The sequence below is a fragment of the Hylobates moloch genome, unplaced genomic scaffold, assembly GCF_009828535.3.
Source record: "Hylobates moloch isolate HMO894 unplaced genomic scaffold, HMol_V3 SCAFFOLD_15, whole genome shotgun sequence".
Lineage (NCBI taxonomy): Eukaryota > Metazoa > Chordata > Mammalia > Primates > Hylobatidae > Hylobates > Hylobates moloch.
Window position 1 is genome coordinate 82,480,491 of NW_026652290.1, and position 136,384 is coordinate 82,616,874.

Here is a 136,384-nt window from a genome sequence, read left to right on the forward strand (position 1 = left end):
GTGGAGGAGGTCGGCTGTACAGGGATGGGCATAACCTGGGGCTTGCACTAAGGGTTAGGGTTGTGTCACTGTGATAATGTTCTAGCCACATGCTACAATATATTGAAGATCTTGGATGTGTTCTACAGAGATTTTGGGATCCACTGTATTCCCTTTTAGAGAACCTTTTTTCCTTGCACCCAGGTGATCCGGGATACCTGTGTTGGGGTCAAACATGGGACATGAGGGACTACTATATACGCCCTTTTTTTTGAGATGGAGTCTCGCTCTGTTGCCCAGGCTGAAGTGCAGTGGTACAATCTCGGCTCACTGCAAGCTCTGCCTCCCGGGTTCACGCAGTTCTCCTGCCTCAGCCTCCCGAGTAGCTGGAACTACAGGCGCCTTTTTTTTTTTTTTTTTTTTTTTTTTTTTGAGACGGACCCCTTTTCCCAGGCTGGATCATCGCGACCCGCCACTGCAACCCTCCGGTACAGCGCCCGGCCAATTTTTTTGTATTTTTAGTAGAGACGGGGTTTCACTGTGTTAGCCAGGATGGTCTGCATCTCCTGACCTCGTGATCCGCCTGCCTCAGCCTCCCAAAGTGCTGGGATTACAGGCATGAGCCACTGCGCCCAGCCTCCACTATATACTCCTAATCACTCAATTGTCTCTGAGGCAGGATTGCCTTGGAAATGGTCTCTAACCCCTCCATTTTCTTTTTTTTCATTTTCCTTTTTTTTTTTGAGATGGAGTTTTGATCTTGTTGCCCAGGCTGGAGTGCAATGGCGAGATCTTGGCTCACTGCAACCTCCGCCTCCCAGGTTCAAGCAATTCTCCTGCCTCAATCTCCCAAGTAGCTAGAATTACAGGCATGTGCCACCAGGCCCGGCTAATTTTTTGTATTTTTAGTAGAGACAGGGTTTCTTCATGTTGGCCAGGCTGGTCTCGAACTCCCAACCTCAGGTGATCCACCCACCTCAGTCTCCCAAAGTGCTGGCATTACAGGTGTGAGCAACCGCGCCCAGCCTAACCCCTTGATTTTCATACGGCCCAGGGGAGACTGTTGTGGGGTAAATGCTCTATGGCTTTTTTTTTTTTTTTTTGAGAGACAGAGAGTCTCACTGTTGCCCAGGCTGGAGGGCACTGGCATGAACATAGCTCACTGCAGCCTCGAACTCCCAGACTCAAGCAATCTTCTGCCTCAACTTCCTGAGTAGCTATGACAACAGATCTGTCTCACCACATCTGGGTAATTTTTTAATATTTTTGTAGAGACGGAGTCTCACTATAATGCCCAGGCTGGTCTCAAACTCCTGGGCTCATGGGATCCTCCTGGCTTGATCTCCCACAGTGCTAGGATTACAAGCATGAGCCACTGTGCCCAGCCAGTGGCTCCATTTTTATCTCCATGCTCATGCTGGAAGCTGTAGGACCACCCCCAGGATCCTTTCAGAGTGACAGGTCAACACTTACCCAAAGGTCATATATGTGTTGCTTACTCCAACATTCATTCTCCTCTTCCTTCTTAACGACATAACCCTGATTTTATTTAAGGCAGCTATTTAACTAGCTAAAAGGCACTTCCCACCCTCTGTAGAAGCTAGGTATACCATCTGACCAAGTTCTAGCCAATGAAATGCAAGTAGAAGTATTACACGGTATTTCTGGGTCGTCTCCTTAAAAGGAAGGAAGGGAGTTGGGTGCAGTGGCTCAGGCCTGTGATTCCAATACTTTGGGAGGCCAAGAGTTCAAGATCGGCCTGTGCAACATGGTGAGATCCCATCTCCACACACACAAAAATTTTTAATAAAAAAAATTTTGCTTTTTCTTTTGACAAAGTCTTGCTCTGTTGCCCAGACTGGAGTGCAATGGCACCATCTTGGCTCACTGCAACCTCCACCTCCCGGGTTCAAGTGATCCTCCTGCCTCAGCCTCCCGAGTAGCTGGGATTACAGGCATGTGCCACCATGCCTGGCTAATTTTTGTATTTTTAGTAGAGACGGGGTTTTACCATGTTGGCCAGGCTGGTCTCGAACTTCTGACCTCAGGTGATTCACCCGCCTCTGCCTCCCAAAGTGCTGGGATTACAGGCGTGAGCCACCGCGCCCGGCCTGTACTGGGTCTTATTCCTTGCCCTTTCTCCTTTCTACTGCTTAAAATATGGGATTCTAATAGATAACAAGCCAATGACAGCTCCATTGTCATCCAGGATCTACATTCCTTCAATCTTGTTTGTCTGCTGTCATTCACTCATTGTCGCAGGTCCAAGAATGCTGTTAGAAATCCATGCAACAGGCCAGGTGCAGTGGCTCACGCCAGTAAAACCAGCACTTTGGGAGGCCAAGGCTAGCAGATCACTTGAGCTCAGGATTCAAGACCAGCCTAGGCAACACAGTGAGACTCCATTTCTTTTTTTTTTTTTTTTTTTTTTGAGATGGAGTCTCGCTCTGTCGCCCAGGCTGAAGTGCAGTGGTGCAATCTCGGCTCACTGCAAGCTTTGCCTCCCGGGTTCACGCCATTCTCCTGCCTCAGCCTCTCCGAGTAGCTGGGACTACAGGCGCCCGCCACCACGCCCGGCTAATTTTTTTTTTTTTTTTTTTGTATTTTTAGTAGAGACGAGGTTTCACCGTAGTCTCGATCTCCTGACCTCGTGATCCGCCTGCCTCGGCCTCCCAAAGTGCTGGGATTACAAGCGTGAGCCACCGCACCCGTCCAACCCCATTTCTAAAAAAAGGAATCCGCGCAACGCTAATAGTTAGGTTCAGTGGCATATAATAGATGAAGTCCAAAATAACAGTAGAATAAACAAGACAGAAGTTTATTTCCCTCGAAACTTTTCTTTTCCTTAGGAGAGAAATAAAGTTCTGACTTGTTTGTGCTAGGGTTATTTTGGGGTTTGTCCATTTTATACGATTTTTCTTTTTCTTTTTTTTTTTTAGACAGAGTTTCACTCGTTGCCCAGGCTGGAGTGCAGTGGCTCGAACTTGGCTCACTGCAACCTCTGCTTCCTGGGTTCAAGCGATTCTCCTGCCTCAGCCTCCCGAGTAGCTGGAACTACAGGTGCCCACCACCACTCCTGGCTAATTTTTTGTATCTTTAGTAGAGATGGGGTTTCACCATGTTGGCCAGGCTGGTCTTGAACTCCTGACCTCAGGTGATCCACCCACCTCGGCCTCCCAAAGTGCTGGGATTATAGGCTTGAGCCACAGCACCCAGCCTCATTTTATACAATTAAAGCTAATCTTCCATCAAACAACCTAGGGTGGGCACTGAAGTGTACTGGAGAAATCAGTGATGGGGCCAGTTCCAGGCAGGCTGTAGTGAAGCTTCCTGCTCCATGCAAATCTGCTCCCTACCTTCAGAATCCTACTGAACATGTTAGGATCTTCCACCAGGAAAAGTGGTTAGAGAGACTCCATTTCAGCTGCTTCTGAGTGGGTGTTTTTAACCTCTGCCTCATCCAAAGGGAAGGTTTCAGGTTTTCTAAGAAAAAATCCCTCCTTGGTTTTCCAGCCTCAGGAGATCTCTCTAGGGCCCAGAGTCTAAACCACCATGCCCAATAATGTGAACGAGATGCAACTTAAACTTTTCTGGTAGCCACAACAAAAAAAGTAAAAAGAAATAGAGAAAATTGGCTGCTCTGTCTATGGAATAGCCATTCTTTTGTTTCTTTATTTTCCCTTTCTTTTTTTTTTTTTGAGATGGAGTCACGCTCTGTCACCCAGGTTGGCGTGCAGTGGCACAATCTCAGCTCACTGCAACCTCCGCCTCTTGGGTTCAAGCGATTCTCCTGCCTCAGCCTCCCGAGTAGCTGGGACTACAGGCGCCCGCCACCACGCCCGGCTAATTTTTGTATTTTTAGTAGAGACAAGGTTTCACTGTGTTAGCCAGGATGGTCTCGATCTCCTGACCTCGTGATCCGCCCACCTCGGCCTCCCAAAGTGCTGGGATTACAGGCGTGAGCCACTGCGCCAGGCCTTTTCTTTATTTTCCTAAAAAAAAAAAAAGAAAAAGAAAATGAAAGAAAGAAAGGAAAAGAAACAGAATCTTCCTTTCGGCCGGAACCGCCATCTTCCAGTAATTCGCCAAAATGACGAGCACCCAAAATGTGTTCTCTAGGCCTTTTAGAAAACATGGAGTTGACCAGGCGCTGTTGCTCACACCTGTAATCCCAGCACTTTGGGAGGCCAAGGCGGGCGGATCTCCTGAGGTCAGGAGTTCGAGACTAGCCTGACCAACATGGTAAAACCCCATCTCTACTAAAAATACAAAAATAAGCCGGGCATGGTGGCGGGCGCGGTGGTAGGCACCTGTAATCCCAGCAACTCAGGAGGCTGAGGGAGGAGAATCACTTGAACCCAGGAGGTGGAAGTTGCAGTGAGCCATTGCACTCCAGTCTGGGTAACAAGTGAGAGACTGCATCTCAAAAAAAAAAAAAACAAAAACAAAAAACAAAAAACAATGCCCCACAAGTGTTACCATGGCAAAAGTGGAAGTACGATGCCACCCAGCATGCTGTTGGCATTGTTGTAAACAAACAAGGGCAAGGTTCTTGCTAAGAGAATTAATGTGCATATTGAGCACATTAAGCACTCTCTGAGCTGAGACAGCTTCCTGAAGCGTGTGAAGGAAAATGATCAGAAAAAAAGAAGCCAAAGAGAAAAGTGCCTGGGTTCAACTGAAGCGCCAGCCAGCTCCACCCAGAGAAGCACACTGTGAGAGAACCAATGGGAAGGAGCCTGAGCTGCTGGAACCCATTCCCTATGAGTTCAGGCATAATAGGTGTTTAAAAAAAAAAAAACCTCTGGACTGTAAAAATGTTTCTCTTCATTGAGTAGAAGTGTGGTGTCCTCTCCCCCAAAGAAATATTTAAAGCAAATTTTAATTGTGTCCTAATTTATTGTGTAATGTCTTTACTATTCAAATTTAGTTTATGTCTTGCTGAAAGACGTGAGGTGGCTTATTGTGCAATAAATTACTGAATTGGTTAGAAAACAGCCAGATATACTTTTTTTCTTTTTTTGTTTTTTGAGATGGAGTCTCACTGTGTTGCCCAGGCTGGAGTGCAGTGGCACAGTCTCGGCTCACTGCAACCTCTGCCTTCCAGGTAGAAGGGCTTCTCCTGCCTCAGCCTCCCAGGTAGTTGGGATTACCGTCACCCGCCACCACACCTGGCTAATTTTTGTGTTTTTAGTAGAGATCGGGTTCACCATGTTGATCAGGCTGATCTTGAACTCCTGACCTCAAGTGATCCACCCATCTCAACCTCTCAAAGTGCTGCAATTACAGGTATGAGCCACTGCACACGGCCTAGGCCAGATATTATTTATGAAATATTTGTACTTGTTTGAAGATAGTCCTTCTAAATCATCATGGAAGAAATAAAATAATTTTACAAAAATAAGTGGAACGTTATCTATTGGATTATGGCTAAGCTCAGGGAAAGTTTAATACTCATAATTGTAGCATTAAAAAGCTGGATTTTGGTCGGGCATGGTGGCTCACATCTGTAATCCCAGCACTTTGGGAGGCCAAGGTGGGCAGATCACGAGGTAAGGAGATCGAGACCATCCTAGCTAACACGGTGAAACCCCATCTCTACTAAAAATACAAAAAATTAGCTGGGTGTGGTGGTGGGCACCTGTAGTCCCAGCTACTCGGGAGGCTGAGGCGGGAGAATGGCATGAACCCAGGTGACGGAGCTTGCAGTGAGCTGAGATTGTGCCACTGCACTCCAGCCTGGGTGACAGAGCGAGACTCCGTCTCAAAAAAAAAAAAAAAAAAAAGCTGGATTTTGGCTGGGCCCAGTGGCTCACTCCTGCAATCCGAGCACTTTGGGAGGCCGAGGCAGACAGATCACAAGGTCAGAGTTTCAGACCAGCTTGGCCAATATGGTGAAACCTCGTCTTTACTAAAAATACAAAAATTAGCTGGGCATGGTGGCACATGCATGTAGTCCCAGCTACTTGGGAGGCTGAGGCAGGACAATTGCTTGAACCCGGGAGGAAGAGGTTGCGGTGAGCCAAGATTGGGCCACTGCACTCTAGCCTGGGCGACAGAGCAAGACTCCTTCTCAAAAAAAAAAAAGAAAAAGTTTGCTTTTGAATCCTACTAAAAAAATAGATTGTTTAAAGCATCCATTCTTTGTGTGTTACATAGTTACGTACTAGTTTGGAATTGCTTTGACCATGCGTGAAAAAGGGCTCAGAAAATAATAGTGGTTATAGCATTTGTCTTAGGCCATTGTCTGGCAATAACAATATACCACAGACCCAGGTAAACAGTAGAAGCTTATGTGGGGTTCTGGAGGCTGTGAGGTCCCAAGGTAAAGGTGCTGGCAGGTTTGCTGTCTTATGAGAGTCTGGCCTACTTACCAACAGGCTCCACCTCTTAATACTGCTACATGGGGCTGGGTATGGTGACTCACACAGGTAATCCCAACACTTTGGAGGCCCAGGTGGGCAGATCACCTGAGGTCAGGAGTTCAGGACCAGGCTGGCCAACATGGCGAGACGCTATCTCTACTAAAAATACAAAAATTAGCCAGGTGTAGCCGGGCGCGGTGGCTCACGCTTGTAATCCCAGCACTTTGGGAGGCCGAGGCGGGCGGATCACGAGGTCAGGAGATCGAGACCACGGTGAAACCCCGTCTCTACTAACAATACAAAAAAAAAAAAAACTAGCCGGGCGTGGTGGCGGGCGCCTGTAGTCCCAGCTACTCGGAGAGGCTGAGGCAGGAGAATGGCGCGAACCCGGGAGGCGGAGCTTGCAGTGAGCCGAGATCGCGCCACTGCACTCCAGCCTGGGCGACAGAGCGAGACTCCGTCTCAAAAAAAAAAAAAAAAAAAAAAAATTAGCCAGGTGTGGTGTCACGCACCTGCGGTCCCAGATATTCGGGGGGCTGAGGCAGGAGAATTTCTTGAACCTGGGAGGTGGAGGTTGTAGTGAGCTGAGATTGCGCCATTGCACTCTAGCCTGGGTGATGAAGTGAGACTGTCTCAAAAAAACAAACAAAAAATACTACCACAATGGGGATTAAGTTTCTTTTTTCTTTTTTTCAGACAGAGTTTCACTCTTGTCGCCCAGGCTGGAGTGCAACGGTGAGAACTTGGCTCACTGCAACCTCCGCCTCCCAGGTTCAAGTGATTCTCCTGCCTCAGCCTCCCGAGTAGCTGGGATTATAGGCATGCGCCACCATGCCCGGCTAATTTTTTGTATTTTTAGTAGAGACGGGGTTTCTCCAGGTTGGTCAGACTGGTCTCGAACTCCTGACCTCAGGTGATCTGCCCACCTCGGCCTCCCAAATTGTTGGATTACAGGCATAAGCCACCGCCCCCAGCCCTATTTTTTTTTTTTTTGAGACGGAGTCTCGCTCTGTCACCCAGGCTGGAGTGCAGTGGCGCGATCTCGGCTCACTGCAAGCTCCGCCTCCCGAATTCACACCGTTTTCCTGCCTCAGCCGTCCCAGTAGCTGGGACTACAGGCGCCCGCCACCACGCCCGGCTAATTTTTTGTATTTTTAGTAGAGACGGGGTTTCACCGTAGTCTCGATCTCCTGGCCTCGTGATCCGCCCGCCTCGGCCTCCCAAAGTGCTGGGATTACAAGCGTGAGCCACCGCGCCCGGCCGCCATATTGTTTTTTTAAATGGCTCCACTGCTTAAAACAAACAAATAAAAAAATCCAGTAAGTTACGTTTAGCCTAAAGCTGCCTCCTACATATTTTAAGTTCTGCCTAAAGGTTTCTTTTTCACATGGTAAACTGTAACTTAACGGGATGTGTAAACAGGCTATAAACTACTCCAGGACCAATCTCCAAGTTTTGCCAATTCATCAGCACCTAATATATATTTAATTAAAAAATTATTAAACTTTATTTCACACTTTTGAGGAGTACTGGTCAGGTATTCTGTAGATAATGTAGATAAATGTCTGTATTTGCTTTTTAAAGTTATCATCTCCCTCCACCCCTAGAATATAAGGGCCAAAGCTACAGATTTTGTTGATTTTTTTTTCTTTCTTTTTTTTTTTTTTTTTTCTGAGGCGGGGTCTTGCTCTTTCGTCCAGCCCGGAGTGCAGTGGCGCAATCTTGGCTCACTGCAAGCTCCGCCTCCTGGGTTCACGCCACTCTCCTGCCTCAGCCCCCGAGTAGCTGGGACTACAGGCGCCTACCAGCGCGCCCAGCTAATTTTTTTGTATTTTTAGTAGAGACGGGGTTTCACCATGTTAACCAGGATGGTCTCGATCTCCTGACCTCGTGATCCACCAGCCTCGGCCTCCCAAAGTGCTGGGATTACAGGCATGAGCCACTGCGCCCGACCTTGTTGATTTTTTTCATTGCTACTGTGAACAAAAGTTCTCTGAAAAGGAATCTAGAGGAAAAAAAGAGTATTGCAGCGGACAGTTTGCAAACCTCAGAGATGCAGCCTTCACTATAAAAGATGGTGTGGTCCAAAGAACAAAGTGAGGAGTTGGGTTTTTTTTTTTTTTTTTTTTTTTTTGAGACGGAGTCTCGCTCTGTCCCCCAGGCTGGGTCATGCAAGTCCCGTCCAGCTTTCTCATTCCTCAGCCTCCCTCGTAGTGGAATACAGGCACACCCACCATGCCGGCTAATTTTTTACCATGGTCTCGATCTCCTGACCTTGTGATCCGCCCGCCTCGGCCTCCCAAAGTGCTGGGATTACAAGCGTGAGCCACCGCGCCCGGCCCAGGAGTTCGGTTTTATAACAAAAGTTTGGGGCCCGTTTCCTGATCAGGTCCATTTATGCAAATGAAGGATTCAAACTTGCTTAGTTCCAATTGGGTGATGCAGCTGAGTGTTGACTGGTCAACATGGCTGAGCCTTGATTTGTTGATACAGCTGAGGCCTGATTGGTTGGTTCAGTTGAGCTTTGAATGATTGGTTCAGGTGAGCTCCAAAAGTCCCAAAGTTAAAGAAGTAGGGGTTTTCTGGAAACTCAGAGTACATTTGTAACCTCTAGTCAGCAAATGGCTGCTTGGCTTTTTTTTTTTTTTGAGACAGAGTCTTGCTTTGTCATCAGGCTGGAGTGCAGTGGCAGGATCTCAGCTCACTGCAACCTCTGCCTCCTGGGTTCAAGTGATTTTCCTGCCTCAGCTTCTCGAGTAGCTGGGACTACAGGCAAGCACCACCATACTCAGCTAATTTTTGTAATTTTAGTAGAGATGGGGTTTCACCATGTTGGCCAGGATGGTGTCGATCTCCTGACCTCGTGATCTGCCCGCCTTGGCCTCCTAAAGTGCTGGGATTACAGGCGTGAGCCACTGCACCCAGCCTGGCTCTATTTTAAATTTATGTCATTAGCCCATTGAATCCATCTTGAAGGATAGGCTCTTTCAGTTTCACTTTTATTCACCCTGTTGTTTCAGACACTAGAACAGTGCCTAACCACATACCAATTTCTCAGTAAATGTTGTTGAATAGAAGGAAGGACAAATAAATCATGGTCCCAAAATAGGGGATCATAGAAGTAAATAATGTCACAAGCCGTCTGCCAGGGTGCCCAGAGATGATGGTGGATGTTGACATCCGAGTGCCTGTGATGTATCTGGGTTCACAGTGAGTGTTGGTAGGTCCAATAGACATTCCAAGGAATGTATTGATCATCTTGGCAGGACCTTGGGGGCTTCTGGAGAAGTGTGGGACACAGGGAAAGCCAGGAATCTTGGCCTCACCCAGAAGGCCAGTCGGCCATGGTGGTATGGGCCTGTAATCCCAGTTACCCAGGAGGCTGAGATGGGAGTCTTGCTTGAGCACAGGAGTTTGAGACCAGCTTGGGCAATGTAGAGAGACCCTGTCTCAAAAACAAAAACTAAACAAAACCCAGCGGGGCAAACAACCAGCTATAAGGGAAGGCAGCCACCCCTGTACCGGCCTTTCTCTGGGGCTTTATCTGGGTGATGGGACTCTTGGGATTAGAGCATTGTTACTGTTGGTTCTGGGCAATTTTTTTTTTTTTTTTTTTTTTTTTGAGACGGGGGGGTCTCCCCCTGCCACCGGCGCGAGGGCAGTGGCGCAATCTCGGCTCACTGCAAGCTCTGCCTCCCGGGTTCACGCCATTCTCCTGCCTCAGCCTCTCCGAGTAGCTGGGACTACAGGCGCCCGCCACCACGCCCGGCTAATTTTTTGTATTTTTAGTAGAGATGGGGTTTCACCGTGGTCTCGATCTCCTGACCTCGTGATCCGCCCGCCTCGGCCTCCCAAAGTGCTGGGATTACAAGCGTGAGCCACCGCGCCTGGCCAGTTCTGGGCAATTATTTCTAGGTCAAGGTGGGGTTACCTGGCTGTGGGTTTCTTCAGGTGGCATTTGAAGTTCCTGGGTACTCTGGTTTCCAAGGAAGGCATTAACAAGGGGGTTCTTTCTCTCTGGCAAAGGATAGGTTGAAACTGAAGTGCTAGGCCAGGCACAATGGCTCACGCCTGTAATCCTAGCACTTGGGGAGGCTGAGGCAGGTGGATCGCCTGAGCTCAGGAGTTTGAGACCAGCTTGGGCAATGTGGTGAAACCCCGTCTCTACCGAAAAATACAAAAAATTAGCCAGGCATGGTGGCGTGCACCTGTGGTCCCAGCTTCTTGAGAGGCTGAGGTGGGAGGATCATTTGAGCCTGGGAGGCAGAGGTTACAGTGAGCCGAGATTGTGCCACTGTACTCCTACCTGGGTGAGGGAGATCTCATCTACGAAAGGAAGGAAGGAAGGAAGGAAGGAAGGAAGGAAGGAAGGAAGGAAGGAAGGAAGGAAGGAAGGAAGAAGGAAGGAAGGAAGGAAGGAAGGAAGGAAGGAAGGAAGGAAGGAATTGATGATAGCACTTTGGGAGGCTGAGACGGGCAGATTGCCTGAGCTCAGGAGTGCAAGACCAACCTGGGCAACACGGTGAAATCCCATCTCTACTAAAATACAAAAAATCAGCCAGGCATGGTGGTGAGTGCCTGTAATCCCAGCTACTCAGGAGGCTGAGGCAGGAGAATTGCTTGAACCTGAGAGGTGGAGGTTGCAGGGAGCTGAGATCGTGCCACTGCACCCCAGCCTGGGCAACAAAGCAAAACCCCAAACTCAAAATTTAAAAAAAAAAAAAAAAAGAAGAAGAAGTAGAAGAAAAAGAAATTGAAGTGCTGAAGAACAAACTTGCTGTACCTACCACACCTCAACTCTCAGTAGACCCACAGGTGGGGGAGGGGGGAGGGATAGCATTAGGAGATATACCTAATGCTAAAGGATGAGTTAGTGGGTGCAGCACACCAACATGGCACATGTATACATATGTAACAAACCTGCACGTTGTGCACATGTACCCTAAAACTTAAAGTATAATAATAATAAAAAAAAGAGACCCACAGGTGCTTCACCTTTGGTAATTCAACTGTGTGATCATGGAGTATTCGGTCCCCGCAAGGACGGCCCTCAGGCCTGGAAGGTGGCCTTACTCCAGGTGCCTCTTTTTTCTTTTTTTTTTTTTGGATGCCAGATAGGTTTTTGTTCTCTTCCACCAGTGTCAAAATACAAAGTTTTAGGGCCCTAGTGTTTTCAGGTTCTGAGACAAAGAAGCATCACCCCAAGATTGGGAGCATCTGTCTTTGGCATGAATCTTGGGCCAGGGTATGTGAAGAGCTATACAGGAATGAAGATGGTCTTGCACTTCCCCCAAATAATGATTGCAACTGGCAGGGCGTGGTGGTTCATGCCTGTAATCCCAGCACTTTGGGAGGCCGAGATGGGCAGATCACGAGGTCAGGAGATTGAGACCATCCTGGCTAACACAGTGAAACCCCATCTCTACTAAAAAATACAAAAACAAAAAAAACTAGCCAGGCGTGGTGGCGGGCAATTGTAGTCCCAGCTACTCGAGAGGCTGAGGCAGGAGAATGGCGTGAACCCAGGAAGCGGAGCTTGCAGCCAGCCCAGATCAGGCCACTGCACTCCAGCCTAGGCGACAGGGCGAGACTCCGTCTCAAAAAATAATAATAATAACAATGGTTGCAACCATTGAAGCTGAATGTATGCTCTTTTTCAGGAGGTCAATCAAAGGGAGTGGTGTGGGAAAGAGAGGAATTATACCAGGGGAATAGTGTACAAAGCCCAGGAACTACTTTGTGTCTTCAATGGCTTGAGGAGTTTCCAATCTAGAACCATGGTTCCTTTTGTTAGGGTCAGCATAGCCTGGCTGAAGATGTTTCTTAGGATGGCCCCCCAGGTCATGGCAACACATCGTCTCTGTTTTTGGAGAGGCAATTGTATTAGTTGTTGGGGAGAGAGTGTTTGTTAAGTTACTGTTTTTTCTTTTTAAAAAATATTCTATTCCAGTCTGTGGCTTGCCTTTTTAATTTATTTATTTACTTATTTGTTTTAGAAACAGGGTCTGGCTCTTTCACCCAGGTTGGAGTGCAATGGTGCGATCATGGCTCACTGCAACCTTGACTTCCCGGCTCAAGTGATCCTCCCACCTCAGCATCCCAAGTAGCTGGGGGCTACAGGCATGCACCACCACACCCAGCTATTTGTTTTGTTTTTGTTTTGTTACAGACGAGGTTTTGCCACATTGCCCAAACTGGTCTGAAACTCCTGGGCTCAAGTGATCCTACTGCCTCGGCCTCTCAAAGTGCTGGGGTTACAAGCATGCGCCACTGCACCCAGCCGTAAGTTACTGTTTCAAAGAGAATTTCAGAATGCGGTGGCTTAAAGAACAAAAGCTGATTTCTGTCTCACACAGCAACTGAGATGAGCGTCTAGGTCGGCAGGCAGCTCTGCTCTTGAAGTCACTGAGGGGTCAGGTTTCTTCCTCTTGTAGCTCTTTCTTCTTCGTCTTCCTGGTTGAGGCTGGATCATTGCCTTATTCAGGCTCCAGCAGCAGGGAAGAGACCCTGACGAGAACATGCCGTTCAATTAAGGGCCTCGTCTCACTGCCACTCTCTTGCCAATCATGAGGACTTAGTACTTGGCCATACCTTACCCAAAGATTGCCCAGGACATGCAGCCTTGCTATAACTGCTTCCTTAGGAAGAAAGGGAGAGTGGATTTGGGGGGGATCTAGCTATCCAACCCCATGGTGGCAGGGAAGTCAACTGACATTCAGAACTATGAGGCCAAGTTCAAGGAATATATATTGAACTAAAAGCCCCTTTAGGATAAACACTGATGAGAAATTCATCTTTGGGCTGGGTGTGATGGCCCATGCCTGTATTCCAGCACTCTGGGAGGGCTGAGATGGGAGGATCTCTTGAGCCCAGGAGTTCAAGACCAACCTGGGCAACACAGTGAGACCCTGTTTCTACAAAGAAAAAAAAATTAGTTGGGTGTGGTGACGAGTGCCTGTGGTCCCAGCTACTTGGGAGGCTGAGACAGGAAGATCACTAGAGCCCAGGAGGTTGCAGCTGCAATGAGCTGTGATCCTGCCACTGCACTCTAGCCTACCTGACAAAGTAAGACCCTGTCTCAAAAAAAAAAAAAAAAAAAAGATCATATCTTGATCTCCCTTCTTCCTTCCCTCCTTCCTTTTTTTTTTTCCCATCTTTCTGAGACAGGGTCTCTCTCTCCCAAGCTGGATCCTCCTGGGCTCAAGTGATCCTCCTGTCTCAGCCTCTGGAGTAGCTGGGACTACAGGTGCACACCACCATACTCAGCTAATTTTTATTTTTTTGTGTAGAGATGAGGTCTCCCTATGTTGCCCAGGCTGGTCTAGAATTCCTGGGCTCAAGCAATTCTCCCACTTCAGCCTCCCAAAGTGCTGAGATTATAGGCGTGAGCCACCGCACTGGGTCCCTCCAGCCTTTCCCTAAGCCAGAAGTGTGTGTCCCCCAATTCTGTCAAGCAGTTTGCCTAGAGATATCATTCCAGAGGTGCTGATCATATTCCTTCCTGAAAGTGGGTGCAAGGAACAAAATTATTCCCAAGCAAGACTCATAGCAAGAGCCACAGTTCACCTGCCCCAACCCTCCCAGAGATGCCACAGTGCTCTGACTGTACCCTTGACACAGGTCCTAGACACAGATAGCTCACATTCTACAGTAAGTAACCCCTGAGGATCCTCTTTGCATGTCAAAGTCAGGGAGGGCGGGTGGTTGTAACTACCTCCAAGTAACTACTCTCCAAGTCTCCCCAGTTTGCTTTAGGACTAGGAAGACTACTGAGGCTGCCTCTATCACACAACTGGAAAGGTTAGGAAATTATGTATTTATTTGGACTTGGACTTGTACAGCTTGGCTTGCTGCCTTAGAAAGATTCAGGTGTGGCCAGGCACGGTGGCTCACGCCTATAATCCCAGCACTTTGGGAGGCCGAGGCAGGTGGATCATCTCAGGTCAGGAGTTTAAGACCAGCCTGGCCAACATGGTGAAACCCCATCGCTACAAAAATACAAAAATTAGCTGGACATGATGGCGGGTGCCTGTAATCCTGGCTACTCAGGAGTCTGAGGCAGGAGAATCACTTGAACCAGGGAGGTGGAAGCTGCAGTGAGCCAAGATTGTGCCATTGCACTCCAGCCTGGGCGACAGAGTGAGACTCTGTCTCAAAAAAAAAAAAAAAAAAAAAAAAAGAGAGAAAGATTCAGGGGCAGTTATCTGGACACTTTCCAGCCTAGATTAGCCAGTCTGACAAAAGGCTTCTCAAACTGGCTTGAATTAATGAGAGGAAAGGGCTCTGCCTATTTTGAGAGCCACCCTTCCTTTCTGTGTGCCCCTGGGCCCATGGCCCTGTGTAATAATATGGAAATCCATGTGTAACATTGTACTACATCCAGTTTGAGTTGCCCATGAAGGTGGTACAAGGGTTTAGGAGGTATTAGTTATCTATTGTTATGTGATAAATTACCCCAGAACTTAATGACTTAAGACAACAATTACTGTCTTAGTTTCTGTGGTTAGGAATCTGGGTGCAGCTTAGCTGTTTGCCCCTGGCTCAGGGTCTCTCACAAGGCTGCAATCATCACTAGGCCGATGGGGTGGGGTCTGCATCCAAGTTCACTCACGTGGCTGTTGGCAGGCCTCAGGTCCACTCTGATTGCTGGCCAGAGATGTCAGTTCCTTTGTGCATAGGCCTCTCTAAAAAGCAGCTCACGACATGGCAGCCGGCTCCCCTCAGAGCGAGCCAAGAAGAGAGCAACAGATATGCCCAAGATGGAGGCCACAGGCTTTTGTAACCAAGTCTTGGAAGTGACATCCCATCCCTTTTGCTGTATTTTATTCATTAGAAGTGAGCCACTAGGTCCAATCCCCACTCAACGGGAGGTGATTACACAAGAAGTCCCCGGGGTCACCTTACAGGCTGCCTACCACAGGAAGCCCCAGAGAGGTGATGCCAACAAGGGGTTTGCCATTTGTTAGTTCTAAGAGATGCCAGGAGAGAGGAAAGAGATATTTATCAAAGTCGAGAACTTGAGGTCAGCGGTAGGGAGCTACACTGGGATGGAGAGGCTAGGTGGAAGAGGAACCAGGCTGGGCATCGTGGCTCACACTTGTAATCCCAGTACCTTGGGAGGACAAGGCAGGAGAATCGCTTGAGGCTAGGAGTTCAAGACCAGCCCGGGCAACATAGGGAGACCCTGTCTCTACAAAAAATACAAAAATTAGCCTGGTGTGGTGGTGCACACCTGTAGTCCTAGCTACTTGGGAGGTTGAGGTGGGAGGATCACCTGAACCCAGCAGGTTCATGATCAGGCCACTGGACTCCAGCCTGGACAACATAGTGAGACCCTGTCTCAAAAATAAAAAGGAGGAACAAAAGAATGAGTGAGAGCCAATGATGGATGACCTGAGATGGGAAAAGGTATAAATGATTCATACGGGGCACAAAAGAAGCAATCCTGGGAAGCCTGCTCATTACACCCCACTGCTCTTATGCTTATGGAAGTATGAAGCTGGGCACAACCGAAGCAGGTGGATGGTGGTACAGTTCAACAAGACAGGAAATAAAGAGGGTCATTGGTTTGCTCTGGGACAAGTTGATTTTGTGGTGCCTGTGGAATCTTCAGGTGGAGAGGTCCTCTGGGCAATTGGAAAAGGATGGGGGATCTAGAGAGGGCCTACAGGTGCAGGGTTTGGAACACAAACACTTAGACTGCAGCACAGAGGCAGGAGCAGAGCATTAAGGGAGACTGAGGCACACTCAGTTCCATAGGGCAACTACTGCTGAAAATGGCTCTAGGACATTTACCATTCTTCTTTAAGATCTGTCATGATCCTGCTACCCTAGATTGTGTTTAAGTTTTTCTTGAACTCAATCACTTTATTTTTTTTCAGACAAGGTGTGGCTCTTATCACCCAGGCTGGAGTACAGCAGCGTGATCTCAGCTCACTGCAACCTCTACCTCCTGGGCGCAAGCCATCCTCCCACCTCAGTCTCCTGAGTAGCTGGGATTACAGGCATTCAACACCATGCCTGGCTAATTGTTTAGTTGAGACAGGGTTTCACCATGTTGCCCAGGATGGTCTTGAACTCCTGACCTCAGGAGTTCACCTGCCTCGGCCTCCCAAAGTGCTGGGATTACAAGTGTGAGCCACCGTAACCGGCCCTGGTTAATTTTTAAAAGAATTTTTATTTGTTCAGATGATGGTATCGTTATGTTTCCCAGGCTGGTCTCAAATTCCTGGGCTCAAGTGATCCTCAGCCTCTGAGTAGCTGGGACTAAGATGCGTTCCACCTGTCTGGCTCTTTCCTTGTTTTTTTTTTTTTGAGACAGGGTCTCACTCTGTCACCGAGGCTGGAGCGCAGTGGTGCCATCTGGGCTCACTGCAACCTCTGCCTCCCAGGTTCAAGCGATTCTCCTGCTTCAGCTTCCCGAGTAGTTGGGACTACAGGCATGTGCCATCACGCCCGGCTACTTTTTGTATTTTTGGTAGAGAGGGGGTTTCACCATGTTGGCCAGGCTGGTCTTGAACTCCTGATGTCAGGTGATCTGCCCGCCTAAGCCTCTCAAAGTGCTGAGATCACAGTTGTGAGCCACTGCGCCCGGCTCTTTCCTTGTTTTTTTATAACCTTGACAGTTTTGAGGAGTACTGATCAAGTATTTTGTAGAATGTCCCTCTATTGGGATTTGTCTGATGTTTTTCTCATAATCAGACTGGGTTGTGAGATTTTAGGGGGAAGACCACAGAGGCAACGTGCCATTCTCATCACATCATATCAAGGGGTACATGTGATCAACATGACTGATTATTGGTGATGGTGACCTTGATCAACTGGCTAAGGTAGTTTCCCAGGTTTCTCCACTGTAAAGTTACTCTTCCCCCCACCTTTCCATACTATATTTGTATGTGTGTGTGTGTGTGTATGTGTGTGTGTGTTGAGAAAGGGTCTCACTCTGTCACTTAGGCTAGAGTGCAGTGACTCAGTCATGGCTCACTGTAGCTTCAACCTTGAAGGCTCAGGTGATCCTCCCGCCTCAGCCTCCCAAGTAGCTGGGGCGACAGGCTCGCTCCACCATGCCTGGCTAATTGTTAAATTATTTGTAGGGATGAGGTCTCCCTATGTTGCCCAGGTTGGTCTTGAACTCCTGGGCTCCTGCCTCAGCCTCCCAAAGTGTTGGGATTTCAGGAGTAAGCCACAAGCAGTCCTCCCGCCTCAGCCTCCCAAAGTGTTGGGATTACAGGAGTAAGCCACCACACCTGGCCTATACTGTATTCTTTGGAAGGAAGTCATTATGAGCAATCTACACTTCAGGAGTATGGAGTTATGATCAACCTCCTTCAGGGTGGAATATCTACATCAATGATTTGGAATTATTCTGCATGGAGATTTGTCTTTTCTTCCCATTTATTTACTTAGTCTTTTTTTTTCTATAAGTATAGACTCCTGGATATTTATTTTATACTTTGGCTTACAACGCAATACTACTTTGTTATTCAAATCGCTCTAGCTTTGGCCATGGGAAGCTCTTTTGGTTGGTTCTTCTGTGGCTTTGACATTTCCCAATCATTGTTTTATTTGCTTGTCTGTTTGAGCATTTCCTTACTTTCAGGCACCATAAGACACTCTAAGTTCTTCTTGTATATTTCCTATTCTAGTCCTAGACTTAGTTTATTTCTCCAAGGAGCCCTGGTTCCTTTTATTGGAGAACTGTATTAAAGCCAAGATCTGGGTGCTCAGTGCATGCAACTCAACTGTATTTTCTTTTCTTTCTTTTTTTTTTTTTTGAGACCGAGTTTCACTCTGTCACCCAGGCTGGAGTGCAATGGTGCGATCTCGGCTCACTGCAACCTCTGCCTCCCGGGTTCAAGCGATTCTCCTGCCTCAGTCTCCCGAGTAGCTGGGAGGCGCCTGCCACCACGTCTGGCTAATTTTTTGTATTTTAGTAGAGAAGGGGTTTCACCATGTTGGTCAGGCTGGTCTTGAACTCCTGACCTCAGGTGATCTGCCCACCTTGGCCTCCCAAAGTGCTGGGATTACAGGCATGAGCCACCACGCCCAGCCTCAACTGTATTTTCTTTTCTTTTTTTTTTGAGACAGAGTCTCACTGGAGTGCAGTGGCATGATCTCAGCTCACTGCAACCTCTGACTCCTGGGTTCAAGCAATTCTTCTGCCTCAGTCTCCTGGAGTAGCTGGGATTACAGGCGCCTGCCACCACGCCTGGCTAATTTTTGTATTTTTATTAGAGACAGGGTTTCACCATGTTGGCCAAGCTGGTCTCGAACTCTCGACCTCAGGTGATCACCTGCCTTGGCCTCCCAAAGTGCTAGGATATTACAGGCATGAGCCACCATGCCTGGCCTACTTTTTTTTTTTTTTTTTGAGATGGAATTTTGCTCTTGTCCCCAAGGCTGGAGTGCAATGGTGTGATCTCAGTTCACTGCAACCTCCACCTCCCGGATTGAAGCAATTCTCCTGCCTCAGCCTCCTGAGTAGCTGGGATTACAGGCATGTGCCACCACACCCAGCTAATTTTTTGTATTTTTAGTAGAGATGGTGTTTCACCATGTTGGCCAGGCCGGTCTTGACCTCCTGACCTCAGGTGATCCACCTGCCTCAGCCTCCCAAAGTGCTGGGATTAGGGGTGTGAGCCACTGCGCCCAGCCTAATTATTTATTTATTTTTTATTTTTTGAGACGGAATTTCACTCTTGTCCCCAAGGCTGGAGTGCAATGGTCTGATCTTGGCTCACTGCAACCTCCGCCTCCCGTGTTCAAGCGATTATCCTGCCTCAGCCTCCTGAGTAGCTGGAATTACAGGCATGCACCACCACACCCGGTTTATTTTTGTATTTTTAGTAGAGATGGGGTTTCCCCATGTTGGTCAGGCTGGTCTCAAACTCCTGACCTCAGGTGATGTGCCTGCCTCAGCCTCCCAAAGTGCTGGGTTTACAGGTGTGAGCCACCACACCTGGCCAAATTTTTTATTTTTCATAGAGACAGGGTCTCACTATGTTGCCCAGGCTGGTCTTGAACTCCTGGGCTCAAGTATTCCTCCCTTCATGGCCTCTCAAAGTGCTGTGACGACAGGCGTGAGCCGCCACAGCTGGCAGATACTGCATTTTCATGCTTCATTATTTCCTGACCTAAGGTAAAGCGCACTATACTTTTGCACACGCCTACTTTTGTTTCTATTTTGCTTTCCTAATTTCTTTGCATACTTTAATAGTCATTCACTTCTTTGTTTTCTCTATATATCCAAACTGCTTAAACAGGCTTTGGCTGAACTGTGTGCAGGGCTTGTCACCACTAGATTCCTCAACAGTTCCAAGTCTAGACCTAAGTTCCTGTCGGTGAGCCATTTCCTTCTTTCCTAATGCAGGGTATTGCCATTTTGTACAATAACACTATAACAGTTGCCTTGGGTTTATAAGCCTGTGAACATCAAAATTCTGTAAAACCGCTGTTGGGGAAGGAGAAAAGGAGTAACCTGGACACCTACGGAAGCGAGATGGGTTGGGACCTTTAGCAGAAAAGCTTGAGTTTCATGAAGATGTATCCATTTTTTGCGCGTAATAAAAGGCCTAGATCCAAGGAAAACGTTGCAGTATTTCTGGTATTTTTTATAATTTATCTCTACTCTTGCCAACCTAAAATCCAAGTGTGGTCAAAAATCCCTTTCCTTTTACTTTAACAAATATTGACTGAGCTTTTACAGAAACAGCTTTTAAAATAAACACTGGGCCAGGAGCAGTGGCTCACGCCTGATCCCAGCACTTTGGGAGGCTGAGGCGGGCAGATCATGAGGTCAGGAGATCGAGACCATCCTGGAGCTAAACACGGTGAAACCCTGTCTCTACTAAAAATACAAAAAAATTAGCTGGGCGTGGTGGCGGGCACCTGTAGTCCCAGCTACTCGGGAGGCTGAGGCAGGAGAAAAATACAAAAAATTAGCTGGGCGTGGTGGCAGGTGCCTGTAGTCCCAGCTACTCAGGAGGCTGAGGCAGGAGAATGGTGTGAACCCAGGAGGCAGAGCTGGCAGTGAGCCAAGATCACACCACTGCACTCTAGCCTAGGTGACAGAGGGAGACTCTCTCTCTCAAAAAAAAAATAAATAAAATAAAACAAAATAAAATAAAATAAACACTGAAGTGGCCGGGCACGGTGGTTCACGCCTGTAATCCAGCACTTTAGGAAGCCGAGGTGGGCGAATCACGAGGTCAGGAGTTGGAGGCCAGCCTGACCAACATGGTGAAACCCCGTCTCTACTAAAAATACAAAAATTAGCCAAGCAAAGTGGCATACACCTGTAATCCCAGCTACTCAGAAGGCTGAGGCAGGAGAATCGCTTGAACCTAGGAGGCAGAGGTTGTAGTGAGCCAAGATCATACCATCGCACTCCAGCCTGGGAGACAGAGTGAGACTCCATCTCAAAAAAATAAAAAATAAAATAAAAAAATAAACACAGAAGCTGCATGCAGTGGCACATGCCTGCAATCCCAGCTACTCGGGAAGCTGAGGTGGGAGGACTGTTTGAGTCCAGGAGTTCAAGACTAGCTTGGACGACATAGATGCCATCTCAAAAAATAAAATAGGCTGGGCACACTGGCTCACACCTGTATTCCCAGCACTTTGGGAGGCTAAGGTGGGCAGATCACCTGATGTCAGGAGTTTGAGACCAGCCTGGCCAACAGGGTGAAACCCTGTCTCTACTAAAAATACAAAAATTAGCCAGGTGTGGTGGCGGGCACCTGTAATCCCAGCTACTCAGGAGGCTGAGGCAGGAGAATTGCTTGAACCCAGGATGCAGAGGTTGCAGTGAGCCGAGATCACACCACTGCACTCCAGCCTGGGCATGACAGAGCGAGACTCTGTCTCAAAAAATTAAAATAAGATAAAAAAATAAAATAAAATAAACACAGGCATACATATCCAAAGAAGAATATAAAAGTTTAGGCCGGGCATAGTGGGTCATGCCTGTAATCCCAACGCTTTGGGAGGTCAAGGCAGGACGATCGCTTGAGGCTAGGAGTTTGATACAAGCCTGGGCAACACAGTGGGAACCTCATCTCTATAAAAAATAAAAATAAATTAACCAGGCATAGTGGTGCATGCCTGTAGTCCCAGCTACTCAGGAGGCTGAGGCGGGAGGATCACTTGATCCCAGAAGTCTGAGGATGCAGTGATTTAAAATTGCACCGATGTACTCCAGCCTGGACAACAGTGAGACCCTGTCTCAAAAAAAAAAAAAAAAAAAGAGGCTGGGCTCATGCCTGTAATCCTAGCACTTTGGGAGGAGGCTAAGGTGGGCAGATCACTTGAGGTCAAGAGTTTCAGACCAGCTTGGCCAACATGGCGAAACCCCATCTCTATTAAAAATACAAAAATTAGCTGGACATGGTGGTGGGCGCCTGTAATCCCAGCTACTCAGGAGGCTGAGGCAGGATAATTGCTTGAATCCTGGAGGTGGAGGTTACAGTGAGCCTCAAGACAGTGCCCCTGCACTCCAGCCTGGGTGATGAAGTGAGACTCTATCTCAAAACAAATAAACAAAAAACCACACACACACAAAAAGAAAGAAAAATATTTTAAAAGTATATATATTTTTTACAAGCATCATATAAATAGTGAGCTAACAAAGCACAATTTTCCTGTCCTTAGATAACTCTTATTTGCCCAGTTTTCATATTGCAGACTTGGGATTCTTTTTTTTGTTTGTTTGTTTTTTGAGACAGAGTCTCACTCCGTAGCCCAGCTTGGAGTGCAGTGGCACAATCTCAGCTCACTGCAACTTCTGCCTCCCAGGTTCAAGTGATTCTCCTGCCTCAGCCTCCCAAGTAGGTGGGACCACAGGCGCGCACCAGCATGCCTGGCTAATTTTTACATTTTTAGTAAAGATGGGGTTTCACTATGTTGGCCAGGCTGGTCTTGAAGTCCTGACCTCAGGTGATCCACCCACCTTGGCCTCCCAGAGTGCTAGGATTACAGGCATGAGCCACTGGCCAGGCCTAGATTTGGGATTCTTTTTTTTGTTGTTGTTGTTTTTTGAGACGGAGTCTCGCTCTGTCCCCCAGGCTGGAGTGCAGTGGCGCGATCTCGGCTCACTGCAAGCTCCGCCTCCTGGGTTCACGCCATTCTCCTGCCTCAGTCTCCCGAGTAGCTGGGACTACAGGCGCCCGCCAACACGCCCGGCTAATTTTTTTTTTTTGTATTTTTAGTAGAGACGGGGTTTCACCGTGTTAGCCAGGATGGTCTCGATCTCCTGACCTTGTGATCCGCCCGCCTCGGCCTCCCAAAGTGCTGAGATTACAGGCTTGAGCCACCACGCCCGGCCAGATTTGGGATTCTTTAAGCTCTCATGTCTGTCTCAATTTGAGGTAGTGGAGGGGGGCCAGCATTGCTGGATTTCATGGGAGTCTGAAATCCTTCCAGGGCTTTCCTAGGTGTGAGCCCATTTGCCCCTCAGGCCAGCCTGGGAGGCGTGGCAGTCCTGCATTTCCCTGTCCCTTTACGTTCTCCCTCATTCTCGGCTCACTGACTCCAGCACTCTGGGCTTCAGGACAAGTGGGTCTAGTTTTCCAAATGTCCCTCCTGGTGTTTGTCTCTCTCTGTCCTGGAAGTTCTACCCTTTTCTCTGTCCTATGTGGCTGGCCAAAGACTACTTCTGAGGGTCTTGATAAGCCTGGTTATACCATTCCATGGAGCTGGGTCTCTCTCTGGGTTTAGATGTGGCCTCACTACTGGCCAGGAGGCTTTAACATGGAGTCTGTTCCTTCTTCACTTGGAGTCTATCCCTTTTCCTGGGTGAAGTCGTTGCCCTTTCTTCCCAGCCCCTCCTAGTGGTCCTCTCTGCAAGTTTTTTGTTTTGTTTAAGTTCCAAGGATATTTGTCAAACTGAAAAGACTGACCTACCCACCCCAATGATTGCTGAATCCTTTCTCAGTCCCAACCTGAACAGGGACCAGTATCCCAAGTAATGCTCATTTCATTCCCCTCACACTCCCTCCAACCACAATAGGTTTTGCAGAATAAATCACTATAGTTTAATATCCAAAAAGTACCTTAAACATGTAACAAAGGGCTTGCCAACACAAAGATGAAATGGGGTTTCCCCTGCATGGGTAACCAGAAACACTAGCCTCTCATATGCCCAGTTGGTTATTCAGCAAGTCAGCAAGTAAAGGCAGACTGAACATTTTTATAGGGGATGCCATGGGGACTGATTTAAATTAAGTGGCAATATTACTTGTAGACCTTGCATTTTCACAGTTTGGGAGAATTGATGGATGGTTTGATTGGTGCCATTAAAATTGGAGTTTTCTTAAGAGTCCTGTAAGTAGAGGATGTCTCAGAATGTTTATATAGAATATAAATGTCATTCTTGAGTTGGTGACTAGGGTGAAGGCACAAAGAACTATAAACTGAAAGTCTTAACTAATGCCAAGTCAGTGGAAGTTATATACAATTTCTCCCTTTCCATAAGTATCTGTTGCTATTGAGGTAGACCACTGGTACAGTGGTTGAGTGTTTTCTAATCCCTTGACATGGTCTAAATTAAATACACACTGTTATCTAGAGGAGAAAATGTCTTCTTGGCATCATCAAAGGAAACTTGGTAAGCTTATTTTCTTCTTTCTTTGGAGATTTACACTGACATTTGCTCTAACTGTCCTTGCAGTTTCATCCATCACAACAGAAGCTAGTGAAAGGGGATAAAAAGCTTCTCAGTGTCTTTTGCTATAAAGATTTTTGTTTGTGATTACTTTCCTCTGGAAAGGAAAAATCCTACTTGGAAGACATAGAGTACTAGCAAATGTTAAGCAGAGGGCAACACTCCTGCAGTCAGAGGAAGGTTCTCTTCTGGGGAGAGGACCTGCTGTTGCTTGGCCAAATGGCAGCATGGAGTTACAGCACTGGAAGTGGAATCCCGAAAAACGAGGAAAGCTCCGGTGGGTACTCAACTTTCATCATTTTTGGCTGAGCCATAGGCTCTTTTTTCAAACTCAGGCCTGAGACAGCCTTACACCAACCTAACTGCATCTTCTCCAAATCACTTTCAAAAACTGCCAATCATCAAGTTGAGGTTGTTATCTAGTATAAAAACAAAAACAAAAACAAAAAAAAGGAAAAAGAAAAAGAAAAAAAACCCTCCCAATCTTCCAGATTGCTATACTTCTCAGGTTTCCACAGAAAATATTATTACAATTATTTATTTATTTTTTTTTGAGACGGAGTCTCGCTCTGTCACCCAGGCTGGAGTGCAGTGGCACCATCTCGGCTCACTGTAAGCTCCGCCTCCCAGGTTCACGCCATTCTCCTGCCTCAGACTCCCCAGCAGCTGGGACTACAGGCACACGCCACCATGCCTGGCTAATTTTTGTATTTTTAGTAGAGACGGGGTTTCACTGTGTTAGCCAGGATGGTCTTGATCTCCCGACCTTGTGATGCGCTCGCCTTGGCCTCCCAAAGTGCTGGGATTACAGGCGTGAGCCACTGCGCCCGGCCTATTTTATTTTATTTTGAGACAGAGTTTCACTCTTGTTGCCCAGGCTGGAGTACAACGGGCGATCTTGGCTCACTGCAACCTCTGCCTCCTGGGTTCAAGCGATTCTCCTGCCTCAGCCTCCCAAGTAGCTGGGATTACAGGCATGCACCACCATGCCCAGCTAATTTTGTAATTTTAGTAGAGACAGGGTTTCACCATGTTGGTCCAGCTGGTCTCGTACTCCTGACCTCAACTGATCCACCCACCTTGGCCTCTCAAAGTGTTGGGGTTACAGGCATGAGCCACTGTGCCTGGCAAAAATATTATTTTTTGCAACCTGTGAGAACATGTATCTCAGAGTAAACTGAGGCAAATGCCTGAGGTTTTTTTTTTTTTTGACATAGAAAGGTAATGAGATCACACACACCAGAATTGAATCATTTTATCTCCAGTTAAGAACTAGAGAAAAAAAAAGTATTTTAAATCTTGCACTTTGGAGAAAAATGCAATTACTGTTGAAGAGTATATCAATTATTAAGTGTGGAGTCAATGCTATTTTGGTTGCATCTACAATGAGAAGATCATTTCCAGGAATGCCATACACTTCACTTCAGTCAAACCCAGCCCCAGTCTTTCCTCTAAGGCAGAAATAGCAGCATTGAACATAGTGGAAGGAGGGCTAGGATTGCGGGGTTGGGAAATAGATTGTTAGAGGGACAGAAGGGTAAGAACAGCAGGTGTTTTTGAAAGCTAACTCCTAAACTAGTTAATTTTGGTTCATTAATGTTGGTAAAGGGAGCTCTCCTCTTTGCAGAATGGATAGGACACAGTGGGGAACTTCCATTCAGTTTGAAAGTGTCTTTGATTTTTCTTCCGAACAGAATCCTTGCCCAGCTGTTTGAATATGTCCTGTGATGTGATAAGGGTCAGAGTGGGGGCATCCCCCTCTCTCTGCCTGGCTCTCCCACTTCCTTCCTGTCTGGGCTCAAGGCTTGCTTTGCTGGAAAGCTTCTTCCCCTGATCTCCAGCACCCAAACAGTTGGATATCAGAGATGTCAATCTACCCTCAGGGCAATAGCCTTCTACATTTTTTTTTCCCCCATATTTTCTATAGTTCCTAAGCCAAGACACTACAGGAAAGAAGCAGTTCTTTTGTTTTGTGACAGTGTCATTAAGATATAATTCACAATCTCCCCATTTGAAGTGTTCAATTCAATAGTGGACAGTTCTCTCCTTGTAGGTCCTGATCTGCTTTCACATTTTCTCCTTCTTCCAGGGACAGAATGGGTGAAGGCAGAGACCCAGACATGATGGGGGCTGATCTCAAGAACTTTTCTGACTAAACCAACTGCCGAGTAAGGAATAACAGGGGTACTCATTGACCCAGGATTGGGGCCTGCTAAATTAGGATTTCTGCCGTGCTTTTTTTTTTTTCTTTTTTTTCTGAGTCGCCCAGGCTGGAGAGCAGTGGTGCAATCTCAGCTCACTGCAACCTCCACCTCCTGGGTTCAAGCAATTCTCCTGCTTCACCCTCCCGAGTAGCTGGGACTAAAGGCCTGTGCCACCATGCCCAGCTAATTTTTGTATTTTTAGTAGAGATGGGGTTTCACCATATTGGCCAGGCTGGTCTCGAACTCCTGACCTCAAGTGATCCATCCTCCTTGGCCCCCCAAAGCGCTGGGATTACAGGCATGAGCCACTGTGCCCAGCTCTGCAGTGCTTTTAAACACGGGAAGCTGGCAGACACGGCAGGTATGGGGGGAAATTAGTGCCAAGACCTTCTCTACCAGAATGCTAACCATTTAAGAAAACTGAAGTGGTTTTTCAGAAAAAGCCTAGATTTCCTAAGTTAGTCAATTGCAGCCTCACTATATAATGTATACATTAATATAGCCAGTTCAGCACTCAGAGAACAGCATTTAAATCAACAGTAATATTTACTTATTCCTTTGACTTTTTTTGTTTGTTTTTTGTGACAGGGTCTCACTGTGTTGCCCAGACTAAAGTGCAGTGGTATGATCATGGCGCACTGCAGCCTCAACCTCCCAGGCTTAATTGAACCTCCCACCTCAGCCTCCCAAGTAGCCAGGATTACAGGCTCATGCCACCACACCTGGCTAATTTTTGCATTTTTTTAGTAGAAACAGAGTTTTGCCATGTTGCCCATACTGGTCTCAAAACACCTGGGTTCAAGCAAGCCACCCACCTTGGCCTCTCAAAGTGCTGAGATTACAGGTGTGAGCCACCATACCCGGCCAACAAATAGGTATTGAGCTTCTACAAGGAGCCAAGCACCATTCTAGGAACTGGGAGTATTGGTGTGAACTGACCCCAGAGTCCTTGCTCTCAAAGGAAGTGAACAGCATCTTGTGGGAGACAGATGATAAATAAGTAACAGGTGAGGCTGGGCGCAGTGGCTCTAACCTGTAATCCCAGCACTTTGGGAGGCCGAGGCAAGCGGATCACTTGAGGTCAGGCGTTCAAGACCAGCCTGGTCAACATGGTGAAACCCCGTTTCTACTACAAATACAAAAATTAGCTGGGCATGATGGCGGACGCCTGTAGTCCCAGCTACTTGGGAGGCTGAGGCAAGGGAATCGCTTGAACCCGGGAGGTGGAGGTTGCAGTAAGCCAAGATGGTGCCACTGCACTCCAGCCTGGGCGACAGAGCGAGACTCCTTTGCAAAAACAACAACAACAACAAAAACAAGTAACAGGTGAATAAGCAAAGTGATTTTAAAAAAATAGACTTTATTTTTTAGAGCAGTTTTAGGTTCACAGCGAAATCAAAAGGAAAGTACAGAGATGTATAACTCCTTTCCCCCAACACATATACTATATGTTGTATAGTATATATAATATATTATATTTAGTATAGTATATATAATATATTATATTTAATATAGTATATTTAATATAATATAATAAATATATTATATAATTAATATATTTATTATATGATATAATATATAATATATATCATATACGTGATATAATATATTTAATCTGATATATTAAATATATTATATAATACAATATAGCATAATATATAATATAATATTATAAATATATACAATGGGCCAGGTGCAGTGGCTCACGCTTGTAATCCCAGAACTTTGGGAGGCCAAGGCGGGCGGATCACGAGGTCAGGAGATCGAGACCATGGTGAAACCCCGTCTCTACTAAAAATACAAAAAATTAGCCGGGTGTGGTGGCGGGCGCCTGTAGTCCCAGCTACTCGGAGAGGCTGAGGCAGGAGAATGGCGTGAACCTGGGAGGCGGAGCTTGCAGTGAGCCAAGATTGCGCCACTGCACTCCAGCCTGGGCGACAGAGCAAGACTCCGTCTCAAAAAAAAAAAAAAAATATATATATATATATATATATACACAACATATTCCCCCCTTAACTAATATCCCTCACCAGAGTTGTATATTTGTTACAGTCAATGAAACTATATTATTGGCACATCATAATCATTCAAAGTCTAGGCTGGGTGCAGTGGCTCACACCTGCAATCCCAGTACTTTGGGAGGCTGAGGCAGGAGGATTGCTTGAGGCCAAGAGTTTGAGACCAGCCTGGGTAACATAGCGAGACCCCATCTCTACACAAGATAAAAAAAATTACCAGGGCATAGTGTCACCCACCTGTAGTCCCAGATGCTCAGGGGCCTGAGGTGGGAGGATCGCTTGAGCCCAGGAGGTCAAGGCTGCAGTGAGTGGAGATGGTGCCACTGCACTCCAGCCTGGGTGGCAAAGCAAGACTTTCTCAAAGAAAAAGAAAAAATAAGTCTATAGTTCATATATAGGGTTTACATTTGGTGCTGGAGATTCTATGGGTTTGGACAAGTTAGATTTTTTAAAATAGGGAAAGGGAAAGAAAAAATAGGTTTATATGCTAGAATGTGTGGCTGGGGAAAGACTCTGAGGAAGTGACATTTGAACTGAGACTTGACTGACAAGAAGGAATGAGCCACCTAATGCTCTGGGACAATGTGTGCATGCTCTAGGCAGAGGGAACAGCAGGTGCCAAGCCTGGCCCAGGTGTAACTCAGAAGACGGGGATGCAGGAACCAGCAAGGATGGGCCTCAGGAAAAAGAGGTAATCTGGTAGAATGCTATATGCTCAGATTTTTTTTAACTAGGTTTCTTTCTTTTTTTTTTTTTTTTTGAGACAGACTCTCACCCCGTTGCTCAGGCTGGAATGCAGCATCGAAATCTCGACTCACTGCAACCTCTGTCACTGCAATCTCTGCCTCCCGGGCTCAAGCCATCATCCCACCTCAGCCTCTGGAGTAGCTGGGACTACAGGTGTGCGCCCCCATGCTTGGCTAATTTTTTAAGGTTTCTGTAGAAACGGGGTCTCACTATATTGCTCAGGCTGGTCTTGAACTCCTGGGCTCAAGTGATCCTCCCACCTCAGTCTCCCGAAGTGTTGGGATTACAGGTGTGAGCCACGGCACCTGACCTAGTTTTTCTTTTTTTTTTTTCATTGAAAACAATCTTTTCACACAGTTAAAAAAAAAAAAGATGAAAGGTTTATAATAACCAACAAAAGATAGGTCTCATGTCTAACCTCATATTCAGAGTCCCTCGACCAAGAAATAACCACTCATAACTATTTTATGTATCTTTTTTCAGAAATCTTATCCTCAGCCAGGCACAGTGGCTCATGCCTGTAATCCCAACACTTTGGGAGGCTGAGGTAGGAGGACTGCATGAGTTTGAGACCAGCCTGGGCAACTAGTGAGACCCCATCTCTACATAAAAAAATGACATTAGCTGGGTGTGGTCATGCATGCCTGTAGTCCCAGCTACTTGGGAGGCTGAGGAGGGAGGATTGCTTGAGCTTAGGAGGTCAAGGCCACAGTGAGCTGTGATCGTGCCACTGTACTACAGCTTGGGAGACACAGCAAGTCCATCAGCAGTGGCTCACGCCTGCAATCCCAGCACTTTGGGAGGCCGAGGTGGGAAGATTGCTTGAGCCCAGGAGCTGGGGACCAACCTCAGCAACAAAGTGAGACCTTCTCTCTACAAAAAATTAAAAAATTAGCCAGGCATGATCATGCATGCTACTCCAGCTACTCAGGAGGCTGAAGACAGAGGAAGCCACTTGAGCCTAGGAGTTCGAGGTTACAGTGAGCTATAATTGCACCACTGTACTCCAGTTCAGGAGATGGAGTGAGACTCTGTCTTAAAAAAATAAAACAGGCCAGGCGCGGTGGTTCACACCTGTAATCCCAGCACTTTGGGAGGCCAAGATGGCCGGATCACCTGAGGTCAGGAGTTTGAGACCAGCCTGGCCAACATGGTGAAACCCGTCTCTACTAAATTTACAAAAATTAGCTGGGTGTGGTGGTCTGTGCCTATAGTCCCAGCTACTTGGGACAGAGGTTGCAGTGAGCCGAGATCACGCCACTGTACTCCAGCCTGGAAAACAGAGAGCGACTCCGCATCAAAAAAGAATAATAAATAAATAAATAATAATAATAAGTAAATTATCTCCAATACCTTACCCCCCACCTACACCTCTCTATTTTCAGATCCAATCTGAAGGAATTAAGGAATCACAATTGGCATTCAAAAATAAGCTTAAATGAAGTCCAAGATGTTGACATTTTATTTTTACTCAAAAAATATACATATATATATATAATATTTGAGACAAGGTCTCACTCTGTTGCCCAGGCTGGAGTGCAGTGGCATGATCATGGCTCACTGCAGCCTTGACCTCCTGGGCTCAAGTGATCCTCCCACCTCAGCATTCTGAGTGGCTGGGATCACAGGCATCGAGTACCACCACATGCAGATAATTTCTAAAAAATTATTTTTAGTAGAGACAGGGTCTCACTATGTTGTCCAGGCTGGTCTTGAACTCCTGGGCTCAAACAATTCTTCTGCCTCAGCCTCCCAAAGATCTGGGATTACAGGCGTGAGCCACCGTACTGGGTTTTACTTTTTTATTATGGACAATTTCAAATACATATAAAAGTGGAAAGATTAATAAAATGAACCCCATTATCCAGCTTCGATAATTATCAATTTGAGGGGGCTGGGCACGGTGGCTCATGCCTGTAATCCCAGCACTTTGGGAGGCTGAGGCGGGCAGATCATTTGAGGTCAGGAGTTCGAGACCAGCCTGGCTGACATGGTGAAACGCTCTCTCTACTAAAATTTCAAAAATTAGCCAGGCGTGGTGGCAGGCACCTGTAATCCCAGCTACTTGGGAGGCTGAGGCAGGAGAATCACTTGAACCTGGGAGATGGAGGCTGCAGTGAGCCGAGATCGCGCCATTGCACTCTAGCCTGGGTGACAGAGCGAGACTCCATCTCAAAAAAAAAAATTAACAATTTGTGGCCAATCTTGTTTCATCTATATTCCCACCCACTTGCCCTTGCTCTTGGTTGTTCTGAAGTACATATCAGACATTATATGATCTTCTCCTTAAATATTTCATGATATGAAAGTGGCTTTTGGAAGACTAATTATCTTATTTAATGATCTGCATTCTAGATTTATCTGATTGCTTCCTCTGGCATCACCTAACAGGTTCCTCCCTCCAGGGGGGTGCTTAGTGCTTGGTAGAGAGGAGAGGTGGTGCTGAGCCAGCATGGGAGGCAAGACAGCCTGCACAGTCTGTGGGTTTCAGTATCGGTTCTGGCACTTACTAGTTAGCTTTGGGACCTTAGGTGAGTCAGTCATCTCATCTCTTTTCTTTTCTTTTTTTTTTTTTGAGATGGAGTCTCACTCTGTCACCCAGGCTGGAGTGCAGTGGCATGATCTCGGCTCACTGCAACCTCCGCCTCCCAGGTTCAAGCGATTCTCCTGCCTTAGCCTCCTGAGTAGCCGGGACTACAGGTGCACGCCACTATGCCGGGCTAATTTTTTCTATTTTTAGTAGAGATGGGGTTTCACCGTGTTAGCCAGGATGCCTCAATCTCCCAACCTCGTGATCCGCCCACCTCGGCCTCCCAAAGTGCTGGGATTACAGGCATGAGTCACCACATCCGGCCCCATCTCATCTCTTGAAGCCTCATTTCTTCATCTGCAAAATGGGAGTAATAATAACAGTGTTTTTGTGGGCAGCAGAGTGCATAGTGCCTCCTAGAAGGGCTTAGCCATTGCACAGAGCAAGGTCCACAGAGCGGTGATGGGGAGAAGGGTCATCCCAGTCCAACAGGGAAGCATGACTGGAGGGAGGCTGGGGTGAAGATTACAAAGAGGGGCTGTTCTATAATATAGTAAGCTTTGCAAAGCTGGAAATTTAAGGAAGAGAGTGTTTCTTTTGCTTGAATAAGAGCAAAAAGGGGCCAATTGTGGTAGCTCACGCCTGTAATCCCAGCACTTTGGGAAGATGAGGTGGGAGAACTGCTTGAACCCAGGAGTTCAAGACCAGCCTGGGCAACATAGGGAAACCACATCTTTACCAAAAAAAAGGCAAGCTTCAAGGGTCCTAGAGCAGAAGAAAAAGCAAGGACATTGATGTGAGATGGTGTCATAAGTATGACATAGGAGTGACATGTCCCTCTGGTGGCTTCTCATCTTTAAGAATGTGGTTCATGGGGCTGGGTGTGGTGGCTCACCCTGTGATCCCAGCACTTTGGGAGGCCGAGGCAGCTGGATCACCTGAGGTCAGGAGTTTGAGACCAGCATGGTCAACAAGGTGAAATGCCATCTCTACTAAAAATACAAAATATTAGCCAGGCATGGTGGTGCATGCCTGTAATCCCAGCTACTTGGGAGGCTGAGACAGGAGAATCACCTGAACCTGGGAGGTGGAGGTTGTAGTGAGCCAAGATCACACCACTACACTCCAGCCTAGGTGACAGAGCGAAGTCTTTTGACAGACTCAAAAAAAAATAATGTGGTTCATGGCCGGGCGTGGTGGCTCACGCCTGTAATCCCAGCACTTTGGGAGGCCGAGGCGGGCGGATCACCTGAGGTTAGGAGTTCGAGACCAGCCTGTCCAACATGGCGAAACCCCATCTCTACTAAAAATACAGTAAGTTAGCTGGGCTGGGCGTGGTGACAGGTGCCTGTAATCCCAGCTACTCAGAAGGCTGAGGCAGGAAAATTGCTTGAACCCGGGAGGTGGAGGTTGCAGTGAGCCGAGATCATACCACTGCACACCAGCCTGGGTGACAAGAGGGAAACTCCATCTCAAAAAAAAAAAAAAAAAAAAAAGAATGTGGTTCATGGGGTGGGATGGGTCTGAGGGCAGTTTGTTTATTTATGTTTTCCTTTCTTTCATTTTGTTTAAATGATGGGGCCTCACTATGTTGCCCAGGCTGTTCTCGAACTCCCGGGCCAAAGGGATGCTCTTGCATCAGCCTCCTGAGCAGCTGAGACTACAGGTACACACTACCACACCCAGCTTTGAGGGCATGAGAAGGAACAGGAGCCCCTCTTAGGGGCCTGCTGGGCACCCTTCACCTCAAAGCATAGAAATAAAATGAAATTCTTGAGCTCCTTCAAGGTAAATTCCAGGCACCTAGCTAGCCCTGAGAAGTAAATAAACAACCTGACAAGCAAGAAGGTAACAGTAGTTTAAGGGGGTTTTGCCATGTTGGCCAGGCTGGTCTCCAGCTCCTGACCTCGAGTGGTCTGCCCACCTCGGCCTCCCGAGTTGCTGGGACTGCAGACGGAGTCTCCGTCACTCGGTCCTCGGTGTTGCCCAGGCTGGAGTGCGGTGGCGTGGTCTTGGCTCGCTGCAGCCTCCGCCTCCCAGCCGCCTGCCTTGGCCTCCCAGGGTGCTAGGATTGCAGCCTCTGCCAGGCCGCCGCCCCGTCTGGGAGGTGGGGAGCATCTCTGCCTGGCCGCCCATCCTCTGGGATGTGAGGAGTGCCTCTGCCCAGCCGCCGCCCCGTCTAGGAAGTGAGGAGCGTCTCTGCCTGGCCGCCCATCGTCTGGGATGTGAGGAGCGCCTCAGCCCGGCCGCCCCATCTGGGAAGTGAGGAGCACCTCTGCCCGGCCGCCCCGTCTGGGATGTGGGGAGCGCCTCTGCCTGGCCGCACCCTCTGGGAGGTCTACCACGGAGGCCAGATGCAATGTGGGAGCTGGACATGGTGGCTCACGCCTGTAGTCCCAGCACTCTGGGAGGCCGAAGCGGGTTGATCACTTGAGGCTAGGAGTTCGAGACCAGCCTGGCCAACATGGTGAAACATATGAAAAATACAACAGACAAACCAACCAACCAACCCAGCAACAACAAAACAGGTCTACCCTGGAGTCATACTCTAATTTTTTCTATTTTCCTCCCTTTCTGATCCTTTACCCCACTTTCTTTTTCTTCCTCTTCCTTCTCCTTCTTCTTTGTCAAAGACATGGAGGATTGAGTTATTATCATTGAGCCATACAAAGCCCCTCTCTCATTTATTTTCTTTAATTCCCACCCCCCATTTCTATTCCCCGTCTTCCCACGTGCAACCTTACTAATATGTTTGATATGCATCTTTTTGTTTGTATGTATTTTTAGAAAATGTTTATTGTTTTGTGTGCAAAAAAAAATTAATAAAAAAAGAAAAAATAGTAGTTTAAAATGTCAGAGGTGTTTGAACCAGAGCAACTCCATCTTGAATAAGTAGGAGCTGGGTAAAATAAGGCTGAGATCTAGTGGGCTGCATTCCCAGACGGTTAGACATTCTTAGTCACAGGTTGAGATAGGAGGTCGGCCTAAGATACAGGTCATAAAGACCTTGCTGATAAAACAGCTTGCAGTAAAGAAGCTGGCCAAATCCCGCCAAAACTAAGACGGTGACAAGGTGACCTCTGGTCGTCCTCAGTGCTACACTCCCACCAGCACAATGACAGTTTGCAAATGCCATGGCAATGTCAGAAAGTTACCCTATATGGTCTAAAAAGAGGAGTCATGAATAATCTATCCCTTGTTCAGCATATCATCAGGAAATAACCATAAAAATGGTCAACCAGCAGCCCTTGGGAGCACCTGCTCTGTCTATGGAGTGGCCATTCTTTAATCCTTTACTTCTTCAACAAACTTGCTTTCACTTTACTGTATGGACTTGCCTCCAATTCTTTCTTGTGTGAGATCCAAGAACCCTCTCTTGGGGTCTGGATCAAGATCCCTTTCCTTTTCTTAAAATTTTTTATTTATTTGCTTTTTTTTTTGAGACAGAGTCTTGCCCTGTCTCCCAGGCTGGAGTGTAATGGTGCGATCTCAGCTCACTGCAACCTCTGTCTCCTGGTTTAAGTGATTCTCCTGCCTCAGCCTCCTGAGTAGCTGGGATTACAGACAGCTGCCACCACGCCTGGCTAATTTTTCTATTTTTTTTTTTTTTTTTTTTTTGAGACAGAGTTTCGTTCTTGTTGCCCGGGCTGGAGTGCAATGACGCAATCTCAGCTCACCACAACCTCCGCCTCTGGGGTTGAAGTGATTCTCTTGCCTCAGCCTCCTGAGTGACTGGGATTACAGGCATGCGCCACTACACCGGCTAATTTTGTATTTTTAGTACAGACGGGGTTTCGCCATGTTGGCCAGGCTGGTCTCAAACTCCTAACATCAGGTGATCCATCTGTCTCGGCCTCCCAAAGTGCTGGGATTACAGGCATGAGCCACCGTGCCTGGCTGGATTGGGACCCCTTTCCAATAACAATAATAGCTAAGGAAATTAGAATCACAGCATGTTTGGTTCCCTATAGAAAGTAAAGATAACATCTGAGGCCGGGCGCGGTGGCTCACGCTTGTAATCCTAGCACTTTGAGAGGCCGAGGCGGGCAGATCACGAGGTCAGGAGATCGAGACCATCCTGGCCAACATGGTGAAACCCCGTCTCTACTAAAAATACAAAAAAAAAATTAGCCGGGCGTGGTGGCGGGCACCTGTAGTCCCAGCTACTCGGAGAGGCTGAGACAGGAGAATGGCGTGAACCCGGGAGGCGGAGCTTGCAGTGAGCCGAGATTGCGCCACTGCACTCCAGCCTGGGCGACAGAGCGAGACTCTGTCTCAAAAAAAAAAAAAAAAAAAAAAAATCTGCACATATGTCCCTGAGTTGTTCTTCAGAAACCCGTACCTCCACCAAACACATCCACTGGCACACAGACCTCAGATGGGGGACTAACAACTGAACTCAGACTGCCATTCTTTGTTCTAAAATTCTTCCTGAGGGTCCTGGAGGAGGTCATACCTGCAGGCCAGAGCCAACATTCTTTTCTGCTGATCCCAAATTTTTAGACAAAGCTTCAACTCCTTAATCAATTGCAAATCAGGAAATCTTTGAATCCATTTACGACCTGTTGGCCAGCCCCCCACCCCCACTTTGAGATGTCCCCCTTTTCAGGTCAAACCAATGTATGGCCTCCATGTATTGATTTATGACTTTGCCTGTAACTTCTGCCTTCCTGCCTTTAAAAACCCTTACCTGTAAGCCATTAGGGGATTTGGATCTTTTTTTAATTTTAATTTTAATTTTGATTTTTGAGATAGAGTCTCACTCTATTGCCCAAGCTGGAGTGCAGTGGCATGATCTCGGCTCACTGCAACCTCTGCCTACCAGGTTCAAGTGATTCTCCTGCCTCAGCCTCCCCAGTAGCTGGGATTACAAGCATGCACCACCAGGCCCGTCTAATTTTTGTATTTTTAGGAGAGACAGGGTTTCACCATGTTGCCCAATCTGGTCTCAAACTCCTGACCTCAAGTGATCCACATGCCTCGGCCTCCCAAAGTGCTGGGATTACAGGCATGAGCCACCGTGACCAGCCAGGAATTCAGGTCTTAAGCATGGGCTGTCCGATTCTCCGTGCTTGGCACTCTGCAATAAATGCCTCACTTTCTCTTGCTGCAATCCTGATGCCAGTGTTTGACTTTACTGCATTGGGTAGTGGACTCAAGGTCAGTTCGGTAACTTTAATGTTACCTAAATGTTAAGTTTAATGAAGCCACAGTGTTAGGAGTGGGTTGGCTGACAATACAATAATGGCCTCCATGCCATATGTAGGGGATCAGAATATGCCTCCCAAAATATGCCATTTTGACGTAAGGATTATTTTGAGCTAAAGGCAATTGAGAAGAATCAGACATAAGAAAAAAATTATGCCCTCCTCTTCTCTACTAGGAAGGGCAGAAAGATTCTTAACCACTGGAGACCCTAGCGTCTTATCAGCCTAGAGATAGCACCAGAGGAATCTATGTAATGCATAACGCATCTTATAAAACAACGCTTACCTTCTGTTAGTTTCCTGACATGTTTACTTTCCCATAGTTTGCCACCCCTAAAAGCCTAAACTCCTTTTCCTTTAGCTGGTTACTTTGTAGCAAATTTATTCTTTGTTAAGATGCTATATAGGCCAGGCGCGGTGGCTCACGTCTGTAATCCCAGCACTTTGGGAGGCGGAGGTGGGCAGATCACGAGGTCAGGAGATGGAGACCATCCTGGTTAACATGGTGAAACCCTGTCTCTACTAAAAATACAAAAAATTAGCCAGGCGTGGTGGCGGGCGCCTGCAGTCCCAGCTACTCCTGAGGCTGAGGCAGGAGAATGGTGTGAACCCGGGAGGCAGAGCTTGCAGTGAGTCAAGATCATGCCCCTGCACTCCAGCCTGGGCGAGAGTGTGAGACTCTGTCTCAAAAAAAAAAAAAAAAAAGCTTCATAAAGCCCCTTGATTTTGATACTAACAACCCTTTGATTTTCTCTGTGTAATGTGCTATGCTGTACTTGTTAATAAACTGTGTTTCTAATAAACTGTGTTTCTTTTGTTAATTTATCTTTTGTCAGTCTAATTTGTAGGACCATAGGCCAAGAACCTAGGAAGGTAGAGGAAAAAAATTTTTCCCCTCACTTACACATATTTCCTGCCTCAGCCTTAGACATCTGATAACTTTTACGTTTTTTCTTGTATCTCTCATTTTTATTTGTCTGTTTATTTTTGAGAGAGTCTCTGTCACCCAGGCTGGAGTGCACTAGCATCCACCTCCTGGGTTCAAGCGATTCTCCTGCCTCAGCCTCCTGAGTAGCAGGGACTACAGGCACGTGCCACCACACCCAGCTAATTTTTTTTTTTTTGAGATGGAATCTCACTCTGCCACCCAAGCTGGAGTACAGTGGCGTGATCTCGACTCACTGTAACCTCTGCCTCCCAGATCCAAGAGATTCTCCTGCCTCAGCCTCCCGAGTAGCTGGTATTACAGGCGCCCACCACCACGTCCAGCTAATTTTTGTATTTTGAGTACAGATGGGGTTTCACTATGTTGGCCAGGCTGGTCTCAAACTCCTGACCTCACCTGCCTCAGCCTTGCAAAGTGCTGGGATTATAGGCGTGAGCCACCATGCCCAGCCAAATTTTTGTATTTTTAGTAGAGACAGAGTTTCACCATGTTACCCAGGCTGGTCTCAAACTCCTGACCTCAAATGATCCACCTGCCTCTGCCTCCCAAAGTGCTGGGATTACAGGCATGAGCTACCACGCCCAGCTATCTCTCTTTTTTTTAAAAAAAAAAACAACAACAAAAAAACACTTTATTGAGGTATGATTAACATACAAAAAACCGTACATATTTCATGTATACAACTTCGAGTTTGGAGTTGAGTATACACTTTTGAAACTATCATCACAATCTGTGCCATAAACATGTCCATCACTTCTGAAAGTTTCTGTCTTTTTATTATTCCTTTTTTTTTCTTTCTCTGTTGCCCAGGCTGGAGTGCATTGGCTCGATCTCAGCTCACCGCACCGTCCGCCTCCCGGGTTCAAGTGATTCTCCTGCCTCAGCCTCCCCAAGTAGCTGGATTACAGGCATGCGCCACCACCCCAGCTAATTTTGTATTTTTAGTAGAGACGGGGTTTCTCCATGTTGGTCAGGCTGGTCTTGAACTCCTGATCTCGTGATCTGCCTGCCTCGGCCTCCCAAAGTGCTGGGATTACAGGCTTGAGCCATCATGTCCAGCTATTCCTTTTTTTGAAATGATAAGAACACCTATAAGATCTACCCTCGCCGGGTGCGGTGGCTCACGCCTGTAATCCCAGCACTTTGGGAAGCCGAGGCAGGTGGATCACCCGAGGTTGGGAGTTCAAGACCAGCCTGACCAACATGGAGAAACTCCGTCTCTACTTAAAATACAAAATTAGCCGGCGTGGTGGTGCATGCCTGTAATCCCAGCTACTCAGGAGGCTGAGGCAGACGAATCGCTTGAACCTGGGAGGCGGAGGTTGCGCTGAGCTGAGATCGCACCATTGCACTCCAGCCTAGGCAAAAAGAGTGAAACTCCGTCTCAAAAAAAAAAAAAAAAAAAAAAAAGAAAAAAGATCTACCCTCTTAGCAAATGCTTAGGTATGCATTATAGTACTATTGAATATAGGTACTATGCCACATAGTAGATCTCTAGGACTTATTCATCCTATATAACTGAAACTTCATACCCTTTGACTTATACCTCCCTGTATTAGAGCTCTGTAAACAAGACTACTCTCTGAATCTTGGGATAACCTCATAGTGCTATTGAATTACAGCTCTACCTTTGTAACCTGAGAGACCAAAATAGATGCCCCTTAATAAACTAAGACAGACCCTAAGATAAGGAAACTAAGTTACTGATGGGTCAAGGGCTCAGGGCTTGGCTGGCAAATTTCTAAATTACTGTGGCTAAACTCCCTAAAAATAGGAGTTTTCAATTCTGTTATACAACCCAGATGACAACAACTCTGTCTGGATAGACAGCCATTACAAACATTCTTTTCTGATGAGCTGCTATAGACCTCAGGTCAGTTTCAGCCAGCTTACAGAGGCAGCACACAAGCTGTCTTTGTGGCCTGTAGTTCACCTGTTGACATAAAGAGCCAAATTCCACCTCATTTTAATGCTAAAGCCCCATCACAAAGTGAACACGATGCATGTTACATATATGTATACCCATTATGCATGTGTGCGCCTCCCCCAAGCGTTTCCCCCAAGCCTGCTGATTACGTATGATACAGGCCCTGTGAGGCCTAAAACCCAACCTGTTATTCCCCTCTTTGAAGAGAGAGCACCTTCAGTCCACACCAGAGACTTTCTCTTCCTGGCTTGCAAATTGTTAACAACAATAAAGTTCTCCTTTCTACCATTCAGCCATCCTGGTGGTCTTCTGAACACCTTCTACAGGGGTCATTCTGCATAGAGGGCTAAGTCATTAGTCTTTTATTTATTAAAATGAGAGAAGTTGGCCGGGCGCGGTGGCTCACGCTTGTAATCCCAGCACTTTGGGAGGCCGAGGCGGGCGGATCACGAGGTCAGGAGATCGAGACCACGGTGAAACCCCGTCTCTACTAAAAATACAAAAAAATTAGCCGGGCATGGTGGCGGGCGCCTGTAGTCCCAGCTACTCGGACAGGCTGAGGCAGGAGAATGGCGTGAACCCGGGAGGCGGAGCTTGCAGTGAGCCGAGATTGCGCCACTGCACTCCAGCCTGGGCGACAGAGCGAGACTCCGTCTCAAATAAAAAAAATGAGAGAAGTTAGAAGGCTACATTTCCATTCAAAAAGCTGACTTTTAAAAGTACCAACTGATTCGGCAGAGGCTGAGAAAGAAACTGATGTAAATGCAAACACTGAAAAATATGAATTAACAGCAGGGCAAGGGCTTTTTAAAGCAGGCAGAGTTGACAAGTAAGCTGCATGGAACAGTAGTGCCCACAGGGTATTTCAATTTGTAAAGCTTTGGGGCAGACAGGGTGTTCAGAGTCCTTGAACACATCCAGTTATGCAATGCAAAGTGATGGAGGAATCTGTGTTCAAGCCAGAGTCAGCAGTATAAGGGTCACAACTTTTTAGTGAATTTTTTGTTTCAGGTTACTTTGTTGTTGGTCACATGTTTAGACAAATCAATTCACTTATCCAATCTGTGTTTATTTAGAACCCAGGAATGAGAAATGAGCATGGCTGATTTGGACTAAAGGAAGCATACATGAAGTGAGATTTTTCCAGTGTCATGCACTGAGCTACATACCACCTTCACATCAGCTTGTGATCTTTTCATTACCCCTTTGGATGTAGGTATTATTATTTTCATTCTATGGAGGAGAAAAACTGAGGATCAATGAGGTTTAAGGAACTGGCTCCAGGTGGCTTAGCAAATGAGTTTTATAGCCAGTATAGCCTGTATAGCCAGGATTTGAGTCTAGAGAGAGCCCTATAGACAATTTGGACTTTTTTTTTTTTTTTTTTTTTTTTTTGAGATGGAGTCTTGCTCCATCACCCAGGCTCAAGTGCAGTGGAGCGATCTTGGCTCACTGCAACTTCTGCCTCCTGGGTTCAAGCGATTCTTCTGCCTCAGCTTCCTGAGTAGCTGGGATTACAAGGGTGTGCCACCACGCCCAGCTAATTTTTGTATTTTTAGCAGGGACGGGGTTTCACCATCTTGGCCAGGCTGCTCTCGAACTCCTGACCTCATGATCCACCTGCCTCGGCCTCCCAAAGTGCTTGGATTACAGGCGTGAGCCACCGCGCCTGGCCAATTTGGACTTTATTGTATGGACAATTTCTAATTATGTACTTTTATATACTCGCTTTAGGTTTTGTTTGTTTGGTTTTGTTTTGAAAACCTCTAGTTTCAAGAGGAGTTTTGCTCTTGTAGCCCAGGCTGGAGTGCAATGGCACAATCTCGGCTCACTGCAACCTCTGCCTCCCAGGTTCAAGCGATTCTCCTGCCTCAGCCTCCCCAGTAGCTGGGATTATAGGCACCTGCTACCATGCCTGGCTAATTTTTTGAATTTTTAGTAGAAACGGGTTTCACCATGTTGGCCAAGCTGGTCTCGAACTCCTGAACTTGGGTGATCTGCCTGCCTCAGCCTTCCAAAGTGCTGAGATTACAGGCATGAACCACCACACCCAGCCACCTTTCAGGTTTTTGAATTTGGGAATACCCTGATGAAAATGCATGGAAGGAAGAGCTCTCTGGTGGCCTTATTCAGAATTCATAGAGATAGGAAAGAATTGGAGTGCAAAGAGATGAGGTAGAAGGTTGTGGCAGCAATCCAGGCCCTGGAAACAGAGTGAGCAGAGTTTGACATTAGAAAACCTGATTCTAGCCTCTGCCAGGATGCTGCTGCTGGGGAAGCTCAAGCAAGTTATAGCCACATCTCTGAAGCTTTGTAACTTCGGAGGGGAGAAAAAAATGGGAGTAATTTGCTTTTTTTTTTTCTAGTTTCTGAAACTAGAAAACCTCTAGGTTCTTTCAAACTCTAAAATTCTACCTTTAAATTGTAATGCATTCTAAAGATTTAGATATGAAGCCCCTAAATATCATCCCGAGTCTAGGACAGAATTCGGGTGTAATACTTCTCAACATTATCTTCTCAAAGTACAAAGGAATAGAATTGGCTTTAAGAATGCCCTCTAAACCAGATTATATTGAGACAAGCCTATCATTTCTGCATCACTGTTTTCTTTGTTTAAGAAAATGATTTGGGTATTGCTGCTGCAGCAGTGGTTGATGATATTAAAATCAAATAAAAATATTACTCTTGAAACAAATGAAATGATTTAAACCTATCTCTCTAAGAAATCTTATGAAAATATACCTAGGAGGCACACATTGTATTGTCATCAAATTAATTTGTTTTCTAAGCTCAAATGTAATTTAAAATGAGATATTTCTTCAACTGGTTCAATCAACAGACAGTAGAGGGATTCTACGGAGAGAACACAGGAAATAAACCCTATAATAATGTTGGAGCAAACAATTGGCACTATAGTTCTGTCTTCTATTGCTTGTGATGCTTCTAGAAAGTATTTTTTAACGGCTTCCTGATGAATTGGCTCTTGGTGTGAAGCCAGGCTCATCTCTGGCTCACATCTGCAAACTTTTCCCCATCCTCACGTCCTACAACAAATCCATCTTCAAGATCTGCAAAGTTCTTGGCCTCAGCGTTTCTCAGAACAGACCCTTCTTCATCTTCACAGACATGGGGTTGGGGATCCCATTCCTGGGTTGCTGAAATCACCTTCTCCTTAGAATGACCCAAAGTGCAAAGGCACCTTCCTGAAGTAAAGCTTTCATCAAGCCATTTCTGCCATTGAAACCTCCAGGTATTCCATTGCTTATAGGATCCAATTTAAATGCTGCAGTTGAGATCCCTATTGTTTCAGTGGGCAAGTGCATTATACTTCTTCACAGACTTTAAACCTCCACATTCGAGATTTTGCTACTAGGAATGTTTTGCCCTTTCTCTGTGCCAACTCATGGCCATCAACACCTCCAATTCTGTCTTGAAACTCACTTTCTTACGGATATTTTTCTTGTTTAGTACCTACTTAGTAGATACTAAATAGCAAAGTAGCAGTATCTACCTAGTAGATACTAAATAGCAAAATAGATGCTAAACAGCAAAGTATTTAGTAGATACTAAAGTAGCAAATAACTCCTGTTTTTGAGCTTTTAACCACATTTAGTGCTTTTTTTTTTTTTTTTTTTTTTTGAGACGGAGTCTTGCTCTGTCACCCAGGCTGGAGTGCAGTAGCACGATCTCGGCTCACTGCAAGCTCCGCCTCCCGGGTTCACGCCATTCTCCTGCCTCAGCCTCTCCGAGTAGCTGGGACTACAGGCGCCCGCCACCATGCCCGGCTAATTTTTTTGTATTTTTAGTAGAGACGGGGTTTCACCGTGGTCTCGATCTCCTGACCTCGTGATCCGCCCGCCTCGGCCTCCCAAAGTGCTGGGATTACAAGCGTGAGCCACGCGCCCGGCCTCACATTTAGTGCTCTTAAGATAAATTATCCAAGTCTGGGGATAAACAACTCACAGAGATTTTCATTCTTTAAGAAGCCACCCAGAGTGATTTTACTTTATGTGAGACAGCACTCAACATTTTTCAGTTGCCTGCCTTTCACTAGGAATCCACTTAAGAACCAGTGCAAAAGAACTCCGTTTGGTGACCTCTAGCGGGCACCGGACAATCCTACAAAATTATGAAAAGTGGAAGGCAAAGAAAAACTCTTCCTTTAACCAGCCAGGTTACCCTGTAGTCAGATGACCGCATCTCACCCTACCCCACCCTTATTTTTTTCTTCTAGTATTTGTTTTGCATCTAACACGGTTCGCCTTACAACTCACCTGTCTCGCCTCCGGCGCGCTGGGCTGCTGGTGTCGGGTGACAGGTGAATGAATTGCTGGTAGCAGTTTAAAATAATCCCTGCCAGGTGGAACCCACTCTCTGGGCACGGACAAGAGCGCGGGGTAGATTGCTCTGTGGAGCCTTCACGGGGCTCTTCCCGCTCGGAGGGCCGGTGCTGCAGCCGGGTCTGGGGTGCGCGGGGGAAATCAAGATATTTTGAAAAGGAGGATGCAGACGAAGACCACGAGAAAGGCTGTTTTTGCCGGTGACAAGGCGTTCCTCCCCAGACTTTCATCCCACTCTAAGGGCAGCATCTCGAGAGGGTCCAGGCGCGCTACACATAGGCGCCTTCTCAGGACCCGCGCCCCAGAACGTGGGGGCCGGGGCCGGGTCGGGGGCCGCTCCCCTTCACGGGCTGGCAGGCGGCACCGAGGCTGGGGGATGGGGCGTGCAGCCGCCCTCGGAGCACGCGGTACGTGGGTCGCCCCGCGCGGCGGTAGGAAGAGCAAAGTCGGCAGGAAAAGCCGTGGCTGGCATGCCTTCTCTCAGAAATCCTTAGGGGCGATGTCAGAACCCGAGCTGGGCTCCGGACAGTTTCTGGAAAAAGCTCTCCAAACGCCGTCTGTCCCCGCACCCGAGTCCACAATGGGCTTTGAACCAGGGCTGTTAAAAGGGCCCCTGGGGACTGCCCAAGTCATCCCGATGGCCGGGGGCACGACGCGGGAGCAGGCATCCCGGGCGCGGGGCTCCCCACTCCCCCACCCTGCGGACCCCTCCCCGCCACTACGGGAGGGAGCGGAGGGGGAGGACGGCGTCACGAGGCGGGGAGCCCGAGGTCCAGGGCGGGGCGCCCGGGAATCCCAGCCCGAGCAAGCCGGGGAGGTGCGGGCGCGGGCGGGAAGCGGAGGGCGGCGCGGAGGGAGGTGAGCGGCGCGCGCGGAGCTGGCGGGCGAGGAGGAGGACGGCACAGAGGCCCCGCCCCCGCCGCCGCGAGCCGGCTCTTCGCCGCCTCCGAACCCGCTCACTTTGCCTCTCGCCTCTGGACGGCGGCGGGGCGGCCGCCGAGTCCGCGGCCGCAGGGAGCGCCAGAGACGGGGAGCTATCCCGCCCCGGCGCCTCCATTCGGCGCCCGCACCCCTCAGGGGGTCGGCGCCGCGGCCTGGGAGAGGGCACCGCGGCCTCGGTGTGGGCAGCCCTCGGGCGCGAGGGGCGGCGGCGCGGACACAGCCGCGTTCCCAGCCGGTGGGGCGCAGCGCTGGCGCCGGCGAGGACTCCCCGGCCACCCGCAGGTACCGCCGGGCGGAGGGCGCGCTGCTAGCAGCGCCGGAGATACTCGAGCCCAGGGACCCCCGGGCCAGCGGAGGGCAGGAGCGGAGCCCCGAGGGAGCGCGGGCCCCGACGGCGCGCTCCCCCGTCAGCCACGGGCAGGCAGGCCCCGCGTGGCGGCTTCGGGTGGGGGGCTGCAGCCGGGCCCTAGGGCCGAAGGTCTCCCGGGCGGCCATGACCTTCGGGCGCAGCGGGGCGGCCTCGGTGGTGCTGAACGTGGGCGGCGCCCGGTACTCGCTGTCCCGGGAGCTGCTGAAGGACTTCCCGCTGCGCCGCGTGAGCCGGCTGCACGGCTGCCGCTCCGAGCGCGACGTGCTCGAGGTGTGCGACGACTACGACCGCGAGCGCAACGAGTACTTCTTCGACCGGCACTCGGAGGCCTTCGGCTTCATCCTGCTCTACGTGCGCGGCCACGGCAAGTTGCGCTTCGCGCCGCGGATGTGCGAGCTCTCCTTCTACAACGAGATGATCTACTGGGGCCTGGAGGGCGCGCACCTCGAGTACTGCTGCCAGCGCCGCCTCGACGACCGCATGTCCGACACCTACACCTTCTACTCGGCCGACGAGCCGGGTGTGCTGGGCCGCGACGAGGCGCGCCCCGGCGGGGCCGAGGCGGCTCCCTCCAGGCGCTGGCTGGAGCGCATGCGGCGGACCTTCGAGGAGCCCACGTCGTCGCTGGCCGCGCAGATCCTGGCTAGCGTGTCGGTGGTGTTCGTGATTGTGTCCATGGTGGTGCTGTGCGCCAGCACGTTGCCCGACTGGCGCAACGCAGCCGCCGACAACCGCAGCCTGGATGACCGGAGCAGGTACTCCGCCGGCCCTGGGAGGGAGCCCTCCGGGTAGGACGCACTGCTTCTCTGCCCGTCCCGTCCGTCCTGTAGCGTCTGTCTGTCCCGTCCATCCGTCCCGTCTCCGTCCTGTCCGCCTCCGGGCGACCGAGCCAGCGGGGTGCGCGGCCCAGCGAGGCCCCAGGCGCGGCCAACTACGGGACGGGTCGGTCCCTACTCCCACCCCGTTGTCCGGGGCACCAGCGAGGTCTGGCCCTTACACTAGACGCACCTCTTGAGGGCGAAATCCTCAGGCATGGGGAGGGGCGTGTGGAGATAGACAAACGTCCCCTCTTTGTAGTTTACTTTTGCGCAGAGAGCAACCTGCTAATTATATTTTTCTGAACTTTTATTGTTAGGGTTCAACAATTAAGCCTTGAACTAAGCGTAGTTTGAATTATTTGCCAATTTTTGGTAGTGTTTGGAAAGATGGGTTCTTGTTATGGTGAAATGTGCACTCTCCACACATTCTATACACTCTGCCCCCGGCATACTATGTGCTGTAATGGAATTGTTATAAAGCAAGTTAATTTACCGATAGACTCTAAATAATGGATGTCTGTGCCCTTTTCTCCCCCCTTTTCCTACAAAGTGTGGAGTTAGCAAACCTCTTGTCCACCGTTTGGTATCAAAGATCCACACTGCGAGTTTCAGAGGGTCTATGATATGGGAAGGGAAAAAAACATTACCTTGAGAGCAGAGAAAAATCTAAACTGTCCTAAATCTAGAAAACAGTATTTGGGTAAGTTTTTTTTTCCACTTTACTAGGATGAATGGGGAAATATTGCAGTCTTTTCTTAGACTGTCTTACCTTGAAGTGGTGATAGCGCTTTCCTGTTTTTAGTACAAGTGAGCATATTCAATGGGAGGAATAAGCAGACTAAGGGTGGACTTTCAAAGAAGACAGCCTTTTGGGGCAGAAAACCCAAACTGCATATTATAGTTTATCTGTTTGATACTGTCTTAAGATCCTCCTTCCATTCATTTTTTAAATTTAAGGTTGTGCCCTGTCATCTTTTACTGATAGGCATGTACATGTTCGGAACGGCGGCCTTGCTATTGCAGTGGATTACTTCTACATAATATTCTTCGTGTAGGGAGTAAGGATTTTTATACAAATCTAAGAAGTAAATAAAATTGTCTAGTGCCACGGAGTCTATTATTTCTTCTTGGCTTGAAATCGAAGATACATGCTTTGAAAGGAAATTCATTAGGAAACTCATTTTGTTTAGTGAATTAGGTTCTAACAGTTTTGAATTTACAGATAAGAGTTACTTATTTGGTTCTCCAACAATACAATGAAATTAATTTATTTACCTAAATACGTAAATGCCTTTTTTTTTTTTTTTTAAGGAGGGCTTTAGGAAAATGGACTTGCAATTTTGATTCTCTAGTAACTGTAGAATTCTAAGGTTAGTGAAGGTTTGACCTACATTAGCAAAGGAAACAGGAGAATTGAATTGTTATTAGTACAGATAATGAGGGAGTTGACTGAACCAGTATATGAGCAAAACCAGTAAAATACCTCAAATATAATCTTAGGGGGAGGGAGGGTGTTTTGGGAGAGGGAAAGGGCCATATGGAGATCATTAATGTAAAGCATTTGTAAAGAAATGAGAGACATGCATAGTAATTTTAGGGGGAGAAACAAAAAAGGGAAGACAGAGATGGAAAAGAGGGAGACTGCAAAAGAAGGGAAGGGAGAAAAGAAAAGTAATGCTTATTTGTGTATATGTATTTTATGTATGTGTATAATTATTCAAGTCAGAGCTGTTTCCTAGATACTTAGATATTTCAGGCAAAAGCATGTTTTTCTTGGCTTAATGGCCCAGTTTTAGCTTCACTCTCTGAGTGTAGGTATATGAAAACCAATATCTGCAATCCCAAACAGATAAACTGCAGGATGGCTGAATGAGGATGCTGCTCATTACAGAGGAAGCTCCCCTCTGCCCTTCAACAGAGAAGGCCCTTAACCTGTCACTTTAAGTATAGTCGCTAAAACCCTGCTTGCTTGTGGTTGCTGAAATTAGACTTTCTAAAACATCATTCTCATTATTTGACCGTATTTCACATCTGCCAAATAAAGCCAAAACTTCTTTCTTGGCCTTCAAGGCTCTTTACAGTTTGATGACAACCTGCCGTTCTTGACTTACTCCATCATAGTTTGCAAACATCTTTTGAGTATCTGTTATGTTCAAGGCACTGCTGGTGTTCCAAATATTGTAACTTTCTGTCGTAAAGAAAAGCTGGTGTCAAGTTGGTGGTGTAGGAATCAGAGGCACAATTGATCTCTGAGAGTTCCGTTGTTCGGAGAAGGCCTTCAAGGTGGTGGAGGATGAAAACAAACCATGGTTGGAAGGTTGCAGAGGTTGTGCACTGCCCAAACTAGCAGGGAGTGTTGTTTCTTTTATTTTATTTTTTGCATTTTTAGTAGAGATGGGGCTTCTCCATGTTGGTCAGGCTGGTCTCGAACTCCTGACCTCAGGTAATCCACCCACGTCGGCCTTCCAAAGTGCTGGGACTATAGGCGTGAGCCACCGCGCCTGGCCAGGGAGTGTCGTTTGTATAAATTCTAGTTAATGCAACCTGTACAACCATGTGTGCCCTGCCTGGGAACAAAATAAAAGAGATTTTTTAAGATAAAAGGAACATCATGGGCAAGAAACTTGTATATGATGTTTATGGAAGCTTGAGTCTAGTGATGGAGTGAGAGGTGGATAGAGAGCAGATGATAGAAGGCCTTGAATTCCAGGGAGAATAATTTTATTTTGCAGGCAGTGGCTAGCCATTGGCCAGTTTTGTGTTTGGGGTAAATGGGTTATACATATAAAGTAGTACATGTGGTGCATGTGTTGCGTGATTTGGAGAGAGAGAAGATGGTACACAGGAAGATGAGTTGGAGATCTTCCCAGAGGGAGGGGATGAGAGCTTGGATGGCTTTGTGCAGGTGGAGAAATGGAGGAGAAATGACAACTCGAAAATACCAGGAAGAGTCCAAATTAATCCAGGGCATTGGAAGGGCACAGGCATCAGGGACTGATGAAGTGGACTTTCCAGGAGTTAAGAGTATCCCTTGCCACTTGCAGTCTTCATTTGTCCAGCCTGGCCTGCTTACTTCTTCCTGAGCCACTCAAATATCCCTTACTGTGCAATGCCTAGCCTGCTGAAATTGGATTATTCATCAAGCCCAATTCAGATTCTATTCCTCTCTTGAAGCATTTACTGATTACCCTAGTAGATGTGATGTTTCCTCCCGAACTCCTTAAGGAATTGCTTATTTGTACTATTTATTTGGCATCTATGATATCCTTCTTAGCATGATGGTTATATTTTCATATAAACGTATCCTGGCTCCCAAGCTAGATTAGATAAAAAGTCCTAGAAGGCAGGTAAATTCTCTTATACTATTTGTTATTAAAACATCTTTTATTTTGTATTTTTGTTGACTGATTGAGAAGAGATCTCACTCTGTCACCCAGGCCGGAGTGCAGTGGTGCAATCAAGCCCACTGCAGCCTGGAACTCCTGGAGTCAGGTGATTCTCCCACCTCAGCCTCCGGAGTAGCTGGGACTACAGGCATGAGCTACCACGCCCAGTGAATTAAGAACATTTTTTGTAGACATGGGGTCTCACAGGCCAGGCGTGGTGGCTCACACCTGTAATCCCAGCACTCTGGGAGGCCGAGGTGGGCAGATCACAAGGTCAGGAGTTCGATATGGGGTCTTACTATGTTGCCCAGGCCTGTCTTGAACTCCTGGCTTCAAGCAATCCTACCACCTTGGCCTCCCAAAGTGTTGGGATTACAGGTGTGAGCCACTGTGCCCAGCTGAAATACTAGGAAATAATTCTTACTACTTGCCAGAGTTGTCATTTCTCCACTACCGCAAAAATTGCTTTTCAGGCACTATAAATATCTATTGTTTATATAACATTTCAAAATATAACCTTCCAGAACTATATCTTCTTTTTTTGTTGTTGTTGTTTTTTTTTTTTTTTTGAGATGGAGTCTCGCCCTGCCACCCAGGCTGGAGTGCAGTGGCGCAATCTCGGCTCACTGCAAGCTCCGCCTCCCGGGTTCACGCCATTCTTCTGCCTCAGCCTCTCCGAGTAGCTGGGACTACAGGCACCTGCCACTACGCCCGGCTAATTTTTTTTTTTTTTTTAGTAGAGACGGGGTTTCACCGTGGTCTCGATCTCCTGACCTCGTGATCTGCCCGCCACGGCCTCCCAAAGTGCTGGGATTACAAGCGTGAGCCACCGCGCCCGGCCATCAGAACTATATCTTCTATTGCATGGTTTAAAATGCTGTTTGGGGCTGGGCGCGGTGGCTCACGCCTGTAATTCCAGCACTTTGGGAGGCCGAGGCAGGTGGATCACCTGAGGTCAGGAGTTCGAGACCAGCCAGGCCAACATGGTGAAACCCCGAATTAGCTGAGCGTGGTGGTGGGTGACTGTAATCCCAGCTACTTGGGAGGCTGAGGCAGGAGAATCACTTGAACCTGAGAAGCGGAGGTTGCAGCGAGCCAAGATCACACCACTGCACTCCAGCCTGGGCCATAAAGTGAGACTGAGTCTCAAAAAAAAAAAAAAGAAAATTAAAAAGGTCTATCGGGAAACAGCCTGTAGTCCCAGCTACTCCAGAGGCTGAGGTGGGAGGATCACCTGAGCCCAGGAGTTGAAGGCTGCAGTGAACTATGATTCAGCAACTGTACTCCAGCCTAGACAGCAGGGAGACCCTGTCTCAGAACGAAAAAACAATAAAAAAAATCAAGGAACAATTATTTACCAAGTACTTAATGGTACAAAAGGAATAAAGATAAGAGTACTTTTATGAACCTCTGAAATTTTGGCACAGTGCAAAATCTAAAGTTTGGAAGAAATCTTAGGTCTTCCAAAGCAATATTTTAGAACTTTTTATGTATGAGGATAATCCTTTTAAATTGATTTGTTTTAGATGGTTAATAATCATGTAAGAACGGTTCAAAATCTAAAAGCAACAAAACTAAGCTTTTCTCCATTCTTCCAGCCATTCAGTTCTTTTCCCTAGATGTAACCAAAGTTACTAGTTTTTGGTTTGTCATTTCAGAGACATTTTATATATTTGTAAGTACATTATATATATTTACAAAAGCCAGAAATCCAGTGTAATACACACTGTCCTGAAACTTGCTTTTTAACTAACAATGTGTTATGTAGATCATTCCATGTGAGTCTATAAAGAGCTCCCTGATTCTGCAGCTTCGTAGTACTCTACTGTAGAGATGGCCCATAGTCACTATACCTTTATGTCGTTTCTTGTCAGTAGTAAATGCTGCAGTGATTATCCTGTTCATATATATTTTATTTCTTTTATGCAGGTATATCCATAGGATACATTCCTGAGAGTTAAATCATTGGGTCAAAGGAGATACACACTTGTAATTTTCACAGATAATTCCAAACTACTCTCCAAAAAGATTGTACTGTATCAATTTATACTCCCACCAGCAATATAGGAGAGAGCATGTTTCTGCATACTCTACAAAGTATTTGATCTTTACTATGCTGAAAAGTGAAAAATGGTATCCAGTAGTTTTATTTTATTTTGAGCAAGATTTTGCATCTTTACATATATTGAGGAGTCATTCATCTTGCTTTTAAAAATGAGATATTTATACCTTTTTCTCATTTTGTCAGTGACTTTCTTAGTTTGAAGACTAAAAATAATATTAAGGTTGCAGTGAGCTGAGCTCACACCACTGCATTCCAGCCTGAGTGACAGAGCAAGACTCCATCTCAAAAAAAAAAAATAAAAAAGAAAAAGAAAAAAAGAAATTAGCTCCTTTTATGATATTAGTTGCAAATACTTTGTTTTCTAATTTAGGACCCCATTAAAAGACAACTACAATTGCCTAAAGCATAGTAGCTGCACTTTCACTATTTGTTGAGAAAAAATGCATAATGATTAAAAAAATTGTGAATTCTTTTTTTTTTGCAACTCTACCTCTGGTTCAGCTTTTCTGTCTCAGCCCCTCCAATACTGGATTACAGGTATCCGCCACCATCCCGGCTAATTTTTTGTTTTCCATATTGGCCAGGCTGGTCTCAAACTCCTGACCTCGTGATCCACCTGCCTCGGCCTCCCAAAGTGCTGGGATTACAGGAGTGAGCCACCGTGCCCAACCAATAATTGTGAATTCTAACCATTCATCAACTCTTGAGCTCCTGTGATTGTGCCAGGCGCTGTGCCAGACAGTATGGGCACAGAGGTTCCTACAAAGGGTTCCTGCTGTCATGGAGCTGGGCAGTTAGCGGTGATAGTAGCAGACAGCACAGTAAGCAAATAAGAATTTCAGATTGTAAAAGGTGACATGAGTTGAGTGAGAAGAGTGTGCTGGGTAGAGGGAGCAGCTAATGCAAAGATGCCACTGAGATGGCAATGGGCTGGGCTTGTCTACAGGACAGAAGGAAGGCCCATGTGGGCTATAGTTTTGTCCAAGGGTAGATGAGGTTGGAGGGCAATGGGGCCTATCAGGCAGGGCCTGTGTGCCATGGGAAGGAGTTTGGATTTTCTTCCAAGTGTAACAGGGAGGTCTTTGGAAGGTTTTAAGCAGAGGAAAGCTATGATATGTGTTTTAAAAACACCACTGGGTTGAGAATGAAGGGAGGGTCGACAGTAGATGTGGAGAGACCTGGCAGCTGAGAGCATATGGACCTTGATCTAAGGGAATAGCAGTGGAGACAGTGAGAAGTGACTGGATTCAGGTGAATTATGTGGGTGTTACTATGTCATTAATGACAGCTCACCTACGAGGACTAGGAGAGTGTGTGAGATATTTATTGTGTGAAGCTGTGCTAGGGCCCACAGGCATTGGGGTCCCTCTCACTTGACTACTTTGGCTCACACACAGTAAGCCTGAATCCAGTTCTTTTTCTACAGGATCTGCTTCCCATTTGGGGATACTGTGGGGAGGAGACACTGGAAGAGGGATCTCCAGCATGTTGGTGGGAGAAGGATCATAGACGTCTTTCCTTACTTTACGACTGAGTTTAGTCCTCATTGAGGGGACTGTCTCACCTGTTAAAGATAATAGTGAACACATTCATAATCTCCCTTGATAAACAATTCTAGTAACGAATTAATCTTAGAATGGTGATGTTCTTAATGTTTTATCTGATTATTAAGATAAACTAGATTTTTCAGGCAGTTTGCCTTCTAGTAACATCTGAGTATTATTCTGACACTTCCAAGAAGATTAATGTTCTTTTTCGCATTTTAACATATAGACGAGTTGTTTTTTAAAATGACTAAGCATTTGCCGGGCGCGGTGGCTCATGCCTATAATCCCAGCACTTTGGGAGGCCGAGGCGGGTGGATCACGAGGTCAGGAGATCGAGACCATCCTGGCTAACATGGTGAAACCCCATCACTACTAAAAATAGAAAAAATTAGAAACCCTGTCTCTGCTAAAAATACAAAAACAAAATTAGCTAGGCATGGTGGCAGGCGCCTGTAGTTCGAGCTACTTGGGAGGCTGAGGTGGGAGAATGGCGTGAACCCGGGAGGCAGAGCTTGCGGTGAGCCGAGATTGCACCACTGCACTCCAGCCTGGGTGACAGAGTGAGACTCTGTCTTAAAAAAAAAAAAAAAAAAAAAAAAAAGATGCTCTTTGCTGGCAGCCTTTGAGAAGTTGTGACTTCTGAAAGGTCAGATATAAAGTAGTGGCCCCTTTTAGTTTTTGGTCCCTTTTGCCTATAACACTTTGTCTCCTCAGTCTCAGCTGAAGTGTTCTTGAGTTTTAAAGCTCTTTAGCAGGCAAAGTCTTGCTATAATTTTGATCTGCTCTTTAGAAATTTTTTTCTAAAAGTTGCTTCATGTTGGAATTTTGATCTTTAATTGGTATTGCTTTGTGTTGTGGTGGTGAGAATTTGAGGAGATTTTTAAAATGTTAAAATTTCTTGTGTTATTTTAATCCTCAGTTAAAAAAAATTAAATGATCAAAATGAAACGCCAGGTGATGGAAATTTAAATTTCAGCTATATTATTTCGATTGCCTTTCAGTTCAATACTATATAAATCCAAGAGGTTTTAAGTACTTTAAAAATAAAAAGCAATATTTGAAACTGAAGATGAAAGTCTTAGTGCTTTTACTGTGCAGATAAGGTGGATATTTTCAGAAGTCAGTAATTACTAGATCTCTGATAGGATTGAACATAACCCAGAACCTCAGTTAAATTCTGTTCTTTCACAGTAGAGTGTTTCTTTTAATGTGGACAGGCTGCTGCCAATTTTAGAATTCAGTGGAAACTTTCTTTTGTCAATGCCCTTTCTCTAACCAGAGTGCTTCTTTTTTCCCTACTTTTTGGTAAGCAAGTTATTGTCAACATTATTCTTTTTATATTTGTAAAATTAAAACTTTCTTCATTGGAAAAAAAGTGTTAAAATGTGAAAAGTTAACTTGCTCTATCTCTTCAATCCCACCACCCAGTTTCTGGGTATTCTTCGAGAAACTTTCCAAGCACATATAAACATATATACACATGTGCGTGTACACACACACACACAAACACATACATACATGCAAGTGTATACCATTACATATATATACACATACAGATTTTCTCTTTTATTATTTATTTATTTATTTTTCCTTCAGACGGAGTCTCGCTCTGTTGCCAGGCTGGAGTGCAGTGGCACGATCTCAGCTCACTGCAACCTCCGCCTCCCGGGTTCAAGCAATTCTCCTGCCTCAGCCTCCCGAGTAGCTGGGACTACAGGCGTGCACCACCATGTCCAGCTAATTTTTGTATTTTTAATAGAGATGGAATTTCACCATGTTGGCCAGGCTGGTCTCGAACTCCTGACCTCAGGTGATCCACCCACCTCGGCCTCCCAAAATGCTAGGATTACAGGTGTGAGCCACAGCACTCTGTCAGATTTTCTCTTTTAAATACATAATTGGGATTGTTCTATGATCTTGTTCAGCAATTGGCCTTTTTTACTTAACGATACATTTTGAAGCTCTTTTCATGCCAGGAGCAGGGGCTTAGGCCTTTAGTCCTAGCACTTTAGGAGGCCTGAGGCGAGAGGATCGTTTGAGCTCACGAGTTTGAGACCAGCCTGGGCAACATGGCAAAATCCCATCTCTACAAAATTTAGCCGGGTGTGGTGACATGCTCCTGTAATCCCAGCTACTCAGGAGTCTGAGGTAGGAGGATCACTTGAACCCAGAAGGTTGAGGCTGCAGTGAGCCGTGATCGCGGCACTGCACTCCAGCTTGGGTGACAGAGCAAGACCCTGTCTCGAAAAGAAAGAGGGAAAAGAAACTCTTTTCGTATTAGTTCTTATAAATCTCCTCCATTCTTTAAATATTTGTATACCATTCCATTGCATGGATGGGCCATAATTCATTTAATAAATGTCTCATCTGATGATAATAGTAATGATTGTAACAGTTAATATTTATTGAATACTGACATGTGTTTTGTCGTCTAAGTCTCATTACAGTCCTATGAAGTAGTGCTGTTACCCAGTTTTATGCCTGAGATTTAGGTACTTTATCCAATATGTCCAGACTCACAGTGGGTCGGTGGCGTCCTGGGCTCTGATTCCCATGCCCTCACTCTACTCTGCTGAGAAATGTTTTAATACTAGTTTTTCAAAAGTGCAAACAGTGGCACAGAGCACGATCATTTCCATATATCCTTGCAAATCGGTGTGAGTATATATTTAGGCTAAATTCCAAAGTGGAAAATAGCTGAGTTAAAAGGATTGTGCTTTAAACATTTTTTGATAGATACTGCTAAATTTCCCTCTAAAATATGAAAGTCAGAACTATTCTTTATTGATAATAATAACCATCATCATATGCAGTTAGTAATGAATAGGATCCTATATTAATAACACATTTAATAGCACATTGCATAGCAAACATCTGGAAACAACATAATTAAAAATAGAACAGCTTTTTTTTATTTTTATTTTTTTGAGACAGGGTCTTGCTCTGTCACCCAGGCTGGAATGCAGTGGTACGATCTCCTGTCACTGCAACGTCTGCCTCCCTGGCTCTGACAATCCTCTCACCGTAGCCTCCCAAGTAGCTGGGACTACAGGCACACACCACCATGCCCGGCTAATTTTTATATTTTTTGTAGAGGTGGGATCTTGCTATATTGCCTGGGCTAGTCTTGAACTCCTGGACTTGAGTGATCCATGTATCTCGGTCTCCCAAAGTGTTGGGATTATAGGCATGAGCCACTGTGCCTGGCCTAGAATAGCTTTATTGAGATATAATTCACATACCATAAAATTCAGTGGTTTTTGGAATATTTACAAGATTGTGCAACTGTCACTATCCACAGTGTTTTTGTTTTTGTTTTTGTTTTGAGGTGGAGTCTTGCTCTGTTCACCAGGCTGGAGTGCAGTGGTGCAGTCTCAGCTCACTGCAAACTCAGCCTCCCGGGTTCAAGCGATTCTTGTGCCTCAGCCTCCCGAGTAGCTGGGATTACAGGCGTGCGCCACCATGCCCAGGCCCGGCTAATTTTTGTATTTTTAGTAGAGACGGGGTTTCACCATGTTTGCTAGGCTGGTCTCAAACTCCTGACCTCGTGATCCACCCACCTTGGCCCCCCAAAGTGCTGGGGTTACAGGTGTGAGCCACTGCGCCCGGCCTACTGCCTGGCTAATTTTAAAATTTTTTGTAGAGACAGGGTCTCTCTGTGTTTCCATTCTGGTCTGGAACTTCTGGCCTCAAGCAATTCTCCTGCCTGGCCTCCCAAAGTGTTGGGATTATAGGCATGAGCCACTATGCCCGATCTGTAGGTTATATTTTTAAAAATCAATTGCAAGTTGGTTTTATGGCTCCCTATTCATGTATTCATTAAATTCAACAAACATTTATTGAGCACCGACTGTGTATTTAGTACTGTTTTAGGTGTTGGGGATATAGCAGTGAATAAAACAAAGTCCTTGCTTTCAATGACCACCTATTCTAATAAATCAATACATAACACTGTAGTCCCAGCTGTTTGGGAAGCTGAGGCAGGCAGTTTGTTTGAGCCCAGGAATTTGAAGCCAGCCTGGGCAACATAGTGAGATCCCATCTCAAAAGAAAAAGCACAATGTAAGTTATCCTTCATGGGATTAGAGAAAAACAACAACAAGAAAAGCCCAGAGGGCGATAAGTGTTATGAAGTAATAAGTCAGAATAAGGGGTGTGCAGAGTGTAAGTGTGCGCCATGATTAGGAAAGCCCTCTGTGGTAGGTGATGCCTGAATAGGGTCCTGGAGGGACGCAGGAGGCACCTGGGAAGATAGCTGGGTGAAAGAGTTTTAAGCATAGAGAAGAGGAAGCACAAACCAGTCCCTGAGGTGGATATGTCTTTGGTCAATTGGAGCAACAAGGAAGGAAACCTAGAGAGGTGAGAATGGTGGGGAATGGGGGGGAAGGCAGGGGCGTTTCATAAGGGGCCCATGAAACGCCTTATAGATGCACCAACTAAAAGGATTTAGGTTTGATTGTTTTCTTTTTACCATTTGGTAAGGATTTTGGATTTGTATCTGAATGTGGGTTTTGAGGAGAAGAGAGAATTGGCTTAATTTTAATTTTAAAAGATCACTTTGGTCTGCGTGTGGAGTGTAGACTCCAGGGTCCTGCAAGTGTGGAACCAGTGAGGCCAGTTAGGACTGCAGTAAGAGATGCAGGGTGGGTTTCTTGGTTAGCTCACAGAAGCCTCTGGTACTGGTATTTGGTTTCTTCTGGATGGTCAAGGACTTCCTTGAGTCCTGGGTTCGGGCAGCTAAAGATCGTGTTGATCTAGGCTGTGGTGTCAGGGTTTCCCTTTTTCTGGGTAAAGATATTGTTATAATCAGCCAAGTGAGCCTCTGGCCTCATGGTATGACAAGGGTCTCTACTCATCCCCCACACACTTTGTTGCAGGACCAGTGGGAGTCTGGAGCTGGGGTGGGCAGACTATAACCTGCAGACGAACTCAGGCCCGCTGCCTGGTTTTTGTATAGCCCCTGAACTAAGTAAGAATGGATTTTGGCTAGGCACGGTGGCTCACGCCTGAAATCCTAGCACTTGGGGAGGGTGAGGTGGGCAGATCACCTGAGGTCAAGAGTTCGAGACCAGCCTGGCCAACATGGTGAAACCCTGTCTCTACTAAAAATACAAAAATTAGCCGAGTGTGATGGTGCATGCCTGTAATCCCAGCTACTAGGGAGACTGAGGCACAAAAATTGCTTGAACCCAGGCGGAGGTTGCAGTGAGCCAAGATCACGCCACTGCACTCTAGCCTGGGCAACAGAGCAAGACTCCATCTCAAAGAAAAAAAAAAGGATTTTACTTTTTTGTTTGTTTGTTTTTGTTTTTTTTAAGATGGGGTCTCAATATGCTGCCTAGGCTGGTCTTGAACTCGAGTTTAAAGGCTCTTCCTGTCTCAGCCTTACGAGTAGTTATGGTTTTTACATTTTGTAAATGTTGAAAAAAAATCAAAAGAAGAATATTTTGTGACTTGTGAACACTACATGACATTCACATTTTAGTGTCCATAAATAAAGTTTTATTGGAACACAGCCACACTCATTCTTTTACATATTGTTTATGGCAGCTTTCCTACTACTTTGGCAGAGATGGGTAGTTGCAATAGAAGCTGTATGGCCTGAAAAGCCTAAAACATTTACTTTCTGGCCCTTTATAGGAAACATTTGCCAACCCCTGGTTTAGAATGGTGGTGCCACCCAGGCCTGGACTTAACACTTTACCACTGTCTAGCTGCAGGACCTCAGGCACGCTCTTTCCCTAAGGCTGAGTTTGCTTATCTGTAAGATGGGGATAATGAGAGTACCTGTGTTATTTGGTGGCTTCCAGGATCAGGAAGTGATGCCTGATTCTAGTCTTCTAACCAGCCATGCTAAATGCCCTTGGATCCCACTGAGGACCACCCTGACTTACAGAGTGTTCTATTTCCCCGAAGTACTAAACAATAATTAGAACTTATTATTGAATCTTGATAGTTCTGGTAGAACAGGGGCTTTTATGGTTGGTGTGGGATATCAAGTATTTAGAAGTTAAGGACTATCTGTGTGTGTTTTTGTTTGTTTGTTTTTGTTTTCTAATTTGAGACAGAGTCTTGCTCTGTCACCCAGGCTGGAGTGCAATGGTGCAATCTCAGCTCACTGCAACCTCCACCTCCTGGGTTCAAGTGATTCTTGTGCCTCAGCCTCCCGAGTAGGTGGGGTTACAGACATGCGCCAACATGCCTGGCTAATTTTTGTTATTTTTAGTAGAGACAGGGTTTCGCCATGTTGCCCAGGTAGGTCTCGAACTCCTGGCCTCAAGTGATTTGCCCGCCTTGGCAAATCGCCTTGGCTGGGATTACAGGCGTGAGTCACCCTGCCTGCCTGATTTGTGTTAATTTCAGAGATGTTTAACCCTCATTTATACCACTCTTTTTTTCTTTATTTTTCTTTCTTTCTTTCTTTCTTTCTTTCTTTCTTTCTTTCTTTCTTTCTTTCTTTCTTTCTTTCTTTCTTTCTTCTTTCTTTCTTTCTTTCTTTCTTTCTTTTCTTTCTTTCTTTCTTTCTTTCTTTTTTTGAGACAGGGTCTCATTTTGTCACCCAGACTGAAGTGCAGTGGTGCTGTCTTGGCTCACTGCAGCCTTGACCTACTGAGCTCAAGCGACCCTCCCGCCTCAGCCCCCCAAGTAGCTGGGACTACAAGCATGCACCACCATGCCCAGCTAATTTTTTTGAATTTTTGTAGAGATGGGGTTTTGCTCAGTTGCCCAAAACTGGTCTCGAACTCCCTAGCTCAAGGGATTTGCCCACCTTGGCCTCCCAAAGTGTTGGGATTACAGGTGTGAGTCACTAAGCCTGGCTATTGCACTCTTATATGACGATATTCATGCTTGAGCTCCACCTTGGAAAATACCAGGATTCACTACTTGGAGCTGATTGTGAGATGGCAAGGTACTTCTGGGTTCTAGTAAGTGCTTTATGCTTTGTATCCATCCTAGAGAAAGAAAGTTTAGCTATCCTTGAGTCTAACTTAGTAAATCTGGTGGCTGGGGAGGCAATGGGTGATGAAAACTGGGATTCAGGAGATAGGTCCTAAAGATTGAGCATCCCAAATCTGAAAATCCAAAACATGCCAAAATGTGAAACTTTTTTAGTGCTGACATGATACTCAAAGGAAATGCTCATTGGAGTATTTTGGATTTCGAATTTGGGATACTCAAGTGGTATTATGCAAATACTCCAAAATCCAAAAAAAAAAAAAATTCAAACTCTGAAATACTTCTAGTCCCAAGCATGTTAGAAGAGATACTCAACCTGTATTAAATCAAGGACAGCTGTTTTAGTAATGTATTAAAAGTTTATGATTTTATGTGAAATAAACTGGGACGCACACTTTAAGAAAGGAAGTGAGTTATATGTGTTAATATTACCCAGTAACTCCTGAGGCATAACCAAGGCGGGACCCTTGCCCTCAAGTAGCCATAGAGCCATCCATGAGAGAAGGTGAGATGGTGCCGCTGTGGAAGGGAGTGCAGGTGGGGGACAGAACTAACACAGCCTGGGGTGTCCCCGAAGGGCTTCCGAGGTCATGTCATTTGAGTGACACCAAACTGTGTTAGTTTTTATATCCTCCACTACCATGTACTCAATTTTTTTTTTTTTTTTAAACTTTACCTAAGAGTGTCTTTGACAGGCCAGGCGTGGTGACTCAGACCTGTAATCCCAGCACTTTGGGAGGCCTAGGTGGGAGGATCACTTGAGCCCAGGAGCTCAAGACCAGCCTGGGCAATATGATGAGACCTCTTCTCTACAAATTAAGAAAATTAGCTAGGCATGGTGATGTGCACTACACCCAGCTACTCAGGAGGCTGAAGTGGGAGAATTGCTCGAGCCCAGGAGGTTGGGGCTGCAGTGAGCCATGAAGGTGCCATTGCACTCCAGCCTGGGCAACATAGTGAGACCCTATCTCAAAAAAATTCTAGTTTAATATATAATATGATAAATATTGATAGATGTAATTTACATAAAACAAAAGCTCCTTTAGATCCTCAGGAGTTGTTGAGTGTAAAGGGGTCCTGAGCCCCAAAAGTTTGAGAACCATGGTTTTAAAGGCAACCAGTTTCCAAGTCCTCAACTTCAGTGTGGACACCTGTAAAACAAGGAGGCCTGAGAACGTGCCTGTGGTAAAGGCTCCAGGTTCTCCTTTCACAATTCCAACTCCAACTTTACAAATGAAAAACACTGCTCTCACTCATCCAGAATCTTACTAAGGTGCGTTGTCTCAGGGTATAAAACCCCATGGGATGCCTGTGAAAGAGATGACTCAAAAAATATATATATATTTTTTGAGACGGGGTCTTGCTTTGTCACCCAGGCTGGAGTGCAGTGGCGTGATCTCGGCTCACTGCAACTTCCGCTTCCTGGGTTCAAACGATTCTCTGGCCTCAGCCTCTCTAGTAGCTGGGATTACAGACATGCACTACCATGCTTGGTTAATTTTTATATTTTTAACAGAGACGGATTTTCGCCATGTTGGCCAGGCTGGTCTCGAACTCCTGACCTCAGGTGATCTGCCCACCTCGGCCTCCCAAAGTGCTGGGATTGCAGGCCTGAACCACCATGCCCGACCCCGACACAAATATTTAATAAAAATATTGTACTGACCAGCTACTTGGGAGGCTGAGGCAGGAGAATGGCGTGAACCCAGGAGGTGGAGGTTGCAGTGAGCCGAGATTGCGCCACTGCACTCCAGCCTGGGCGACAGAGCAAGACTCCGTCTCAAAAAAAAAAAAAAAAAAAAAAAATATATATATATATATATATATATACACACACACACACACACATATATATAGACACACATATATACACATATATATACATATATACACACATATATACATATATACACATATACATACACATATATACATACATATATACACATATATACATATATACACATATATACACATATATATACATATATACACGTATATACACGTATATACACATATATACACATATATATACACATATATGTATATATATAGTATTGAAAAATTTGTATTAAAATATTTTAATGTGTCATCCCTTTCTGCCTTTAAGCAGAAGAGTAACTAGTGTATTTAGCAGTCACTGGAAACCTTTTGATCTAAGTATTTTTTTTTAAGCAGTACTTTTTTTTTGAAACGGAGTCTTGCTCTGTGACCCAAGCTGGAGTGCAGTGGCACAATCTCAGCTCCCTGCAACCTCTGCCTCCTGGGTTCATGCCATTCTCCTGCCTCAGCCTCCTGATTGGCTGGGACTATAGGCACCTGCCACCACACCTGGCTAATTTTTTTTTTTTTGTATTTTTTAGTAGAGACAGGGTTTCACCATGTTAGCCAGGATGGTCTCGATCTCCTGACCTCGTGATCCACCCGTCTCGGCCTCCCAAAGTGCTGGGATTACAGGCGTGAGCCACCACGCCCGGCCTTAAGCAGTACTTTTGAAGAAGTGAGAAAGTGAATGACTCTAATGATGGGCAACAAATTCTTTTGCAAAGTTATATGATTATCAGTTCTTTGCTTTTTACAAATGTTTTATTTTGTCCAGGCATGGTGGCTCACACCCGTAATCCCAGCACTTTGGGAGGCTGAGGCTGGCAGATCACTTGAGGCCAGGAGTTCGAGACCAGCCTGGCCAACATGGTGAAACCCTATCTCTACTAAAAATACAAAAAAAAATTAGCCAGGCATGGTGATGTGCGCCTATAACCCCAGCTACTTGGGAGGCTTAGACATGAGAATCTTGAACCCAGGAGGTAGAGGTTGCAGTGAGCTGAGATCGTGCCGCTGCACTCCAGCCTGGGTGACAGAGCAAGATTCTGTCTCAAAATTTTTTGTTTTTTAAAATTTTTATTGAGAAGGATCTTGCTCTGTTGTCCAGGCTGGAGTACAGTGGCATGATCTCAGCCCACTGTAGCATTAACCTCCGGGGCTCAGGCAATCCTCCCACCTCAGCCTCTCAAGTAGCTGAGATTCCAGGCCTGTGCAACCGTGCCTGGCTAATTTTTTGTATTTTTTTTTGTAGAACCTGGGTTTCTCTGTGTTGCCCAGGCTGGTCTCGAACTCCTGAGTTCAACGATCCTCCCACCTTGGCTTCCCAAAGTGCTGGGATAACAGGTTTGAGTCACTGTGCCCAGCCTGGTTGTAAAATTTGTAACAGATAAAGAGACATGAATAATTGAAAAATTAAAAAAAAACTGTACTTACTTTATTAAAAAAATAGTTTCAATAGAATTTTTATGTTTTATTAATTATTATTATTATATGAGACGGAGTTTCACTCTTGTGGCCCAGGCTGGGGTGCAATGGCGCGATCTTGGCTCACTGCAACCTCTGCCTCCCGGGTTCAAGTGATTCTCCTGCCTCAGCCTCCCGAGTAGCTGGGATTACAGGCATGTGCCACCACTCCTGGCTAATTTTGTATTTTTAGTAGAGACAGGGTTTCACCATGTTGGTCAGGCTAGTCTCAGAAACTCCTGACTTTAGGTGATCCACCCATCTTGGCCTCCTAAAGTGCTGGGATTACAGGCTGAGCCACTGCGCTTGGCCCTATTTTATTAACTTTATACTGAATTTTGTAATAGTCATGGTTTGATCAATTACATCCTAGTAATACTTGGAGTGGTAACTTGATGAAAAAATTTGACACAATTTACAGTCACAGGAATTTTTTTTTTTTTTTTTTTTTTTTTTTTAAAGAGACAGAGTCTAAGACCGGGCACAGCAGCTCATGCCTGTAATCCCAGAACTTTGGGAGGCTGAGGTGGGCAGATCACTTGAGGCCAGGAGTTCGAGACCAGCCTGGCCAACATGGCGAAATCCCGTGTCTACAAAAAAATAAAAAAAATTAGTCAGGTATAATGATGTGCACCTCTTATCCCAGCTACCCAGGAGGCTGAGGCACGAGAATCACTTGAACCTGGGAGAAGGAGGTTGCAGTGAGCCGAGATCACACCACTGTACTCCTTCAGCCTGGGCAACAGAGCGAGACTCCATCTCAAAAAAAGAAAAAGAAAAAGAAAAAAAGACACAGAGGCTTGCTCTGTCACTCAGGCTGGAGTACAGTGGTGTGATCGTAACTCACTGAAGCATCAAAGTCCTGGCTCAGGCTATCCTCCTGCCTTAGCCTCTTAAGTAGCTGGGACTACACTGCACCCAGTAGCACAGGAAATTTTAAACAGTTAAATTGTAAGCCTATTTTTTGTTGTTGCAGAGAAAGGTAATGGGGTGTTTACAAAATTTCAAGTATAAAAATATATTACAGTAGGTCCTTTTAAACCTTGGTTATAGAAGTTTGTTCAGCAAATATACTGAACACCTGTGTACTGTGTGCTAAGGACACAATGATGAGAAGAGAGGAAATAAGGTGGCTTCCTTGTCCTTGTGTAGCCTGGTCTAATTATGATTAGTTTGCAGAAATCGTGTACGTTGGGTCAGCTGCCACTGGAGTAAGGCAGGCTGGCTCCTCCCACACCTGTTGCTTTCAAAGGATTCATCAAAACAAAAGAATTCCCCTTTATGTGTTCCCTTTAATTTGTCCGTATTTAATTCTCTTTTTGTTTGTTTTACAACAAAAATTTTTAGGTGAAAATTACAATGTAGTGCATAAAACTTAAGTGTAAGATTTGATAAAATTTGACAAATGTTTAAAAAATATATGAGGGCAAAATTAAGTGGGAGAAGCAGAATAGAAATACAAAGTATATGAGAAAAAGTAGCAGTGTAAATTTTCTGTTAAAGATTAGTGTATATTTTTTAAAATGAGAGTTGGTAGGTATATAAAAATATGTATAATATTTGGATTCATAACTGTTTTTAAAATATATTTATTTTTTCTTTTGAGATGGAGTCTTGCTCTGTCACCAGGCTAGAGTGTAGTGGTGCCATCTTGGCTCGCTGCAACCTCTGCCTCCTGGGTTCAAGCGATTCTCGTGCCTCAGCCTCCCGAGTACCTGGGATTATAGGCACGCATCACCATGCCCAGCTAATTTTTGTATTTTTAGTAGAGACAGGGTTTCACCACGTTGGCCAGGCTGGTCTCTAACTCCTGAACTCAGGTGATCCACCCACCTCGGCCTCCCAAAGTGCTGGGATTACAGGCATGAGCCACCATGCCTGGCCGAACAGTGTCTTTTTTTTCCCCCTGAGATGAACTCCAGCCCAGAGCTGGAGTGCAATGGGGCTGTCTCAGCTCACTGCAACCTCTGCCTCCTGAGTGCAAGCAATTCTTCTGCCTCAGCCTCCCCAGTAGCTGGGATTACAGGAGCATGCCACCACGCCTGACTAATTTTTGTATTTTTAGCAGAGATGGGGTTTCACCATGTTGGCCAGGCTGGTCTCGAACTCCTGACCTCGTGGGCCCGCCTCGGCCTCCCAGAGTGCTGGGATTACAGGCATGAGCCACCGTGCCCAGCCAGTTTTATTTTTTAAATGTTGCATTTGTCAGAATTTGCATCCTTTGCAACTATACAGAATAAAAATGAACAGGGTACGTAGTTTTTCTGAATTCTTTCAGGGGTCGGCAGAAAGTTTGTAGACCACTGTGCCTTTATTGTGCTATAGCCAGGCAAGGGTTGTGGGATCCCACTGCTATAGGTCACTAAGACAAAATAGCGTCACCAGGAGTCAGAAGATAAAGATGGTCATCAAGGGGGGATCAGGTTGGGCAGCAGCTCCCCAATCGACATGTTAAGTAACTGTAGATTTATAGGTGGGGACAGTATACCATGGAAGCATTTAAACCCTAGATAATAATATTGAAAAACCAGGAGGTAACAGTAAGCTTTTTTTTTTTTTGAGATGGAGTCTTGGTCTGTCGTCCAGGCTGGAGCGCAGTGGCGCGATCTAGGCTCACTGCAAGCTCTGCCTCCCAGGTTCACGCCGTTCTCCTGCCTCAGTCTCCCGAGTAGCTGGGACTACAGTCGCCCACCACCACGCCTGGCTAATTTTTTTGTGTTTTTAGTAGAAACGGGGTTTCACCGTGTTAGTCAGGATGTTCTTGATCTCATGACCTCATGATCCGCCTACCTCGGCCTCCCAAAGTGCTGGGATTACAGACGTGAGCCACCATGCCCAGCTAACATTAAGATTTTTACTTTTATAAAATTCTTTTTATAAGAGACTTCATGGCAGAGTTTTATCCACCCCTATATTCATTTACTTGTAATGAGTCTTTATTTGTGATCCCTAAGTATATGTTTGCATGATGTATTCATAATGCATTTGGAAGAAAAATGGAAACATTTCCATTTTTTTCCATTTAAACAAAACTCTCTGAAACAGTAAGACCACAGTCTGCATGCCATCTTGTGAGCACCTTTGCATTGTGCACAGTTCCTTATGTGTGTGAGATGGAGTAGGTGAAATAAATGTTTTGGCATTCCCCCTCATGCCCACCAGTGACATGAATTGCCTGATTCATAGAAAACCCTCTGAGGTTATTAGTATCTCAGGTTACAGGCAAGGTGGTAGAGAAGTCTAGTGACTGACTTAATATGGCCAAGGGGAATTGGCCCAGGTCAGATCACAGAGCTTGCGTGCTTGACGGAAACTCCCATTTCTTTTTTTTTTTTTTAGACGAGTCTCACTCAGTCGCCCAGGCTGGAGTGCAGTGGCGTGATCTCGGTTCATTGCAACCTCTGCCTCCTGGGTTCAAGCAGTTCTCCTGTCTCAGCCTCCCGAGTAGCTGGGACTACAGGTGTGTGCCACCATGCCTGGCTAATTTTTGTATTTTTAGTAGAGACAGGGTTTCACTATATTGGCCGAGCTAGTCTCTAACTCCTGACCTCGTGATCCACCTACCTCGGCCCCACAAAGTGCTGGGATTACAGGTGTGAGCCACCGCACCCAGCCTTTTTTTTTTTTTTTTTTGAAACGGAGTTTCACTCTTGTTGCCCAGGCTGGAGTGTATCTTGGCTCACTGCAACCTCCGCCTCCAGGGTTTAAGCGATTCTCCTGCCTTAGCCTCCCAAGTAGCTGGGATTACAGGCATGCGCCACCATGCCTGGCTAATTTTTTTTTTTTTTTGTATTTTTAGTAGAGATGGGATTTCGTCCTGTTGGTCAGGCTGGTCTCGAGCTCCTGACCTCTGGTCACCTACTGACCTTGGCCTCCCAAAGTGCTGGGATTACAGGTGTGAGCCACCATGCCCAGCAGAAACTCCATTTCTTTTTGTGCAACAGCAGCTCCATCTTTGTAATGATGTATGGGGAACTTTGAGTCACATCTCAAGCACCAAATTAAGGGCCAAATTGACTTTAATTGATACTTATTGTTATATATGTCATTTTAGAACCAAGTAAGTGAAAAAGCATAATTTTTCAGCCCTTAAAAAGATAAAAATTAAGTTTTATTAGCTGACATTACGTTATACAATGGTTTTTTAAAACAAATTGTCCCTATTTCTCAATCAACCTGTATAATTTTTTATTTTTTTTTATTTTTGTTTTTTAGACAGAGTCTTGCTGTGTCCCACAAGCTGGAGTATAGTGGTGCGATCTCAGCTTACTGCAACCTCTGCCTCCCTGGTTCAAGCGATTCTCCTGCCTCAGCCTCCTAAGTAGCTGGGACTGCAGGTGTGTACCACCACACCCAGCTAATTTTTGTATTTTTAGTAGAGACAGGGTTTCACCATGTTGGCCAGGCTGGTCTCAAACTCCTGGCCTCAAGTGATCCAGCCGCCTCTGCTTCCCAAAGTGGTGGGATTACAGGCGTGAGCCACTGCGTCTGGTCTAACCTGAATAATTTATTTAAATATTGGTGCTAAGCCATTACAGCAAATGCTCTGAAGATTTTTTTTTCTAATATAAGTGTTGAAAATAAAGCAAAATTTAAGCATTTAAAAACCAAATTCTTTATGCCAATCAAAATGTGTTTTTCTTGACTCCATCTATCAAAAACCTAAGAAGCAGAACAAATCAATCTGTGAAATAAAAGAAACACATGCTTTACAGCCAGGCATGGTGGCTTACTCCTATAATCCCAGCACTTTGGGAGGCTGAGGCAGGCAGATCACTTGAGGTCAGGAGTTCGAGACCAGCTTGGCCAACATGGTGAAAACCTATCTCTACTAAAAATACAAAAATTAGTCAGGCATGGTGGTGCGTGCCTGTAGTCCCAGCTACTCAGGATGCTGAGGCAGGAGAATCCCTTGAACCTGGGAGGCAGAGGTTGCAGTGAGCCGAGATTGGGCCACTGAACTCCACCATGGGAGACAGAGTGAGACTGTCTCAAAAAAAAAAAAAAGAAAAAAGAAAAAAAAAAGAAACACATGCTTTACAAAGGTAGAAGAGGAAATTATGCATAAGAGTCATTATAAAGTCTTTCAGGCATATAAAAAACAATAGATGATAACACAGTTAACACCTGTTTACCCACTACCCAATTAAAGAAATAAAACATTAAAAATATCGTTGAGGGCCAGATGCGGTGGCTCACACCTGTAATCTCAGCACTTTGGGAGGCCGAGGTGGGTAGATCACGAGGTCAGGAGATGGAGACCATCCGGGCTAACACGGTGAAACCCCGTTTCTGCTAAAAATAGATTAGCTGGGCATGGTGGTGGGTGCCTATAGTCCCAGCTACTTGGGAGGCTGAGGCAAGAGAATGGCATGAACCCAGGAGGTGGACCTTGCACCACTGCACTCCAGCCTGGGCGACAGAGCGAGACTCTGTTTCCAAAAAAAAAAAAAATTATATATGTATAGATCTATATGTCTATATAGAGCTATATATATAGATCTATATCGTTGAGCCTGTAATCCCAGCACTTTGGGAGGCCGAGGCGGGTAGATCACCTGAGGCCAATAGTTTGAGACCAGCCTGCACAACATGGTGAAACCCTGTCTTTACCAAAAAATACAAAAATTAGCTGGGCGTGTTGGCACATGCCTGTAGTCCCAGCTACTGGGGAGGCTGAGGTGGGGAATGGCTGGAACCCAGGAGGCAGAGGTTGCAGTGAGCCGAGATCGTGCCAGTGCACTCCAGCCTGGGCAACAGCATGAGTCCTTGTCTCAAAAAAAAAAAAAAAAATGCAGTCGAAGTTTACTGAGTGCCTCTTTCCCATTGAAATCCCTTCATTTTCCACAGAAACTGGCACTCTCCTGACTTTGATGTTATTCCCATGTACTTAAAAATACATTTAATATATGATTATGTACACAAAATATAGCATTGTTTTGCATAAACTGTTTTTATAAATGGTATAATCAATGGAGTCCGCAGCTTGCCTTTTTAGTTCAACTTCATGTTCATGTTTGATTTCTATGGCTGTAGCCCTTGCATTTTAACTGTAATGTAGTAGGAATTGATTTATTTGTTCTTTTGTTCATAGAAATTTTGCTATTACTGTAGTGCTGCAATGAATAGTTTTGTTAATGTCTCAGTGCACATGTAGGAGACCTTTAATGCATCTACCTAGGATTGGAGTTGCTGTATTGAAAAGTATGCGCGTCTCTCCTCAATGTTGCTAAATAGCTCTCCAGAGTAGTTCTACTGATTTATATTCTTAACAGTAGTGAATAGAAATCCTGTTGCTCAATATCCTTGCCATTTCTACATGTTGTCAGACTTTAACACTTTGCTAATCTGGTAGATATGAAATATATCTTGCTTTTTTTCTTTTTTCTTTCTTTCTTTTTTTTTTTTTGTGATACAGGGTCTCGCTGTGTCGCTTAGGCTGGAGTGCACTGGTGCAATCATGGCTCACTGCAGCCTCAACCTCCTCGGCTAAAGCAATTCTCCTGCCTCAGCCTCCCAAAGTGCTGGGATTACAGGCACGAGCCACTGTACCCAGCCTCATGTCTGGCTTCTTTTGATCAGCATAATGTTTAAAAACATTTGTCTGCATGTTGTTCGTATTGCTCATTCCTTTTTAAAAAATCGAGATATAATTCATGTAACAAAATTTACCATTTCAGGTATACAATTTGGTGGTTTTTATGATATGCACTACATTGTACAACTATCATCACTATTCCAGAACATTTTCATCACCCCAAAAAGAAACCTACTTGTTAGTAGTCACACCCTGTTCCCCCTCCTCGCATACCCTGACAACCATCTGCTATCTATCTCCATGGATTTGCCTATTCTGGACATTTCATATGAATACAGTTATACAACATGGAGCCTTTTGTGTCTGGCTGCTTTCACTTAGTTTATTATCAGGATTCATCCATGTGGCATTTCATTCCTTTTATGATTGGATAATAATCTATTGCATGGTTATGCAACATTTTGTTTACCCATTCATCAGTTGAACATTTGTATTGTTTTTACTTTTTGATTATTATGACTGCTATAAACATTTGTGTCCAAATTTTTGTGTGAATATATACACATGCACACACACACATAATGTGTATATATATATACATACACACACTTTTTTGAGACAGTCTCACTCTGTTGCCCAGGCTGGAGTGCAGTGGCACGATCATAGCTCACTGCAGCCTTGAAGCCCTAGGCTCAAGTGATTCTCTAGCCTCAGCTTCCAAGTAGCTGTTGCTACAGGCATTTACCACCACACCTGGCTAATTTAAACATTTTTTGTATAGTTAGGAGATCACTGTGTTGCCCAGGCTGGTCTCGATCCTCAAGCGATCCTTCCACTTTTGCCTCCCAAAGTGCTGGGATTACAGATGTGAGAGCCACCCCACCTGGCCCCCACTTCTTTTTTTTTTTGAGACAAGGTCTTGCTCTGTTGCCCAGGCTGGAGTGCAGTGATGTGACCATGGCTCACTGCAGCCTCAGCCTCCCATGTCAGCCTCCTGAGTACCTGGGACTACAGACATATGCCACCACGCCTGGCTAATTTTTATATTTTTTTGTAGAGACAGGGTCCCACTATGTTGCCCAGGCTGGTTTCAAACTCCTGGGCTCAAGCCATCTGCCTGCCTCAGCCTCCCAAAGTGCTGGGATTACAGTTGTGAGCCACCATGCTTGATCCTGACTTTTCTTTTTCTTAATAGTTAATTATACATCCTAGGTACTGATTGTGCATTGCAAATATCTTCTTTTATTTATTTTAAAATAATTGTAGAAACAGGGTCTTACTATGTTGCAGAGGCTGGTCTTGAACTCCTGCAGTCCTCCTGTACTGACCTCGAAGTGTCTGGATTACAGGCATGAGCTACAATGCCTGACTGCAAATATCTTTCTGACTGTGGCTGGTATTTTTACTTTGTTTATGGTGTTTTGGGGCTTATAGAATCTGTACATTTTTTAAAAATTTAAACTATTATTTTATTGTGTGAGTACATAGACAAATTTATGCGACCAGGACAGAGGCTGTAGATGACTCATATTTCCAATTGGGAGGGAGGACTTGCTTTGTCTTATAATATCAAGCCAAATGGTGAATCCAACTCTCTATCAGAATCAGACAGAATTTTAGCATCCTTATCCTTTCTGTTCCTTTCAAGATGCTTTTAAACAGCAACTGCTTTTTTTTTCTCTTTTTTATTAATTTTTTCTTTTTTTGCACACAAAACAAACATTTTCTAAAAATACATACAAACAAAAAGATGCATATCAAACATATTAGGAAGGCTGCACATGGGAAGACCGGGAATAGAAATGGGGGGTGGGAATGAAAGAAAATAAATGAGAGAGGGACTTTGTATGGCTCAATGATAATAACTCAATCCTCTATGTCTTTGACAAAGAAGAAGGAGAAGGAAGAGGAAGAAAAAGAAAGTGGGGTAAAGGATCAGAAAGGGAGGAAAATAGAAAAAATTAGAGTATGACTCCAGGGTAGACCTGTTTTGTTGTTGCTGGGTTGGTTGGTTGGTTGGTTTGTTGTATTTTTCATATGTGTCGCCACGTTGGCCAGGCTGGTCTCAAACTCCTAGCCTCAAGTGATCAACCTGCTTCGGCCTCCCAGAGTGCTGAGACTACAGGCGTGAGCCACCACGTCCAGCCCCCACACTGCATCCGGCCTCCGTGGTAGACCTCCCAGACGGGGCGGCCGGGCAGGGGCACTCCTCACCTCCCAGACGGGGCGGCCGGGCAGAGGCGCTTCTCACTTACCAGACGGGGCGGCCAGGCAGAGGCGCTCCTCACTTCCCAGACGATGGGCGGCCGGGCAGAGGCGCTCCTCACTTCCCAGACGGGACGGCCGGGCAGAGGCGCTCCTCACTTCCCAGACGGGGCGGCCGGGCAGAGGCACTCCTCACTTCCCAGACGCGCTGGCAGCCGGGCAGAGGCGCTCTCACTTCCTAGACGGGGTGGCGGCCGGGCAGAGGCACTTCTCAGATCCCAGACGATGGGCGGCCGGGCAGAGGCGCACCTCACTTCCCAGACGATGGGGGCCGGGCAGAGGCGCACCTCACTTCCCAGACGGGGCGGCCGGACAGAGGCGTTCCTCACTTCCCAGACGGGGCGGCCAGGCAGAGGCACTCCTCACATCCCAGATGGGGCGGCCGGGCAGAGGCGCACCTCACATCCCAGACGATGGGCGGCCAGGCAGAGAGGCTCCTCACTTCCTAGACGGGGCGGCGGTTGGGCAGAGGTGCTCCTCACCTCCCAGAAGGGGCGGCCGGGCTGAGGCGCTCCTCACATCCCAGACGATGGGCGGCCAGGCAGAGACGCTCCTCACTTCCTAGACGGGGCGGCGGCTGGGCAGAGGCGCTCCTCACATCCCAGACGATGGGCGGCCAGGCAGAGATGCTCCCCACCTCCCAGACGGGGCGGCGGCTGGGCAGAGGCTGCAATCCTTGCACCCTGGGAGGCCAAGGCAGGCGGCTGGGAGGCAGAGGCTGCAGCGAGCCAAGACCACGCCACCGCACTCCAGCCTGGGCAACACCGAGCACCGAGTGAGCGAGACTCTGTCTGCAGTCCCAGCACTTCGGGAGGCCGAGGCGGGTAGACCACTCGAGGCTAGGAGTTGGAGACCAGCCTGGCCAACGTGGCAAAACCCCGCCTCCACCAAAAATACCAAAACCAGCCAGGCGTGGTGGCGCCCGCCCGCAATCCGAGCCACCTGGCAGGCCGAGGCAGGAGAATCACGGGAGCCCGAGTCAGGGAGTGTACAGTGAGCCGAGACCATGCCAGTTCACTCCAGCCTGGGCAACAGAGGGAGACCGTGAGAAAGAGAGCGGGGGGGGGGGAGAGGAGGAGAGGGGGAGAGGGGGAGAGAGAGAGGGAGAGAGAGAAGGAAGGAAAGAAACAAAGGGAAAGAAAGAAAACAGAGAGAGGGAGGAAGGAAGGAAGGAAAAAGGAAAGGGAAGGAAGAAAGAAAGGAAGGAAGAAGGAAGGAAGGAAAGAAAGAGAGGGAGGAAGGAAGGAAAAAGAAAAGGAAGAAAGAAGGAAGAAAGAAAGGAAGGAAGAAAGAAAGGAAGAAAGAAAGAAAAGAAAAGGAAGGAAGGAAGAAGGAAAGAAGGAAGGAAGGAAGGAAAAGAGAGGACCGCAACTGCTTTCTTAATTAAATGGTAGAGATCTTCAGGGAGATCAGGAGCAAGTCCTTTGGACTTAAGAATTCTTAAGATTTTATTGCCTGTCACAAAACGTACTTGTGCAACACCATGTGTCTCTCCGGATCACACCGATTTGTGAAGGAGTCAGGCCTTGTTGGCCAGTTTGTAAATCTTCGTTTCATCAGATGTCAACTTCAGCCAAGTGGTGATGCTGCAGTGATAGGGCAGAGCCAACTGGGACAGGCCTTTCCTGGGAGCATGCATGCAACCCATGATGGGAGCAGTCGGGCAGCAAAAGGAAGAAGCTGTACATTTTAACAGACAAAGTTATCAATTTTTTTCTTTATGATTAGTGTGATTTTTAACTTATCTGAGAAAATATCCAATATCATCTCCAAGATCATAAAGATTCTTTTACATTTTCTTTAAAGTTTTAAATATATTTATAAATAATTTATTTAACTTTTACATTTCAAATTGAGTCTTTAGTCCACCTATTATTATTTATGTGAGGAATTTAATTTTATTCATGTGGATAACACTTTCCTCAGCACTACAGAATAGTTCAGTATGTACTTCACTAATCTGAAGAGCCTCATTTGCCATATATCTTGTTTCTGTGGGTATGTGGATCTACTTCTAGGTTCACTATCCTTTTTTTTTTTTTTTTTTAGACAGATTCTTGCTCTGTCTCCCAGGCCGGTGTGCAATGGCATGGTCTTGGCTTGCTGCACTCTCCGCCTTTTGGGTTCAGGCGATTCTTCTGCCTCAGTCTCCTCAGTAGCTGGGATTACAGGCACACGCCACCACGCCTGGCTAATTTTTGTATTTTTAGTAGAGACGGGGTTTCCCCATGTTGGCCAGGCTGATATCCAACTCCTGACCTCGTGATCCAGCTGCCTCGGCCTCCCAAAGTGCTGGGATTACAAGTGTGAGCCACCACGCCCGGCCCACCATCCTATTAATTCCAGCATCAACACTATACTGTCTTAATTACTGAAATAATATAATCAGCTTATTAATTACCATGAAAACCCTTCTTGGGAATTTTGATCACATTACACTAAAATTTTTTGCATTAAATTTATGGATTTGGAAATTTGGTATTTTTTTTTTTTTTTGAGACGGAGTCTTGCTGTGTCGCCCAGGCTGTAGTGCAGTGACATGATCTCGGCTCACTGAAACGTCCGCCTCCCAGGTTCAAGCAATTCTCTGCCTCAGCCTCTGGAGTAGTTGAGATTACAGGTGCCTGCCACCGCGCCCAGCTAATTTTTTTGTATTTTTAGTAGAGACGGGGTTTCACCATCTTGGCCAGGTTGGTCTTGAACTCCTGACCTCGTGATCCACTTGCCCCAGCCTCCCAAAGTGCTGAGATTACAGGCGTGAGACACTGCGCCAGCCTGAGAGTTGGCATTTTTACATTATTTAGTTTTATTATCCATGAACATAGTATATGATTCCACTTACTCCACTATTCTTTAATGTCTTTCAATAAAGTTTTATGATTTTCATCTAAAAATTATTTTATCTCTTTTGTTAGATTTATATCTAGGTACCTTATAACTTGTGTTGCTATTGCTAATTATATCCTTTTTAAAAATTATAATTTCTGCCTTTTGCTGATATAGCTGTACAGTTGATTTTGTACCTTCATCTTACTTGTAGCAGTATAGACTGTCCCTAATTTATGATGGCTCAATTTAAGATTTTTTGATTTTATGGTGAGTTTATTGGAATTTAACTTCATTGTATGTCAAAGAGCACCTGTACTTTTCATTTATTCTAATAATTCAAAGGGTCTATTTTTGTTGTAATGTAGACAGTGATACTATCTGGAAATAAAGACAGTCTTTGCAACCTTTATAATACCTTTGTCTTGCTGCAGTGGTTAAACTCTCTAGAGTTGTACTGATGAGAAATGGTGACAGCTGGCATTCTTGTCTTTTTATTTTTATTTTTAAATGCATTTTTGGATCACATTTGCTAATTTATGTAGAATTTTTGCATCTGTGTTTCTAAGTGAGATTGGCCTACAGTTTTTCTCTCTTGTGCTGTCTGTCTGGGTTTGGTATCAACATTTCAGTAACTTTTTTTTTTTTTTTTTTTGAGACAGGGTCTCATTCTGTCACCCAGGCTGGTATGCAGTGGCGTGATAATGGCTCACTGTAGCCTCAACCTCTCCAGGCTCAGGTGATCCTCCCACCTCAGCTCCCCAGTAGCTAGGACTATAGGAGCATGCTACCATGCCTGGCTAATTTTCGTAGTTTTTGTAGAGACAAGAGTTTCGCTATGTTCCAGGCTGGTCTTGAACTCCTGGGCTCAAGCAGTCTGCCTGCCTTGGCCTCCCAAAGCGTTGGGATTACTGTTGTGAGCCATCACACCTGGCTCTAATTTTTTTTTTTTTTTTTTTGAGACAGAGTCTCACTCTGTCACCCAGGCTGGAGTGCAGTGGCGTGATCTCAGTTCACTGCAACCTCCACCTCCTGGGTTCAAGTGATTCTGCTGCCGCAGCCTCCCAAGTAGCTGAGATTACAGGCATGTGCCACCATGCCTGGCTCATTTTTGTATTTTTAGTAGAGATGGGTTTTCACCATGTTGGCCAGGCTGGTCTTGCACTCCTGACCTCAGGTGATCCACCCACCTTGGCCTCTCAAAGTGCTGGGATTACAGGCGTGAGTTGCTGCGACTGGCTTTTCACTGACTTTTTAAAATGAATTGGTGACTGCTTTTTTAATTATTTGGGATAGTGTTATATAAAATAGGGATTATTCATGCTTGGTATGTGATAGAACTTGCCTGTAAAATCATCTGGACCCGGTGTGCATCTTTTGGTGAATAGATGTCAAAGTGTAGATTCAATTTTTTTCATGATTGTAGGACCGTTCAGTTTTTCCAGTTATTCTAAAACTGAAAATTTTGGTCTGATTCATTTTTCTGGGAAATTGTCCATTTCACCTAAATTTTCACATTTATCTTCACGGAGTGGTTTAATGTATTTTCATGTTTTTATAAAAGATCTGTTTTTGGCCGGGCGCAGTGGCTCCTGCCTATAATCCTAGCACTTTGTGAGGCCAAGGCGGGCGGATCACCTGAGGTCAGGAGTTGGGAGACCAGCCCGGCCAACATGGTGAAACCCCATCTCTACTTAAAATACAAAAATTAGCTGGATGTGGTGGCAGGTGCCTGTAATCCCAGCTACTAGGGAGGCTGAGGCAGGAGAATCGCTTGAACCCAGGTGGCAGAGGTTGTAGTGAGCCGAGGTCGCACCATTGCACTCCAGCCTGGATGACAGAACGAGACTCCATCTCAAAAAAAAAAAAAGGAAAAGTATTTGCAGTTTTTGCCACTAATTCCTATGGCAAAAACCACAATTAACTTTTGTACCAATCTACCATTCTGTACTCCCACCAACAGTACACAGTCATGTGTCGCATAACGACGAGAGATGCTTAGGAGATTTCCTTGCTCTGTGAACATCATAGAGCGTCCTCACACAAACCTAGATGGTACTGCCTGCTACATACCTCACCACTTAGGCCGTATGGTATAGCCTATTGCTCCTAGGCCACAAACTTATGCAGAATCTACTGAATACTGTAGGCAGTTATAACACAGTGGTAAATACTTGTGTATTGTATTTCATTTTTGTTTTTGTTTTTTTGTTTGTTTGTTTGAGACAGAGTCTCTCTCTGTCGCTGAGGCTGGAGTGCAGTGGCACATGATCTTGGCTCACTGCAACCTCTGCCTCCTGGTTTCAAGTGATTCTCCTGCCTCAGCCTCCCGAGTAGCTGGGATTACAGGCAGGCACCACCACGCCTGACTAATTTTTGTATTTTTGTTAGAGACAGGGTTTCACCATGTTGACCAGCCTGGTCTCGAACTCCTGACCTCAGCTGATCCACCTATCTCGGCCTCTCAAGGTGTTGGGATTACAGATGTGAGCCATTGCGCCTGGCCTATTTGTGTATTCAAACATACCTAAATAGAGAAAAGGTATAGTAAAAATACAGCATTATAATCTTATGGAACTACTGTGATATATACAATCCATTGTTGACAGAAATGTCATTATGTGGTGTATGACTACATATGGTTTCAGTTACTTCACAAACTTGGTGTTATTGGTTTTACAAATTTTGGTTATTCTGTCTGGAGTGTAGTAATATCTCATTGTGGTATTAATTTCTCTGACGACAGAGTTGATCATCATTTTCATTAGCTTACTGGCTTTTTACATAATTTATTATGTGAAATGTTTGTCCACATAGCCTGTTTTTTAAAAAATGAGTTATTTTTGCTATTGAGTTTTAAGAGTTCTTTGTACAATCTGGATACTAGTCCTTTGTCAGATAAATGTGTTGTGAATATTTTCCTCTAGTTTTTGGTTTGCCTATTCATTTTCTTAGTGGTGTCTTTTACTATACAAAAGTTTTAAATTTTGGTGAAGTCTAATTTATCAGTATTTTCTTTCATGATTACTACTTTTTGTGCCCTATATAAGAAAGTTTGCCTACTTGCTCAGTCACAAACATTACTCCTGTGTTTTCTTCTAAAATCTTTATAGGCTGAGGACAATGGCTCACTGCTGTAATCCCAGCACTTTGGGAGGCTGAGGTGGGTGGATCACTTGAGCCCAGGAGTTCAAGACCAGACTGGGCAACATGGTGAAATCTCGTCTCTGCTAAAAAATACAAAAACTAGTTGGGCGTGGTGGTGCACACCTGTAGTCCGAGCTACTTGGGAGGCTGAGGTGGGAGGATCACCTGAGCCCAGGAGGTAGAGGTTGCAGTGAGCCGTGATCGTGCCACTGCACCCCAGCCTGAGCGACAGAGCCAAACCCTGTTTCAAAAAAAAAAAAAGAAAGAAAAAGAAAGAAAAATTAAATACTCTTAAAAAAATGTTAAAGTTTTCACTTTTACATTTAGTACTACACTCATTCTCATTAATTTTTGTGTGTGGTATGAAGTAAGGATAGTAATGCATTATCTCTAATTGTTAAAATCAACATACCAAATATATCATTTTGTCCTAAATATTCCATTAGACTGATAAAACAGTTGAACTTTCTAATGATTAAATTTTTTGTACCATTAATTTAGTCAAACAACATATTTTCTGAGTACCTATTAAGTGCCATGATTAGGCAATATAGTGTTTTTTGTTTGTTTGTTTTTTTAAAGATACACAGCCCTACTTGCCTCCTAGCTGGAGAGACAGGCGGCTAAATGTACAATCACTACACAGTGTGCTATGTGAACTGCTGGAGATAAGCACTGGCTGCTGTAGGAACATCAGGGAGAAACTCAGCCATGCTAGTGGACCTAAGATAAGGATTCCCTGGGGTGGTGATCCTTGAGCTCAGACTTGAAGGCCTGGTTGATGCTGGCCAAGAAGGGAGGGTAGATGTGCAAAGGCAAGAGGCGCGAGAAGACTGGGGACTGTGTTACTTTCCATTAGTTGGAGCAGATGGTACAAGGCGGAGAGTGGCAGATCTGAAGCCTTGGATGATAACTCATGAATTTTAGCTCTTATCTGTGGAGAGCTAGGAGTCAGCAATACCTCAGTACTCGGAGTATTCCAGTATTGCTGCTTTTAGTACTGCGAATGTTTTTGTATTCATGACTATAGACTAAAACACTTAGCTTATTGTTTCAGGAAGAGCTTACAGTCTAGATACTTTGAAATATCCCTACTTTGATTAAATCTTTTGTTTTAGCCGGGCTCAGTGGCTCATGGTCTGTAATCCGAGCACTTTGGGAGGCCAAGGTGGGTGGCTCACTTGAGGCCAGCAGTTCTAGACCAACCTGGGCAACTTGTTTTAATGTACATATTGGAAACTGTGTGCGTAGAAATATCATTGTCCTGATGTTTGCAGTGAGTACCTAGTACACAGTAGTTAAGTAAAAATAATCTGAGTTGAGCACTGGACAAATTAGTTACCTGTTGTTAGGAAATAGCAAATAATGATATCAGAATGAACTACCTCACTTTTCAAAAATGTCATTTGTTGAGACAGCCCCCGCAGCAGCCACCACCGAGCCTGCCGCCACCACTGAGCCCACCGCCACCGCCACCGCCTCTAAGCAGAAGATGGTTATGCCTCCCACGTATGCTGATCTTGGCAAATCTGCCAGGGATGTGTTCACCAAGGGCTATGGATTTGGCTTAATAAAACATGATTTGAAAACAAAATCTGAGAAGGGATTGGAATTTACAAACTCAGGCTCAGCCAACACTGAGGCCACCAAAGTGACTGGCAGCCTGTGAACCAAGTACAGATGGACCAGATATGGCCTGACAATTACAGAGAAATGAAACAATGACCACACACTGGGCACCAAGATTGCATGGAGGATCAGCTTGCATGTGGACTGAAGCTGACCTTCGATTCATCTCTTCTCACCTAATGCTGGGGGAAAAAAATGCTAAAATCAAAACTGCTATAGGCAGGAGCATATCAACCTGGGTTGCACCGTGGATTTTGGCATCGTTGAGCCTTCAATCTGGGGTGCTCTAGTGCTGGGTTATGAGGGCTGGCTGGCTGGCTACCGGATGAATTTTGAGACCACAGAGTTTTAAGAGACCCAGAGGGACTTTACTCTTGGCTACGAGACTGATGAATTCCAGCTTCACACTTACATGAATGACGAGGTAGAGTTTGGCACCTCTGTTTCCCAGAGGTGAATAAGAAGTTGGAGACTGCTGTTAAGCTTGCCTGGACATCAGGAAATGGTAACACTCACTTCAGAACAGCAGGCAAGTATCAGATGGACCCTGATGCCTGCTTCTTGGGTAAAGTGTACAACCCTAGCCTGGTAGGTTTAGGATACACTCAGACCATAAAGCCAAGTATCAAGCTGATGCTGTCAGCTCAGCTGGACGGCAAGAACGTTGATGCTAGTGGCCACGAGCTTGGTCTAGGACTAGAATTTCAAGCACAAATGAATACTGTACAGTTGTTTAATTTTAAACTATTTTGCGGTATAGCTACCTTCAGAATTTAATGTATCTTTTAACATATATTTGAGATGCAAGTATTGCTAAATTTCATGCTAGACCTCCAGTTAAGGATGATTCAAAGAGTGTTACCTTTTCAGAGATACAGAAGAAACCCAATTCCAAAAAAGGTACTTTTAGCTGTAGACTTGGGGGGAATTTGGTAGCCCTTCTAGAGATGCCAGGTTTTAAAAAAATCTTGCAATGGCTGCAAGTGGAAGCTGATTATGTATAGGCACTTTGTAAATTTGTGTTGAATAAAGGAATGAAACTGTGACTTCCTGATAATTGAACCTTGGTTTTCTAACCCCAGTTGATCAGAGGCTCATTGCTTCATGGTGTGTACAAATTCATCTGACAAAGACTTTTTAATTTTTATTATTTATTTATTTATTTTTGAGACAGAGTCTCACTCTGTCACCCAGGCTGGAGTGCAGTGCTGTGATCTTGGCTTACTGTAACCTCCACCTCCTGGGTTCAAGTGATTCTTATGCCTTAGCCTCTCCAGTAGCTAGGATTACAGGCACATGCTACCATGCCTGGCCAATTTTTATATTTTTAGTAGAGACGGGGTTTAACCATGTTGACCAGGCTGGTCTCCAACTCCTGACCTCAAGTGATCCAAAGTGCTGGGATTACAGGCATGAGCCACTGCGCCCGGCCAAGGGACCTTTTTAGACAGATCTTCATGACCCGTTCCCATCCCAGTCCTTCATCACCCGTCTTATACCAAAAGGTCTGCAGGGTGTGATAGCTGCTTCTTTTCTACCATTTTGGGGTGGAGAGGGTGGATCTGATGAAGCTGATAATTCAGGACTGAATTCCTTCTCTTGTGCTTTTTTGCCCTTGCACCAGAGTATGAAATAGCTTCCAGGAGCTCCAGCTATAAGCTGGGGAGAAGTTGTGTGATTGTAATCACATGGTGACAACACTTAGAATCTAAATTGGACTTCTGTTGCATTCTTACCACTCAATTTATTTTTTAGCAGTTTAATGGGTACATTTTTGAGTCTTTCATTTTGTGTGGAATTAGATCCTCCCCTTCAAGTGCTGTAATTAACATCACTTAAAATAAAACTTGAATAAAATATTGAAACCTCAAAAAATTAAAAATATCATTTGTTGAAATTCATCTTCCCAAGTTGTTCTGTAGATAAAAACTATCTTGAAGCCAAAATGGTAAAATACCATTAAAGAAAAGAATTGTTATCACTTTTTGTAAGGAGATCTTGTTTGAAGAGGTAGATCTCGATATCCTTTCTAGTCTCATAATTCTTTTACTAATGAATTGCCAGTTAAATAAAAAGGGAATAGAACCCACGTGGTAGTCATATATGGAACAGGAACAGATTATTGAGATTGATCTTCTTGTAGCGTTATTTAGGCAAATATATGTACACTGGGGTGGTGGTGAAGGTGCAGGAAGGGATTGTGGCACCTGAAGATTAAGGGGCCCACCTGGAGTGGAGAGTGTGGGGCCGGGGACCGCAGGTGCTGTCAGGCCTGGGTTTCTGCTGCTGTCATCTCTGGAGAGTTTTTAGCAGTGAGAGTCAGAACCACAGATTTTTGATCTCTTCGCCTGTATGCGTATGTCCCCTACAGCATGGTAGTCTTCTGAAAACACACTCCCTGGCTCTGGTGAAGAGAAGTGCACCCTGATTTCTGGGTCAGTCAGAAAGAGATGATGTCTCTGACTCTCGAGAGCCTCAGGCAAGGCACACACAGAAACACCTCTGGTTTGTCCATGGAGCCGGTTCAGAGCTAAGGAAAAAGCAACCCGAGTCCTCTATTAGAGGGTAATGAACACGAACACTGATGCATGGGATGGATGAAATTCTTTATGTAAATTAGCTCCTAGAAGATGATGTCTACCTTTTTTTTTTTTTTGAGACAGAGTCTCGCTCTGTCACCCAGGCTGGAGTGCAGTGGCACAATCTCGGCTCACTACAAGCTCCGCCTCCTGAGTTCATGCCATCCTCCTGCCTCAGCCTCCCGAGTAGCTGGGACTACAGGCGCCCACCACCACGCCTGGCTAATTTTTTGTATTTTTAGTAGAGACGGTGTTTTACCGTGTTAGCCAGGATGGTCTCGATCTCCTGACCTTGTGATCCACCCGCCTCGGCCTCCCAAAGTGCTGAGATTACAGGCATGAGCCACCGTGCCCGGCCTACCTTTTTATCAGTTAACAAAATCAAAGGAATAGTCAGAGTGGCCATTTTTTTGTAGTAAGGTGTTTTGGGGTGCCTTTTGTTTTCTTCACTTGCCTTTCCGTTTAGGGGAAGCCTAAACACTGGGCAGTGGCCCAGTGTCGTGCACCTGTTTAATCTATGTAGGGCATCTGCTCACATCTGTGTTTTGTTTTGTTAACTTTTTAAATGTAATTGCTTTCACTTCATCAGGTATCCGGCACTTTCCTGATTTTGCTTTTGCCAAATTAAATCACCAGTTTCTCGAAGCCTTCTGTGGTCTCCCAGATGAAGAAAAACTTTTCTTCTGAACTTAATGCACATCAATTATAGCATTTATTACTTTCTACATTCTATTTTTGAGTTTTTAAGGATTGGATTGTTGTTAGGGAGGGTATATCTTACCCTTTGCTAGGTCGCAAACTTTCAGTCTGTTTTATCTTCTTTTTAAAATCCTTTTATTTTGAAATGATTTAATTATTAATTAATTGATTGATTGATTTATATTTAGAGACAGAGTCTTGCTTTGTTGCCCAGGCTGGAGTGCAGTGGTATAATCATGACTCACTGCAACCTCAAACTCCTGGGTACAGGCAATTCTTCCATCTCCTGAGAGCTAGGGCTACAGGCGTGTGCCATCATGCCTGCTATTTTTTTTATAGAGATGGGGGTCTTGCTATGTTGTCCATGCTGGTCTCATACTCCTGGCTTTAAGAAGTCCTCCCACCTCAGCCTCTCAAAGTGCTGGGATTACAGATGTGAGCCACCTTGCCTGGCTTAAAATAGTTTTATACTCACAAGAAGTTGCAAAAACAGCACAGAGAGTTCTGTCTTACCCTTCATCTGGTTTCCCAATGATAACATCTTTTTTTTTTTTTTTCTTTCTTTTTGAGATGGGGTGTCTCTCTGTTGCCCAGGCTGGAGTGCAGTAGTGCGATCTCGGCTCACTGCAAGCTCCACCTCCCGGGTTCACACCATTCTCTCACCTCAGCCTCCTGAGTAGCTGGGACTACAAGTGTCCACCACCATGCCTGGCTAATTTTTTGTATTTTTAGCAGGGACAGGGTTTCACTTGTTAGCCAGGATGGTCTTGATCTCCTGACCTCGTGATCCACCCGTCTTGGCCTCCCGATGTGCTGGGATTACAGGCGTGAGCCACCACGCCCGGCCATTAACATCTTACATGACTATGCTTAAGTTCTATCTTTAGTTTATCTTTATACACTTCTCTGTGGCTCTGTAGAGCCTGACATACAGTAGGCACTCACTTATGAGCTTTGTTGCATGGTGAATGAATTAATGGGCTCCATGGGCTTACAGCCACATCCAAGTTAATATGTTGTCATCCCATCCTGACTCGAGGACATTGCATCATCCTGGCTACAAGTGACCTGTCTCAGGAGACTCAGACTGAAGCCATGCACATTTCGTGCCTCCTTTGTGCACATTAGATGACTTGCCAGGCGGGGTGGGTGAGAAAGGACTCTGGGATAAATGCCCACAATCTGGGATTTATTTCAAAATAAGACATGAGGGAAGTAGATGAGGATGTGGAGCGGGGCAGAACTGGCTTTGGGCCGATGGTGAATGAGGCTGGGTATTTGGGGGGTCATAATACCATAATACCATTCTGTCTTCTCACTCTCTCTCTCTTTTTTTTGAGATGACGGAGTTTCGCTCTTGTTGCCCAGTCTGGATTGCAGTGGTGCGATCTTGGCTCACTGCAACCTCCACATCCCGGATTCAAGCGATTCTCCTGCCTAAGCCTCCCGAGTGTCTGGGATTACAGGCATGTGCCACCACGCCCAGCTAGTTTTGTATTTTTGGTAGAGATGGGGTTTCACCATGTTGTCCAGGCTGGTCTCGAACTCTTACCTCAGGTGATCTGCCTGCCTCAGCCTTCCAAAGTGCTGGGATTACAGGAATGAGCCACCACGCCCGGCTATATTCCAATTTTAAATTCAATATTAAATTCCAAATACATTTCTTCATTTATTCTTTTGTCAGTGGACATTTAGGTTGCTTCCACATCTTAACTATTGTCAGTAATGCTTCATTTGTGTTTGTGCACGTGGGTGTGCAAATATTTCTTTAAGACCCTGCTTTCAATTTTTTTCTTTCAAAAAACCCTACTTTTTCCCATTTAACCAACTGTTGTGGAGAAGACTCTTATAAGGACGTGAAAGACTCTAGGTAATCAAGTGGCTGTTGATGTGCAGTTTGCTGGAAATTTTTATTGTGCTTTATGTTATTACATTGTACATGCCTGTTAGAAGTGTGATTGGAAATGCTTTGTACATTTAAATCTGAAGGCTTGGAGTAAGAAGGGTAACTTTTCCTTTTGTGGCGCTCCTGGGGTTGTTAAGGCTGATTTAAGCTGCTGATGACTTGATTGTGGTGATTGCTCTTCTAGTTGGACATACTTTTTCCTTTCTTTTAAAATGTTTTGAAATTGGACTTGAACTGAACTCCTTTTGTAAATGGGAGGCTCTGAGCTCAGAGTTGGTTTGCAGTAATAATAATAATGGTCACAAATCTTTTTTTTTGTTTGTTTTTTGAGACTGGTCTAACTCTTGCTTAGGCTGGAATATAGTGGTGCAATCATGGCTCACTGCAGCCCTGGGCTCAGGTGCTCCTCCTCAGCCTCCCAAGTAACTGGGACTGCAGGCATGCACCATCATGCCTGGCTAATTTTTGTATTTTTTGTAGAGACAGGGTTTTGACATGTTACCCAGACTGGTCTCAAACTACTAAGAAGATTACTCAAGTAATCCTCCTGCCTTGGCCTCCTGGGATTACAGGTGTGAGCCACTGCACCTGGCCATATTATTTTTGGAGGAGTTAAAAAATGGTTGCAGTCTATGCCTTTCATCTTATACTGATGTGTCAATATTTATGCCTTCAAAGAAGTTATAAATCAATTTCATTTTTCTCTCCCAAAACTGTTAAGTTTTATCTTAAAATTCTATTCCAGTGTAAATATAATTAATAAGTAACAAAGTTATTGGGGTTTGTATTCATATAACATTTCCTTATTTTATATTCTTACACATCGTGATATTGTACTATTTTAAAATATACTATATATTATTTTAAATGTATTATAATTATATGTGCACATATTATAGGTATATAATAAATATACATATATAATTATTATTTTAGGTAGTTTTCTGTGTTGGCCTATTGCTTGTGTAATTCATTTAGCTTTTTCAAGTCAGCTATTCAGATTCAGCTTTCAGCTGTACATATATATATAATTTTTTAATTTTTAATTTTTATTTTTTTTAAGAGACAGAATTTTGGTCTGTTGCCTAGTCTGGAGTGTAATGGTGCAGTTACAGGTCAGTGCAGCTTCAAGCTCCTGGGCCCAAGTGATCCTCCCACTTCAGCCTCCCAAGTAACTGGGACTACAGGCACATGCCCCACACTGGCTAATTTTTTGAAAATTTTTAGTAAAGATGAGATCTGACTATATTGTGAGATCTCACTATATTGCAAGATCTCCTGGGCTCAAGCAATTCTCCTGCCTTGGCCTCCCAAAGTGTTGGGATTACAGACATGAACTATTGGGGCCAGCCACAGCTGTTTTTTGTATTAATTTTCATAGCTGTCCTTGTAATATTAAATTTTAATCAGGTTCTGTTTGGTGTTAATGACAGGAACAATCTCCTTTAATTCTTCTGAGGTAAAGCAGAATGTAAGTCAAAAATTAATTAATGTCAAAGTCAGCACTGTTTTTGTTTTTTTTTTTCTATTGACCCCATGGGTAGTGTGGCTGAGCAGTCTAACGTGCTGGGTGTGGTGGCTCACGCCTGTAGCCTCTAGCACTTTGGGAGGCCAGGAGTTTGAGACCCGCCTGAGCAACATAGCGAGACCTCAGCTCTACAAAATATAAAGAACATAAAAAATAAAAAAGTTCTATATTAAGGCTCTAGCCTTCTTGGGGGCATAGATTTGAATTCCATCACTGCTCATATGTTTGCTTTTTAAAATTGTAGTAAAATACACATAATATAAAACTTACCATCTTAACAATTTTTAAGTATACCATTTAGTAGTGTTAAGTATAATATATTCATATTGCTATGAAACAGATCTTCAGAGCTTTTTCATCTCATCTTGCAAATCTGAAGCTCTATACCCATCAAACAACTCTTCTCTTTCACCTTTTCCCAGTTGCCTGTAACTACCATCTTACTTTTTGTTTCTGTGAATTTGACCAGTTTAGATACCTCATATAAGTGGAATCACATTGTATTTGTCTTTTTGTGACTGGCTTATTTCACTTAATGTAATGTCTTAAAGGTTCATCCACGTAACAGGATTTCCTTTCTTTCTTTCTTTCTTTTTTTTTTTTTTTTTTCTTGCTTTGTCGCCCAGGCTCTGTCGCCCAGTACAAAGGCACGATCTCGGCTCACTGCAACCTCCGCCTGCCCGGTTCAAGTGATTCTTCTGCCTCAGCCTCCCGAGTAGCTGGGATTACAGGCACCCACCACCACGCCTGGCTAATTTTTGTACTTTTAGTAGAGACGAGGTTCGCCATGTTGTCCAGGCTGGTCTCGAACTCTTACCTCAGGTGATCTGCCTGCCTCAGCCTTCCAAAGTGCTGGGATTACAGGAATGAGCCACCACGCCCGGCTATATTCCAATTTTAAATTCAATATTAAATTCCAAATACATTTCTTCATTTATTCTTTTGTCAGTGGACATTTAGGTTGCTTCCACATCTTAACTATTGTCAGTAATGCTTCATTTGTGTTTGTGCACGTGGGTGTGCAAATATTTCTTTAAGACCCTGCTTTCAATTGTTTTGGATATATACGCAGAAGAGTGATTACTTCAGCATGTGATATTTCTATTTTTAATTTTTTGAGGAACCTCCATACTGTTTTGCATAGTGGATGTACCCTTTTACAATCCTACCAACAGTGCCCATGACACTTGTGATTTTTCTGGTTTGATTTTTTTTTTTTGGTATGGTAGCCATCCTGTAGGTATAAGGTAATATCTCATTGTGGTTCTGATTTGCATTTTTCTGATGATTAATAATGTTGGGCATCTTTTCATATGCTCATTGGCCTTATTAACTTTGGGGAAATATCTATCCAAATCCTTTGTCCAGGACAGTCTCTTCAATAAATGGTGCTGGGAAAACTGGACATCCATAGGCAAAAGAAACTAGACCCTTTATCTCACTATATTAAAAAAATGAAACTGGATTAATGACATAAATCTAAGACCTCAAACTATGAAACTACTACACGAAAACATTGGGGAAAATCTCCAGGACATTTGAGTAGGCAAAGATTTCTTGAGCAATACCCCACCAGCATAGGCAACCAAGGCAAAAATGAACAAATGGGATCAAACCCAATTAAGAAGCTTCTGCACAGCAAAGGAAAGAATCAACAAAGTGAAGAGACAACCCACAGAATGGGAGAAAATATTTGCAAACTACCTATCTGACAAGGGATTAAAAACCAGAATGTATAAGGAGCTCAAACAACTCTATAGGAAAAAAAATCTAATAATTTGATTTAAAAATGGGCAAAAAATCTTAATAGATATTTCTCAAAAGAAGACATAAGAATGGCAAACAGGTATATGGAAAAGGTGCTCAACATTGTTGATCATCACAGAAGTGCAAATCAAAACTACAATGAAATATCATCTCACTCCAGTTAAAATGGCTTTCATCCAAAAGACAGACAATAACAAATGCTGGCGAGGATGTGGAGAAAAGGGATCCGTCGTACACTGTTAGTGGAAATGTAAATTAGTACAACCACTATGGAGAACAGTTTGGAGGTTCCTTAAAAAACTGAAAATAGAGCTACCATATGATCCAGCAATCCCACTGTTGAGTGGGTGTATACCCAACAGAAAGGAAATCAGCATATCAGAAAGATACGTGCACTCCTATGTTTGTTGCAGCACTATTCATCTTAGCCAAGATTTGGAAGCAATCTAAGTGTCATCAACAAATGAATGTGGCTGGGCACGGCGGCCCACGCCTGTAATCTCAGCACTTTGGGATGCTGTGGCAGGCGGATCGCCTGAGGTCGGGAGTTCGAGACCAGCTTGGCCAACATGGCGAAACCCCATCTCTACTAAAAATACAAAAATTAGCCCAGCATGGTAGCATGCACCTGTAGTCCCAGCTACTCAGGAGGCTGAGGCAGGAAAATCTCTTGAACCCTGGAGGTGCAGGTTGCAGTGAGTCTAGATCATACCACTGCACTCCAGCCCGGGTGACAGAGCGAGACTTCATCTCAAAACCAAAGCAAACAAAACAAAACAAAACACACACACACACACAAAAACCCAGATGAATGTATAAAGAAAATGTGGTACTTATACACAGTGGAGTACTATTCCGCCATAAAAAAGAATGAGGTCCTGCCATTTGCAACAACATGGAACTGGAAGTCATTTTGTTAAGTGAAATAGATCAGGCACAGAAAGAAACTTTTTGTGTTCTCACTTATTTGTGGGAGCTAAAAATGAAAACAGTTGAACTCATGAATATAGAGAGTAGAAGGATGGTTACCACAGGCTTAGAAGGGTACCGGTGATGGTGGGGAAGTGTGGGTATGGTTAATGGTTACAAAAAAATAGTTAGAAAGAATGACTAAGACCTAGTATTTGCTAGCACAACAGGGTGACTATAGTAAAAAAAAATTTAATCTTACATTTTAAAGTAACAAAAAGTATAATTGAATTGTTTGTAACACAAAGGATAAATGCTTTAGGTGAATTTGAGGCTGCAGTGAGCTATGACTGCACCACTATGCTCTAGCCTGGGTGACAGAGCAAAATTCTGTTTCCTAAAAAAAAAAATATATATATATATATATATTTTTTTTTTTTCACCCCATTTACCCTGATGTGATTATTATGCATTGCATGCCTGTATCAAAATATCTCATGTAACTCATAAATATATACACCTACTATGTACCCATGAAAATTAAAAATAAAAAATTAATCTAAAAAATTCTTTGCCCATTTTTTAATTGGGTTGATTTTTTTGTTGTTGTTACTGAGTTGCAGGAGTTCTTTGTATATCCTGTACATTAACTCTTAATCAGATATATGACTTGCAGATATCATCTCCCGTTCTGTAGGTTGCTCTTTAACTCTTGATTGTTTCTTTGTTGTTGTTGTTGTTTTTGTTTTTGAGGTAGGATCTCACTCTGTTGCCCAGGCTGGAGTGTAGTGGCAAGATCATGGCTCCCTGCAGCCTTGAACTCCTGGGCTCAGGGGATCCTCCCACCTCAGCTTCCCAAGTAGCTAGGACTACAGGCACACACCACCACTCCCTGCTAATTTTATTTATTTAATTAATTTTTTTAAAGACAAAGTCTTGCTCTGTCGCCCAGGTTGGAGTGCAGTGGCACGATCTCAGCTCACTGCAACCTCCACCTCCTGGGTTCAAGCAGATTCTCCTATTTCAGCCTGCTGAGTAGCTGGGATTACAGGCTTGCACCACCACACCCAGCTAATTTTTTGTATTTTTAGTAGAGACGGGGTTTCACCACGTTGGCCAGGCTGGTCTCAAACTCCTGACCTCAAGTGATCCACCCGCCTCAGCCTCTCAAAGTGCTGGGATTACAGGCGTGAGCCACTGTGCCTGGCCCCCTGCTAATTTTAAAACATTATTTGTAGTAGAGACGGGGTCTTGCCTTGTTGCCCAGGCTGGTCTTGAACTCCTGGGCTCAAGCAATCCTCCCACTTCAGCCTCTCAAAGTGCTGAGATTACAGGTGTGTGTCACTGCCCCCGGCACAAAAGAAATGCTATTCTAATGTAAACCCTAGAGACTAAATGGTTGACATATACCATTTAATCTTTTTTTTTTTTTTTTTTTTTTTGAGTTGGAGTCTTGCTCTGTCACCCACGCTGGAGTGCAGTGGTACTATCTCAGCTCACTGTGACCTCCGCCTTTCAGATTCAAGCAATTCTTCTGCCTCAGTCTCCCGAGTAGTTGGGATTACAGGCGCCTGCCACCATGCCCAGCTAATTTTTGTATTTTTGGTAGAGACAGGGTTTCACCATGTTGGCCAGGCTGGTCTCGAACTCCTGACTTCAAGTGATCCACCTGCCTTGGCCTCCCAAAGTGCTAGGATTATGGGCATGAGCCACTGCGCCTGGCCCCATTTAATCTTAACAAAATCTGCATTTCCAAATGCTCCTTTTAGCTTTAAAATCTTATAGATCTGGGTTTCATTACCTGTGTAATTGCAACTTCTTAGCTGTGTGACCTTGGAAAAGTGCTTAACCTTTCAGCCTCAATTTTGTCATCTGTAAAGTGGAGATACTAGGGGAAATACATATTTCATAGACTTCTTGAAAGGGATCAGATGAGATGATGTCTGTAAATTGCTTAGCACAGTGCCCAGCTGAAAGGCATCAGTCAGTGGTGAATATTTTTATTAGGCATACGTTCATGAACATCTGTATGTTTGGACCTCAGAAGAAATCAGAATGGGCTTCAAAGGAATGTGATGTCTCTTAGTATCTTTAGTTTCTTTTTTCCTGTTTAATTTTACAGAAGTAACCTCTGGGAATACCCAGTTATGTGCTCTTGTGCTCAGTGAACAGTACTCAGTTTTTCAGCAGTTGTCAGTGGTGGCATTGGTGAGAGTGCCATTTGGAAACATGAGGAATTTTGGCAGGCTTGGTGGTGTTTGTTGCTAGAGACTGCCTTGGCATAATTGAAGGTGAAAGTGATGCCTGGGGTTTCTCACTGATTCATCCCTTTGGTGTGGAATTCTGAATAAACTGCATCTGACCTAGGGTGTGGGCAGGCAGAACCATGAGGACCTCATTACAGACGAACTTACTTCTTTGAAATTCCCTTACTGAGAGATTATTCCACACCATGTGGATTTCCTCCTTCTTAGTCTTAACAACTTTGGCTGCTGCTGGAAATAATTAGACAGAAAATGTTCTGGTATTTTTGGCACAATTGACATTTTTACTCTTCTGAAATTAATAGAATCTTAGGATTTTAGAGCTGGGAAGGTCCTTAGAAGATCCATGTAAATCTGCCACTTGATGGTGAGGCTTGTCCTTCAGAATGATAAGAGCACAGAGCCTCTGACGTCAAGTCCTGTGCCCTTGCTTGTGTCTGGCTAGAGAAGAGACAGAGTATGTTAGCTGGAGAACTAGTACATCTTACCCACAAGCCAATCTAAGGAAGCTGTTATTATCACTGCTGTGTGCTCCTGCAATCCCTTTTAAGTGCACATCTTGCTACTACCTACTATATTTACCAGTTTACTACCTAGGATAGCAACCAATTTAGAAATCCCAGGCTGGGTGCGGTGGCTCGTGCCTTTAATTCCAGCCCTTTGGGAGGCCAAGGCAGGTGGATCACTTGAGGCCAGGAGTTCAAGACCAGCCTGGCCAACATGATGAAACCTCATCTTTCCTAAAAATACAAAACTTAGCCAGGTGTGGTGGTGCGTGCCTGTAATCCCAGCTACTCGGAAAGCTGAGGCAGGAGAATTGCTTGAGTCCGGGAGGTGGAGGTTGCAGTGAGCCAACATCGTACCACTGTGCTTCAGCCTGGGCAACAGAGTGAGACCCTGTCTCAAAAAAAAATAAACTAAAAAAGAAATCTCAATGGCTTAACACAGCAGCAGACTTTTTTTTTTTTCAATGATAGTAAGTACTTTAGGTTTTGCAGAGCTGTGTGGTCTCTGTCATGACCACTCAACTTTGCCATGAAAACAGCCATAGACAATGTGTAAATGAGTGAGCATGGCTGTGTTCCAGTAAAACTTTATTTATAGCCACTGAAATTCAAATTTTACATAATTTGTACATGTCATAAAATGTAATTTTTTAGATTTTGTTTTTTCCCCCAATCATTAAAAAATATAAAAAAATAAAATTTATTTTGGAGGAGCAAGTGCTTATGAATAACCAGGACAGTCTTGAAAGGAAGAACACAATTGAGTGATACATTCAACTAGACATCAAAACAAAGTACACTCAGGCCAGGCGCGGTGGCTCACGCTTGTAATCCCAGCACTTTGGGAGGCTGAGGCGGGTGGATCACGAGGTCAGGAGATCGAGACCATGGTGAAACCCCCTCTCTACTAAAAATACAAAAAATTAGCCGGGCGTGGTGGCGGGCGCCTGTAGTCCCAGCTACTCGGAGAGGCTGAGGCAGGAGAATGGCGTGAACCTGGAAGGCGGAGCTTGCAGTGAGCCGAGATTGTGCCACTGCACTCCAGCCTGGGCGACAGAGCGAGACTCCGTCTCAAAAAAAAAAAAAAAAGTACACTCATTTCTCGGTACATGTAGGATGTTGGTTCCAGGACCCCCCACATATACCAAAATCTGCACATACTCAAGTCCCTCAGTGGGCCCTGGGAAACCCAAGTATATGAAAAGTTGGCCGTCTGTATAAACGTGTTTTTTGTTTGTTTTTGTTTTTTTTGAGAGGGAGTCTCGCTCTGTCACCCAGGCTAGAGTGCAGTGGCACGATCTCAGCTCACTGCAAGCTCCACCTCCCAGGTTCACGCCATTCTCCTGCCTCAGCTTCCCAAGTAGCTGGGACTACAGGCGCCCACCACTGCGCCCGGCCAATTTTTTGTATTTTTTAGTAGAGACGGGGTTTCACCGTGGTCTCGATCTCTTGACCTCATGATCCGCCCGCCTCGGCCTCCCAAAGTGCTGGGGTTACAGGCATGAGCCACCGCGCCCGGCCATAAGCGTGTTTTACTTCCTGCAAATACTGTATTTTTGATCACATTTAGTTGAAAAACAAACTGCCTATAAGTGGATCCTTGTGATCAAACCCATGTTATTCAGGGGTCAACTGTAATGCAAATTGAGAGTAGCATAGTATAAGATAGAATGGATTGATCAGATATACCTGAGTGAAGTTCTGAACTTTCCACTCTGGAAAGTGGAAAATCCAGAATTTTACTTAGGTATGATTGGTAATTTAATGTATGATAAAAGCCACCATTTCAAACCACTGGGTGAAAAAAATTAGGAACCATTCTTAGGTTGCATGCCATACAAAAAAAAATAGTAAGTGGGAAGTGGGCAGGATTTAGACCCCAGGCTAAATCAAACCCTGTTACTAAGTTTGTCAAACCCTGTTACTAAGAAATTTATAGGTAAAGGCTCTGGAATCGTTTTGCAAAACTGGTATTTCAAGGAACAGTAGTTCTGGCCTGATACTCTGAAGGATATTCCTGCTGTTTCTGAGCAGATTAAAGTCTTTGTGAGCAAGGGATACAGACAGGTCACAGAGCAGGCCCTTAAACATGTGCAAAGATGCTCAACATCGCTCAAAATAAGCTAGCACTTTTCATCTCTCAGAGTGGCAGAGACCTCCAAGTTCAACAATACTTTACATTAGTGAGGCCATGGGGAATAGACACTCCTATGCATTGCCTGTGGGTGGGTAATTTAGTACAACCTCTGTAGGGGTAGCTTGGCAAGATCTATCAAAATTACAAATACATATGTGTCTTCTTTGATCCAGTAATTCCAAGTCTCAGATTTATTCTACAGATATATCTGCTCATGTGGGAAATGATATACAAATAAAAGTATTCATTGCACTGGCTGGGCTCATGCCTGTAATTCCAGTGCTTTGGAAGGCCAAGGTGGGCAGATTGCTTGAGCCCAGGAGTTCGAGAACACTCCAGGCAACATAGCAAGACCCCATCTTTACAAAAAGTAAAAAAAAAAAAAAAAATTAGCCAAGTGTTGTGGCTACTTGGGAGGCTGAGGTGGGAGGATCGCTTGAGCCTGGGCATTCGAGGCTGCAGTGAGCTGTGATGGTGCCACTGCACTCCAGCATGGTTGACGGGAGTAAGACCCTGTTTCAAAAAAAAAAAAAGAATGTTCGTTACATCATTGTTAATGTTTACCTGGTGGACTGGTTAAATAAATCACAGTACATTCAGTGGAACACTGTGTCACCATGTTTAAGAAATGAGGGAGCTCTTTATTTACTGATTTGGAATGATCTCCAAGATATATTAACCAAATGAGGCAGAACAATTAGTGTAACATGCTACTATTTGTGTAAAAGGAGATACATACATATATATGTGTGTATATATGTATCTGTATATATATACATGTATATACATATATATACACACACGTAAGTAAAAATTTTTGTTTGTGCATACATCAAATAGCTCTGGAAGGATGCATAAGAAAGTGATGATATTTGTTGACTCCAGGGGGGGAACTGGGTGGCTGGAATAGTGTGAGAGGTGAGACTTTTCCCTTTCCCTTTCTCTTCCCTTTTTTTTTTGAGGCAGGTGTGCTGTCTGTCACACAGGTGGGAATGCAGTGGTGTGATCATGGCTCACTGCAGCCTCAACCTCCTGGGCTCAAGCAATCCTCCTGCCTCATTTTTTGTAGAGAGGAGGCCTCACTATGTTTCCCAGGCTGGTCTTGAACTCCTGGGCTCAAGCAATTCTCCCACCTCGGCCTCCCAAAGTGCTGGGATTACAAGTATGAGCCACCATGCCTGGCCTGAGACCTTTCTTTCTATACTCTTTTTTAAAAATCATGTGATTTAAACCATGTGAATGTGAATACCTATTCAGAAAATAAAAGTTAATAAATAAAGTTAATCTTTACAGCCCTGTAAAGCCCTACAATAGGGAAACATGGTTAATTGTATTTATTCATTTTTATGAGTAACATCAAGTACCACTTGTGTTCTGTGGAATGCACTTTGAGTAATTCTTTTCAAAATGTTGCCCCACCTACTCTCCTCCCACTTACTCCAGTTTCTTCTCTCTCCATTGTACTTCTAATGTTTGGGTTTAAGTTAGTGGTGAGAAAGAATTATGCGGAGAAAAACAAGTGATGGTATAATAATTATAAATTTTAATTTAGAATGTTAAAATTTTGGGCCGGGCATGGTGGCTCATGCCTGTAATCCCAGCACTTTGGGAGGTCGAGGTGGGCGGATCACTTGAGGTCAGAAGTCCGAGACCAGCCTGGCCAACATGGTGAAACCCCGTCTCTACTAAAAATATAAAAAAATTAGCTAGGTGTGGTTGCGCACGCCTGTAGTCCCAGCTATTTGGGAGGCTGAGGCACGAGAATTGCTTGAACCCAGGCGGCAGAAGCTGCAGTGAGCTGAGATCGTGCCACTGCACTCCAGCCTGGGTGACAGAGCGAGACTCCATCTCAATTAAAAAAAAAAAAATTAAAAATGTTAATTAAATTTAAAATTACCTTCAAATTACCACTCACAGGGCCAGAAGTGTTGAAATTTGATTTTCTCAGCTTTTGGGTGTGTGGGCTGAGGGCTGGGGGCCTAGAGCTCCCAGGATGCTGGCTTCTTCAAGAATCCTACCCGTTGGCTGGGTGTGGTGGCTCATGACTGTAATCCTGGCACTTTGGGAGGCTGAGGTGGGCGGAACAACTGAGGTAAGCAGTTCGAGACCATCCTGGCCAAAATGGTGAAACTCCATCTCTACTAGAAATACAAAAATTAGCCAGGCGTGGTAGCAGACGCCTGTAGTCCCAGCTACTGGAGAGGCTGAGGCAGGAGAATTGCTTGAACCCGGGAGGCAGAGGTTGCAGTGAGCTGAGATCGTGCCATTGCACTCCAGCCTGGGCAACAGCGTGAGACTTCGTCTCAGAAAAAAAGGAATCCTATCCCTTGACTGCAGTGTGCTGTATAAATGCGATTATTTTCAGTGCATGCAGTAATGCAGAAAGGCTGGTAAATATTGCTCTAGGTAGAATGTGGTCTTTTAAAAATATGTGCTGTGTAAAAATGATGATGGAAGACAAAGTATTTGTGGTCTTTGGGAAAATCCTAGCGGCCATTTTGCTCCAATGTGGGAGTCATCAGCCTTGTTTCTGCTGGGAGCCTTTTTAGGATAGTTGTGACCTGGTGTGTTCCTGGTGAGGGCACTCACCCAGTGCCCCATAAACTTGCTTGGTGCCAGTGTCTCCCATACAAGCCTATTGGGAAGGAAGGACGATTCACATTTTAGGAAATGATCTTGCATTGATTGTAAGTTACCAAGAAATAGCCCATCAAAAAACTTAGATAGGTCCACATTCTATAGGAATAATGCCCTTCTGATCCACCTCAGAACTGGTATCACGGCTGAGAACCACTGTCCTGCAAGAGTAGGTTAAATTTCATGTTGCGGACAACTGAGGATAAGTTAATTTCAAACTACCAAATAAGAGAGATATTTTTTAAAAGTATTAGTGACAAGTAAAAAACAAAATTTAATAGTATTGTAGCATAGAAGTAAGAACTTTATCAAGTTCAATTTTTTTTTTCTTTTTTGAGATGGAGTCTCGCTGTCGCCCAGGCTGGAGTGCAGTGGCGTGATCTCGGCTCACTGCAGGCTCCGCCCCCTGGGGTTCACGCCATTCTCTTGCCTCAGCCTCCCAAGTAGCTGGGACTACAGGCGTCCGCCACCTCGCCCGGCTAATCTTTTTTTGTATTTTTAGTAGAGATGGGGTTTCACCGTGTTAGCCAGGATGGTCTCGATCTCCTGACCTCGTGATCCGCCCGCCTCGGCCTCCCAAAGTGCTGGGATTACAGGCGTGAGCCACTGCACCTGGCCTTTTTTTTTTTTTTTTTTTTTAATTTTTGAGACAGGGTCTCTTTCTGTCATCCTGGCTAGAGTGCAGTAGCACAGTCATGGCTCACTCTGGCCTTGACCTTCCCAGGCTCAGGTGATCCTCCCACCTCAGCCTCCCAAGTAGGTGGTACTACAGGTGTGTGTCACCACACCTGGCTGATTTTTCTGTTTTTTTTTTTTGTAGAGATGGCGTTTTGCTGCAGTGCCCAGGTTGGTCTTGAACTCCTGGGCTCAAGCGATTCACCCACCTCAGCCTTCCAAAGACCTGGGATTACACGCATAAGCCACTGCACCTGGTCTCGATTTTCATCTGAATTGATTTGTTGTTCTGTTGCATGCGTCCTGGTGGTCTGATGATGTTGGTAATGTTGTCTGTTCTTTATGTTTTCTGGAAAAGTAACTGAATTAGTATGTCAGTGTAGTACTATCTGAAGAAATCTAAGAGCTATTAAAATGCTTAAAAATAAAATGATCAATTCTTCTTTTGTTCTCTTGACAGGATAATTGAAGCTATCTGCATAGGTTGGTTCACTGCAGAGTGCATCGTGAGGTTCATTGTCTCCAAAAACAAGTGTGAGTTTGTCAAGAGACCCCTGAACATCATTGATTTACTGGCAATCACACCGTATTACATCTCCGTGTTGATGACAGTGTTTACAGGCGAGAACTCTCAACTCCAGAGGGCTGGAGTCACCTTGAGGGTACTTAGAATGATGAGGATTTTTTGGGTGATTAAGCTTGCCCGTCACTTCATTGGTCTTCAGACACTCGGTTTGACTCTCAAACGTTGCTACCGAGAGATGGTTATGTTACTTGTCTTCATTTGTGTTGCCATGGCAATCTTTAGTGCACTTTCTCAGCTTCTTGAACATGGGCTGGACCTGGAAACATCCAACAAGGACTTTACCAGCATTCCTGCTGCCTGCTGGTGGGTGATTATCTCTATGACTACAGTTGGCTATGGAGATATGTATCCTATCACAGTGCCTGGAAGAATTCTTGGAGGAGTTTGTGTTGTCAGTGGAATTGTTCTCTTGGCATTACCTATCACTTTTATCTACCATAGCTTTGTGCAGTGTTATCATGAGCTCAAGTTTAGATCTGCTAGGTATAGTAGGAGCCTCTCTACTGAATTCCTGAATTAATGCATTGCAGATCAATTCTTGCATACACTTCATAGAAAGACTTTGATGCTGCTTCATATTTATGTGTTTCTTGCTGGGTGAGCACTGCAGTGGCATTGTCATCATCTTGGTAGGGTAAAAGTTATCCTTCCCAGCTGAAGGGATAAAACAGTTTACTTATTATGGAGTAAATAGAATTGAGACTGCAAAGGAAGAATAATGACTCCTAGAGTAAACTTGAGGACCTGGTTTTATTTAGACTTGTTTTCCCATTTCCTTGAATGATTACACATTTTTAAAAAATACATTATTTGAACATTTTAAAGCAGAAAGGTACTATTTTCCCAATGTTTTTCCATCTTATGAATTCAGAAGAAGCTTGGAACTTATAGTGTTTTTTGTTTGAGAGTAACATTTTTATTTCTAAATGTTTTATAATTTCTCATATCAATGTCAGAAGTATCCTGGAAACATATGTCACATGCAGGAACTGTTTAACAAATACTTTAAAAATTTGGCCAAAATTTAAACTGTATAATGGAGCTAGATACAATCAAGAATAGTATTTGAAAGACTTTTCCAGCATACTTCTCAATTCTTTGCTTTATTTTTGTGCCAATTATTCACCTTATCGTGCAGCTTCATGGAAGCTTGAGTATGTTTTCCCTTTTCCATTTTGGATTTATCTCTTTACTGAAATGACTCAAAAGGTATTTAAGAATTGACGAGAGCTTGTGTTGTTTAGCATCTTATTGGATAATATTTGAATTCATTGCTGTTCCTAGGTGATAACTGTCCTAATATTTAGATGTCCAAACAAGAATATTTCCAACATAAAAATTATAATAGGAATAATTTGAGATGACTCAATATCGCATCCTCTTCCTTCTCTTAACCTCCTCCCCCAAACACTAGAGGTTTAATAAGACTTATTAGATGAAAGGATATTTATATAGCCTTTTAGTATCAAAGTCATACTTATGTGTTGTCACTGGATTATCATAAAAGGAAGAAATTAAATATTACTGTACTCTTAGTTGCTGTGTAGCTAAGTCAATTTTAAGCCAGTAAAGGCAATGGATACATAATTATTTGATCTGATCTTTAACTTTTGTGAATCACAGCTACACCAAAACTCTTCTTGTAAGAATATTGACTAATATGCCATGTTAATCTGGCTAGATTATTAGGACTAGATAATGTAAAAGTGATGATTGTTTAGTAACTAAATTTTAGCAATAGGAATTAGAATTTTGCTTTTTCAACCAGTTACCATAAAGAAGTCAGTGTATATATAAACACAAATAATTAGTGACAGATTCATAAAAAATTGAATGTTGTACACAGTAATTTTGTCAGGGGTAGAGAAGACAGGGATTGGGAAATGGTGGGTAGGATGGAGGACCTGGATATATTTATCAAATAAAGGGTTACCAGAAGTGTTCATTAAAGGAATTTTAGCCATCATCTAGTTCAAACCTCAACTATAACAGGTAGAAAATCAGGGCAGGAGAGGATATAATTGTGGAGGAGTCAGGGCTAACACCTGGATCTCCAGAAACCTAGCCCAGCAGTTTAATCTTCACACACCTCTGGGTTCTGAGAAAAGCCTGGAAAAATCACACTTCTTTGTCATTGTCATGCTGAGGTAATAATAGCAAAACTGTTTTCTTTCCCTTAATTTCCTTTCCTAAGCTTATGTAATACTTTGGCCATTAAATATCTTGCCTTATTTTCCCTACTACTGCTAGTATGCTACTTCTTACATACTCAGAAGAAATTCGATTATTTATTGTATATTTATTGTATTCTAATATAATTGAAATAAATGGCATGGATTTATTTTTTCTTACCTATTTGGATTAAAGCTTTGTGGTTCATGCAAGCAATGTGCAGATGATAGCACCTCCATATTACTAATAAAAATATGATAACCATCAATTTTACTGGTACTGGGACCGCTTTATGTGAATATGGCCTATCTTCCCAAGTAAATTATAACTGTCTTGAGAGCTGGGATCCTCTCTCATGCATACACCTTTATATCCCCGACAATGTCTGTTACAGACCTAGGCACAAACAATTGACTGATTTGAGGGGAGAAACTTCTATGTGAGGAGACAAGGAGAAGCATACACCTATAGGTATATATCTATATATCTATATCTATATACATATATATACACACATGCACACACATACACGTATATATGTAATATATAGGTGTATATATACATATATAGGTATATATATGTATATATAGGTATATATACACATATATAGGTATATATACAGATATATAGGTGTATATATATATCTACATATATATACACACACCTATATATGTGTGTATATATATAGGTGTGTTTATGTATATATATAATGTACATGTGCAAATATACACACAGACTTCATGCTACCCTTAGGTAACAAGTGTGAAATTTCTTGCTGGTGATTCCAGACTTTCCAAAGGACCAATTTTCATAAAGAATGGATAAATACTAGTGGCAGTGAAGAGACCCATTTATAAGGAGACGATGAGACATGATAGAGTAGTTCATTCATAAATGAAAAAATATGTATTAGGGTTTTGTCTTCATGGATGTTGTATTTTTTTAGGAACAGCATTTTCTTGTAACTTTCCCTGAGTGTTGCTACTTTTATCATTATTTATCTATTTATTTTTTTCTAGAGATAGAGTTTTGCTTGGTTGCCTAGGCTGAAGTGCAGTGGTGTGATCATAGCTCACTGCAGTTTCAAACTCCTGGGCTCAAACAGTCCTTCCACCCCAGCCTCCCAAGTTGCTAGGACTATAGGTGTGCATCACCATGCTGGTTAATTTTTTTATTTTTATGTTTTTGTAGAGATAGGGGTCTCACTATGTTGCCCAGGCTGGCCTCAAACTCCTGGCCTCAAGCAGTCCTCCCACCTCAGCCTCCCGAAGCTCTGGGATTATGGGCATGAGACACTGTGCCTGGCGTGTTGCTACTTTTTAAAAAAACCATTAAGTATCACTTCTTTCTTAGCTATACTTATAGGCATCTTTTATAACTCAGTCTTTTTATGGCAGAAATGTTTTCATTAATATCTATATTGGTACCAGTAAATCAGACATTATCCTAAATTAAAATACCCAAAGAGGAAAAAAGCCCTAATCTCCTAATCTTTAATCTGATTTTACTACACCTGAATTTACATGACTTGATCTAATATGTAACTTGTTTTGTATTCTCTAAAATGGGAGTTTTAGGATTACAAACACAAAATTAGGGAATATATTTGAAAGCGAACAAACTAACAATTCAAGACTTTTATTACTGTATTGTCCTTGTTGCTAATTGAAACAGTTGCATTTGTTCTTGTGTTTGGTCGTTACTTATAAGTACCCATTTGTAAGTTCGTACTTTCTGAAAAGTTATTTCCACAATGGCTGTCAATAAGTCAAAATTATTTGTCTGTTTTTAAACCTTTGTCCAGATGTCCTGTGATCTGGAAGAGGTGGAGATGGGAGTAATTTGGATGTTGGTGTTGGGAGAATTTTCCCTGTTGGCTTGGTATTTGCTAATAGCAGCTTATTTTCCTCTTTTTTTTTTTTTAAAGAAAACAGACAAAAAGATGCAAAACAATATTTGAAATATTAAAGCCTCAGGATAGAATTTCAGACATCCCTTCTGTCCACTTCACCTCTTTTCCATAGAAATGAAAAATAAAACATTGAAAGCTCCTAGCCCTGTATTATTGTTCAGCTATGTAACTCCAAACTTAATGCATAGTGTCATAGAATATTTCGAGTCCTCTGACCCTTCATAAATGTGCATTCCCTTATGGTGTGCAATATACAATTCAATCAAACGTAGTCTAATCATTTTATAGGGTCACAGGAAGTTGGAACTAGGGGTTGTGGAAACCTTCTGGTCTATTTTGGCCCAATTGTATGCCTTTTGTCCGATCCAAATGTTAGCAACCAGGGAACTCTGCTCCCAGTGGGTTGTAATTTAGCCATGGTCACTCTAGTGTCAGGTTAGGTCCCAGAAGCTTGATTTCCAGACTTTTGGCTTAGTACTCTGGATATACTTCCTTTAAGAATTTTGTAACTTTGGAAGCCATGAAGGATTTCTTTTAAAAATATTTTCTTGGCTGGGCATGGTGACTCACGCCTGTAATCCCAGCACTTTGGGAGGCTGAGGCGGGTGGATCACCTGAAGTCAGGAGTTCGAGACCAGCCTGGCCAACATGGTGAAAACCCATCTACTAAAAATACAAAAACTAGCTGGGCATCATGGTGCCTGTAATCCCAGCTACCTGGGAGGCTGAGGCAGGAGAATCACTTGAACCAGGGAGGCAGAGGTTGCAGTGAGCCGAGATCGCTCCTTTGCACTCCACCCTGGGTGACAAAAGTGAAACGCTGTCTCAAAAAAAAAAAAAGAAAAATTTTTCTTTAGGGCTTTGGCATTCCCCATGTTTTTCCTTTTTCTTTTTCTTTTTTTTTTTTTTACATTTGAATTAAAAAGCAATTATTGCCGGGCATGGTGGCTCATGCCTGTAATCCCAGCACTTTGGGAGGCCAAGGTGGGCAGATCACTTGAGGTCAGGAGTTCGAAACCAGCCTGGCCAACATAGCGAAACTCCATGTCTACTAAAAATACAAAAAATTAGCCAGGCTTGATGACACATGAATGTAATCCCAGCTATGCAGAAGGCTGAGGCATGAGAATTACTTAAACCTGGGAGGTGGAGGTTCCAGTGAGCTGAGATCGTGCCACTGTACTCCAGCATGGGTGACAGAGGGAAACTCTGCCTCTCAAAAATATTATATATATACACACACACACACACACACACACACACAATAATATATAACTGACAGTTTATTTTTATAATAAAAATATAAAAGATATATATATATATATATATATATTGCTTTTAGAAGCCTTAGATGTCAAGAAGGAAGGCTTGAGACAAATGCATAAGGAAGTCAGATTTTCTGTAGAATTTTAAAAATTACCGTACAGTTGTGCACTCATCCACATGTATACAAATAAGTACAGGTATTTGATAGTTGTCACTGCATTATTTAGGACATTCTCAGAACCAGGCTGAGAAATATCAAGGAACATGGGTTGAAGCTTTAATGGAATGTTCTGGAAAGTTCCATTTTGGTCAGGAAAGGTTGCATCCATTTACTTCTCTGTTTGTTCAGCGTTCTTTCCTATGGTGTTTCACTTCCTGGTTTTCCAGAGCCCATCTGCACTCAGAGGCCTGGGCATATCAGTTCTGCTTCTCAAAGTAGACTAATGATTTACTGCCTCATTTGCAGTGAAGCCTTCCATAGATTTGTGAAATGTCATCCAGAAGCATGATTATATTGTCCCATTCTGTGGTTAACTTATGCCCAAACTTTCTGATTTTTCTACATCTTCCAAATATTTTCAATAAGTACTGGAGCTTTTGACTATTAGCATAAGCTCAATTGTCAGTTTACTATTATTATTTGCTTAGAAAATTGAACTTGATAATCTGCATTTATGCTGTAATTTAAACAAATACATTTTAAGTAGCTTTGGTGGGAATTCTTTGGTTTATCATTTAAAGTATCAACAAAACTATACCAAATATAATAATAACATTTAGTAAATGAAAGTGAAGGGAGAATATTATTTGGCTTTCACCTTCCAGGAATAAGTGATTCTATGTTATTTATATCTGAAGGAGTGCTTTGATGTACTTATTTATGCAGCATTGTATTAAAACTAAAACTAAAATTTCCTGTAATTTTATATTAGATAGGATCACTATTTCTGTTATTTGGAAATAATTCTATAGTTCTGCCCATGACAGAGTGGAGGCGGTTTGTAGTGTGTATTGGTTTGTTTTTGTTTCGTAGTAGAGATAGGGTCTCCCTGTGTTACCCAGGCTGGTCTCAAAACTCCTGGGCTCAAGCAGTGACATTTGCTGTAGTAATATACGATGATTTGTTCAACTTAGGTATTGTTTTTCAACTGCATATTACAACCTCGATCTTATAACTCTAATGGAATTCCGTGCTTTCTTTCTCTACAATGTAGAGGGCAAGATAATTTTACTTTCTTAGTAGAGAGTAATATTTATAGTTACAAATTCTGAGCTGTGATAAAAGTGGAACGTTTATTGTGTGATTGTAGTGATACAAATTTTTTTTTTTTTTTTTTTTTTGAGATGGTGTTTTACTCTTGCTGCCCAGGCTGGGGTGCAATGGCACAATCTCAGCTCACTACAATCTCCACCTCCTGGGTTCAAGCAATTCTCCTGCCTCAGCCTCCCAAGTAACTGGGATTACAGGCGCCCACCATCATGCCCTGCTAATTTCTGTATTTTTAGTAGAGATGGGGTTTTGCCATGTTGGCCAGGCTGGTCTCGATCTCCTGACTTTAGGTGGTCTGGCCACCTCAGCCTCCCAAAGTGCTGGGATTGCAGGAGTGAGTCAACACACCTGGCCCACATATTTATTTTTTAAAACCATACCTATGTCAGTCCTGTTTGGCAAAATAAAAAAAAAAATTAAACCATATCCATGCTTTTATACTATACACTCTGAAGTAAAATGCAAATCATAAAATCTGTGTAAGGCTTAACTTGCAGATCTATGTGAAGGTTGTTTATTTTTGTTCCTAGGACAGACGTGGAAACTTTAGATGTTTTGCTTTGAGATAAACTGCTTAATCTCTTACCTATATTTTTTATTCAGTTATTCTTACCATTTGGAAGGCTCTTAAAAACAGTGAATAATACAAATCATATAAATATTCTAGTTTTAAAGCTAGAATCATGGGTCATGGTTGCTTTCTTTCTAAGATTTGACTTATATTAATTTAATCAAAGCCACTTTTTATTAGATTCCCAGTTAACCCTGTTTAAAAAGATCAGAAACTGGGCACACATATGTTTGTGTGTCTTTTTCTTAAAAATATATATATATTTATATATATATATATATTTTTTTTGAGACAGAGTCTCGCTCTGTTGCCCAGGCTGTAGTGCAGTGGCACAATCTCGGCTCACTGCAAGCTCCGCCTCCCGGGTTCACGCCATTCTCCTGCCTCAGCCTCTCCGAGTAGCTGGGACTACAGGCGCCCGCCACCACACCCGGCTAATTTTTTGTATTTTTAATAGAGACGGGGTTTCACCGTGGTCTCGATCTCCTGACCTTGTGATCCGCCCGCCTCGGCCTCCCAGAGTGCTGGGATTGATTACAAGCGTGAGCCACCGCGCCCGGCCAAATACATATTTTTTATGTATGCATCTTTTTGTGCTGTAGTACAAGGTGGAGATAGGAACACTATAGCATGTAAGAAATAATTAGGTGCACCACGCTTCATGTAACAGATAGGTTTCCAGACATGCGTATGGGAAAAAAGGGTTGTAAATGTCTTCATATTTTACATAATGGTAGATATGTACAGGAACTCAATTAGGGAATCTAACCTGTGGGTCACCCTTCTGTTGTGTTACCTATCATCCCCTAAAGGAGATTTTTTAAAAAATTTCATTTTTCACGCATGTATGAAAGAACAAGTTCTTTTGAGAAGGGCATTCTTGTATAAGGGTCAAAACAGAATCAGATTTTATTAAAAAGCCAGTATGTGTAAAATCAGATTTGAGGAATTACAATGTTTGACCTAAGGATGAGGAATTTTTTCAACTGAGAAAGTGTGGTTTTTATGGTCCTCACAAAAGTTTTCTAAGGGGTAGCTGGGATGATAGATGGATACCTTCTTTTTATTCCCTGTTCTAGCTCTTTTCTGCTTTGCCCTTTCTCAGTTCAGCGACTCACACTCTATTCTGTTTAATCCCACACAAGTGAGTGTTAAGCATGTCTTCACCCTGCCAAGAGGCAATTGAGTGGCCAGAGATGGAAATAAGGGTAGTTCCTGGGTACATGACTACCTTGACCAGTCAGTGTTGTTGGCACTGTGGCTCTGTAGACAAGCTTTAGTCTATCTAGGAAGGGTTTTTGGAGAAGTTTAAAAATGGAACTAAATAAATATGGGGTGGTCCTAACAATGTCTTTTAAAAAAAAAAAAGAGATATAATTCATATGCCATATAATTTGTTGTCTTAAAATGTACAGCTCTCTGGTTTTTAATATATTTATAGAGCTGTATAACCATCACCACTATCTAACTCCAGAACATTTTCATGTACCCTGTGCCCATTAGCAGTCACTACCCATTTCCACTCCACCCATCCCCTGGCAACCACTAATCTACTTTCTGTCTCTGTGGATTTGCCTATTCTGGACATTTCATATAAATGGAATCATATGATATGTGGCCGGCCTTTTGTGTCTGGCTTCTTTCACCTAGTGTCATGTTTTCAAGGTTCATCCATGTTGTAGCATGTATCAGTACGTCATTCCTTTTTATGACTGAATAATATTTCCTTGTATGGGTAGATTGCATTTTGTTTCTCCATGCATTAGTTGATGGACGCTTGTCTTGTTTCTACTTTTTGACTGTTGTGAATAATGCTGCTATGACATTCATGTACAAATTATCATGTGGACATAGGTTTCTTTTTCTCTTGGATATAAACCTAGGAATGGAGTTGCCAGGTTAGATGCTAATGTTTAACTTTTTGAGGAGCTGCCAAACTGTTTTCCAAAGCAGCTGAGCAATTTGATTCCCACTAGCAATGTGTGAGGGTTCCAGTTTCTCCACATCCTCCCCAACTCTTATTATTTTCCTTTTTAAAAATAATAGCCATCACAGTGGGTATGAAATGGTTATCTCCCTGTGGTTATGACTTGCATTTCCCTAATGACAATGCTGTTGGTCATCTTTTCATCTGTTCTTTGGAGAAATGTCTACTTAAACCCTTGCCTTTAAAAAAAATACGTTTTTTAAAAAGTTGTTGGATTTTAAGAGTTGTTTATTCTGGATACTAGATCCTTATCAAATATATGATTTGCAAATATTTTCTCTTATTCTGAGGGTTGTCTTTTCACTTTCTTAGTGGTATGTATCATTTGCAGCACATGTTTTAAATTTTGATGTTGCCCAATTTATCTGTTTTTTCTCTTGTCTCTTTTGCGTCTGGTGTCATAGCTAATAAACTGAAGGTCATGAAGATTTACTCCTATGTGTTTTCTTAAGAATTTTATTTTATTTTATTTTATTTTTTGAGATGGAGTTTCGCTCTTGTCGCCCAGGCTGGAGTGCAGTGCAATGGTGTGATCTCGGCTCACTGCAACCTTCGCCTCCCTGGTTCAAGTGATTCTCCTGCCTCAGCCTCCTGAGTAGCTGGGATTACAGGCATGTGCCACCACGCCTGGCTAATTTTTGTATTTTTAGTAGACACGGGGTTTCCCCATGTTGGCCAGGCTGGTCTTGAACTCCTGACCTCAGGTGATCCACCCGCCTTGTCCTCTCGAAGTGCTGGGATTACAGGCGTGAGCCACTGCGCCCAGCCCTGTTTTCTCCTAAGAGTTTCATAGTGTTAATGCCTGTCTTTAGGTCTCTGATCCATTTTGAGTTAATTTTTGCATCTGTTATGAAGTAGGAGTCCAATCTAAGAGTTTTATAGTGTTAATGCCTGTCTTTAGGTCTCTGATCCATTTTGAGTTAATTTTTGCATCTGTTACGAAGTAGGAGTCCAATTTTTTTGTTTATTTTTTGCATGTAGATATCCAGTTGTTGAAAAGATCGGTCTTTCCCCATGTAATGGTATTGGCACTTTTGACAAAAATCAATTGACCATAGATGTGTGGGTTTATTTCTAGACTCTCAATTCTATTCTAGTTATCTATGTGTTGATTTTTATGCCAGAACAACACAAAAGATTGTATCTTTGTAGTAAGTTTGGAAATCAGGAAGTGAGTCTCTCTTACTCTTTTTTTTTTTTTTTTTTTTTTTTTTGAGACGGAGTTTCACTCTTGTTGCCTAGGCTGGAGTGCAGCGGTGCGATCTCGGCTCACTGCAACCTCTGTCTCCCGGGTTCAAGCAATTCCCTTTTTTAAAAATTATTTTGGCTATTCCGGGTCCCTTGTATTTCTTTGTTTCTTTTTTATTATCTTTCTTTCTTTCTCTTTCTCTCTCTCTCTCTTTTTTTTTTGAGACAGTGTCTCACTCTGTTGCCCAGGCTGGAGTGCAGTGCTGTGATCACAGCTCACTGCAACCTCAACCTCCTCCTGGGCTCAAAGGATCTTCCCGTCTCAGCCTCCTGAGCAGCTGGAAGCACAAGTGTGTACCACCATGCCTGGCTAATTAAAAAAATTTTTTTTTGTAGAGATAGGGTCTCCCTGTGTTGCTCGGGCTGATTTTGAATTCCTGGGCTCAAGCAATCCTCACACCTTAGCATCCCAAAGTATTGAGATTACAGGTGTAGGCTACAGTGCCTGGCCATTCCTTGTATTACTATATGAATTTTAGGACTGGTATGTCCATTTCTGCAAAAAAATTTAGTTGGAATTTTGACAGTGAATACATTGAATCTGTAGATAAATTAGGGAATAGCATCTTATTCATATTAAGTCTTCTAATCTATGAATATGAGGTGCCTTTCGATTCACTTAGGTCTTCTTTAATTTCTTTCAACAATGTTTTGTAGTTTTCAGTGTACAAGTCTTGCATTTGTTTGGTTTAACTTATTCCCAAGTATTTTATTTTTGTTACTGAAGTCCAAAGGCCAGAGAGCCTGGAATACTTATGTCCAAGGGTAGGAGAAGAGTGTCCCCAGCTTTAAGGGAAAGAGAAGAAATTACCTTTTCTCTGACTTTTTTGTTCCGTCTGGTCCTTCAGCCAATTGTTTTTTTGTTTTGTTTTGTTTTGAGACAGAGTTTTGCTGTGTCACCCAGGCTGGAGTGCAGTGGCACCATCACAGCTCACTGCAACCCCCACCTCTTGGGTTCAAGCGATTCTCCTGCCTCAGCCTCTCAGGTAGCTGGGATTCCAGGGGTACGCTACCACGCCTGGCTAATTTTTGTATTTTTAGTAGAGACGGGGTTTCACCATTTTGGCCAGGCTGGTCTTGAACTCCTGACCTCAAGTGATATGCCCCCCTCAGCCTCCCAGAATGCTGAAATTACAGGCATGAGCCACCACCCCTGGCCCTTCAGCCAACTGGATGGTGCCTGCCCACACTGATGGTAGATCTTCCCCACTCAGCCCACCAACTCACACACCAATTTCTGGAAACACCCTCACAGACACACCCAGCAGTAATAATTTACCTGTTCTCTAGCTATTCCTTAATCCAGTCAAGTTGACACCTAAAATTAACCATCATACTTGTTGAACGCTTTATTAGCTATAATAGGATTCTTTAGGTTTTCTATATATAAGATCATGCCATCTGCAACTGGAGATAATCTTACTTCTTTCTTTTCAATCTGGGTATCTTACGTCTTTCTCTTATCTAATTGCCCCAGTTAGAACTTACAGTACAATGTCAAATAGAAGTGGACATCTTGGCCTTATTCCTGATCTTGGGGTAAAAATTCCAGTCCTTCATTGCTAAGTATGACGTTAGTTGTGGGTTTTTCCATAGATTCCCTTTACTTGGTTGAGGAAGTATCCTTCTATTCTGTTTTTTTTTAAATCATAAAAGCGTATTGATTCTGTGTTTTAACGAAGAAATGGACAGACTTCGTGAGTTGAGTTGTTGTACTGTCTATATCAGGAAATACATTTTGTTGAAGTTTTAAAGTCTCTACAAGAAATTTACCAAGTCGAAGCCATAGAAGTACTTGTTGATGGTTTTTAAACAGTTCTTCAATTGGTATATGTTTAATGGTTTCTAAGTTCATTAAACTGATTCTCTTCATTAACCTAAGTTAATTTGAGTTTGTGTTCACTTGCCTAAAGATACGGAGACACACAGACATGAGAGATAAAAGATCACTTGCTTCTGTTGATTGGTTTACTGTAATACCTCTTTTTTACCTGACCTCATGCTTCTCAAACTCAGTTATTTCAGGTTCTTGGGAGAATGCTGGAGGTTGTGGATACAAGGTGCCTCTGTGTCCTTGAATTGTCAGTGTTAGAGCTCTTTCAGTTCTCTTCCTTTACCTGTCTTGGGAATATTTTGGCAGAAGAGCTGAGAAACAGCTCTGAATTTCCGGGAACTGGATTTCCTAACAGTGTTTAATCCTATCTTTCCATAGTACTTACAGTAAGCACAAGTACCACTGAATTACTGGGTTGGAGGAGGTGTTCCAAAAACAAGACTTGATGGTTAATTAACCTTCAGCATTGCCCTAGGAAAAGTTTTGGGTTTTCTTGTTGTTGTTGTTGAATTTTAATCCTTTGTGTGCACAAAGCAGGAGCATTTGCCTAACAAGTGTCACTTCTGTGCTGGGCACTGTGGGGTATACAGAGATGACAATCAACTGGCCTCGCCCTGACAAATACGCTCTGAGAGATCCTTGTACCTGCAAAAAGCCCTCGAAAGACCCATTCTGAGGGTCCTTTACACTAATACTAAGCCCAGATTTTTTTTTTTTTTTTTTTTTTTGACAGAGTCTTGCTCTGTCACCCAGGCTGGAGTGCAGTGGCATTATCTTGGCTCACTGCAACCTCTGCCTCCCGGGTTCAAGCAATTCTTCTGCCTCAGCCTCCCGAGTAGCTGGGATTACAGGCATGTACCACCATGCCTGCCTAATTTTTTGTATTTTTATTAGTGATGGGGTTTTGCCATGTTGGCCAGGCTGGTATCGAACTCCTGACCTCAGGTGATCTGCCCACGTCAGCCTGCCGAAGTGTTGGGGTTAAAGGCAGAAGCCACTATGCCCTGCCCTAAGCCCAGATTTTTAAATGCAATTCATCATCATGAGTGTAATCATTGTGAAATTCCTTTAGGGAATTATGTTACTAAAATCAGTGGAGGAAAAGCTTAATATTATCTGCAAGCAACATTTCCTCAAATGGTTGGAAGCTCACTTGCAAGTTTTCCTGTTTTGACTAACTTTTCATAGATAGAGCCCCACTAGCATTTTCTCATGAGTAATATTTCTAATGTAGTTTTTGACTGAATACTTACAGTTCTCTAATTTTGTACATACGCCCCAAGGCCTTTGGTTAATGGCTACATTTTAAATAAATCTTGTGAATGTTCTAGGCAAATATTAATCTTCAATGCAGATGTGTATATCAAACCTAATGGAGTTATAATCCAAGATTTTGGGCACATTACATTTTTAATGTTACATATTTATTTTAAATGCTCAGGGAAAAAAAAAGCTTTCAAAGAGAGATGTACTTTGCCATAACTGTAAAATAAATGTATTCAGTACTATTCATAACAGCTATTCTTAGGAATAGCAGGCTCCCCAATTATTAGTCATTGGCTGCTTGAATAATGGCAACTCCTAAAATTTATATAGAGTAATGAAAATTATAGCAACTTTTTCATAAAAAATGTATTAATGTTTATAATTCTTTTTTTTCTGGAGACAGGGTCTCGCTTTGTCTGCCCAGGCTGGAGTGCAGTGGCACGATCTTGGCCCACTGCAATCTCTGCCTCCCGGGTTCAAGTGATTTTCATGTCTTAGCCTCCCGAGCAGTTAGGATTACAGGTGCGTGTACACCCAGCTAATTTTTGTAATTTTAGTAGAGATGGGATTTCACCATGTTGGTCAGGCTGGTCTCAAACTCCTGGCCTCAAGCGATCCGCCCACCTCAGCCTCCCAAAGTTCTGGGATTACATGTGTGAGCCACCACTCCTGCCCTAAAAATCAGTCTTTTATTTTTGCTTAATACTTTGTTGTTGTTGTTGTTGTTGTTTGTTTTGCTTTGTTTTGTTTTGAAACAGAATCTCACATGGTGGCCCAGGTTAGAGTGCAGCAGCATGATGACTCATTGTAGCCTCCACCATCTGGGCTCAAGTGATCCTCCCACTCCCACCTCAGCTTCCCAGGTAGCTGGGACTACAGGTGCGTGCCACCACACCTAGCTAATTTTTAACTTTTTTGTACAGACAAGGGCTAACTATGTTGCCCAGGCTGGTCTCAAACTCCTGGGCCCAAGTGATCTTCCTGCCTTGGCCTCTCAAAGTGCTGGAATTATGGGCATGAGCCACCTTACCTGGCCTGCTTAATATTTTTAAGTATTTTGAAAATAAACCTCCGATCCTAGTTGGTTAGCTTATTTATTTATTTATTTTTAAGACAGTCTCTGTTGCCCAGGCCTGAGTGCAGTGGCACAATCACAGCTCACTGTAGCGTCAACCTCCTGGGCTCAAGCAATCCTCCCACTTCAGCCTCCCAAGCCGCTAGGACTGCAGGCGTGCACCATGATGCTCAGCTAATTTAATTTATTTTTTGTAGAGATGAGGTCTCACTGTGTTGTCCAGGCTGGTCTTGAACTCCTGAGCTCAAGTGATCTGCCTGCCTTGGCCACCCAAATTGCTGGAATTATAGGCATGAGCTACCGTGTCCACCCCCCTAGTTGGTTACCTTAATAAAATTTGCTTAGAGAAAAAAATTGTAGCCAGCAGTCTCTCAAAAATATATCTTTCTCTCTGTATTTATAGACTCATTAGCTACAGGAAAACACAGGTCACTGGGGGTAATGGGGTGATTGTTGTAAGGACACAACAGCAGCTGCCTGGTTGAGTCTGGTGGCTCTGTTCTCTTTCCTCCTCCCTCTCAGGGTCTGGCATCACTTTCACCTGCATTGTTTCTCTTCTTCTTTTCCTGTATCTTCTCTACTCGAGGTCCACTGGTTGATTCTCTTCATACTTTCCATCTTCAGATTCCAGAGTAGCATTAGCTGAGTCTTACCATCACCTGGGTTGGGGAGAGGTTTTAAAAGCTAGGCTCCCTGCCCTGGGGGAAGCAGTCTTTTTGGGTGAAGTGATTGCTGTGGGCAGGGCAGTTTCTTTTAGAAGGAAGTGTTGGAAGTACCATCCTATGGTCCACAGAGACTTTGTGCAGTGTCACACCCTGGCCCACCATGTTAATGACGTTTTGCTGATTCGACATGATGAGAAGGAAGTAGCAAGTACTTAGATGTCGCAGTGATTGACCTGTCTGGTATACTCAAGAGTAGAAAATGAATTTTACTCTAAGCTCAAATTGCTGTTGGGATTAGCCACAGTTATAACAAAAATAGATCATTCTGTGGGCAGAGGCCATGGCTGATTTGTGGCAGTCTCTAGAAGGGCGAGTGTTTGAATTGCAGTCATTGTCATGTTCAGCTAATTGCTAAATAAGCAGATTTCTAGATCTCTTCAAATAAAGAAGCATCTATCTTGGTATCTACACTTAAAGTTCCTCTCCCCTCGTACCACATTCTTCCCCCAACTGTTAGGACATTTTTGCAAAGGAGCAACTCTGTGAGATTGGCACTTGAGGGTGCTTCTTGCCTGTTTTTTTGTTTGTTTGTTTGTTTTTGTTTTTTTGTTTTTGAGATGGAGTCTTGCTCTGTCGCCCAGGCTGGAGTGCAGTGGCATGATCTTGGCTCACCACAACCTCCCCCTCCTGGGTTCAAGTGATCCTCCTCCCTCAGCCTCCCAAGTAGCTGGGATTACAAGAGTGCACCACTACACCTGGTTGATTTTTGTATTTTTAGTAGAGATGGGGCTTCACCATGTTGGCCAGGCTAGTCTCAAACTCCTGACCTCAAGTGATCTGCCCACCTCAGCCTCCCAAAGTGCTGGGATTACAGGCACAAGCCACCACACTCAGCCTCGTGCCTGTTTCTGTAGGAATCAGCAGGAGGCCCCACAACCAGGTGACACCTGACATCACTGTGGAAGTGGTATTTGAGTTGTGGATCTTTCTGATTACTTAGTACACAGCTGTTTTAATGTTTATTGTTATTATTTATTAAGCTAGCTAGTCTTTTTGAATCCCCTTTTTTTCTCTACTTTTGATCTAATTTGGAAATGTAGTAAGAAATTCCTACCAAACTTCCCATTAGAAGGACATTTTTCTAGAGTGCTTGATTAAATTATTAGGTGAAAATAATTAGAGTTTTTTTCTCTTAATGTCACTGAGAGTTTGGTAGAGGAAATGAGGCAGTAATTGTCAAACTTTTTCTTTTCTTTCTTTTCTTTTTTTTTTTTTTTCAAGACTGCGTCTCTCTCACCCCAACTGGAGTGCAGTGGCAGAATCTCAGCTCACCGCAACCTCTGCCTCCCAGGCTCAGGTGATTCTCTTGCCTCAGCCTCCTGAGTAGCTGGCATAATAGGCATGCAACCCTATTGTCTGGCTAATTTTTGTATTTTTAATGGAGATGGGGTTCCACCATGTTGGCCAGGCTGGTCTCGAACTCCTGACCTCAAATGATCCACCTGCCTCGGCCTCCCAAAGTGCTGGGATTACAGATGTGAGCCAACATGCCCAGGCTAAACTTAAAAGAAAAAATCTACCTTGTTATTAGTTCATATTTGGGATGATGAATACTTTCTATTTTCATTTTAAGGAAAATATTTTGAACATGAATTCAGTTAGCACCGAATGTCATTGCATCAGACTATTCAATAATTAAAAATACATAGACACTATAAGTCTTTGGACTAGAGCATAAATCTGGAGTACATTTTTTTCCGCTTTTTGTAGTAGTTAATTATTTTTTGCTTTTAGGGCCTCAAACTGATGGCTTACATGTTAATGTACCAAATGACCTATGACTTAGATTTGTATTATCCTTCATTTTAGAAAGCCATTGACTTGAAATCTCCAAAGATAAACTTTTAGGCCATCTTTAACTTGAAAGTAAAGAACAGATTTACTTTTGTAAAGGTAACAGAATGTAGATTTTTAAAATATATTATGAACACCAAGTTATGGATTATATTCTATTTAAATTATTTATGTAAAGATAAATGTATGTCTGTTTTGCACTAAAAAAACTTATGCATTCAACCATTTTTATACAATGATAGTTCAGTTTTATGTTGAAAGAATTTTTTTTTTTTTTTTTTTTTTGAGACAGGATCTCACTCTGACGCCAGGCTTGAGTCCAGTGGCGAGATAATGGCTCACTGCAGCCTCAACCTCCTGGGCTCAAGTGATGCTCCCACCTCAGCCTCCCAAGTAGCTGGGACTACAGGCACATGCCATGACACCCAGCTAATTTTTGCATTTTTTTTATAGAGATGGAGTTTTGCCATGTTGCCCAGGGTGGTCTCAAACTCCTGGGCTCAAGCAAATCCAACCCCCCTCAGCCTCCCAAAGTGCTAGGATTACAGGCATGAGCCACCACTCCCTGTCAGGAAGCATTTTTATTTGATGCATTTTAAATTTGATTTTTAGCTTAAGTTTGATCAATAAACTAACCACCTCACTATCCCTCACAAGACCAAGACCTCTTTCTTTAGTTTCAGAATACCTTGAATTTTGGTGCGCATTTTTGCTATTTTCAGAAAACACATCGAAGTAGCCTTATATCAAAGGTAGCCTTATATGGAGAGCCTTATGCAAAGATATTAGAGTATTTAATTTCTAGTATTTTTTCTAGAATTGAGAATCTCGGGTATTTCTGAGCATATAAGAACTTTGAGAAGAGTTCTTTAGTTATGGGTAAAATACATTAAGTACATTGAGAATGTCTTTACATTTTCTGACATTTGTACTTATATTGAGTAAAGTTATACCTCACTTTCTTGGTTGATACTGTCATATGATAAAATTCATCACTGGATAAATTGCTATGTATGTGTGTGATAAAGATACTTGCCTTAAAATAGAACACTTCTGTCTTGCAAACAGTTTATGGTCAAATTGCCTTTTCAGTTACTGCTCTTTCTGTGCACCTAGTGAATTTAAGTCTGATAAAGTCCCTGGATGTAAGAAAGAAGATGAAATGTCTTTTCATTGTTAATTATCTGCACTTGGATTAAAAAAGTATTTTCAACATATGAAGATTTTATAGAAAAAAATAATACGTGTGTGTTGTTTGACTTTTACTGCTAAAGACAGCAAGTGATTGAACAGATGAAATATGTATTGGTTTTAACCATTATTTTTATTGACCCTATCCTCAATGAGAGTATTCAATTGTGTGTGTGGTCAGTTTTACTATTTTCACTGTATATACATAACTACTGTTAACTGTCATCCTTAATGGCCATTGTATATGTCATGGAAAGATCAGAGGTACTGTATCAACCAATGGGGAAGATAATGTGGATAGAAAAGATTGTATTATCATTTGGGATTTAAGGTAATAATTATATTGTTTGGTAGCTGTTTTAGGAATGATGGTTTAAATGGACATAGCTTTTATTTTCTAATAAAAATATTTCAAATCAGCTCAATTTATGTGACATTTTCTATTTTAATATGGGATTATTAAAGTATGCAGTCGTTTGGGTCATAACTTTCCTCATTCAGCTGTGTTACTTAGTATTTGTCAGATCTTTAATAGTATCTTTAAATGGGCATCATATATTTGATTAATTTATGGTTGGAGCTTTTTAGCATCTTCAGTTCTTAAGGAAATAATATTTTATAAAAATTAACTTTGTTATAAGTATGTTGTATGCACATCTGAAAAAAGTCTGTACAGCTTGAACATTTGAATAGTTAATAAATTTTGACTTTGAGAACCACCTACAGCTGATAGTAAATACATGCTACTATCTGTTGCGTCAACTTCAGTAATTTGTGTACAGTAGTTCATTCTTAGTGGACTTACTTCCCTTTTGTTCTGAACCAAAACTTCACTTTGCAATAAACTACTGGTGAATGAAGCACAAAGGTGTCTCCTGGCTGTGACAGTGTCTCTGTTGGTCAGGTAGCCTTGAATCAGTCATTTGATCTTCTTTGACCTGCTTTCATATTCTATTTTTCTCTCTTTTAATTACTCTTCTTCTCCGTGGTAAGAATATCATTAATCAACACGAGGCAAGTTTCCAGGTCATGATGATGGGTACCTATAGGCACGTAGTACATGTTGAGTTGAATCAAAAATCTTGGAAATTATACCTTCTAAATGCTGCTGTTTGTTTATAGTATGTTGTCAGTTACAAAGATGCCTGCCAGCCCCTTTCAGTTCTCCTAGTAAAAAGACCACATGACCCTCCTCCCACTCCCCATCATCCCTCTATTTCTCTTCTGCCCACACTCTACACCCCGCATCCCCACTTCCTGAGGAAGTAATACCTAATTTGATTTCTTTTTTTTTTTTTTTGAGACGGAGTCTTGCTCTGTCGCCCAGGCTGGAGTGCAGTGGTGAGACCTTAGCTCACTGCAGTCTCTGTGTCCCAGGTTCAAGTGATACTTGTGCCTCAGCCTCTCCAGTAGCTGGGACTACGGGCGCGCCACCACGCCCTTAAATTTTTTTTTTTTAGTAGAGTCGGGTTTTTGCCATGCTGGCCGGGCTGGCTGATTTGATATTCTTGCGTTGGCAGTAGCCCAGCGGTGGAGCAGCTGCCCCCAGACCCCTTGACCCGGTGGTGCTTCCGCCCTGCTGGAAGCACCTTGTGTGGCCCTTTCAACAGCATGGTGGCTGCATCCCCAGGAAGCAGGCCTGCAGCGTCAGGAGGGGGTTTCCTGAGGACAGAGGCCCTTCTTGTCCTGATTGTCGCAGCAGGCCCTGTCGATGGACTTCACTGTGAAAATCACCCTTTCAGGGGTGGATGCAAGGACTTCTGAGGGTGGAGAAGTAGATACCTTCCTGGATTGCTGTGGAGCCAGGGCCCTGCATTTCCCTCTGCCGTCTCTGCTAACTGAGATGTGAAGCAGTCGGCCCATGTCCCGAGAAGAGGTTTCCTTTGATTTATTGCTATTAAAGTTGTTGCTTTGAGAGCTGGGCATAAACCATAAAAACAGTGGGGAATCACAAGAAATTTGTGATAATTGCATTTAAGACAGGAACCCATTCGTCAGGTAACACTTATGTGCTGTTAATCAGAGCAATGGTTTCTAAGCCACAGGGTTTGCTTCTCATCTGAGTTCTTCTTTATATTTTATTTTTGGAACGAATCAGGTTTTTGTTTTCTTTTAGGGAAAAATAATAGCAAATGTCAGACCGAACATTATGTGGTTGGATTATTTTCACAAATTTAAAAGAATTAAAAGCCGGTGTGCATGGTTGAACTTTTGGATACCTGAGAAGATAATTAATATTTTGGGGTTTTTTTTTTTTTAAAGGGACGGAGGGGGAATTTTCATCGTCTTTCCCCATCCCCATCTTTCATTGATGTCTTAAGCTGACAAGGTGATGGATCTATCAGTCAGAAGTCCCATCATCTCTATCCCCTATAAATCTGTGGCAAGGTTGTCAGAGCACCTCGTTTTTTTGTGTTCAGGCTGTGAATGCAGTGAGGTTCTGACGAATGTTTGGCCAAAAATGAGTTTTGGCACTCAGCTACAAGAGCAATGTAACCTTTTCAAGGCCAAGGAATTTTTTGGTGTGTGGGTGGTCCTTCTGTCTGCTGAAAATGTTGAAATAAGCCTTTTTACTTTGCAGAAAGTAGAATCCTGAAGTATTTGTGGAAAGTAGAATCTTGGATTTGTAAAGCTCGAGGTGGGGGTCTTGAGCCTAAAGGCTCTGGGGAAAGAGGATCTTGAAGCTGACTTTACTTGGGCAGTAAGTTATTTTACAGGAGCTAGCTTGGAGAGATTGGCCATATCTTCAGAATGAATTGATTTTTTAAAAAATGTATCAAAATAGTATAATCCACAAACTAGATAATATGGAAAACGGGGGAGGAAAAAATAAGCACATACTTCTCTGTCATTGTAATAAATTACTGTCATCATCTGCTTTTTTTTTTTTTTTCCTTTCACCTCATTTCCGACTGTGTGAGGCTCTAGCCACACATGTGGAAGGTACACTCCCCATTCATAAAGAGCTCTTGGGGGAAAATGACCAGTAATAAAACATTGAAGACATTTACAGGTAGGGTAAAGATTATGAAATGGATGCTGTGGGATCGTAGAAGACAGTTCAGGAGTCAAGGAAGGCTTCCTAGAGGAGTGATTCTTAAATTCAGTTCAGGGAGACAGACCCTTGACAATCTGTGACACTTACAGGGTTCAACATGTACCAAAGCAAGAGAAAATGGCATGTTTTGGCGGTTGCACTTGGTTGGGTAAGTGCAGAGAGAAGAGAGTGTGTGAGGACTGCTGTTGGGTGGGCAGAGGTCAGATTAGGAAAAATCTCATGTGCCAGCCAAGAAGGTGGGCTTCACCCTGCAGGCAGAGAGCCATTGAAGGACCTAAGTCAGGAAAAACAGGGTTTGTGCTTAAGGAGGATTACTCTGTCAACTGTGTCAAGGGTGGAGAGAGACTGGGGACAGTGGGACCCATTAGGGAATTAACTGTGGTCATCATTCAAGTAAGAGGAAGCGATGGGAGTGGTTTCAGTAGCAATAATGAGAGAGAGATAGAGAGAGAGCAGCTTTTGGTGGGAAAGAGTTCCATTGTAGATTTAATGATTTGAGGAGCCTGGGAAGTATCCAAATGGAAATATCAAGCCGACTGTTGGCTCTGTGCACTGGGGAGAGGTTCTGTCTAGAGTGGTCCAAATGGTCAGGATTTTGGAATCCTTGGCTTGTAGATGGAAGTGGAAGCTAGTTTGGAAAAAGATGTGAAAAATCCCTCTGTAAGAGTGTTGAGGGAATGGAGGAAGTAACCTAGGCTTGGTCCCTGGAGACCACCAAACTGGATAAGAGGAGGAAAGGGGGTTGATGGGCCCAACAAGGAGGTGGGGTGTTAAATGCCTCCTCACAGTCAGATGTTCACTGGTTTCAGCAACTAGGCGCTTATGGGGGTTTTGGAGAAAGCCATTCTGGTGGCTTAGGGTGCAGATGCAGGTTACAGGCTTCTCCATAACTATGGCTATAAATATGGCGGAAATATAAACATCATCCATATTAAACTCTGAGCTCTTCCCTCCTACTGTAGAATCCTCATAGCCATTACTTCTAATTGTCTGCCTTTAGGTATACCAGAAGTTATCGATTTCTTTAGATAACAGAGTCTAAAGAAATGGACCAAAGAGTCCTATCATTTTTATGGCTTTTGAAATACATTACCACACTGATTTTAAGTTGGGATGTACTGATTAGGAGTATTGTCAGTGTCTTAGTTCATTCTTTCTTGCTATAACAGAATACCACAGACAGGGTAATATGTGAACAATAGAAGCTTATTTGCCTCACCGCTCTGGAGGCTGGGAAGTCCAAGATTGAAGGCCCTCTGGTGAGGGCCTTCTAGCTGTATCATAACATGGCAGAAGGCATGGGCAAGAGAGAGGGAGGGAAGAGAAGCCAAGCTCATCCTTTTATTAGAAAACCACTCTCAAGATAACAGCATTAATCCATGCATGAGGGCAGATCCCTCATGTCCTAATCACCCCTTAAAGGTCCCACCTCTCAACACTGTTACACTGAGGATTAACTTTCCAACACATGAACTTTGGGGGACAAATTCAAACCGTAGCAATCGGTAATGTTTGATACTATCGGTTTTACCACACCCTCATAAACATTGGCTTTTACCTCATTAAATTATTTTCTGGTTTTACCACACCCTCATAAACTCTGGCTTTTACCTCATTAAATTATTTTCTTAATGCAACAGATTAACAATGGCTTCTCACTGTGTCTCTTGTAATAACATCTTGGTTACCAATGACTATATGTTACAATCACTTTTAGTTACTAACCAACCAGATTAAAAAAACACATATTGGATTGGTAGTTTAAAGAGGAAACAGAAAACAAACTTGTTAAAGCATTTGACCATTGTGTGGGGCCGACTGCTCTTGTGCTGTGGTCCTGGATAAAATGCTTCATCTCTCTGGGTCTGTTTCTTGACTAAGATAATTTGTTGATGTTTTCTCTGGGTTTTTTCCCCAATTCTAAGATTCTGAGATATTTTGCTCTGTTCTCCATTTGCACCTCCTAGTGGCTAGGAGGGTATGGGGCCCACAGCTGGCCCCAAATAAACACTGAGAAATTGACTGAAACCTTTGGTATGATCAGAAAAACATATTAGGCCTTAGAGTAGGAAGATAGTACCGACAGAACAATAAGAAATCTTGTTCATTAAGAAAAAATAAATAAATTATAGATAATCAAAAAGAAGAAAATAAAAGTAATCTGTCATGTTATTCCCACGATCCTGCTCTGCTGTTTGACTCACTCCTGCTTATCCTTCAGGTCTTAGTTTGAATGTTCCTTTCTTGGGGCCTTGTTGACTGAACCGTATAATAGATTAGGTTCATCTTCTCTCATCCTATTGATCTTTCTTTATTGTTGTCACTTCTGAATTATAAATGTTTTACCAGAACAGCAGCCTTATATGTGTGATTAATTACTGTATCCCCAACACTTAGCACAGAGGCCAGCACATAATTGTTGCTCAGTAAATGTCGAATGAACACATAAATTCAAGTAATCATTTTTAACATTTTGGCATATTTCCTTTTGTGCTTTTTCTCTGTGAATATGTCTGTATATCAAGATAAAACATCTCATGAGATCAGTTTATACTACTGTTTCATGATTTGTGTTCTACTCTCATTGAGTCATTTTTGTGTGGTAGCCTATCGTTTTATGGTGATTCATTCTTACTCATAAAGCTGCCCTTTTTGTTTCTAACAACATACAGTTGAGCAATGGGTGGTCTGGGCTAAGGATACAACCTGGAACTTAGATTGAAAAAATTGGTCAATTCAATTTTTTTAAATGGTCAATATGTCTAAACTGATAGGTTGTTGGAGAGGTCAGAATGATTTGTCACTGTGAGTACTGGACCTGTTGGTTTCTTTTTTTTTTTTTTTTTTTTTTTTTGAGACAGAGTTTTGCTCTTGTTACCCAGGCTGGAGTGCAATGGCATGATCTCGGCTCACTGCAACCTCCGCCTCCTGGGTTCAAGCGATTCTCCCTGCCTCAGCCTCCCGAGTAGCTGGGATTACAGGCATGTGCCACCACGCCCGGCTAATTTTGTATTTTTAGTAGAGATAGGGTTTCATCGTGTTGGTCAGGCTGGTCTCAAACTCCTGACTTCAGGTGATCCACCTGCCTCGGCCTCCCATAGTGCTGGGATTACAGGCATGAGCCATCTCACCCGGCCCCCTGTTGGAATCTGAATCAAGTGCCAAGGAGGTTGAGGAAAGGCAATGATGACTAGCCTTTCTAGTGCACTTCCACTCACGTGATACTGCATAGTCTTTGCATTAATTCTGTAAGGTAGTTATTATTAACCCCCTCTTACAGATGAAGAAACTGCCTCAGGGTAGTTAAGTAAGTTGTCCAAAAGCACACTAGCTCTTTGTAGCACAGCTGCAATTCAAACATAGATGTTCTAACACTGAGTCCTCTTTTATTTTTATTTTTTATTTTTTGAGACGGAGTTTCACTGTTTTCACTCTTGTCACCCAGACCGGAGTTCAATGGTGTGATCTCAGCTCATTGCAACCTCTGCCTCCCAGGTTCAAGCGGTTCTCCTGCCTCAGCCTCCTGAGTAGTTGGGATTATAGTTGCCCACCACCATGCCCGGCTAATTTTTGTATTTTTAGTAGAGATGGGGTTTTCACCATGTTGGCCAGGCTGGCCTCGAGCTCCTGACCTCAGGTGATCCGCCCGCCTCAGCCTCCCAAAGTTCTGGGATTACAGGCATGAGCCACCGTGCCCAGCCGAGTCTCATTTTTTGTAGATTACGCAGATAGTAGTGTGGAAATCTCTGGTTACAGACTGACCGGCAGTCTCTGCCTGTCTTGCTAGTAGTGCTGGCCTTGAAATCAGTTCTGCGATTAAACCCTGATGCACATGACCTGTTGTCTCCTCATTGCTGCTGTTTATTAGTCTTGGATAGTTATTTTATTCTGTTGAAGTTATGTTAACAGAGCCAGAACATGAAATAAGTAGATGATCTTACTTTTAATCAGAAGGCTGAAAGTTCAAGCTGTATTGAGCAGCTGAGTGCTAAGGTTGGGCTTTCCAGCTCTGGTTTAGCAAACCTTTGATTCAGTTTCCACTTCCTTAAGTCCAGCCTTTTGCAAGGATATTAAGAAATACCATCTGAGGGCCGGGCGTGGTGGCTCACGCCTGTAATCCCAGCATTTTGGGAGGCCGAGGCAGGGAGATCACCTGGGTTCAAGAGTTCGAGACCAGCCTGACCAACACAGCGAAACCCCATCTCTTTAACTAAAAATACAAAAAATTAGCCGGGCATGGTGGCAGGTGCCTGTAATCCCAGCTACTCGGGAGGCTGAGGCAGGAGAATCACTTGAACCCAGGAGGCAGAGGTTGCAGTGAGCCGAGATTACACCACTGCACTCCAGCCTGGGTGCCACGGAGCGAGACTCTATCTCAAAAAAAAAAAAAAAAAAAGAAATACCATCTGAGCTTTATTCTGACCACCTGGGAAATAGCAGCACATGAGAATTTCCACAGGCCTGTCAGGAACATTACACGGTTTGAACAGCTAAAACGCACAGCATTTTTCAGTTAAAAACCAAGAGCAGTTACACAAGGGTAGCATTTTACTACTGAAATGAGGCTAAATTTGAGTACATTCTTAATCATATTTAGACTCAGAGAATGCACTGCTGGGATAAGCTTCAGCTTTGTTCAAAAAGGACTGTTATTACTAATAATCATTAATCACTATGAGCCATAAAATCTGATACAGAAGACTAAGGTAATTAAAGGAAGAAAAAAGTGAATATTATGTGCAAGAGTCTCATTTGGTCATATACAGCTTCCTGTGGTGTGATTTTAATTTTTAATAACTACTCTTCATTTATGGTGATTCTGTGGCTGGCTGGCTACCAGTGGAGCCTCCCTAGGTTTTTCCTAATAATTTTAAAAAACACATTTGTGTGCACACTTCAAAATAGTTAAGATGGTAAAATTTATGATACGTGTTTTTAACCACAAAAAACCCTAAACCCACACATTTGCAATGATTCATTCTCTCTCTGGAGCATCTCTCTTCTGATCAAAAAGAAGCATTTATTTTAAAAACTCTTTACTAGCTTTAAAAATTACATAAAAATTGTTGCAACAAATTTAAATAATAAAGAAATATACAAAATGAAGAGTAAAAGTTTTCCTCATTCCATATTGAACTCAACAGGCACCCACTGGTTGTGGTTTATTTGCAGTATTTTTTCTCTAATAGTATGTTTTTGGCTACTTCTAGATCAAGAAAGCACAGTGACAGTAGCTGAAATGTGGAAACAACCCAAATGTCCATAAACAGATGAATGGATAAACAAAATATGGTCTATATATGCAATGGAATATTAACCTTAAAATGGAATGAAATTCTACATGCTACAACATGGGTGAACCTTGAAAACATAGTAATATGTGAAATAAGACATGTAAAAGGACAAACATTGTATGATTCCACTTATGAGGAGTTATTGTATAATGGCTATAGAGTTTCTGTTTGGAATAATTAAAGAGTTACAGAAATGGATAGTGGTGATGGTTAAACAACATTGTGAATATACTTAATGCCACTTAATTGTTCACTTAAAAACAGTTAAAATGGTGATTTTGTGTCAGTATATATAGATATTTATTTATTTATTTTTATTTTTCGAGATAGAGTCTCACTCTGTCACCCAGGCTGGAGTGCAGTGGCACAATCTCAGCTGACTGCAACCTCCACCTCCTGGATTCAAGCAATTCTTCTGCCTCAGCCTCCCAAGTAGCTGGGACTACAGGTGCACGTCACCAAGCCCGGTTAATTTTTGAATTTTTTAGTAGAGACAGGGTTTCACCATGCTGGCCAGGCTGGTCTCAAACTCCTGACCTCATGATCTGCCTGCCTTGGCCTCCCAAAGTGCTAGGATTACAGGTGTGAGCCACCACACCTGACTTTGTGTCAGTATATTTTACTACACAAAAAAAGAAAAACAATGAGCATGTAATTTTCTACACTATTCTGTAAACACAAATGGTGGCTCACGCCTGTAGTCCCGGCACTTTAGGAGGCTGAGGTGGGCAGATCACTTGAGCCCAGGATTTCGAGACCAGACTGGGCAACATAGTGAAACCCCCGTCTCTAGAAAAAATACAAAAATTAGCCAGGTGTGTTAGTGCATGCCTGTGGTCCCAGCAACTTGGGAGGCTGAGGCGGGAGGATCACTTGAGCCTGGGAGGTCGAGGCCCCAGTAAGCCATAATCGTGCTACTGCACTCCAGCCCAGGTGACAGAATGAGACCCTGTCTCCAAACCTTCTCCCCACCACATACCTACAAATGATAAATACTATGATAAAAATGCAAAAAAAAAATGTTTTTTTATTTTTTGAGATGGAGTCTTGCTCTGTTGCCCAGGCTGGAGAGCAGTGGTGTAACCTCAGCTCACTGCAACCTCCACTGCCCAGGTTCAAGCGATTCTCCTGCCTCACCCTCCCAGGCAGCTGGGATTACAGGCACCCACCACCATGCCCGGCTAATTTTTGTATTTTTAGTAAAGATGGGGTTTCACCATGTTGGCCAGGCTGGTCTCCAACTCCTGACCACAAGTGATCCACCCACCTTAGCCTCTCAAAGTGCTGGGATTATAGGCATGAGCCACCGTGCCAGGACGAATTTATGTTTTTATATAATTAATATATTTGTGGGGTATGACATGATGTTTTGATTCATGTATACATTGTGTAGTGATCAAATCAGAGCAGTTAACATATCTGTCACCTTGAACATCTATCATTTCTTTTTTCTTTTTTTTTTTGAGACAGGGGACTCGCTCTGTCGCCCAGGCTGGAGTGCAGTGGTGCAATCTCGGCTCACTGCAACCTCTGCCTACTGGGTTCAAGCAATTCTCCCACTTTGGCCTCCTGAGTAGCTGGGATTACAGGCATGAGCCAATGCACCCAGCTAATTTTTTGTATTTTTAGTAGAGATGGTGACCAGGCTGGTTTCGAACTCCTGGCCTCAAGTGATCCACCTGCCTCGGCCTCCCAAAATGCTGGGATTACAGGCGTGAGCCACCGTGCCCAGCCTAAATGTCTATTATTTCTTTGTGATGTGCACATTCAAAATCTGGTATTTTGTCTTTGCCATTGTGTTTTTCATGATCTTTAGGTTGCGTTTTGTTTGTTTTAGACAGCATCTTGTTGTGTTGCTCAGGCTGACCTTGAACTTCTGGGCACAAGCAATCTTCCTGCCCAGCCTCCCAAGTAGCTGGAACTACAGGCATGCACCACTGTACCTAGTTTCTAGTTATTTTGAAATATGCAATACATTATTGTTAACTCTAGTCATCTTGCTATGCAGTAAAACACCAGAACATATTCCTCCTATCTGTAGCTTTGTACTCATTTATTAACCTCTCACTATTCCTCCTGCCTTCCTTCATCTCCAGGCTGGAGGGCAGTGGCATGATCTCAGCTCACTGCAACCTTCACCTCCCAGGTTCAAGTGACTCTCGTGCCTCAGCCTCCCAATCCCAGCTGATCCCAATCAGCTGGGATTACAGATGCATGCCACCACACCCAGCTAATTTTTGTACTTTTAGTAGAGATGGAGTTTCACCATGTTGGCCAGCCTAGCCTTGAACTCCGACCTCAAGCGATCCACCCACATCGGCCTCCCAAAGTACTCAGATTACAGCCATGAGCCACTGTGCCCGGCCTCTACTCTCTATGAGGACAGTGTTATAGATTCCACATGTGAGTAAGATCATGCAATATTTGCCTTTCCATGCCTGACATATTTCACTTAACATAATGTCTTTCAGGTTTATCCATGTTGCTGCAAATTTTTTATGGCCAAGTAGGTTTTTTTTTTTTTTTTTTTTGAGACAGAGTCTACTCTGTCACCCAGGCTGGAGTGCCTAAATCGTATTTTTATATAGATGGCTTAAAGTTTATGTCAGACTTTGGACTAAGTTATGCAGTAGTAGCTAACAACTTCCAAGTCTTAATGCTTTACAACTACAAAAGTCTATTTCTTGTTCATGTTACATGTCTTTTACAGGTTGGCCACAACTCTGTGCCACATCCTCTTCATTTTAGAATCCAGGATGAAGGATATGCCCTTATCTGGTATGTTGCCATTCTGTGTCAGAGGAAAAAATCATGGAAGCATGAGACTCTTAAAGCTAGTCATATAACCTAGCCTGACCTTATTGGGGTGAGAAAATACTGTCCTCCTATAGGAAGGGGCAGTGATTATTTGGGAGCAATAATACAGTTACTATAGGGTTATAACCAGAAATAAGACACTTGTCTTGGCTGTGGAGGAAGGGAAACATCTATACATATGAGACCTCACTGTAAGTTAGTGCATGATCTAGAATCATGCTATCTGAATGGGGCAACACCTCTGAGCCCTAATGTGGGGCCCAGCTCAGATCGCTGTACCTGCTTAGGATGGAACACAGCACCACAGAAATCACTTAATAAGAAAGGGCACAAGGAAAAAACTCCCAAGATAAGCTCTCAAACATAAATTACAAAGTATTTGAGGAGGTTCATCCCTATCAAGGAAAATCTACAAATCCAACAAATAGGAGAATTTACATCAAGAAATATAAAGAATAGGCCCATCCAAAAGACATTAAAATAAAAAGTATGCTTAAAATGCTTAAAGATAGAACAGATGAACTGGTATCAGTGAAGTAAGATCAGGAGGCAGTGAAACAAGAACAGGTAGATGTGAAAAAGATAGTCATTGAAATTTATAACTTCTAGGCTGTACATATTTGAAGAGAGAATTTGTAAATTGCAAGATGGAACTGAAGACAACTCTTAGAGTATGGAACAAAAAGGTAATCAGTTGATGTCATGGAGGGTAGACTGAGACATTTTAGCCTACACAAACGAGGGTTTCCTAGAAGGAAATAATAGAGTGCAGACAGCAATATTTGAAGATAGAATAGCTAAGAATTTTTCAGCATTTAAAAAGGGCACAAATTGTCAGGTTGAAACCACTAAATGCTGAGACAGATTGCACAAAAATAAAAAAGAAAAAAGAAAGTACATTTAGAAGATTGCAGTGAAATGACAAAATATTGGAAATAAAGAGAATCCTCTTAAAAGCTACCAGGAGGTAAAGACAGATTATCTATAAAGGAATGACAATCAGAATAACGGTATGTTTATTTTTAGCACAAATCATTGCCAAAAAACAATGAAATAACAACTTCAGAATACTGAGGGAAAATAATTTGAACTTTGAATTTCATACCCAGCTAAACTGTCAGTAGAGTGTGCATAATAGAGATATTTTAACACACACAAGGACCGAAAGAACTTACTACCAACAGACCTTCACTGAAAGGACAACTAAAAACTGCTTCAGCTAGAAGAAAAATGAATCCAGAAGGAAAGAGCATGATGCCACAAGAAAAGGTGAAAAAGAGAAATTGGTAAAACATGTTGACAAACCTTAAATAAAATAATAATTATAATAACAACAACAACAGTTTTTGTGTGCGTATTTAAAGGCAAGCTGATAATTACATTCTAGGCCAAAAACGAGATATTTCAGAAGAAAGCTAAAGAATGTTAAGATCATTGTTTTGTTCAGAACACTTGAAATACTGGTTAGTTTTAGACTTTGCTGGAAAAATACTGATATGGTTTGGCTGTGTCCCCACCCAACTCTCATCTTGAATTATAGTTCCCATAATCCCCATGTGTCATGAGAGGGACCCAGTGGGAGGTAATTTAATCATGGGGATGGTTACCCTCATGCTGTTTTCGCAATAGTGAGTTCTCATGAGATCTGATGGTTTTATAAGGGGCTTTCCCCACTTTTGCAGGGCACTTCTCCTTGCTGCTGCCATGTGAAGAAGGACATGTTTGCTTCCCCTTCTGCATGATTGTAAGTTTCCTGAGGCCTCCCTCCTGTGAAACTGTGAGTCAATTAAGCCTCTTTCCTTTCTAAATCACCCAGTCTTGGGTAGTTCTTTATAGCAGTGTGAGAACGGACTAATACAAATACAAAATAAAATGTTTAAAATGTAAGTGATATGACTAGAAGATTAGAAATAGAATATATAACTTCTTAATCACTAGAAGAAGAAAAATGGAATAAAGAAAATTTTATCAGTCTGGTAGAATGCAAGAGAGAAAGAAAAATGCGATAAAAAAGAACGGTAAATAGAAAAAAACAAGATGGCAAATCTATATCCAAGTATGTCTGTGATCACTATTAGTATATTGCTATTAAATTCCTCTATTAAAAGCAGAGACTCTGACTGGATTTTAAAAATGCTATTTATGAGGGACACTCCTTGGCTATAATCTCAGCTACTCAGGAGGCTGAGGAGGGAGGATTGCTTGAGCCCAGGAGTTTGAGACCAGCCTGGGCAATGTAGTGAGACCCTGTCTCTAAAAATTAAAATTAAAATAAATTACCCAGGCATGGTGGCACACACCTGTAGTCTTAGCTATTTGGGAGGTTAAGGTGGGAGCCCAGGAGTTAAAGGCCACTGTGAACTATGCAGGAGTTGAGCCCTGGGGATAAAAGCTGCAGTGAAGTATGATTGCACCACTGCACTCCAGCCTGGGTGCATTCTAGCCTGCATGCGCTCTAGCATGGGTGACAGAGTGAGACTTCATCTCTAAAATAAATAAAAATAAATAAAAAAGAAAGAAACACTTCTAAAAAATGTGACATAGTAATTAAAAATAAAGGAATGGAAAAAGGTATTTCAGATGCCAGCAGGGAAGAAAACTGAGTAGCTGGGGGTGAGGTGTGGGAAGAAAACATCACTGAATACCCTTTTAAATTTTGAACCATGTGAATGTATTTCTTTCTCAAGAAACAAAATTCTCAATTACTAGTATAAAGAAAGTTGGTGTAACAATATAGTATAATACAAATGATAAAATAATGTTATCAGGCCAAATAACATTTAAGCAGAAATATGCACAAAGGTTATTTTATCTCACAGAAAGAAACAGTCTACCAAGAAATAAGAATCATGCATTTCTTTACATCCAGTAAAAGCATTAAAATATATAAAACAAACCTAATAGAATTTGACAAATTTACAATCATAATGGGAGATTTTAACACACTATCTAAAAAATTGATGTCTGTTTTTACACACACAAACATAAGGTATAATGACAGAAGGTGACCCTACTAGTATAATAGTCACACTAAAGAACCTTGAATCAGTTTAGGAAACCAAAGTCACTCCAAGAATTTCAAGTACAAAAGAAGATGGGGAATTAGCTGCTTCCAATATCATTAGGCCTGGAATTAATTTAAGTCTTCACATATATAATTTTGAAAAATTGCTTGTAACAGTTTCTGGCAGCTAGTATATTATATGAGTGTTAGATAAAATTTTAGAAGATACATAAAGTTGAGGACTGTCGTGGAATTAATGATTTCAAAGTCATATCATCATAGCTGTAATTCAGATGTCAGGAAGCTGTCACTGCTGCTGCCACCACAATCTTCTCATGTCCACAAAGGTAGTGACTAGACACTGGAATATTGAGTCCAGGGGCAGTCAGTTCAACCTGGCTTGCCAGCCACCACAGCAGGAGGACAAGGGGCTCCATGTCTTTTCCATCTTCCTGCTCTTGTACGTATGTATTTGATTCATCAAAGCTAAATCATATCCAGAATTTGCTGTCACATAGTCTTGGAAATGTGATTTATTTATTTATTTATTTATTTATTTTGCCTTTCAGCCCTTGTATTTCAGTAGGGAACAGAGAAGTAGATGAGAATGAAGGTCAAGTACCAATTGATGGTAGCAAGTAGAAATAACTGGGAATCAGTTTAATGAAAAATGTATGAGACCTGGTTGGGCGCAGTAGCTCATGCCTGTAATTCCAGCACTTTGGGAGACCAAGGCAGGCAGATCACTTGATGCCAGGATTTTGAGACCAGCCTAGCCAACATGGCAAAACCCTATCTCTACTAAATATACAAAAATTAGCTGGGAGTGGTGGTGCACCCCTGTAATCCCAGCTACTAGGGAGGCTGAGGCACGAGAATTGCCTGAACCCAGGAGGTGGAGGTTGCAGTGAGCTGAGATCATGCTACTGCACTCCAGCCTGAGTGACAGAGTAAGGCTGTCTCTCTCAAACAAAAAAAAAATATAAGATCTTTATGAAGAAAACTTTAAAAATAGCACTGAGGGACACTAAAGGAGACCTGAACAAATGGAAAAACTTTGCATGTGCTTGGATCAGAAGACTAAGCCTCATAAAGACTTCAGTTCTCTAACTTAATTTATAAATGTAATGTAGGAGCAATAAAAATGCTGACACTTGTTTAGAACTAGATATGCTGATTCTAATATTCCTATGGAAAAATAAACAAGAATGGCAAGAATAAAATTGAAAAAAGTAAATCAATGAAGGGGAACTGGACCTACCAGATCTTAAAACACCCAGCCTGTAAAAATGAAAACAGTTGAGCACTGATGAATGAATAGAGATATCAATAAAACAGAACAGAAAATCAAAAAGATTAAAATGCATGAGAAAATGTCTATATATGTTAAAAGAACTCTCTCAAATCAGTGAATAAAAGATAGACTACTCAATAAATTGTACTGAAACAATCAGAAAGTTATCTGGAAAAAGAAATTGGCTCCTGCAAAGCATACGCCAGAAAAACTCCCAGTGGTTAAAGGTTAAAGATAAATGTACAACATAAAACCATAAAAGTAAGAAGCAAAGTCAAAAGACAAATGAAAAGCTTAGGAAAAAGAAAAACAACTTGGAACTACATCCTAAAGGACCAGGCCCCCTAATTTATATAAAAGCTTAAAAAAATTTTTTTAAAACTAAAAGAGCTTATGATCAATAATCAATAAAACAAGAATCAACAACCAAATAGAAAAATGACCAAAGCATATGAACAGTTTTACATAGAAAATATAAAGTCCCTTAAGTACATGAAAATATACTCAACATCTTTCAGAATAAGAGAAAAGCGACTTCAATCTAGACTAAGGTACCATTTTTCACCTATCAAATTGTCAAAAATTCAAAAGTTTAATAATATACTCCATAGGTAAAGCTTTGGGGAAAACAGTGGATGGGATTATAAATTGTTTCAACCTCTCTAGAATTCAATTTGACAATTTTTGTCAGAATTACAAATGCATGTATACCTTGATCAGGCAATACCACTTCTGATAATTTATACCACAGATATACCCACACATGTGTGAACTGACATACGTATAAGGTTAATCATTGTGCATTGTATATAATAGAAAAGATTGTAAATAATCCGATTGCCCCCAAAATATGAGCAAGTGAATAACATCTGAGACATCCAATAATGGAATACTAGGTAACCACAATAAAGAAGTAGGAAGCTCTTATCCACCTATGGCAAGATCTCCAAGAATTATTATTGAATGGAGAAAGCTAGGTACACATCAGTATATATAGTATGCCACCTTTTGTGTGGGAAGGGGGTGGGAAAATAAATATAGATTCATATTTGATTGTGAAACCCAAAAGTTCTAAGTGGGGCCCAGAAATTGAGTGGTGTAAATTATATGATCACATTACTGTAAGCCTCATGAAATGACTGCAATGAGTGTAGTAGGCAGCTGGCTGGCTAGGAGACCTGGAGGTCCAAAAGTCAATTGTCAATCATGTTATAGCCAAATAAGTATTATTGGGGGACAATAGAGGTTACCTGGGAGTGGGATGCATTGGGTTTAAGGAGACAGGGTGGGAGCAAGTTTTTCACTATAATTAAAAATTTTTTTTTTTTTTGAGACAGGCACTCTGTCACCCAGGCTGAAGTGCAGTGTCACAATCATGGCTCACTGCAAATTCTGCCTCCTGGACTCAAAGAATCCGTCCACCTCAGCCTCCCGAGTAGCTGGGACTACAGGTGCACACCACCATGCCAGGCTAATTTTTGTACGTTTTTGTAGAGACAGGTTTCACCGTGTTGCATGTGCTGGTCTTGAACTCCTGAGCTTAAGCAATCCTCATGCCTCAGCCTCCCAAAGTGCTGGCAATACAGGTGTAAGCCAACTCGCCCAGCCTTAAAAAATGCTTTGAATGGATTATCTATTAAAAATATTTGAAAAACAATTTTTAATTAAAAAAAAGATCACCAGACATGGTGGCTCATGCCTGTATTTCCAGCACAGAGGGAGGCTGATTCAGGTGGCAGCAATTATAGGATATTTGGGGTGTCGTTTTTCTGGCAGGAAACCTCTGTGGCCGGTGGTACCTTTCCCCAAGTTTTGCTCGGGCCCACTGGAGTCATCTCACTCACTTGGCCTGGCAGGCTGCATTTGGTTCATGCTGCCGGCCTGGATACCACACCACCAAGGGCAAGTCAGACATGGAATGGCAAGGGGCGTTTGAGTGAGTGTGGGGTCTGGCCACTGCACACAGTCAGACATGCTGGCTGCTGCAGTGGGGTGGGCAGCTCCAGGTGCCAGCACAGGCACTGGCTCTCTGTGAGGCTGGGGCCGGACCAGGTGCACCACAAGCAGCTTCCATGGCTTGCATTGGGGAACAAGCATTCAGATGCTTGGAGACACCAGGAACAGCAGGGCCTCAAAGAGGGAATCACAGCCCTGGCTCAGGGAGCTCCCAGGTTTGGGCTCCGCAAAGGACTGCAGCTCTTCTCTCCTTCTCTTCACCAGCAACATGGTGAACAAGGGGCATGTTTCAGCCCTGTTTGTGTTACAGCTCTTTTAGCCCCATCATTCCATGGTCCCGAGTTCTTGTCCTGCAACCAGGAAGAATAACGTATGCAGACAAGTGGAGGGTGAGCAGGAGGGTGAGCAAGATGAAGAGGAGCTTTATTGAGCACTAGAACAGCTGAGTCTACCACAGGGGGCAGCTTCTTTCTGCAGCCAGGGTGTCCCAACAAGTGTTCAGCGCCTAGCAAAGAGGAGACCCTGGGGTGGAAAGCTCCTCTTTGCAGATAGGTTGTGCCAAAACCTCTGCAGCTCTCAGCAGAGAGGAGGCCCTGGAGTGGGTAGCTCCTCTCTGCAGCTGGTCATCCTGAGGTCTGCCCAGCTGTAGCTGAACCTGGGCTTTTATGGGCCTCTGAGGGGAGGAAGTGCACACCAATTGCTCCATGAGCGGCCATGAGCGGGCCCAGAAGAGGCACCACAAGTTCCCATTCTGGTCTGTGGGACAGGCAGCCCAGCCCCTAGCCTTCAGGCCCTACGTGGCCTGAAGGTGGGGCCTCACCGGGGACTCGCCCTCTTCCACCCAGGAGCCTGTCTTGCCTCCCGCTGCTGTTCATGGCGCCCAGGCTGTTCCTGCCAAGGGGCTTCTGCAAGCCAGTGCTGAGCTGCTCTCAGCCCCCGCTTGGCTTCCCTCCCATGCTCATAGGCACCCAAAGTCCAGAGGGGGCCAAGGTGGCAGGGGGCTGGCATGTCAGCACTGCCCTGAGCGTGTGCACACCTGGCTGTCTTCGCCCCAGCTTTGCTCTGAGATCAGCGTGGGCACCAACAGCAGGGAGAAGTCAGGCAGTGGGAGCAGCCATTTCTGAGCCTGCAAGGTCAGGTGGGGCTTTCTAGGCCCCCAAGAGTACAGGGATGCCTTGGTCCACAGCCACGGTTTGGGTGGCTGCAGCTGCCCCGGAGTTGGCGGGGATGGGGTTCCTGCCTGCTCCATGGAGGCCCGGGTCTGAAGCTGCACCAGGGAGGGCAGGGCTCCTGCTTGCTCTTGGCACCTGCAAGAGCACAGGGAGGCCCGGGTCTGCAGCTGTGATTTGGGCAGCTGCAGCTGCCCCCCAAGCAGGGCTCCCTGGAGGAGCAGGAGGCCTGGGTCCACAGCCATGACTTGGATGGCTGTGGCTGCACCTGGGGAGCTCCCATCCCACCAATTCAGAAGAAGTGGGGCTTCCACTTGTTGCTGGCTCCACAGGGTGTGCAGCCCTGGCTGCCCCTCCCTACTGCAGCCAGCGTGATGGCAGCAGCCTCTCCAGACAGGCTGCTGTTGCCATCACCGAGGTGGGAGGAACATTTGAGTCCAAGAGTTCGAGACCAGCCTGGGCAACATGGTAAAGCCCCCGCCTCTAAAAATATTAGCTGGGTGTGGTGGCGCACACCTGCAGTTCAAGTTACTCAGGAGGCTGAGGTGGGAGGATTGCTTGAGCTCAAGAGGTTGAAGCTGCTGTGAGCCATGAGCACCACTGCACTCCAGCCTGGGTGACAGAGCAAGACTCCGTCTCAAAAAAAAAGAAAAGATCAAGCAGATAAAAACAATGATATTAATGACTTGAAAAGACAACTGACAAATGTGTTCTGGTAGATTTGTATAGAAGCATGTACCCAACAAATAGAGAATATGAATTCTTAAGCATGATGTGTTTTTTTTTAACAGTGGACCACTCTCTGATGCAAGTTAGATAATTTTTTTTAAAAAAGCATTGACTACAAATATTAAAGAAATTTTATCATATAGAATGTTTCTTATCACAATGCCATAAAATTAGGAACCAACAATAAAATGAAAGCCCAGAAATCACACTATGTTTGTAAACCAAAAGCCTCCTTCTTTTTTTTTTTTTTTTTTTTTTTTTGAGACGGAGTCTCACTCCGTCACCCAGACTGGAGTGCAGTGGTGCAATCTCAGCTCACTGCCACCTCTGCCTCATGGGTTCAAGCAATTCTCCTGCCTCAGCCCCCTGAGTATCTGGGATTACAGTCATGTGCCACCACACCCAGCTTATTTTTTTTTTATTTTTAGTAGAGACGGGTTTCACCATATTGGTCAGGCTGGTCTCGAACTCCTGACCTTGTGATCCACCCATCTCAGCCTCCCAAGGTGCTGGGATTACAGGCGTGAGCCACTGTGCCCAGCCTGCCTCACTTCTTAATAATTAATGCATTAGGCCTGGTGCGGTGGCTCACACCTGTAATCCCAGCACTTTGGGAGGCGGAGGCGGGCGGATCACCTGAGGTCAGGAGTTCAAGGCCAGCCTGACTAATATGGAAAAACCTTGTCTCTACTAAAAATACGAAATTAGCCAGGCGTGGTGGCGCATGCCTGTAATTCTAGCTACTCCAGAGGCTGAGGCAGGAGAATTGCTTGAACCCAGGAGGCAGAGGTTGCAGTGACCCAAGATGACTTCATTGCACTCCAGACTGGGCAACAAGAGTGAAACTCCGTCTTAAAAA

The 136,384-nt window shown here is 43.8% G+C and overlaps 1 protein-coding gene, 1 non-coding gene and 2 pseudogenes across 3 annotated transcripts; 2 read left to right on the forward strand and 2 right to left on the reverse strand.

Moving 5' to 3' along the window:
* The first annotated feature begins 44,880 nt into the window (after positions 1-44,880).
* Positions 44,881-100,437, forward strand: KCNG3 (potassium voltage-gated channel modifier subfamily G member 3). 2 transcript variants are annotated; one of them, XM_032178794.2, is made up of 2 exons: positions 44,881-46,022; positions 97,768-100,437. In XM_032178794.2, exons 1-2 carry the CDS (start codon positions 45,358-45,360, stop codon positions 98,411-98,413), a joined length of 1,311 nt encoding a protein of 436 aa, XP_032034685.1. In that variant the 5' UTR covers positions 44,881-45,357; the 3' UTR covers positions 98,414-100,437. The 2 variants fall into 2 exon arrangements, with proteins under 2 accessions (XP_032034685.1, XP_032034686.1); XM_032178795.2 differs by having other exon boundaries at positions 44,881-45,989.
* Positions 71,328-73,746, reverse strand: LOC116484069 (small ribosomal subunit protein uS15-like; annotated as a pseudogene).
* On the forward strand, positions 79,583-82,966 carry LOC116483704 (voltage-dependent anion-selective channel protein 1-like; annotated as a pseudogene).
* Positions 100,438-102,033: 1,596 nt separating the features above from the next.
* LOC116484386 (small nucleolar RNA SNORD75) lies at positions 102,034-102,093 on the reverse strand. The gene has a single exon (XR_004252558.1). It is a non-coding gene; the product is annotated as a small nucleolar RNA SNORD75 (small nucleolar RNA).
* Between the last annotated feature and the right edge of the window lie 34,291 nt (positions 102,094-136,384).

Coding starts and splice junctions, on each gene's coding strand:
- KCNG3 (XM_032178794.2), top strand. CDS start 45,358: ATGACCTTCGGGCGCAGCGGGGCGGCCTCGGTGGTGCTGAACGTGGGC. Junction 46,023..97,767: donor CCTGGGAGGGAGCCCTCCGG/GTAGGACGCACT, acceptor TTCTCTTGACAG/GATAATTGAAGCTATCTGCA.